Raw genomic sequence first — 143,335 nt, 5'->3', positions numbered from 1 at the left:
AAATAATTTTAAGATTTCTCTTTTTCATGTTAAGGTGAATAAAGGGGAGAAGCCATTCCATGGCTTTTTTTTTGTTAAGATTTCTCTTGTTAAAAATGAATTATAGCTCTGGCTGGTGTGGCTCTGTGGATTGAGTGCTGGCCCACGAACCCAAGAGTTGCCAGTTTGATTCCCGGTCAGGGCACAGGCCTGGGCTGTGGGCCAGGTCCCCAGCTGGGGGTGTGAGAGAGGCATCCACACATGATGTTTCTCTCCCTGTCTTTCTCTCCCCCTTCCCTTCTCTCTAAAAACAAATAAATAAAATATTTATTAAAGAAATGAATTATAACAGTTTTTCTTGTAGTAGACTTTGACCAACCATAATTCCAACGACAATGAGAGCAATAATAGCAATAAGAACAATAACCCCTGACATGTAATGAGGGTCTAGTACCTGTCTAACACTGTGCTAAGCATTTTTCACATACTATACATATGCTCCTCACATGGCTTTATGAAGTGGGTACTATTATTGGCTCCATTATACAGAGAGACAGAGGATTTAAAGCATTTGCTCAAAGTGATATGGTCCGTAAGGAACTCATAACCAGCCCGGGGGATACAAAGTCCAGTAAGGAGCTACCCCTGCCTTTGGCGCTCAGAGTGCAGTGTCTGCAGAGCGGAGAACATGCTTGGTGCCGAGTGATCCACTGGGTGGCACACAAAAGTATTAAAACCCCCATTTCTTTCTTTCTTTTTTTAAAGATTTTATTTATTTATATTTAGAGAGAGCGGAAGGGAAGGAGAAAGAGAGGGAGAGAAACATCAGTGTGTGGTTACTTCTCCCATGCCCCCAGCTGGGGACCTGGCCTGCAACCCAGGCATGTGACCTGACTAAGAATCGAACCAGCGGCCTTTCGGTTCTCAGGCTGGTGCTCCATCCACTGAGCCACAGCAGCCAGGGCAAAACCTCCATTTCTAACATGAAAATAATAAGAAAGACTTTAAGCTTTACTGTTATTTAATATACAGTTGACCCTGGCTGTCCCTCTCTGGCTGTCGGTCATTTGATCACTTGTCATGCAGAGAATTCTAAGTAGCCTGATGGAAAAGTGGGGACTTACAACATGGGGGTGACAGTAGGGTTGCCAGAAAAAAATACAGAATGCCCAATTAAACTTGACTTTCAGATAAGCAACGAAACATTTTTTAGCGTAAGTACAATCCAACTATTGCCCGCTAACATAGCGCCGATAGCCTTTCCCTCTTGTATTTGTTTAGTGGTTTGCGTCTGCCAGCTTGAGTTCATTTACTGATCCCATGACTTGGTTTTGCCTACCCCGGTTTTCCCCGATGGTAATACTTTCTTAGCATTATTTTCAAGCTCCATGGATAAGGCCCAGGGCCTGAGCCCAGATCTCAAAGCGCTTCGTGTGCTTCACGCTTACTGCTCTTTGGCACCTTGAGACCATCCAGTGAGGAAGGGTAGGCTGCCCTCCTGGGGGATACGTCACGACGTGGACACAGACAAGCCCGTCCTCGCCAAGGACACCCAGACTCTCCAGCCGGACAGGCAGCAGACACGGAAGGGAGGCCATCCTGGATCGCCCGGCAACGCCCGCTGAGCATAGGCGCACGAGAGGCCCCAGCAGTGACCAGCCTGCCTGGCCTCATCTAGAAGATGACGGAGAAAAAAATGGTTGGCGGGAGGCTGTGCATGTGTGCGGGCAGGGGGTACCTGGAAATTCTCCGTACCTTCCTCTCAATTTTGCTGTGACCCTAAAACTGCTCTATACCAAATAAAGCCTTAAAATAATTTTTAACAGTTTTTTGCCTCCAGCCACGACATGATGCGGTGGCTTGTGACACAGAAAAAGCTAACGGACACACTGAGTAAAGGCGTTTATCTGGCCAGATCTTGCGAGGGCCTTATTATTTTTCTTCTCGCCAGGGCCTAGATCTGCTTTCCGAGGCTTTGTGCTCTAAAGAAGCGGGGAGGGGGAAGGCTAAAAAAAAGGTGAAAAAAGAGAAAATGTTATCTAATTGCTTTCATTTTTTTCTGTTGTTTTTCACTCCCAGGATTCCATTGATGTTCACGTCCCTTCCACAGGTATCCGTCTATTTCCTCGTTGTTTCTTCTGTTACAAAATTCTACTGTATTTTACGCACGTGGTTAATTACAGGGGCTACATGCACACAAGCAAAACTGTGGTTGGAAACTTTTAATTGGGCATACGAGCGGCCACCTAAATGTTCACATTAAATGGTTAGCCACCCAACCACGACATTGTTCACGCAGGGGAAATGTCTCCCACAACTTCTCGTGGTCTCAAATGGCGCCTGAAGTTCAATCTAGACAACAGTAGCTAAGGCAGACAGTATTCATTCATTCATTTATTCATTGACCAGCACAGTTCTTGACTGCCTACTATGACCAGGCACTGTGCCAAGCAGCGTGCAATCCAGCGGAGAACATCGCCTAGCTGGTCCCTGGCGTTCGGAGCTTGGATTCCACACACCAAATGCTTTGACTTTTTCCATTTCCTTGGCCAGGGTCGAATCAAGAAAGTTGTCTGAAGCACCTACGCTTTGAAGAATGCTAGAGGAAATGAGAGGTAAAAGAAACATCTTAAAACTTGGTGTTGGCCCTTCTTCATGACACCAAATAGTACATTCTCCCTATTTATGCCCCCTAGGGGAATTGCCAGATGATTTGAAAGAATAAAGAATGTATTGTCTTGAGCATCAGAGAGGCGTCAACCACATGACACACTATTTGCATCTAAAGCGAAGCCTCACATTGAATGTGCAGCTGAAGAATTGTGGCCACCACCCACATAACGGGGTCTCTTCAATGCTGATAACTCAGAAGAAACTCATCCTGGGTTTGAATTATTTGGACTCTGTCACTGTCCCTCCATCATCATGACTGGATGGTGGGGGGCGGGGGGGGGGCATGGTGCAGAGATTGTTTGTTGGACCGATAATTTTTGAGTTTTGTCTCAGGTGTTGTTCTGAGCGCTGGGAATGGAGTAGTGAAGAAAACAAGGCGAAACTCCTGCCCCCGTGGAAAAGACATTTTAAGCTGAAGAGGCTGATTAATTGGCCCAGTGAATAAGAAGAATACATATTGCCTGAGATCATAAGAAGTGCTATATAGGAGCATCCATAAATTCCATCTATGATGTTTTATAGATGCCATTAACTGTGTACCTGCCAAACACTCCCAATAAAATCCTAATCATTTGTTTTTAATAATTGCAATTTAAAATTTTTTTAAAGTTTTGCCCTATGCAGTGTGGTTCAGTTGGTTGGGTGTTGTCCTGCAAAGAGAAAGGTCACTGGTTCAATCCCTAGTCCGGGTACACCCCTGGGTTGCAGTTCGGTCCCCGGCTGGGGCACGTGTAAGAAGCAACTGTTCCATGTTTCTCTCGCACACTAATGTTTCTCTTCCTTTCTTTCTCCCTCATTTCTCCTCCCTCTAAAAATAAATGAATAAAATCTTTAAAAAAGAAATAAAATTATTTTTCAATTACAGTTCACATTCAATATCACATTGGTTTCAGGTACACAGCACAGTAGTTAGACATTTATATAAATTACAAGGTGATTCACCCCCCCGACACACACACATACCAATCAAGTCCACTACCCACTTTGAATCATCTTTTTCATAGCAAAACAAATACTGAGCACATTTCTGTCTTTGTTCAGTTCAGACTGACAGACAGATGTTGAACTCCACCAAGCACGAGGAGGCCAAAGGTGAAGGATACATTTCCTGCCCCCAAGGATCTGTACAAGGGCCACCAAGTAAACACATAATTTTGATATCACGTGGCAGGCCCTTGATAGAGATAAGGACAGGTTGCTACAGGAACACAAATGCTTTCTGGAGACTCCTGAGTGTCCTCCTGAAGTAGAGGGAGGGGTTTGTCCTACAAGGAGGTGAGGGAGGGACCTTCCATGTGGCAAAATGGCAGGAAAGGCCAGGACCCCCATGTTGAAGACAGGTGTGGGGACAAAATGAAAAGAACTGATGACTCCTAGGTATTCCCAGATGTAAAATGGGAAGTGGGTGTTTTCCACAATGACACATCTGTCTAGCTAAGACCACAAAATCTGAAGTTTAGAGTGCCGAATTACAAACTTTCACCGAACTCTTTGGCAGATAAGCGCAATGCCAAAATAAAAACGTCTCTTCTTCACTCCCGTCGAAATCTGTTCCCTTTTCAAAAGCTTTTGAATAAAATGCCTCTTGACCGTGGGATCCGTTCCATTGATTTGTTTTTTTAAGAAAAGATCTCTCCTAAAGAAAGAAAAGCCATCTTTGATCTGACTTGACAAAAAGATCTAATCAAACAACAATATCTATGAGAAAAAAAAAAAAAAGAGAGAGAGAAGCCAGCTTCTTTGAGCCACATCAAATATAGGAGAGAGAAAATGCTTCATTTAAATACTGAAAACTAACACAAAACAGCTTGAAATGTAATAGCCTCTGCTGAATAAAGTGAAACCACATGTGGGTCTGACAGCAGTTTCTGGGACACAATTAAAGGTCACTTCGTGTACAAAGATCTCATTCCTCACCGGGAGGCTGGAATTGTTGTCAGCGTTACGGCCACTGTAGGGCAGGTGCCGCAAACTGTCAGGGCCCCCATAGGTGCTTGAAACTGGGATTAAGGTAACACTCCACAGACCAAGAGGCTTGAAATCTAACCACCCCAAGAGCTGGACAACCCTGGATTGCAGCTGTCCCTGCCTTGAAGCCCTCGAAGACAGAACTCAGTAAATTTAGAATCCTTACAAATCGAAAGCCAATCCCTCACACCACGGTGACATAACTCAAAAATACAGCTGCTTTTCTCTGCTGCCCACCTTCGCCTCCCAGGCCCCCAGAGTGGAAAGAGAAGGTTCGGGAGCATTTGAGATCTTGCTTCCCAGCATATGTCATGAGTTTGGCTCAAGTAAAATCTTATAAAAAAATTTTTTTAAGAGAGAGAGAGAGACGTTTGGGAGCTTCTTTGGGAAGCAAGAGCGATCCAGCCAAAGCTGCCTTTGGAAACGTCTTCCAGCAGCTGGGAGGTTTCAATTCAAGACTCTTCCTAGGAAGAGGCGGTATTTGGGAAACTGACATTTTAAACGACTCTCAGCCCCGGGGCCTGTCTCCTCTGACCATATTCCTTTAAGAAAGGATGTGCTGGAGAACAACTTCAAAGGCTTGCTTTCAAAAGGGAAATCACATCTAGAAAGCTTTTCTCAGAATGAGAAACAAATTATTTGATTTCAAAGGGAAGTCAATCTTGAGACCAAGGAGGGAGGATCAAGAGTCAGTTCGTGTGAACTGAAAGAGACCCTTTCCAGTGGAACAGGACTTTACTCTTTCCAATTCACTTGACACGTTCTGGAGATACTAAGGTCACTTGAGAAATCAAAATAAAGAAGCAGGCAGCGTTCCAGAAAATCACGTGATCGCCTCTCTCCCTCTCTCCCCCCTCCTCCTCTCTTCCCCCCTTTCTTTCTTTCTCCTTCCCCCCCCCTCTCTCTCTCATCTAGAACTCTCTCCTGTGCACACCAATTTCCACGCTGTCGTCGTGGGCCGGCCCTTGCACACTTAGGGGAAATCCGTGGGTGGGGGAGACAGAAAATGGCTGAGGACAAGGCGACCCAAGGAAACAGTCCAAGTCGCCTGCGTTCCTCCTGCCCCGCCCACCCCTTTGCACACTCCGCAACCCCCCCCCCAACCCCATCCCCACTTCCTGTTCTCCGGACCTGGCAGGTGAGCCCCGCGGACTGGGGACTGCCGAGAGTTACGAATTTGGGGCGTTTTCTTTGTACTTGTAATTATTCAGGTAGTACCTGAATCCATTCTTCTTGTAAAAAAAAAAAAAAAAAAAAAAAGTTCAATCTCAAAGCAAAACCAAACCACATGTCATGTCTGTTAGGGGTGAACTCATCTGTGAAGTGCGTTTTCCCCGCTCCAGCTGCCTGGGTTCCATTCCTCCAGCCCAGGTGCTCTTTAGAAATGAAAATAAAAGAAAGGGATTCAGGGATTCGTAAACTTAAAAGAAGAAGATTGTGACATAAATAGGATAACAACCAGTATCCATCGCAGGTTCTTTGTAAAGTCCAATAAAGTTAAGACAGGTTGTTGGCAGGGACAGGCAAGGACAAGAGGGCATGCACTTAAAAACAACATCAAGAATAAAAGCAAATATAATCACACCTAGAGAGCAGGCTTTTTAAATTGTTAGGCACTGTTATATCCCATTTGGCTTGAAAATCTACCTTTGTCTAGAAGGGGAAAAAATAAACTAAGCAGGTGTTCTATGTCTACCCGGAAGTATTACTTTTCCTTACCTGCTTGCTCCATAGACATTATAAATGCCTGCTGTAGAAAACTGGGGGGGAACTCAGATCCTTTGCTCATGGAATTACTGTATTCTTAGCAGACAAGATGGACCCATGTGCCTAGAATTTTATATCTAAAAATGGCCTTATCTAGGAATTAATTTACCTCAAAGAAGTGTCTGTAGTGGGTAAGTTGTATTGGTGAGATAAATTTTTTTCAAGAATCACTGATTTTTAATATTTTCTTTAGACACTAATTAGTTAATCCAATTCCATGGTGAAGACTTTTGCCAGTTTCTTAGCAGACAACAACCCCACCCACCCATGCCTTTATGTAGGGCTTACTTGGTGCCACACATGTGCATTAGCGTGTTTGGCCTTCGTAATGATGCTTAAGGCTTGATATCATTATTATACCCATTTTATAGATGGCAAAACTGAGGCATGGAGAGGCTGCTCAAAGTCACACAGCTCTGGGTGGAAGAAAGAGGATTCCAATGCAGAAAGACTATGACAGTGTAGGGTATCAAAGTCTGTATACCACACCATAGGAGAATTCTTCCCTTATCACATTTTTTTAACAAAAGAAAATTTTATTTATTTATTTATTTTTAGAGAGAGGGGCGGGGAAGGAGAAAGAGAGGAAGAGACACACTGATGGGTTGCCTCTTGCCCCAAACCCACAACCCAGGCACGTGCCCTGACTGGAAATCGAACCAGCAACATTTCAGTTTGCAGAGTGACACCCAACCCACTGAGCCACACCGGTCAGGGCCCCCTTATCACATTTTAACTGGGACCGTCATAATTCCCCCCTGGACGGTACACCTGTCTTGCATAGGTGGCCCTGAGCAGGAGTGGGAGTTTAAGGCAGGACAAACATCAGATGCCCTCAGGAAAGATGACGACAGGATTTTAGGAAACCCAGGGTGTGGCCATTAGGGTGAGGTTTTAACTACCTGGGGGATTAGGGAATATGAATAAAAAGCCCAGAGTCCAGACCTGGCACTTTTCTGAAATACCCATACCAGTGAGCTATGGTCATCATTACCACTATGGTTGCTATTACTCTACCTCTACATCTCCCTCCTTTTATGGTACCTAGTGGGCAACCAACGACATTAATTGAAAGAATACCTGAAAGGCCCCCAATGGGTGCCACTCAGTGCAGTAAGCATTTCCGTGAGACCTTTCTGGGTGCCCTCCTGTGGGCTATGTCTGGTCTAGGAACAGTTCCCAAGTGTTTATTGGATGCAATCACTATTTCTAATACAGGTGAAAAGATGTATTAAAAAAAAAAAACAAAAAAAAAAAACACTACTTGATTAAAACCGCAAATCTGTGGAAAATAATGTGAAGAAATATTGAGTACAAAAGGAATTGCGGCCTTCTGTTTCTTTATCATAAATAACATTTTGTGAGTGTTGACATGGAAAAATATTTTTCTTTTTCTTCTTTATTCTCGCCCCCTTTCTCTCCATCCCCCCTTTCCCTCCTTCCCCAATCAAATCAGCGGACCAGCCAAATGCTAATCCAATCAGTAGACCTGATTGTGAACACCGTATTTGCATTCCAAAGGAGGAAGCATCGGTGCACCAGCTATTAAGGCTGGGTGGGCAGATGTTCTTCTAAACTAATCTCCTCCCCAGCCCTCTTCAGCACCTCACCTGGCCTCTAGCACCTTCTCACCCTGGCTTCCCCCTCCTCACCCAGAGAAACCAGGCCTGGAAGAAGTGTGTGTGTGGGTCCTGGGCCCAGAGTCTCTGAGGTCCGCTTCAGAGAATATTCTAGAAGGGCAGGACTGTGCGATTCTCCAACCATTCTTTGTGGTTGTAAACCCCTCCAGGGCTGGGACCCAGGCTCTGCCTTCTTTTGTATAAAAGCATTCATTAAATCCGTGTTCCTTCATCGAGACCTTTTTAAAGTACATGTGTAATAGAAAATATCCTTTGAGAGAGTCATTTTAGGTTGAGCTGACACAGGAATTGAATGAGCTATACCTTTTTTTTGGTCCTGAACGCTTCCAGGGGAGTGTATAACCTGGCTCAGATCCCACCGCCATTAGCTGCAGGGAGATTCTTTGAATGGCCTCTTACAGCTTTGTCTTCAAGGGCGTGGAAGTCTCTTTCGATGTGATAAGAAAAACACAGACCGTGTTCCTTTCTTGAAAGCGTATCTCCAAGTGCCTTTTTAAATAACTAACCTTTTCTGTGGGCAAAAAAAAAAAACAAAAAAACAAGTTCACCTGCACGTATCTGCTAAGCTCTGTGGAGTTTTAGAGCCAGACGTATTATAACAACTCAGATAAGTTTGTCTCTTTATTCGGTTGCTTGACGTTAGTTTGGTGCTTTTCAGCAACCCTGCTATGGGCAGGGAGATGCGTCCAGCTGGCGTTTCCAAATCCTTCACAATAATGAGGCCTTTGTTGTCAATGTGAAATCAATCAAGAAGCGGGGACTACGTTCGTTCGTGTACTGCCTCTGTTTTATAGCTTCCCTTACTCAGGCTTGGCATTTGCAGAGGACCCACATTGAGCAACTTGTTTCTGAATTAAATCATTGCTCAATCTGCTTGCCTTCTTAAGAAGAATTACATTAAACTACGAAACTAGGTATGTGTGGGATCCTGGTTTTGAACAAGTCAGTAATGGACTTTGGAAGGTTAGTCGACCAACATGAGTCCATGTGATGGATTTATGAATCAGCCGAAGCCATCCTCTGAAATGACTGTGCATTAATCACAATTAGGCAAAATATACCCAATTAGTCTGAAGAGGTAAGTCTGACGCACTCTCCTTTCTTCGGGGGCCACAGTCAATTTTAATAACTTCGGCTGGATAAATCATTAATGTTCAGCCAGAGATGATGAGAGGTTGAGGAAACTCCCCAAAGGACAAGGGACCCATTCTGCAAAGCTGAAAACTATGCGAAATGGAGCCGAGGAGGCTAGGTGAAGCAGGAAACGAGATTCTGACAATTCTGGATATTCTAGTATCTGCTGCCACTTGCACTGAGGAGTCGACTCTAATTGGATTCTTCTGAGTCAAAGGCTGGTGAAAACGCACCAACCCAGATGCGCAGGAAGCCCCAGCTGCCAGAACCCGATTTTCTCTGCAGGGCGGCTAATGCCTGCCGGGAGCCAAAGTAAACTGATCCGTTGGTGGGAAGGTGAGGCTGACTAGCCCCGTGGAATCTTGGACGTCCTGCTTTACGAGACCCAAATCCTATGCTGCCAGAAGTCAGACACATTTAAGTAACTTAAAATCATGTCTCCCGATAGACCCCTTTTACAGAAAAGAAGCAGAAGCCCCTAGAGGTTCAGGGCAAAATTATATGGCAAATACAAGACTGAAATCCAAAAACCCTAAGGCGAGCTAAATAGCTCTTCTCAGCCTAAATTTCCTTTTATATCATCAAAGAGCTGGGATAAGCAAAATTGTACGATTTCCAATTCTCAAGTGCTGTGGTCTGGGGAGCTTGATTCCAGGTCTCCGTTCTCAAGAGCCTAAGTATTTAAGTATATACAAACAAATGTAAATATACATATCGATGTGAAAATGTGACGCTTTAATAAAAAGTTCTATAGGAACAAAGCTTTGAGGAGTGAAATTTAAATGATTTATAGGTGAAGTTTTAAAAATATATGTCTAATGTGTTCACTTCCTGTTACTACATGTGGTTTTTTGACCTACTGACTGTATAAGAAAAAAAAAAAAAGGGGAAGCCAGATATTTCTGGAGATTTTTAAATTCTTTATTTTTGAGATAAAATGAAAATGATTAGGGAGATATGGAAAATTAGTGGTTTTGTTTCTTTAAAAAGCTCACCTCATTCTTTATTGCAAAGATTGAACTACCTCTAGATTTTCTTAGAAAAGAAAATTTCTGCTTCATGGGCAAACTCGGGTAATAAAACACAGTTAATTTCAGTGAATTCATCTCCCGAAGCTAGTTCACTGCCAGTGGAGTGTGGTTCCTGAATAATCTTGTAAGTCAAGTGATTAATCAGAAATGAAGCCAGGGAGATTTTAAAAAGAGGCAGAGCCCTGGCCAGTAGCTCAGTCCTGATACACCAAGGTTGCAGGTTCGATCCCTGGTCAGAGCAAATACAAGACTCAACCAATGAATGCATAAGCGGATCAACAAATCAATGTTTCTCTCTTTTCCTCTCTCTCTCTCTCTCTCTCTCTCTCTCTCTCGCTCCCTAAAAATCAATAAATAAAAGTTTATACAATAAAAAATACTAAAAGAAGGCGGATAATGTTCATAGGTAATGTTGTTGGAGGAACTTTTCCTCCTTGGCATGCTCACCATTTTACAAAGCAAACTACAAAGCCCTCTTGAGTATTAATAAACTCTCAAGTACTTCGGATTATTAAGAGAGGAGAGAAGAGAGGGGGAGAGAGTTCTGTCTTAGGCTGGAAAAATGCTCTACACGCTTGCACTGAGGAACAAAGGAAGCTTCCATTTTTAGAAGTACGAGTAATTTGATAGACAGCTCTTGGAAATGAGTTTACTGCTTCCTTACACTTTGAAAGTCTTAAATCTTGATCACTCAGAGACATAGCAGGCTTCAGTTCTATAATGAACAAAATTAAACTCGGGACTGGGGCAACCCCCGAGTTGGGCTAGGTGTCTGCCTAAGTTTCCTTCCGCCAACGAGCTCCCCTCCCCCATCATCAAAAAGGGAAGCATGTTTTCCCAGCTAATTGTTTAAATCCTGCATGGTGAACAAAATACATAGCAGAGAACACCTTTCAGGATGAATTCGAAGAGAGATTGAACGTGGCTGAACTTGTTTCTTTTGTTTTGAAAGCCTCTGGGGAAGTTGATAAAGTTAGGATTTATTGTTTTGCAAAAGCAGTTTGTTTACATTTTAATTTTTTAAAAAACAAGAAATGGTCATGGAGACCAAACCAACTTTTAATTTAACTTTGTGAAGGTTGTTTTGAAAAGACATGTAGAGTCTTTTGATTGATCAAGAATAGTTTTAAAAAATAATTTTAACTATATAATAATAGCTAAATGCAGTCTGATTGTTTTTTAAAAATCACTATGCAGGAAAAGGTTTATGGAAAAAAATGGATTTCATAAGGAACATCTGAAACAAGTCAATGGGTAGTCATCATCAGATATGTTCAAAGACAGGTTAGGGACAGGGCGGTAAGTTTCCGGGCAGAGACACCAGAACCCTAAAACTGAATTATCAGTTCTGGTCCCCATCTTGTACAAGCCTGAGCTACATTTTTTTTTTTTTTAAGATTTTATTTAGTTATTTTTAGAGAGACGAAAGGTGGAGGAAGGGAGAAAGAGAGGGAGAGAAACATCTATGTGTGGTTGCCTCTTGCACACCCCAAATTGAGGACCTGGCCCGCAACCCAGGCATGTGCCCTGACTGGGAATCGAACCGGCAACCCTTTGGTTCACAGGACAGTGCTCAATCCACTGAGCCACACCAGCCAGGGCTACATTATTTTTTAATTGAATTTTTAGAAACCAGCTGAGGCCTCTACTTCCTTCAAGTGGGGGACAATCCTAGTTACTTCCTCCTACTCCTTCCCCCTGTGGGCCCAGAGGGCAAACGTGTACAAATTTCCCCTAGATAGCTGAGAAATGCTGATAGCAGTGTGAGAACCAACTCTTTGCTCCAAGCTTCGGAGGCCTTTTCTCCATGTTAACATGTATGGTTCCCGCTCTCACGCCTGCGAGAGCTTAGTTCCTATCCTGGCTTTGCAAACCCTTGGTTGCCTAGAAAGATCTACCTTCTGCAAAATAATAAAAATGGGCATTTTCAGATTTTAGTTGGCAGATACACACACCTAAATGCACTGATAGCTCTTGAACTTCTCATTCCCTTGGATTGAATATTCCAGAAATGCAGGAAATCTGAAATGCTCTTTAAAAGTCATTTTTAAAAATGTAAGCCCTTACTTCTTTAAGGATACATGTCCAAATCACCTTTGAAGAGTTCTTTAAAAATAAAACAAACAAAACACCACATTCAGGGATCTATTGCAGGGAGTCTAAATTCAGAGCTGCATGAAGTTGGCATGAATGGTCACGATAACGGATGAAACTGAATTAGCCCTAGTCTGAGGCCTCACAGTTAAAGAAGAAAATGGAAAAAAAAAAAAATCTCCTGTGTGAAAAGTGGTTGAACATCATCTGCTATAAAAGGAGTATAAAAATAAAAGCCAAGAGACAGAAAGAACTGTTTTCTGTGTGCAGCGGGAAATTTTGCCCAAATGACAAGCCGTCACGTGGGGACAGCCCAACAACATTCTAAAGACGATTTCCTTAGATCAAAAAGAACAGACAGAAGCCCAACATTTATATCTGTGCGGGTCGTCATGCCTGCTCTTCCCTAGAGTAATTATATGCTCCATCCATGGAGCAATGGTCTAATACTTTAATGCTCTGAGTCCAGAGGACCGGGGTCATATGACGTTGCTATATTTAGAAATGGACTCTGTTTTCTGTTTTGCTCAACCTTACAATTTTCTGCCCGAAGAAAGAGGAGTTTCAAATGTACATTGATCTCTCTCATATCGTGAATGAACTGAATTAGCACCTGTTTTCAACTGCCAAAATACATTAAAAAAAAAAAAAAATAGAGGAGGGGAAAGAGAAGTCTGTGTACTCCTAATTTAACATGGGAGGTATAGTTTTTTTCCCTGCTCTCTTCAAAAGAACATAACCAGAACTGTACAGAGCAATAATATTTACCAAATTTTATCAATGCTAAAGTACGTACTTAACTGAACAAAGCAACACTGTGAAATGGTGATATTATCCCAAGGCAATTTAGATGAAAGTCTTCCAAACAAAACAAAATAAAAACTCCTGTGAATTGTGGAAAAAACTAGCTCATATAACCATGCAAAGTGACTGTGAAAAAATTAACCCAAAGGAAGGAGGAAAATAATTTATGAGCTACAGGAATGTGTATTGACTGCCTTTCTTATAAAATGTCTGGAAATAATAATGGATTGAAAAATGGGCAATCTTTCTTTTAAGTTAAATGTCATAAAACTTCAATTGACTGCCACAAGCCCAGTCCCTTTGAAAGGGTGCCTGCTGTCTTTAAATGCCCTCTCTGTGGGGTAATCCAAGTATTTTCCTGAAGCTGAAAATTGGACTGATTAGTGATTACTGGACTATATTGTGTTCAGTCAGAGAATTATGTGCCGGGTTCCATATGTACAGAATTTATTCATTCATTTATTATTTATTAAGAATCGCCTTCTAAAAACGATGACTACCAATTTGCCTCCAGGATAGGGAGAGGAGACAGATACCGATACCGTGTCACTCCCGAGTCGGACTGCACAACCATTCTCGGCGGTGCAGATAGACTCTTAAGAAGCTACACCGTCGTCTCTCGAGACGGACGGCTGCCGACGATTGTGTCAAAATGATGTAGAGGTCTAAAAACTTCCCAGGGTAACCGTGGCAGTCTTACGTTTGCACTGTTATTTAAATTATAAAAAGACCTACCCAAGTCTCCCTTTTATTTTTGTGTCATTATAGTTTTCCACTCTTCTCCAGGGAATTTGTTGTTCTGCATAATTCCTATTGCTGTTGATGAGCAGAGACTTTTTCATTTACCTAATTCTTTCATTTCTCACTCATTCTCCCCCCCCCGCCCCCATTTAACAATCATTGTTATGCCAGACTGGTCTAGATGCTCAGGGGTCCTAGAATTTCAATTTTATCAACTACTCAAAATTTCTGAAAAAGGTTTGGAAATAGATCATTTTTATCGTATTTTTTCCATGACCATTTACCCCCCACCCCCGTACTCTCTTCCACCTCCACCTAACTCCCTCCCTCCTGGAAATAGATAATTTGTAATACACGCATTTATTCAGGCTTCGTTGCCATGGAATCAGGGAGACCTCGTGCTATAGTCATGAATTCCAAGGTGTGCTCTAGTCTCTGCATCTTAACATCACGAAATTAGTACGTGTGTTGTGATTGATGGCCTTTTGGCATCGTATTTGGAAGCATTTCTTTTCCTAGTTTAAATTTTTTTATTTTTCCATTAGCGTTGACATGCACTATTCTATCAGCTTCAGGTGGACCACAGAGTGGCTAGACGTGTGTACACCTTACAAAGCGATCACACTGCTAAGTCTAGGACCCCCCCCCAGCATCCCACAGACTCGTTACAATATTATTGGCTATATTCTCTCTGCTGTTCTTTACGTCCCCATGACTTTTCTGTAACTGCTGATTAGAACATCTTCGTCCCATTGCCCTGTCCGCCCAGCCCCCAGCCCCCCTCCCGTCTGACAGCCGGGCTTTCTTTCTTACTGGTCCATCCAGCAATGGAGCACCTCCCAAGGGATGATGCTTTAGTCTCAACAAAACACAGCAGCCGGCCCTTTTACTTTTCAGCCTTTTTTGGGCCTTATTGCTGACATATGCCTTCCATCATGGACTTCGACGGGATTAATAACATAGTTGGAAATAATAAAATAACGACAACTGCCATTTATTGGGCTCTTCCTGGCAGGAGCGATTTTGGGAATTTCCCCACATTTAATCCTCACAAAACCCTGAAAGGTCCACACTGGAGGAGGAACAAGAACAGAGAAGCTTTCAACGGCTGCCCTCGGTCACCTCCCTCTCCTCTCGGTCTTGCCTTTATTTTAAAAGTTTGATATCGTTTTCGTCACGGATTGCTTGGCATTGCTATCATGAAAAAATATATTGTATTAAAATGATATGTCGCTCAGTCACTGAGTATTTGGGCGCCGCTGAGATTTGGGGCCTGAAGCCAGCATCTCGCTTGCCCTCTGCCTCGTCACCAAAGTTCAGACCCAGAGAGTCTGATGACAGACCCTGTATTCCTAATGGCACCCCGTGTCCTTCGGAGCATTTGTCACCATGAGTAATAAATAATGAACTTGTTTGCCCTCTTGGCCATGGGCAGCCTCTCCCTAGTAAATGCTAAGCTCCAGGAGGGCAGGGAAAAAGTTCATCCCGCTCATCCCCGCACCCCCGCCGGGTAGAGCAGAACCAGTGTACCCTCTCTTCCAGTAAGTGCCCCGAGCACAGGCTACCTGTCCCGGGCTGTTTTGATGCTGCAAAGACAGCTGTGCGCTCGTTGCTGTGTTCATGGGTTACAACCTGCGCCCAAACAAGTAAAAACATTACATAAAGCGAGGCCATGTTGGCTGAATGAGCGGTAGTAACACTTCCCTGCACTAATTTAAGAAAAAGTGGCTAACACAAAACAAATGGCTGGTTCCCAAACTAGCTTACATTTGGCTTTTCAAGAGCTTTGTTTGGGCTGAGCCCTGGCTCTCTCTGTTTGTTTTTTTGGCTCGGCTTGTCATATCAAGAGGAAAAATGAGCGGATGGATCCAATACCTGGCGACAAGGCAGGGCAGCCCAGGATGGGTCTAGAGGGGAGGAGGGGGATCACCTGTCATGGCAGCTGTGCTGCGGAGAAGTCACGGGCTTTTCGTTCTCCTGGGAATCCTTGAGCAGCGATTGCCTCTGGTTAGGTTCTTCTTGGGAGCTGACATTCCTCCCTTAAAAACAGAACGCCTGCTGAGCGTCCCTAGGAGGGCCCTGTGCTCGCCCGTTGCTGGGTACAGGTGTGGGACAGGGTCCCACCTGCAACTCCGTACTGGGCTGATTTTCTGCTGGGGTGGCAGAGTTCCTGATTCTTCCTCCGATTCTTTCTCTGCCCTGTTTTCTAGTCTGCCTGCCTCTGTCACTACTGCACACACGTATCCAGTACTCCCTTCCCTTCTGGGTCTGCTCTACAAGCTAATTATACCTGGGGTCTCAGCCATGAAAAAGCACATTATTTGAAGTTTGCAGGATGTATTGACATTTCCTCTTATGATCATGAAAGCTTCGAAAATAATGAAAGATAACAAGTTTGGTCTCCTCCCACATCAACTAACCCCTCCCCTCATCCCCGTGTAAGGGAAGCCGGCTGGGTGGCATTCCAACACCCTGTGATTGCTGCATTCTAAGTGAAATTGCCAAATAGTAAAAAAGCAAATCGGGGTCATTCTATATTCAAAACGTGCCTGAAGTTTTAGTATAAACCGGTTTCCTCTGCATGGTATGTTGTAACTGTTATATTTTATTATCACTAATTATGTTACCTTGAATTTTTACAGAGCACCTGATATATGCAAGGCTTTTGCTGGACCCAGGGGGGAAAAATAAACAGAACCTGATGCCTGCTCTTGAGTTTATATAAAATATAAATATGAGGCATCTTCCAGGTATAAGGGACTCGACTGAATGCTTTGGATCGGAGGTCAGCAGACCTGTTTTGTAAAGAGGCAGAGAGTACGTGTTTTAGGCTTTGAGAGTCTGTAGGTTGTCTTCACTGCCAACAGTCGACAGAAAGCAGCCAGAGATGATCTGTAAATGATTGGGTAAGACTGTGTTCCAATAAAGCTTTATTTATAACAAAACAGGCAGCCGCCCAGATCTGCCCTGGGCGGTAGATTGCTGAGACTAGCTTTAAATACATTAAGTCTTTCCATTGTTGCAACCTACCCTTGAGGGCGGGACAATTCCTATCAGCATTATCCGATTTCAGAAGGGGGAAACTGAGGTTAAGCCGCTTAACCGCAGACACAGCCAGTGACTATCAAAACGAGGATCTGCATGTCCACTCTCCCTGCCATGGAAATGAGCGTGACTTGCTGCCTCTGGTATCAGCCGCGCAGACTCTAGCTAGAGCGACGGCTTCCAACCCCGGCTCCACGGGCAGGCGACATAGAGCCTCCCCACCTCACCCCTTCACCTGTAAGATGCGATCATAATAGCGTCTAGTGGTTGTGCAGTTTATTTTCAAGTTTTATTTTTCAGTTACAGTTGGCATCCGATATTATTTTGTATTCACCGTCGTAAGGTTTTAATGAGCTAAGACGCAGAAGAAAGAGTGCTTGGAAAAAAGCCTGTCACCAAGTCAGAGGACACATGACACCTGCTCTTATTACCAGGTGTATATGAGGGCGTTAGGGGCTGTGGTTGCCGTGGGCTCCTGCTCGGAGGTATGTGACAAGGGAAGTGAGAAATGACAGCGAGGACAGGCGCTATAAGGAGGGGGACACTCTTGCTTTTCCTTCCACGCAGGAGGGGCACCGCTAGCCTGACACCCTGGCCTCTCTCCACCCCAGGTTAGGGGGCGGTTTCATCGGATGGCTGAGCTCGGAAGGAATACCTGGTGGGGTTGGCTGTGCTCCTTTAGTCGTCAAGTCAGTATCCTGCCCTTGAGGTGAGGCCCCCGGCTGCCCTGGGCCGCCTGTCCCTAGGGGGTGAGCCTGGCTCTTCCTGGAGTTCAGCACCGAGAACCTCACCGTTTCGTTTCGTTAGTGCTGGCTTTCTTGGCCTCCTTTTTTTCCCTCCTTATTTGTCATTTGGGTCAAGACAGAGGCAGAGAGGACTGTTGAGTGTCTCCAGCCCCCAGCCCCCGGCAACCACCATTTTACTTTCTGTTTCTATAAATTCACTTCTTTTAAATAAAAAAGTCTGCATATAAGTGATGTATAGTATGTGTCTCTGTCTGGCTTATTTTACTTAGCATAATATCCTCCTGCTTCGTCAATCTTGTTGTATATGGCAGGATTTCCTTCTTTTATAAAAGGCTGAATAATATTTGTGTATATCATATACACACAATTTTCATTATATATAGACACATATGTATATATCTATATAGGTATATATAATACATCATGTCATATATTACATATTAAACTACACACACACACACAAATATATATATATAGAGAGAGAGAGAGAGATTCTTTATCCATTTATCCCTGAATAGACGCTTATGTTGTTCTCGAGTCTTGTCTATTGTGAATAATGCTGCAGTGAACACGGGGGTGCAGCTATCTCTCCGAGATAGTGATCTTATTTCCTTTGGGTGCTATTGTTATTCTGATAGATGAACAACTTGCCCAGTTTCTCAGGTCTAACAAACTGTGTTCTGGAAGCTGGGCTTTCTAACTTCCGTTTCAATCCTCTTTCCATTCAATACTATGTATGGAAAATAAGATTACTCAAAGCGAGAGAGACAGAGAGAGAGAGAGAGAACCTGAATATTTGTATATCAGCTCAACTCGGTTTCTGTTGTCATCTGGGAAATCAAACTTTTGTCAGCAAATGTCACATTTCTTTAGGTTTCACGGATACAACCACTCCAGTTTTTAAAATTTCATCAGTTGACTTTTGAAAACAGTAGCATAGCGGGGGGAAAAAAAAACTCAAGAACTACATTCTTGCCAGATTTAAACCTAAATTTCACTGAAATAGTCTCATAAGTTTATTTTTCTGATTATAAGACATGGTTGTTATAGAAAAAAATTTAAATATGAAGTAGTGCAAAAAAGAAAATAAAACTCACTTGCAGTTCTACTCCTCCCCAGCTAATGACCGGAAGAGCTTGGTCCATAGCCTTCGGAACTTTCCCGTACATGTGAAGATAGTTTTTGTTTTTATATTGTTGTCTCTCGACTTTCTATATTCGTGGGAGATACCCTTGGTGGCTTACACCACACGACAGCCGTTCAATTCTTCCTTGTCCTCAGGACCCTGACTCTCTTCAGCTACTGTTCTTCAGAGGGGAGGCTGGACCCCTCCCTTGTCCCAGAAGGTAAGACTCAATTGCCCCAAGATGAAAATCTGTGTTCTGTTCTCCTTGCTAGTGATCAGTCTAGGACAGAATGTTCAAACCTCAGAACTTTCTAATTTGGGCTGATTAATTCTTTGCGGTGGCGCTGTCCTGTGCGTGGTAGGTAGCTTCCCTGACACCTACCCACTAGAGGCCAGTAGCAACATCCCTCCTCCACCCAGCTATGACAACCAAAAATGTCCCCAGACATTGCCAAATGGGCCCTACAGAGCAAAAATGCTCCTGCTGGTGAAAACCTGGCTTAGGAAATGGCAGGCTTCATTGTGGTCATTAAGCCATGTCATTACATGGCAATGTTATTCTTCTTAACGGCTGTATACTATTCCACAGTGGAAATAGATGATCATTTATATAACCTGTCCACGCCCAATGGATATTAAATTCTTTTAAAATTTCCTGCTCTTACAATGTTACTATGAATATCTATGCTTCTATGTCGTTCACACTCATGAGACTGAATTTATAAGACGCATGCCTAGAAGTGGAATTTGTGAATTAAAGACTATACACAGTTTACATTTCAATAGCTATCACCCATATGCCTTCCAAAAATTTCCCAAAAGTCAATGGTGGTTTTTTTCACTAAGTAGAGGAGTATCCATTTGCACAGACCTTTACTCGCTTTAGGGAGAAACTGCATTTAAAAATCATTTTTGTACTACAAGCGCATTTAAAAAATGGTTATCTGTTTGTTGAGAACTTTGGTTTTATTTTTTTAGTGATACAAAAATGTTCCAATAAGTAGAGATACCTCCATTTATTGATTTGTGTGTTTTTAATTGTATTTTTTCCATTACCATTTATCTCTCCTATACCCTCTTCCACCTCCACCCACCGCCCCAATTTATTTATATTCCCCCCCCGATTTGAACACTCATTTGATTTTTATTTTGTACTGAAGTTTTTTAAATGAGTACAAATATTTTTCATTATGACAATTCACTGACATATTTAATGTGAAAGAGGTATCTGACTTCTGTCATTGAGTTTTATCATTATTTAATCTGTGTTTCTATGAAATGGTGTCTCCAAGGCAGACTTCCCCCTTAGAAACAGGGGGCCCATGAAAAAGTGTTAATGTCTTTTAAAATCAGAAGAAAAAAGTAACTTTTTAGGTTGAAGACAATGTTTTAATATTATGTATTAATATATTCATTTATATGCCAATGTACTTATAAAATATAATTTATTTTATTTTACTTTTTTCGGAAGGAGGGATCCATGCAAGTCATACTGTGGCCCTGCCTAGTTTTAGCATCTTTGTTCAAGACACATGGATCTGTGCAGAATAAATGGGAAAAAATTAGCAAGTTGAATGTCGATGTGTAAAGTATTCAGATAATTTTCCATCAGCAGTGCTCAATTGTCAATTTTGAAACGTAACTAACTAAAGGAAGATGACAATATTTCACATCACTTTCATGAAGAATGATGACCGCCTGGATAGGTCCGTGTTCTGCCTTCACCAAAACATTGAGAGGGAAATTAAAGTACACATTTTTCATTTCTTTTTTAGTGTCCCCATCATTTGACTGTTATTGTTTGAAATTTTGTTCTTAGCAAATGTGTGCTCACGGGCCATCTCTCCCATGCATTGCCTTAGTATATGTTTTTTTAAGTAACGTTTGATTTTTAAAGGATGTATTTTATTTCTATAGCTTCAGATTTATTGTGAACATTTTTTTTTTATTTTATTAATTCCTTCATCTGACAAATCAAGTGCAAAACATTTTAAGTGCAAAAAAAAAAAAAAACAATCTAAGTGCAAAAGTAGGAGGTGGTAGCCTGGGCAGGATCATTCTGCAACAGATGGACCCTGTGGATGATTCAGACTTCGTAGGTCTTCTTTTAAAAATTAGAACTGAAGGATGAGCTCCCAGCATCAATGATTTGTAGCTGGAGAGCGGAAACAGAAGACAACGAGAGCTGATGGGGACAGGCTACGCCGAGCATGGGGAATCTCTGAAGGCGAAAGCTAAGCCGAGAAGGCTCGGGGGCCTCCCCTGGCTGCCTGGGGCAGGTACAGAGCTTAATGACCTGCCGTCTTCCCTGGTGTTAGAACACTTTCAGTTACAGCCTTGTGGTGAATCATTTCCTTCCAAGGCTCTGTGTGATCTCTCACAGGGGAGCCTTGTCTAGATTTTAACAGTAAGAGCAGAAAAGTTTCCTCATTCCACAAATGCAATACAAATGACAAAATTACATAAGAAACGTGTTCTGTAAGAAAGAATCCACACGGCGGTGTAATGACAGGAAGGAAAACGTATACATGGGAAAACAGAGCTCCAGAAAAACCAACTTGTCAGGGAAAAGAGGAGGTTCCTCTTCCCGAGCCTAATTTATAACAGTGACATTCCTTTCTGAAGGCAGGAACTGGGCTGGGGGGCTGGGTGTATTTGTCTTTTTTCTTTTTTTTTTCCCCGGAGCCTTGCACGATTTCACTAGGGACAGAGTGAGTAAGGAATTGGGATGGTGTGGAAACCCTGGCCCTTGTAAATTATGGGTTGCACCGCGGGAGTGTCTGGTTGCCAAATCAATACCTTAGTTGTCCTTGAAAAACCCTGTAGGTCTGTTTTTAATAGCGTGCTCCACGGCTAAAATTACCCTGATTACTTCGCAAAGCCTCACCTTTGATCTACTGATCTAGTTAGGGACGTGTGACAGCGGGCCAGTGGCCTGAAAGATCATTAACAAATTAAAAGAAGAAGGAAGGGAAAACTGCAAGTTACAGAAACACAGGAAGTCTGAGGTTTGTCAGTTGTTGAGACATTTGATATTGTCTTTTAAGAGTGCCAGCTCTCCGACGGCTTTCTTTGGATGACAAAATGCTGACATTTAAATCAGCAGCAGCAACAAAAGCGGAGCCACACACGGTTCAAGCTGGAAAACCCTGCATTGATTGCAAATGAATGCCTGGTGGCTGGTCCTGGGTCCCTCCTCACTCTCTCTCGAGAGATAAAGACACTTAAAAAAAAAAAAAAAGCTTCTATTTCCCAATGTCTACAGGAGTGACACGAAGGGTTAGCTTCCCGAATTTGGCACATGTCAGGAAGTGGGCCTGTGAAGCTATTTTTTAATTGTATGGAAAAGTCAAACAGATGGCACAGAAAGTGGCCATGGGCCATGTCTCACCCCCATGCAATTTCCCTGTTATTAATCTCTTGCAGTATGTAGTATAGTCGATAGAACTGATGGACCAATATGGATACATGTTTATGAATTAAATTCCATAGTTTACATTCAAGTTCATTCTTTAGCGTGCACATCCTATGGGTTTTGAAACATGCACAGTGATATGTACCCACTGTTATTACAATATCACAACAAAAAGCTCTTGCCTGGCTCCAGCAAGCAATCATTCTACATTCTGTACTTTCAACATCACAACTATTTCCTCCTGTTGGGCCTCCTTCAAGGGGCTTTTATTTTAGCTATCCTTTCAGGGATCGTTATTACAGTTCGTTACTAGGGGCTCTTATTTTAGGAAAAGATGAGAGCTAAAGTCACTTTGCTTGGCTGCCACGTGCACATCCCTGGAAAATCTCCTCTCCTGGTGTTTGTATTCTTGCCCACGCGGGAAAATACCCAAACATGCTTTGCCAAACATCGAAGAGGAAGCCCCCGTCCCTGAAATGACAGAGCAACAAGGAACTAGAAGCAGTACGGCCGGCAATTGCCAGCCTTCCCTTCGACTCACCTTGTGTATGTAGTGGCTCATCCTGATTCTCTTATTAAGCCGCCCGAACACCAGTGTGTTTCCTGCTGTCCTCTTCAAGATGTCGCGTCTCGCTCACAAGTCCCTTTCTTCACCGCATGTGTGCCTAGTGTTGAGCTCTGAAGCCTACCGCTGGGACTGATGACTTCTACACCGAGGATGTGGTGGGAGATGGCCAGGCTTTTGAGTAGAGGAAGCAGAATAGAGAAAAGAAGAAAACTAGGGGGTGGGCTGGGTGGGAAAGAGAGATGGGGGAAAAATGGGACAACTGTTGAAAAACCAAAAATAAAAAAATTTAAAAAAGGAAGAAAATTATACCTGACCCATTCTTTCATTCCGTTGTTGAACAAATATTCAAGTCTCGTGGGAGAAGACCCACACTGAACCTAGACATTTTACAGACAGAAAGAAAATAAAACCAGGTCACGGGATTGAGGTGAGTAGGGGACAGTTTTAGCTGAGTCAGTGAAGGCTCCCGCAGAGCCGGTATTTGAACAGACGTGGCCGGCACGCCATTCGAAAGTCTATACATGGAGTGTTCCAGGCAGAGGCGGGGACGGGCCAAGGGCCGGGGACTCCCAACAGTCGGAGAAAAAACAAGAGCCGTGCAGTCAGGGCTGAAAGGACCAGGAGAAAGCTGGCAGGAGGAGAGGTCACAAAGGGGTGGCATGATAGCAACTCTGCGTTTTATTGTGACAAAGATAAGGACCTCTGGGACATCGTCTGTGGGACAGATAGATGAGCTGTATTCCATGGTCTCTGTCTTTACTGGTGCTTCCTCGAGCTCTCCCGGATCTCACGTGGCTATACCATGATGACACCCGACTATAGTTCTCAAACCAGAGCCTCCCCGCAGGCTTCTGCCTCCCACATCCAGCTACTCAGTCCATGTCTCCCCTTGGATTTCTAAAACCATCTCAGATTCAGCACGATCCCAGCTGAGCACCTCACCTTCCTGCACCTAACTTCCTCCTGCCACCGTCTTCCCCGGCTCCGCTCAAGAAAATCTCAGTCTTCCGTCAGGGTCAGGCCCCGGCTCTTGGAGTCACCCTCGACCGCTGCTTTCGCTCGGCTGTTTCTAATCTGGAGTAAGTCTTACCAACTCTACCTTCCCAATGTATTAGGGATCCCACTAGATACATTCCAGCGATTCTCTCACGTCCCTGGATCAACCCCTCGTCACCTCTTACTGAGATGATTAGAATGTCCTCGTAGCTGGTTTCACTGTTTCCGTTCTTGCCCCTCCCCTTCCAGTCTATTCTTAAAATAGGAAAATCTGTCCAAATAAGCAGACCCCATCACCCCTCCCCGCAAAACTACCGTCGCTCCCATCCTGCTCAGGCTAGGAGCCAAAGTCCTTACAATGGACTTAGCAAGAGCCCCCGTGCTTTCTGAACTCATCCACTCTGCTCCAATCACAGGGACATCCTCGTCTTGCCAAGAACATACCGGCCATGATCCAATGCATGATTTGCTCCCTCCCTCACCTCAGGTCTTTCTTCGAATGACACCTTAGGGCAGGTATTGCCAAACTTTTTTTCTTGAAAAAGCTGGAGAGTAATTATTTTAGGAACTGCGGGCCACCTGGTCTCTTTGACAATCATGCAACCCTGCCATTGTCATGCAGAGGTATCACAGGCAATAAACAGACCAGCAGCCCTGGCCAGGTAGCTTGGTTGGTTGGAGCGCCATCCCAATGCGCCAAGGTTGCAGGTTCGATCCCTGGAAGTGTGAATGGGTGTGATAGGAAAATTGGTGTTTCTTTCTCTCTCTTCCCCTGCCCCTCGCTTTTTTCTCTCTCTCAAAATCAATTTATAAGTTTTTAAATTAAAAAAAACAACAACAACAAGCAGAGCTGTGTCCCAGTAATACTTTATTTATGGACACAGAAATGCAATTTCCTATAACTTTTGTGTATTACAAAATATTCTTCTTTGGTTTTTATTGCAACAAGTCAAAAATGGGGAAACCATTCTTAGCTCACAGCTATACAGAAACAGGCAGTGGGCTGACTAGGCTCTCAGTGCCCAGTGCGTCCACCCCTGCCTTAGGGAGCACTTCCTTGTCCACCCTCTCAAAGATTATATGTCTGCACACGCAAACACATACACGCGCACACACACACACACACACTCCCTATTTTTCATATCTTTCTTTCTTCATAACTTATCAACATCTGGCTTTCTCTATAGTTAACTTACTCTCTTTCATTTATTTACTTTTCTCTCCTCCCAAATCTCCAACTCGGTGGTCCATGAGGGCAGGGATTTTTGTCTGGTTGGGTGTGCTAGTATGTCCAGGTGTCCCCGAGTTACCTGGCGTATCGTGGGAGCTTAACACAGCATGTTGAGTGAATGGCATTTTTGAGAAGAGATGGCAGGGGCCATCAGTTGGGGTGGAGGTGACCCTCCCACCTGTCTCCAAGGAGCAGGGGGAGACAGGAAGATACATTTGTTGAGCACGCACCCTGGGAGGCGTCAGGCTTTGGTCTTCATGCGTGCCAGCCTTAGCATCCTTTTCAGCAGAGAGGAGGGTTTGGCACGGAGTCATGAGACCTTTGCGGAGTGAGACGCAGGGTGGTGGATAGGGAAGGACAGCGGTCCCCAGACCTGGGTCTGCCTCAGATTAACCTGAAAGGGCTCCAGAAATTCGGTCTCTCAGGGCACACGCCACACTTACCCAAGTCAGAATCCCTCGAGAGTCAGGCAGTTGAGAGATCAAATCCAGGCTCCACCGAATACTGACCATATGACCCTGGACGAGTTACTTAATCTTCCTGACTGTTCATTGAAAAATGGAGATCATAGTGACCTCAAATAAGGCCACGAGGACCCAATGAGCTAACGTAAGTGGGTCTTGGCACAGTGCTTGGCACGTCGTTTGCAGTAAATTCCAGTTATTACTGGCTTTTCATTCCAAAGGCGTTCTCACTCTGGAATAAATAATCAGAGAGATAGGCCAAAATAAGGTTATCCTACTTCTCCGAAATAACTACGGATGATGTTCTGGGGTAGCTCCTCCTAGCTCTTCCTCTCTCTCAGTGCTTTTTAACATAATACAAGGAACTGGCTTGTCTGTCATCGTAAATGGCACCAGAGAACAGACCCTGAAACTAATCAAGGCTCTGAGTCTAACTCTTGCTTGGGTTGGTTGCTTTTTTTCAATTACACTTGGCTTTCAATATTATATTAGTTTCAGCTGTACAGCATAGGGGTTAGACATTTTATACAACTTACAAAAGGAATCCCCTAATGAGTCGAGCACCCACCTGGCACCGCACAGAGTTATGACAATATGATTGACTATTTTCCCTGGGCAGTGCTTTATAGCTCTGTGACTATTTTGTTCTAACCCCTGGCTGACAGGAGTACAGAGAAGAAACATGTTAAATGACATGAAGGACTGGAATCAGCAGAGGTTAAAACGTTGGACCTTGCCCTGACATGTGTAGCTCAGTTAGTTGGGCATCATCCCGCAAAGCGAAGGGCCGCTGGTTCGATTCCCAGTCAGGGCACGTGCCTGGGTCGTGGGTTCAGTCCCTGGTTGGGTCTCTTACGAGAGGCAACCGATTGATGTTTCTCTCCCTCTCTTTCTCCCTCCCTTCTTCTCTCTCTAAAAATAAATAAATAAAACCTTTTTTTTAACGTGGAGAACTCTACCAGACAAACACCTCAGTTTCTTCAAAACGTAAATTGCGAGGGACAGTCCACAGAGCAGGAGGGCTATCTACTAGAACTTTCTGCAATGACGGGACTGTTCTGCCTGTGCGTTAGTCGGCACTAGTCAAACGTGGCTGTTGAACCCTTGAAATGTGGCCGGCGGGCCTGAAGGACTGAATTGCTTATTTTATGAATATTAATTTATTTAAATAGCCACATGTGGCTCCTGTACTGAACTGTGTAGCCAGAGATTAAAGGAGACTTAGAGACATGTCAACCAGTTGCCCCGAAAAGACCTTGATGGGATTCTTAATCAAACAAACGAGTTTTTAAAAAAATACCTGTGAGACAGGGTAAATGCAAACACTGGCAAAAATCTTTGATGATGTTAAAGACTTATTGCTGATTTTGGAAGGTATGATCGTGATATGGGGGTTATGCTTTTTAAGGAAGTCCTTACCTTTTAGAGATACTAAAATATCAACACAGTCGTGCCCCCTTATCTGTGGCTTTCCTTTGCGTGGTTGCCGTCACCCGCGGTCAACGGCGGCCCGAAAATATTACATGGAACATTCCAGAAATAAACGAGGTGTAAGTTTTACATTGCGTGCCGCTGTGGGTAGTGGGACGAAATCTCGCCCTGTCACGCTTCGTCCTGCCCGGGCCACGAAACCTCCCTCTGTCCAGCGTCTCCACGCGGTGCCTGCTCTCTGCCCGTGGGTCACTCCGTAGCCCTCTCTGTTGTCGGACTGACTGTTGGGGAGTCGCGGTGTTTGTGCTCGGCGCCCCCTTATCATAGCCTAACACCCCGCCTCAATGCCTGTGCCACTCACCTCACGTCGCCTCTGCCCACAGACGTCGCGTCGTGCATCTCCCATCACCACAGGAGGAGGGGTGTGTCCAAGGCCGTGAAATATTCCGAGAGCCCACATGCACATAACTTTCATCACAGTGTATTGTCGTAATCGCTCTATTTTATTATTAGTTGCTGTTGTTAACCTCCTATTGTGCCTAATTTATAAATTCAACTTTCTCATAGATAGGTAGGCGTGGGAAACACCATACATATATAGGGTCTGGTGCTACCTGCGGTTTCAGGAATCTACCGGGGGTCTTGGGATGTATCCCCTGCAAGTAAGGAAGGGGGCTCCTGTAGCTAAAGTTGCATGACATCTAGCCGTGGCCAGGTGGCCTGGTTAGTTGGAGCATCGTCCCGCGCACCAAAAGTTTGCAGGTTCGATCCCAGACAGGGTACATACCCAGGTTGTGGGTTTGATCCCTGGTTGGGGCACATATGGGTGGCAACCAATTGATATCTCTCTCTCTCTCATGTCAATGTTTCTCTCTCTCTCTCTCTCTCTCTCTCTCTCTCAAATCAATGAATGTATCTTCAAGTAAAGATTTTTAAAAAATTATATGACATCTAGAATTTGCATCAAAATAACATAGAATTGGGGTGGGGAACACACAATACAATATACAGGTGATGTATTATAGAACTGTACACCTGAAACCTATACAAATTTATTAACCAGTGTTACCTCAATGAATTCAATTAAGAAATGACAGAGTGGAGGGTGTGGGGTGCAGAGGAAACATGAGTTCCATGAGCTGATAGTTGTGGAAGCTGTATAATGGGTAGATGGAGGTTCCCTGTACTCTTCTCCCTCCTCTGGCCTTTGTTTGAAGTGGGCCACAATAAGAAAACGTTTGTAAAATTTTCTTAATCAGCCAGGTTTATGTATATGCCTTTCTTCCTTAGAGAGTTCCATTAGAAGTGAACACTAACATTTGTAAATGAAAAGCCTTCAGTTGTTAAAGAATAATAGCATTAGAATTCTAAGCGGACGATAAAGCAGCGCTTTTACAAAACGCACGGCCAGGTCCCTGCTACCAGCTTCCTTTAAGAGAACTGGACTCAGTCCCTCTCTTTGTGGTATTCATAGGTCACACTCAGCTGCCAGGACAGAGTCCACTTGTTGCGTTGCTGCAGTATCTACCTCTCCTTCTCAGCCATAAACCTCCCAACTCTTAGTTGGCACGTGACCACCCAGATAATAGAGTGTTTTCCAGCCTCCTTTGCACCTGAGGGTAGCTCTGCGACTACATTCTGACCACTAGTTCATATGGGGAAGTGACATTTGTGACTTCCTAGAAGTGTCTTTGAAGAGGCATGTCTCCTTTCCTTACCGCCCCCGTTCTTCCTGCTTGCTGGAATGTGGTCTGATGGCTGGAGCTTCCGCAGCTCTTTTGGGTCATGTGGCAGGAGCCACATGAAAGGGGAGTGGAACAGTAAGACTGACAGAGCTCAGGTGCAGACATGATGGAGTGCCGCTAGGGGAGAGATAAACTCTCATCTTGTTTTCCTGTTATTCACAGCTGATTCTGATCCTAATTAATATAGTTGTTAAACTTTATTTTTATCTGTTCTCTAGTATTTATTGCGTATTACTCTGTATTATGCTAATTGCTGTCAGAGAAACCTGATAAGGCATAGAGTCAGACATAAAGATTTTTCAATTTAATTGAAAGAAACACAAACTATAAGATGATTTAGCTATGATTAAGTAATAACAGCCAGCATGTATTGAATGCTTATTAGGTGCCAGACATTGTTCTAAGCATTTTACACATATTAACTAATCAGTTTTCACAACAGGATTAAGTTACTCTCATTCCTCTTTACAGGTGAGAAAACAGAAGCACAGAGAGGGTGAGTAACTTGCCCCAGGTCAGACAGCTTATAGAATGTGGAGACAGAACAGGTCTATGGTACTGACTGGGAAGATTTCAGAAGGAAAGAAAGAGCTAAGGCTACCTGGCAAATCGTTGTAAAGAAAGCAGGATCTCGATTCATTCAACAGGTATTTAGTGAGTGTTTGCGGTGGGCGAGGCACCATGCGGACTGAGAATGAACACGCGTGGGCCTACAGCCTCGGGGGGATTAAGAAGGAGTAGGTCAGGGGATGGAGATCTTGCTTCCCAGCAATTGCCATCGACTTGGCTCAAATAAACTCATAACAACTCAAAAAAAAAAAAAAATCGAATGAGCAGGTCGTGATTCCGAGTCAAGGCGGCCATGTTGCATCTCTCCAAGGCACCGCTCTGTGAAGGGTGCCCCCCGGAGATGCGCAAAGCCACAGCGGCGACCCTGCGTTTGAGGCTCGCCAGCTGAATGTGGCCACCGAGGCATTTTGGTTGGTTGCTGGCATTTAGAAAATTGAGAGACTTCACCTAAAGACCCAGATTCCTGGTTTCTTTAAAAAAGTGGAAGAGTCATCCATAGCGGGCCAGCATGTGCCCATCTGGCTAACACGGAGTCCAGCTGCCCCTTCAGATGGCCTGTGTCCTCCGCTTGTCCCTACTCCTAGCCCTCCCGGAAGGCCCAAGGGGGGTGTGGTTACGGGAGACCCCCGTGGGACGTGAGGGAGCAGCCCCCTTCGTGTGCCTTGTGCTGCAGGTGCCGACTGTGATGATACCTGAGAATCACGGTGTGCACGGCTTCATTGCACCTCGTCTCCCGGAAGAGAGTAAGTATTGTGAAACCAAATTTATCACAGACATTCTTATGATGCGACATAAAGCTTCTAAGACCCTTCCAAACGGTAGGACTAGGGACAACTTGATTACCTTGCCTGGCTATCCAATCTCAGTATCAAAGAAACCAAGAACACTTCTGGAAGACAAAGAAGTTGATTCATTCTGTATGCAGAAATATGGAATTTTTTTTTCAGAAGTACCCCTCCCCCAATCCAGAAAAAGACAAAAATCTAGATCGTTATTAGCATCAAAAGATCACTAAAAGTAGATAGCCATGCATGCTTTGCAAATCAAGACCAAAATCAATCTATCTGAAAGGTTCCTCTCCTCTTGGAAGCAAAGTGGGATCTGGTAAAGGAGGGAATAAGAAAACAGATCCATACTCTCCTTTGTTGTCTGTAAGCCTAGCGTTAGTTCCTCACATTTTCATGCTCCTTCTTACCCCAGGGCCTTTGCATATGCTATTCCTTCTGCTTAGAAATCTCTTCCTTTTTCCACCTTCTCCCTGCTTACTCCTTCCAACCCAACCTATTATTATTATTATTATCCTCACCCAAGGACATGCTTATTGATTTTAGAGAGAGGAGAAAGGAGGGAGGAAGAAAGAGGGAGAGAAACATTGACATGAGAGAAAATCATCAGTCAGTTGCTTCTCATTCACCCCTGACCAGGGACTGAACGCACAACCTAGACATGTACCCTGACCGGGAATTAGACTGCGACCTTTCGGTTTACAGGACAGCGCTCCAGCCAACTGAGCCACACCGGCCAGGGCCAACCCTGCCTTTAGTACAGTTGATTTCTGTTCTCCTTGCAGGTCTCAGGTCAACTGCGCCTTCTACCTAGAAGTCTAATCCAGCTCTGTAGCACCTCCAGCGCCAGGTCCCTTGTGTGTGTGGTCACAGCACCACGGCCAATGTGGTCCAAACGTATTTTTGCCTCTGTGGGCCTCATCCTCTATAAAAAGATATTAAAAATTATATTTTGCAACTGCATTGGCATAAAAACAAGTATAACCCAGGCTGGATGTATTATTAGACATGCGTTATTGTTATATTTATTTTTTCTTCTGGCTTTAAAAGACATTAAAATGAAGACATTTTTCTAGGCCCCTAAAAGCATCACGGGCCCCCGGTGCTATACCTCATTCCTCCTGAAGTACCTAGTCCTCAAAGCACTAATTCTTCTCCCCAGCACTTGTTCCAATTGCAGTTAAATCCTTTCTGCAAGGTGGCCCCGGCAAAGAACACCTGCCATCTAAATGCCCAGGGTGACATTCAGAAGGGGGGAAGCAGGTAGGCTTCCAGGAAGGCCCACCTGTCTGCATATTTAATCGAGCCTTGTTAATTCTGCTGCTTACAAATGGTTGAGATCCACTCAATGAGCCATTTAATGTCGCTTACCTGGCTAAAACCTTGACCCCAGTTAGGACCGTGTTTCTTTGTACATTTCTGCATGCCTGCGCCAACACAGGCTCTGGCACCTACTAGGTGCTCAATAAACGTTCAGCGACTAAGCAAAAGAAAAGGAATGTGCCTGGCTGTGTTTGTAAGGTTCCCCTTTGGTCATGGTTGCAGGCAAGCAACTATATTTTCAAGGAGTGAGTACATTATCTATTATTATATTGACATTATATATCCTCAATATAGTATAGATATATTGATATTACATATCACTGTACCCTGTCTCCTAAAATATTGCCCAGTAGAGTAGGTCTGCCATCAACATATGTTGCTGAACGGTGGTGGTCCATGGGTGTAAGATTTTCATATGTTTCACTCTGTCACGACAGTATCAGATTACAGATCAGTCATTTTATAAATCTCTGCCTGTGTCTATTTGAAAATGAGATTTGTAATGCGAAGACATAAGAAATCCATGGATTTTGCGTAGGTGGTACATGCAGCTGCATTTCCTTATTGTAGCTGCCTTTAGTTAAGGTGGGGGTGACTGTTAGGGCCTTGTTCGTCGTGGTGACCTGTTGCCTTGCCACCTGGCTTTGGGGTAAGCAGAGTTCTCTCTGCAGGTTTTCTTACAAATGAAAACATCGCAGGAATACCAAGGGAAGCAAAGCCTGCATCAGTGATTTATAAATAGCAGCAGGGTATCAGCTTGGGTTTCTAGAAGTCAGCTAATGAGAACTGAAGACTTCTGAAGCATACCTAGTAACTTACGGGCCTCGCCTTGCAGTCATGGCGAAGATGGGGAAAGCATCGGGCGTTTGTTTTTGGTCGAGTTCCCATGTCTTCAGGCGGTGGGTCAGGCAGCGTTTGGACCGAGAAGGCAGCAAGCGTGGGCCGGAAGTCAAGTGGGGATTAAGGGGTAGGTTGGGGGGACTGACCTTTCCCACTCTAGCTTCTGTCACACCTAAGAGAAGACATTTATCCAAACTATTGAAATAGTTGCTGTTTCCTATACTGTATATGTGTAAATATTTATCTTGCTAAGCTCCTGGTGCATTGCTTAGGGTGGTATTGCATATTATGGAAATCCATTATTGCACTGAACACTTATTATGTATGTAATCCTATGATCGAATCTGTTAAAGGTGTACAAAGGCTAGATAATGGACTTACTGTAATTTATTAAATAGCTTTTCAATAAAAATATTACTTTTACTTAAAAAAGAGGGAAGGCTCAAGGTTGCGGATTTGATCCCTGGTCAGGGCACATACAAGAATCAAGCCATGAATGCCTAAATAAGTGGAACTACAAATCGATGTTTCTCTCTCTCCTTTCCTCTCTCTCTCAAATCAATGTAAAAAAATATATATTTTTTTAAGGTATGAGTGGATGGAAAGCATGATGATTGTGGCAGAGAGCAGGCTAGTTTTCCATGGAGAAGGTACTGGCCACAGATCTACTTCTGAAATTGACGGGTAGAATTTGTTTGTGCTTAGTGTCACCCAGGTTTGTTAATTCAGCCGGTATTCTGAATCCTTTGAACAAAGACATTTAAGAAAATCTGATTATCATATTTAGGAAAAGAGAGAAGGTACTGGCATATAGCCATTTGTGCTACTGTTTGGTTTTATCATTATAAATCTATTTTGCTCAATAGGAATTAAAAAGTTCACTGAACTTCCGTACAATGAAATCATTTCAACTTTCTCGTATGGGATTTACATGGAGTTTACTTTAAGATGGAGCCTGCCTACACAGAATGGAAAGCTTAATTAAATCATGCTTGTTATAGCATTTGTATGCGTTCCCCAGTGTCTGGCACAGGTTTTGATATTTATAAAGACACGTTTTAATGACCTGTCTACGTTCTGCGCACTTCATCAGTGTCCCAGAGATAGCTTTTCTTTCTCTTGTTAAATTTGCACGGCGACATCCATGCCAGCATGTGCTGCATTTAAAAATATGTGTGCTTGTAGAAAAACTGAGCCCTTTTATTTTTCACTTCCCCATTTGAAGGAGGAAGAGATGAATCATGAGAACAGAACCGATATTAGGAATTCGGTTCCGAAAAAAGAAGCTTCCAGGAAATTTGATGAAGCCCACGTAGGTAAAACTTAATTATGTTCTTTCTAGTTCATCACGATTGATTATTTGGTTCAGAATGAGGACACTGAACAACTGTGAATTAGCCAAGAAAAATGATATTTTCTTCTACTTGTGGTTTAGTTTATTGATACTAACCTTGTTAAATAAACAATGACATTCCTCACCTTGCACATGTTTCATGATTGAAAAAAAGTTTTGTATATTTAAAAATGTACGAGAAAGATTTATACAGGTGTATTTTAGAAGATGTATTTAAAATATATTAAAGGTGAGCCGTGGCTGGGTAGCTGAGTTGGTTAGAGCGTGATCTCAATAAGCCAAGGTTACAAGTTCGATCTCTGCTCAGGACACATACAAGCAACCAATGGCCCTGACTGGTGTGACTCAATTGGCTGGGCGTGGTCCCACAAAGCAAAAGGTCATCAGTTTGATTCCTGGTCAGGGCACATGCCTGGGTTGCGTACTAGAGGCAACTGATAGGTGTTTCTATCTCACATTGATGTCCCCTCCCTCTCGTTCTCCCTCCCTTCTCCTCTCTCTAAAAATAAATACATAAAATATTTTTAAAAAAGCAACCAAGGAATGTATAAACATTCTCCCTTCTTCTCGCTCTAAACTTAATAAATAAAAACTTAAACCATAAACTAAAATACATGAAAGATAAAACTAAACTTTTGTTTGTGGACATCTAAGTAGAAAGTGTAGTTAAGTCAAATATATGTTTTCTCAGGCATTGTGGCCCCATCTAATTTGTTGTTTGCTTGGTTGTGTTTTTTTCCTGTTGCTTGTTTCTAGTTTGCTTGTTTGTTTTGAAGATACTATGAGTCCTTCGCCTAATGAATAAAATCCTCCAAGTTTTAACCTTTTCTGATTTAAGCGTATAAGCATTTAAAATGAACCGAAATAAACCTGTCTGCTCTAAGCCAAAGCATGCAGCACTTACTCTTAAACATCCGTCATAGCTGACTGAGCCAGGGATCCCCAACCGACGTGTGTGTGTTGCAGCAACTGCGAACCGAGCTGGCTCAAAGGTTTAAAGGAAACATTAATGAGGAGACCCAGATCAATGTCACACACCTTTCTCAGTGGCTTCCTGTCAATCCAAGTCTCTGTTTCACCTCTACTCTGGGCGCATGTCAAAAAAATTCTGGCTCTGGGACAGAGGTCAGTGAGCTACCTCCATGGAAGGTTTGCAGGCTGCATTCATACTACCTGGAGGCAGCAAACTATGAGTCAGCGCGCGGCCGCTGAGCTGGGCGATCGCAGGGGGTTAGTTAGCATTTCTGTGCCTCAGTTTCCTCCGCGGTCCGAGGGGATCTGTCCCTTAGAGTGGTAGTAAGGATTCACGGAGCGCATGCATATAAAACCCTTAGAATGGCAAGATACAAAAATGTTTGGCATTATCCCGGTGTGAGCTGGGGACAAGTCCCCCTCCCCCAATAGCTACTGCTCCGAAATAAGAGTCCCTGCGCAGGGAGCGATCTGGAACCTTCGCGGGGGGAAGTCGTTTACTTAAAGGATCAACGTTTTCTTTTACAGATTCTGAAAATGGCATCGTTCGCAGAGGACGGCTCTTCTGCACAATAAAAGTGCCTGTAAGGGAGAGAAAATGCTGACTTTTCCCAGCCTGCAGCCCCGGGGAGGAGGGACTTTTAGTGCCTAAGGGACTTTTAGCTGAGTAATAAAGCAGTATCCCTCCCTCCCTCGGCCGTGATTGTAAACTCCGTCACAGAACGTTCAAGGTCTCCTAGGTATTTTACAAAAATCACTTGAGAAAGACTGCACCAGCATCATCAGTTTTTAACCAGTGCTTACCGGCCGTGTTCTAAGTGGGCCGTCCACAACTGCCTAATGGTTTGTCGGTGAAACGCTAAGATATTTTTTTCTATTGACGTTAGTGAGAGCCACCCATCGCGTGAAGTACACAAAAATAAGGCAGTTTAAAAAAATAATTTTTATCCTAAATGACAAAAAATAATAATTGTAAAAAATGTGAAAAATACACACACAGAGGAAATTTAAAAATCACTGGGAATTATTAGTTAACATCTCAGTGGATGAGAGTTTCTGAAAAAGTTCCTTATATGTGGTGCAGAAGATGGGATTTAAAAAAAAAATGCTGGGATACAATAATACCAAAACAAAGTCAAGGAGCAAAAGAGGAAGTCGTTCTACACAAATACTAGAATCTAGACCACTTCCTTCTCTGATAGGTGAAAAAGCACCAGGATCTTCAGGGTAGGAAGAAGAGACAAGACTTGAATGTTCTCGGGAATGCTAGGTGCTGAAAAGCCCTGCGCTGAGCAACAAACCCAGGAGCTCCCAGAGGCCGGATATACAGCCGGGAATATTCACACCCAGGTTATAAGGGACAGGGTAGATCTTTGCCAGGAGTCCTGGACTGAAGTTTGGGCTCTGCAATTGATTAACTTGGTGACCTTGGTAAGGTGACGGTCTCTCTGAGGTCTGCTCGCTACCTAGCAGAGTGCTATTAAGATATTGTTATCTGTAAAATCCTTTTAATAGAACAATACAAACAGAAGGCCTTCTGTGAAGGAGGCACAATTCCAAGCTTTTCGGGATTGTCTGGATCAAAACATTGTTTCCTTGTCTACATTATTTATCTACATGGATTTACAGTTGTTTGTAAAGGTGAAAGAAGCTGCTTCCACTGGGCTTATCCAGAAACTTTGATGGTTTAGCTTAGTGAATTTCTCCAAAGTTACATTTGAAAACTAGGTACCTGCGAATACTTATCCTCAGCAAGAGAGACAGGTGACGCTGTCCAGAAGGTTAAAGCCACCTCCCTGACTGTTTTTGTCTTTTGTTTTCCAATTACAGTTTACATTCAACATTCACCTCACTCACAGTTTATTCCTGCCACAAACATTTGTTGACTGTCTTTGGACGTGGATAAATGTGTCCTCTTGCTAAATACTGAAGTAGTCCTTGACAAATGGATCAAGAAGTCAGTCCTTCCTCGCCAAACATAGCCTCATCTGTAACCCATCTCTGGCCAAATTCTGTAGCGCTCTGGCCATAACTATGTAATGTCTCCAAAAAACACGGGCCTGCCTATCTGGGGGCCCACACCCATTTGCTGTCCTACATGAGACTTGGAGGCAGGCCAAGGGTATGGCCAAATAATGGCCGTGCCAGAGATAGTTAATCATAGTCCTCCTCACCCCCACCCAGGGGACACAGGCCCCTCCCCTCAGTACCCAGGCAGGTAGTGGAGACCCTTCTGAGCCTGTCATGCTGGTGGGAGTGTCACCCTTTAGGGGATCAGGAGTCTGTTAAATTACTCCAGCTGCTGGTTGTCTTTCTTTCTTTCTTTCTTTTTTTAATTTATTGATTTTTGAGAGAGAGGGAGGGAGGGAGGGAGAGAGAGCGGCATTGGTTTGTTATTCCACTTATTTATGCATTCATTGTTTGATTCTTGTATGTGCCCTGACCGGGGATCGAACTGCAACCTTGGCATATCTGGATGCCGCTCTAACCCACTGAGTACCCTGCCAGGGGTTGGTTGGCTTTTCTGAGCCTGCTTTTGGCATAGGTAGGAAAGGAGGAGGCAAAAAAAAAAAAAAAAAAAAAAAAAAATGCTGTGAGCAAGTTTCGAAATCTTAGACCATTTCATGAATGACTCAGTGTTTCCTTCTGGAAAAGTGCGATAATTGGCTTTCATTAATAACTTAGCTTTGGAAAAAGGTTCTAAATATGGCGGATTCTTTGTGCTATCTGAACCCAGCCGCCCTCCGATCTTCACTTTTATAGCTTCCCTAGGAGGAATTTCATTCACTTGATAATATGGGCTTGTTGAAAATAGCAAAATAACCTGTCACATACTTCCTCCTTCGGGCTTCCTGTTCTTTCTGAGAAGAGCATTGAGGTTGTCTTTCTCTCTGTCTTTCCCTTTTTTCTTTCTTCTATTTAAGAATATTCAAAATATAATGTATCAGATCTACACAACCTTAAACTTCACACAATGCTATGAGTCAATTATATCTCTATAAGGCTGGAAAAATATTCAAAATATGTATAAAGCTATTACTCTTCTTTTAAAAGACTAGAAGCGAATAACCTGTCATCTATCTCTTTATAGAATGAGAATGTCATATAGTGTATTCCTTTAGTGTGTCAAATACATAACTAAATAGGTTTCAGATATTATTTTTAATTCGGGTCCATTTCAATTTTAGAATTAAAAGAAGAAACAAACAAACAACAACAAAAAATAAAACTTCTGTCTCTTTCTGTCTCTCTCTGCACATAAACAGTCCCAAGTTTTGATACAGACAACATCCATCCTTCCGGCATTGCTGCTGCTGAATCCAGCTCAGAGCTGTCCACCCAGAAGATGTCTCAGATGACTCATTACTGGAATAAATGTTTCTAATGTTAAAGGTATGCAAATAGAGCTTAAACGGGTGAAGGACGAGTCTGCAATTCAATAAATAAAGTTGGAGAATGTTACTGTGGTTACCGTGGCTCTATTTGCATACAGGCTTATCTTGTTTTTAAAGCCAGGAGGCAGGGTGGGGTGGAGGGGGATAAAAAGAGGAGGAAGAGAAAAATCCCAACTTTCACCACGTGTTCTCAAAATACAGTCTTCTAAAGAAGGCCCAACAGTTCAAGCCATGTTAACCGTGTGTTTTGTGTGGAAGAATCCCAAACACGTTAATCACGTTGTCTAGTATGTAGGATGCAAACTCGGGACTAGCCTTAGGTGCTCTTACTGAGAAAATTGCACCATCAAACTTTTTGTCACTCAAGACCGGTGTGTTAGGTCAGGGCTGATTCTGTCACTACTCAGGTTTCAGGAGTGGCCCTGCCTGGGTTGTTGGGCTGATGACTAGTGGGGTCCCTGGCTCATTTCCCAAGTCAGACCCACAGTCAGACTGAAATAGAATGATATTGACCCACAGAGAGACAGAGAGACAGAGTCAGAGACAGACACCCCATGGCAGATCCTGACGCTATAGATCAAATTACAGATCTTACAGCGTTGAGTCCTGTGAATGAAAGCCAGGGGGATTTGTCACTTGGGAAGGAACGCTCACACTGTACATCTTCTTTATGTCCGTGGAAGCACGTATTTATCCATCTTCGGGAAAAAAACTGTGCTTCCCTGCGATTGCTCATCCATGTAAGGTGGAAGTCGTTCAAGGAAACAAGATGAGCAAAGTTCATACTGACTCAGGAAGAGAATGGATTTGAATAAATGCTTCAGAACATGTCTAAGTCAGTCACACCCGCGTAGGTAGCACGGAGGGAAAGCTCACGGGCGGCGGGACCCCGCACAGCTCTCGCTGCACAGCGTCCCACCCCCCACCCGCGTTCAGTATCTTGGGATCGAGGTGAGATGTATCCAGAGGGGGCGTGAAAAACACTTGGAATACGAATGCTGTCAAGATTCATTTCATAAATATCTTTAGGTGTTTTTTTCTTTTATATGAGTAGTTCAACTAGCTTTGGGGGGCCTAGTCAAGGCTTTTCGGACCATGTTCCTCGTGGACAAAATGGAGCTGGTTTTCCCTTTGGCGTTCCTGTGCACCGCCCCCCCCCCCGCCCCCCCAAGAAAGCTGGATTCTGAAACGGAAAGTGACACAAAGCAGGAGTGACAAGAACCTTGTGTACTGACAAAGGGAGGTGGCCTGACTCTTATTTACGGAGCTTGGTCCCTTAAGACGATAGTACAGACACATGCATTACTGTACTAAAAAGCAAACAAACAACCTACACATGTTTTTTTTTTTTTTTTTTAAAGAAATTAATACTTGCTTCTGATACTCAATTCCAAAGGTACAAAGGGGACACAGAAAAAGCCAGTCCCCTCCCACTGCGGTTCCCCGCCTCCCAGGTCTCCTCCCTAGAGGTCATCACTGTGACCAGAGTGAAGATTTTTTTAAAGGAGATAATCACCCTGTCAGTTTGGTTTTCCTTGACAATGTGAATACATTTTTTGTGGTCTTTATTTCTGTATAATTCCTTCTGAAATACCTTAAGATACAGAAGGATTAAAAAAAAAATTTTTTTTTTTTTTTGGTGGTATGACAACATTCTCTACCTGTTAGGGTTTTAATTCAACTTTCAATGAAAAGTTTTCTTCTTTTTTCCACCCCATCCTGCTTGAGCAAAGGGAGGTATGGGAGGGAGGTGAGGAGTGGTGGGAAGCCTGCACAGCATTTGTATTTTCTAAATGTTTACAAGAGAAAGAAAACAAGACAGGACTGAAGAAGCTAACATTTTTAACACAGGAGGAAAATCATCATTTTCCTCATTAAAAGATCAGGCGAAAAAGAGCAGGGTACTCCCAAGTACTAAGCCATCTTTCAAGAGCTTCAAGCAACCACCAGCGTGGCCGCTGTGCGCGTTTGAGGGTTATCCTAAAAATAAAAGTGTTTATGATTAGAGAGCCTTAATGTTTATCTTTATTATTTTAAGAAATCTTTATATTTCGTTCATTTTTTAAATTGTTGTACCGTTAAGTTGGTCCCACTTTTTTCCTCGTTGCGGCTTACTGTTTATTATACAAAGTTTGAAACCTGCAAAAATCACCCATAAACCCAACCTATAACATTGAGAAAACAACCACAAGAAGCTAGAAGAACGTTGTTATTAGACCTACATACCTACCATATTTTAAACACAAGAATGCTCAGAGTTTGCAGTATCCTTAGAAAAGGCCAGAGGTACCTAAGCCGAATAACAAGATTCTTCCAGCTTCCTGTGCAATTATCCCAAGTAATTTTGATTCATCTACTGTGGCCTCCACTGTATTCTATTTACATTTGTTCAACACACATTTAAACATAGTTTAACCAGTGATATCTATATAATTTCACGCCTATCTCCACAGTTTGGAAGATGGTTGTTTTTTTTTTTTTTTTTTTTTAAATATTATTAGGACATTCGGTATCAGTTCAATAAATATAAATTACATGTGACTATTGAGGATCTGATTGGCTTTTTTAAATGGGTGTGTTTTGACACCTACAAAAAGCCAGAGAATGGACCGCAAACACTCTATCAATATTCCTTAAATTCCCCTGGCAGTAGCTTTTTGGCTCCATCAGCTTAATGATTCATTTATGCTTGTAATGTTACTTTTCAGTTGTATGCCTGTGTGTGCTTAAAGTAAAAAGGACAAAAATAAGTTTGAGGAAAAAGAAACATTTTAATTAGTTTCAAATGTTCCAATAAAACTCAAACTCACACACTCTTGCTCAAGAATTTTCTTGCCAGATTATTACGTACTTGCTTGCCAAATCTCTCTAGCCTTCTCCTATTTTCTTATTCTCAGGAACTACAGACAATACTAAGGGTTGTTGCCTGGTCTGAATACGTGAATGTTTTCAAAAGGCTTTTAAACATTCAAATGTCATGGGAAAGAATTTTTAGAAAATCAGATCTCCACTCTTAAAAACAACGAAAAGTTGATGAGTCAGAAAATAGCAAAATAATCTTAAACTTTCAAGAAGAACTTTTTTTTTTTTTTTTTTGGCATTCTTGTGTAAATAACCATTTTGTTATCTTCAACTGTAGTTCCTACTGAGAACGTACTGAGAACATCCTAATAAACGGCCAGTCTCTGTGACTAAGGAAATACTCCAATTTATGATTCACTGATAGGAGAAGAGATATCAGCAAAGCCAGGAGGTCTCGTAGGTCACTATCTAACAGCCAGTGGCACCAGCGCAGGCCCAGCTAGATGATGAAGGTGCAGTGGCTGTGCCCAAACCATGACAAGTCTGCGAAGATTATTTCAGTCCATTGGCCACCACCAGGTGGGCACCATGTACACTGGATTCTATGTACACAGAATATAATAGAATATACTGTGGATAGGGGTGTCCTGTGTTCAAAATAGAAGCTTTGCAATTATTACAGGGTAAAGTGCCAGTGTTTCCTTGATGGATTTGAAATGTGTTGCCTCATACTTGAAAATTATGAAAGATATAATAACATCTTTAATAACCTGGAAAAGTAAAGAGAAGGGCAGAAATGTTGTTTTCTAATACATATACAGAAATAGAAGGAACAAAACTTCAGAGTGAATTCAAATACCATTTTTTTTGTCACAAGCAAAAGTCTCTTAGATATGAATACTGCCCCCCCAAATATTCATAAGAACAATTTTATTTCAATTTTGATTTCTTTGAAGGTGAGAGGAAACTCATGTTCTTGGGTTCAGGATCATATCTCACGGTGCCCTGTTTTTATAAAGATATTTTCAAGGAAAAAATCTATGATAAAAGGAGGGAATGGGGAAACCGAGTCAGGGGTAGACTCAAATTGTTGCTACTATATGACCCAAGAGCACACAAAGGCCAAGGTCTATTTAATTTCATTTTTTAAGCTGTGCCCTTGGCTCTGGACTCAATGTGACATAATTGTTATTTAAAGTAAATGAATTGTTCAGGGAAAGGAAATTACCATATGATTTCAGTCATATGTGGGATCTAATGAACAAACTGAACTAACAAGCAAAACAGACAGACGATAGAGAGAGAGCAGATGACAGTTCTAGGGGGTGTTGGGAGGGTGGAGTGATTGACTGAAAAAAACAAAAAAAAGAAAATTCAGTGCTGTGGTGGTTGCTGGGTCGCGCGCAGAAGAGGGGTTAAGGGGGACACATGGTGTATGTTCCTGGTAAAATAAATAAATAAAAGAAAGAAACCATGGTAAAAAAGGTAAATGAATTTTAAAATATATTTTTCATCATCATTGTCATTTGATGTTAGAAGTGCGCGGCCCTGGCTGGGTAGCCCAGTGGGTTAGAGCATCGTTCCGATCCACTGAGGTTGGGAGTTTAATCCCCGGTCAGGACATGTATGAGAACGCACCGATGAGTGCCTAAGTAAGTGGAACACCACATCAATGTTCTTTTTTCTCTCCTCTCCTTTCCTCTCTTTAAACTCAATAAATTTTTTAAAAATAGCTTTTTTTTGTTTTTGGTAAGGAAGTAATTCATTACTTTTAGGAGTCAGGAAGAGAGGCTTTCATTCTTAGGACATCCAGTCACGGGGTGGTCTACCCCACTGAACAGCTTCAGACGTTCTCAAATGCTGGGAGATGTCGGCCTAGGTAGACCTTTGCTCCTTCCGAGACACCCGAGAAGGCAGGTTTGCCACTAAGGCAAAAACACGGGCATCTGTTGGCGTTTAAGACTGTGAGCTTTTCTTATCTATCCTTTATGTACAGCTAAACTACTTAGTTAAAAACTGGATGTAAATCTACGTGGTGGTCACAGAGGCGCAGAATTCTTTGAAAAGACATAGTTTAAGGAAGAAGTAACTAGAAGGGAAAGTGGAATAATGCATGGTAGCACAAACTGAGGATCCCTCAAACTGCAAAAATAATGTTTTCCAAAGAGTTTTTAAGTGTCAGTCAAATCTGCCCATCATCTGCTTAGTGTTATTCACATTTCTTTTTTCCCCTTGTGTCCATGAGTTTTTTCTTCCTTGTTTTCTTTATTGCTCAATTCCTATTTCACATTTCTTTAAAACTTCCAAGTTCAAACTAAATAATTGCTAATCAGGGTTCAATCCAATATTTATCCTGAGAATGTTTCCTGAGAATTTGACATTTCAGTTAAGGTTGCCGTCTTGTCAGAGATGATCAAAGATATCACATTGGAAAATTGTAATCTTGTTTGGAAATCTTCCTCATGCTCCTGCATCCTGTATGAGTCCTGCCAGAGCACTCTAGTACAGATCAGGAACTGAATTTAAGTAGTTTGTACTAAAAAAGAAACTTCTGGCCCGGTACGTTACTTTGAGTCTTTTGACTATTAATAATGAAGAGAACTGTTATATTTTCAAGTTGGTGAAGCATGAATCTAATCTGCTCCCAACTGTGATCTCAATATACACAGGGTGTCCCTGAAGTCCAGAAACAAGGATATGCAGAAGGTCATCACGACATCTTCAATCTGCAAAAATGAAGGCTACAATGGAATAGAGTATAACAGAATGAAACAGGACAGAACAAAAACAAAGTAAACTAGTTTAATAAAATAAACACAATAACAGTATGCAGATTTCCAGACTTAATGGAAATCCTCTAGGTGAACTCCTGGGGTGTATTGGGGCAACGGAGTCGCTGGATGAAATGGGAAACTCCACGCAGGAAGTGCTGCTGCGGCTAATTAAGGAATGTGGAACCCTTCCTTCTGAGTCAGCTGGGCGGTATGTGGAACTCTGTGCTGCTTGCGTGATGATTGCATGAAACTTGACAAAAAAAACCAGAGTATCTTGCTACTTAACATTTAAGAGGCAAGACGTGGTGTGTGTGTGTTTAAATGGTTCCTAATCTTTAAAATGGCTCCTTGCAGCTGGCCTTTTTATCAGTTGATTATATTAACAGCATCATCTCCTGGCATGGCTTGGTGTAATCCCGTAGACAGGATATGGACTGTTTAGGAGGTGGCATTTTCAGGTACACAGCCTTATCATGGCATTCTGAGGCTTCACTGCTATTACACAGCAATAAAAACACCTCTGGGGGACTGTCAAGTCTTATTTTTAAGTCCCTTTTGGAAAAAAAAAATCAATGTTAATTTTTTAAAAATTTCAAATGTAATACAGGCATATTATAGAAAATAATTCAAGAAAAATAGGAGCTAGGAAAAGGTGTTGTAGACCTCATTATCAAAAAAACAACTACTTAAAACAATTTTATGTGTGGCCACTAGCCATATATGGCTATTTAAAAAAATATATAAAAATTTTGAAATGTACATAGAATAATAAAATGAACCATTCACCCCAACACCCAATTTTGCAGTTTCAAGATGTTAAGCACATTGGCTCCAGTTCTCCCTTTTTTAAGTTTGCTAAAGTATTACAAATTCCAACATATCATGTTGTTCTCCTCCTAAATGCTTCAGTATGTCTCTAATATTATTATGTACATTTTTTTCTAATAACTCATAACGCCATTATCACAGCTAATGAATTAATAAGCTCTCAGTATCACATAGGCACTGTCCATAATAAAATTTCCCTGATAAGAAAAGCAATTAAAAATTTTTAGGTTATACCTATAGCCTCCCTTTTTGCTTACTAATAAAAAAAAATTATAGTTTGTTAAAAAATATGATTTTGCATCTTGATTTTTTTTCTGTTTGCTATTATAACTATTTCCTCATGTCCTCTTTTTAAAAAACGGTCTAATGTGAAATGACTGTGTGTGGGGGCTAGCTTGGTTGATTAAGCATTCCTCTATTTGTCTGTTTCCACGTATATATGGAGAGTGTTCGTGTGTTTTTCTTCCTCTTATAGTAAACTTGTTGCCATGAATATCTTTGTTCCTAACACCTCCTAGATTAGGGCTATTTCCTTAGGATTCCTTCCAGGAGTTACTGCTGCATCCAAATGTATGAACATGGCAAGGCCCTTGACTTGCCTTCCTGAGTTGTTTACAAAAGGACTGTACCAATTTACACTTCCACTTACAAAGGATGAGAAAGCCTCTACTGAAGAGTTTAAAAGGCTGTGCTTTTCAGAGCTCTTATAAAATCATTGGCTAGGGCTGGCTTATGTTTGTCTTCTGGTCATAGCCATCTCAAAATAAATAAATACACATTTTCTATAGCCCTGAAAACACGGCATGCGCAGACTGCCAAACAACCACTAGCTAACTTTGATTAGAAGAGAAACCGGTCTATTTGAAAATGTGGTAATGAGATAGTTTCCACCCCCCGGGAAGCCCGGTCCTGGAGGGGGAGGGGAGCCTGTGTTTCTTCTAGCCTCTCTTCCCATCCTGAAGAAGGTAGAAATGAACAGGTCAGCGTTCTCTTCCTTTACTTTCCGATTTTTTTTTAAAACTGGGTATTTTATTTGTTTCCATGTGGCTGAGTTGAGGATGCAAATATACGGGCTGAAAACTAGCAGAAAACTTCTGGTGGCAGGCATTTCCTGTAAACGCAGCCCCATAGCACTGGGTAACAGAGGATTAAAGCAGAGAGCCATTTTAGCTTGAGTCCAAATTCTACTTTGTTTCCTTGGGGACACGTTGTTCTTATTTGTTGACTTCCAATAAAATCGCCTCAGAAACTCTTTATTTCTGTGCATAGCATTCTTATTTTCTGTAAAGAATATAGCCTATCAGTTACAAATCCTTGTAGAAAAATTCAGTTGTATTGGTTTGGAGAAATTTATGTGACAGATTTTTTTTTTTTTTTGGAGGCAGGGAGAAAGAAAAACTATCATTACTGTCGTTGTTTATGGGGAAGAAAAAAAAAGGAGGAACTTGATAAGAAACTTAAGCAACGTGGTCTTTAAAAGCTCAACATCTGAATCTTTATGAATCTTTTATTTTTTTCTCTCTTAAAAAAAAAAATGTTAAGATGGTCCTATTATCTCTCATTTGCTTTTCACTGTTTTCACCTCACTCAAGGACGCTGGAGTCGTTCCTCAAAGCCAGTGGGGACAAAACATAATCTCTTGAAATATTTTTAAGAGGACACGCAGGCTTGGTAGTTGTTAAAAAAAAAAAAAACAATGTTGTCTAAGAAGCCAGAGGGATTTAGTGAAGTTGAGGGCTGTTTTAGACTAAGGAGACATCCAGGAAGAGTAATAGCTAATGTCATTTTGGCTGACGTTTATGGAGTGATCACCACGCGCAAGGCAGTTTTGAGATTGTATTACAATTAGCTCATGTAATGCTCAAAAGTGACCCATGCGCTGGGCGCCAGTATTATTCCCATTTCACAGGTGAGGCCGCGAGGTTAGGTCGCGGGGCCAGGAGAGCAACGGGGTCAGCGTTTGGGTGCAGGCAGCCTCTGAAGGTTGTTTTATTCAGTTCTGCTTCCTGCGAAAACGTGCTGTGTCGTGTGCGGAGCTGCTGAGCAAAAGCGCATTGGCTGAGCGCGGCGTGGGGTGGTCGCGCGGCACTGGGTCAGCTATGGGAATTTAGGGCAGCTCTCTGAGCTTGGGTCCAGACCCATGATTTCTCGGTCCCTTTCCGTCTGTTCAGGGTGTGGCTCTGACTTTAATCTCTTTAGCCTTTTCCCCAAATCCCAGTGTCCTCTGGCAGGGCGTGGCTGGAGAGGAGGGCACACTGTCCTTATAGCGCGGAGACGCCGCTGAGTTAATCCATTCCACCTCCTTCCCAGGTCGCTCAGGTCTTCCTAGGAGAAGATGCCCAAGGGACACCGAAAGGCAGATCGTCTCCCAGCTTCCTGAGCATCAACCCGATCCAGGTATGTGTCAGGTTTCCTCTACCTTGGTTGGTCTAGCTCAGCGATTTTCAACCCGTGTGCCTTTGGTCTAGTGATGACGGAGTTAGGTTCTGGAGCAGGCAAATCCCGGTCCAAATCCGACTGTTCCCCTTGCCCGCTATAAACAAACTCGCTTCTCTTTCCCCAGCCCAGGAGTGAGTACCTTGGTTGGGCCCGGCAGTGGCTAAGAACAGACCTGACTGTTCCGGCCTGCGAGCTTCTGCGCCCCGGGGCAATGGGCTTTAGAAGAAGGGCGTGTCTTCATCCAGTGCTTGCTATGTGCCAAATTCTCCTCCAGCATTTTACAACTGAGGACTTATTTGTTCCATCCAAATACACTTGTCAGTGAATACTCTTACATCCGTCTGTAACATGGGGAAACAGTGAGGTGACGGAGCAAGACTGCTGGGAGCCCAGAGTCCTGCCTTGAACCCAGAATGCCGGATCCAAGACGTCATTAGTCCGATCACCGCTCAGGCATAGCTTTCTAATCTAGGTGATGGTAGGGACTCTGCCTGCATATAATGTGCTTGGCCTAGAAGAACTACTTAATTAATGATTGCTGCTATTCTTCTTTATTCTCCTACTGCCAAGGTCACCCACTTAGTCCGAACAAAATGGCATGAGTCAGCATGGGCTATTAGATGAGGCTAGACTTCCACTTTATTCTTGTTGTAGAACCTCAAGGAAGTTAGGAAAGTTAAGTCAGAAAACAAGTTAACCTCTGATGGCTACGGTTTCCTCATCTGCCCAGTGAATTAAATGTACTGGTTATTAGGATAACACTGTGATTGGATCAATTGCATGTGGAGTTAAGACTCTGGTTCACAGCAGGGGCTCAATGAATTGTATTGTTTTCCCCTTTTCTTATCCTTATCTCTTCTTACTATTAGCCTGGTTGTTGTAAAAGTAACATGAAAATGTGAACACACTTAAATATCTGAGTGATTTCAGCAAGGGAGGCTATCTGCATTACTCTTTTAGAAGTACAGCATTCCCTCACTTATCGCTGGTATTATGTTTTAGACCCTCCCCACGACAGGTGAAAATCTGCAAAGTAGGAACCTTACATTTATTTTAGTACTTATATATATACAAGGGTTTATAAACCCTTCCCACACACTTATAAACCGTTCCCAGTCCCTTATTAACCTTTCCCACTCCCTTATGAACCTTTTCCCCACTTTTATAAACACTATGTCCTTAAACATATTCTATACTCTTAAACCTACGTCACTTTAACATACATATACAATACCTCAAAATCCCGCGATAGAGCAAAAAATCCACGATAAATAGAATATTTTTAAAAACCCTGTGATATAGCAAGGCTGCTATAAGTGAACTGCAGTATAGAGGGACTACTGTACATAGTACTTGGTTTTATCAGTCTGTTTGATAAGCCTCTTAACATTCAAGCCAGGTCATTATTCCTCTGCTTATACCATTCAGCGAGTCAGGTTCATTCAGAGTAAAATCTGATTTTTGTTTGTCCTTTTATTTTTAGCATTTTCATTGAATTTATTGGGGTGACACTAGTTAATAAAACTATATAGGTTTCAGGTGTACAGTTCTATAATATGTCACTTATATATTGTGTGTTCACCACCCCAGGCCAAGTCTCCTTTATCACCATCCTATACTTTCTACCTTCCTCCTGCCTCCCCTTAAAGTTAAAATTTGGTCTTTATAGTGACCCAGCAATCCCATCTTAATATTTTTTAGTGAGGCGTTTTATTTTGATTGATTGATTTTAGAGAGAGGGAGGGAGACACACACACGCACACACACATTGATCTGCATTTCTCCGCATCCATGCGTTCAGTGGTTGGCTCTTGGAACCTGCGACCTTGGCTATGGGGACGATGCGCTAAGCAGCCGAGCTACGCGGCCAGGGCTTCCATCTTCACTCTCGCACCTGTCCCACACAAGCCCCAATGCCATGCTGTTCCATGGGCCACAGGGCACATTGCTTCACGGTCTTCGCATCCTTATCCCTTATCCCGGAATGCTCCCCCCACCACCCCCACCCCCACCCGGATCGGCTCCCACGGTTGCCCCCTTCCGTTTTCTACGCAAGATGCCTTCACTTATGACGTCTTCCTGGACTAGCCTATTAGACATCACCCCACCTACCCGCTCCGCTCCCCGGCTCCTCCCGCCGTTATTACTGTCCACAGTACTGATGTCGTACAGTAGTGTCTCATTTAAGACACGATGTTAACTCCGCAAGGATAGGCGTTTTGCGAGGGTCGCTGCCCTGCAGCAGCCCCCGCACCCACTACGGCGGTCGGTACACGGTAGGTGCTGAGTAAGTCCTCGCTGACCGAGCCGTAGGTGAACGCGTGGCGGCACGAGTCCACAGGGCCGCGTCTTTCATGGGGCGGAGCCGCGCAGCAGCGGCACTTCCGGTGGGCGGCCATCTTGCCCAACACAGAGGAAGCGGTTCCTGTCTTCGAGGGGCCTGTCGCCTCGGCGGCCGGCGCGACCACACGTCCCCGGCGAGGCACGGCCCAGCGAGGTCATAACAGGCACCGAACAAAGGGTGGCTAACAGGCAGACAGTGGTGGCCCTGGGAGTGGCCTTGGCGGACGGGGTGGCGGGGGGATGGATGCGGATGGATTTCGGCGGATGGATTTCGGCGGATGGTGGCGCGAGGCTTGAGGAGATTGGGCGCCGTGGGCAGCGCGGGCCCGGCAGCGGACGCGAGCGACGCCATTGGCTGGCGGAGAGTGGCGTCTCCGTTGTTTGTCCGCAGTTGGCAGTCCTGAGCATCTGAGGCACCATTTTTTATTCCCCAGGGCATAGAAGAGCGCGGGAGTCTATGTTAATGTTTATTTTGTTCCCTCAGCGGTGGCGCCGCCTAGGCCCGCCTCTCAGGGGGCTTCAGTGTCAATAGACAACTAAGTTTTGTTTTTGTTTTTTAGTATTTTATTTAGTTTTTAGAGAGGGGAAGGGAGGGAGAGAACTATTGGTCGGTTGCCGCTCATAGGCGCCGGGGCGGGGGACAGCACCTGCCACCCAGCCATGTGGCCCCGCGGGGAGTCGGACCTCGACTGATCGCTCTGCCGAGGAGGCTCCACCCGAGCCTCACTGTCGGGGCCGTAGGCGACTAAGTTTTCATTGCGCAGGTAAGCTAGGGGTGCGCCTTCCGTGCGGAACGGTCAGAGCGTTTAGCCGCCCCCAGAATTCCCACATTTGACAATTAACCACTTGGCGAGGGTCTTCCCAACGTCTGTGTACATTACTTATAGATTTCTTCTTTCTTTCTTATTTATATACTTACTCAGAATTGACATACAACATATTAATTTCGGGTGCACAACAACAATTTGATGTATATGTTATGAAATGATATGTACAAATGTATATGTTATGAAATATACAAATGTATATGTTATGAAATACATACAAATGTATATGTTATGAAATGATACAAATGTTCGTATTATGATTTGAGTACATAAACATAGTATATGTGTATATGCATACATACCTGTCTATTACACACACATACATATTTTCCTTCAGAAAATAACGTTGTAGTGTGTGTGTAAACAAAAGTGGGGTACCTTTATGCAGCTTGGTTCTTTTTACAATTTTTACGTGTTTTGCTCCATGATGTCCTGGGGATGTAGCCGCTCGAGCACGTGTGGCCCTGCTGGCCCTGCTTCAGTCCTCCCAACTGCTGTCTGGAATCTTAAACTTGCGTGTACCGTAGTCTGTGTGTCCGTTTTCCTTCTGGTGGACATGGTGGGGGGTTCCGAGTTTTCTCTGTCACAAACTGCTGCAGTGAACATCCTTGTGTACCCGAAGGATTGTTTATTCCTCTAGGGTAGGTATTATAATTATGTGCTTATCCACTTATCTATGCTTTGATTTGTTTAATGCCCATTTCTCCTATTAAAATATAAGCTCCACGAAGGCAAAAATCCAGCTCGTCGTGAACCTCGCTCTTTCATTCCCACCTTGGCCAAGGGCCTGAGACAAAGAAGGTAAACGCTTAAGGACCGAATAGGCGGAAAGGTTGGCTGGGGCCAGGGCTGGTTGTGCGCCCTGAGAGGGGACCCGATGGGTTATTTTGGGACGCTGTGAAATTTCCGCCCGCGGCAGGAGCAGGTGGCTGTCGGTGGGGCTTGGGAAAGATGTTCCGGGCTAGGAAGCATACAGGTTCAGGGGGCCCGGGCCCGAGGTCCGTGTGCAGGTCAGGAGGACACCACCCAGGGACAGAAGGGAGAGCGGCTGGGATAAGCTCTGCAAGGGGCGCTAATTGCTGAGCTCCAGGGGCCGGGGAAGGCAGGCATGGAGGGCTGGGACCTAGTCCCGGACGCTTCCATTTTGTGAACACGGATTGCCCCCCAGCTCTATGCAAAAGGCGCTCTGTCCCGCTTGGCCTTTCTCGCCCGCCTTCCAAGGAGAGTTGCCGTCTATTGGGGAAGATTGAGACAAGTGCTCAGGCACACCAAGAATGCAGGGGCGTGACTGAGGCCGCAGGGGACGGGCCCTGAGGCCACCGAGTGGCCTCCTGCTGCTCTGGGAATGGGGCAGGGCAGGGAGTTTGGAGAGAGGCTGCCTCGCTCCCGTTGCCCCAGTGCCACACAGCTGCCCGGGGAACACTCGGGCAGGCGGCCGTCCAGAAATGCGCATCGTGTCGACTTTTTGAAATTGGGGAAATTTAGGTTGGTGATAGAGCTGAGGTTTGACCTCAGGTTCACAGGGCCCATTGGCCTTGTGACCTTAGGCAAGTCACTCCATCCTGAGCCTCAGTTTCCTCTTTTCAAAGAAAAGGGCAAAGATTGATAAGACTGCCGCCAGGGGACAGGTGTTATCAGTGACAGGTCCGAGGCAGTGGTCCTGCCCAGAACGCGAGGACTGGAAGATCCCACTGAAGTAGAAGGACTGGTGTGCCCTCGTGGACCATGCCCTCGGCGCAGCCGGGGTGGGATCGTGGAGGAGATGATCTGTGGAAGAGATGCTTGGAGTTGAATCGATCTTTCAGTTTTATTTCCATGTCCTTCCAGTGGCTCCTGCTGTTCTTGGAGGGAGAACCCTAAGTGGCCGGCCAGGTCCTGCCAGCCACACTCAGAAATTGTCTTTATCCTGAGAGATGTTGGGAGTTTTAGGCCGGGCCCTGACGTCATCAGATTTGACTTTTGAAAAGATCAGTGTGACAGATCCGTGCTTTCTGCTGGAATGGTAGTCCTCCGAACGCAGAGTTCATGTTCCTTCTTGTCATATTCCTGGCCTGTGGGGAAAATGCCAGGCTCGTCCCAGGGTAGGTGTGCCTTCTGTTGGTTGAATGCACCTCTCTGCCTTCAAAGCAAGACCAAAAATAGCCATGGGGTTGTGCTAGAAGGAAGATGTAATGAGGTAATGGACAGGGTAACCATTTACTCGTATTTCATGCAACATTTCGTGAGCATCTGCTATGCACTAGGCATGGTTCAAGGTCCTGGGGATACAGGATGGGGTGCGGGGGTGGGGCTTCGCTAGTGTCTGCACAGGAAGGCAAGGCGAGGTGAAGGGTTGTGAGAGAGGGGGAGGGGCAGGTAGGAGCTGGGGCTGGAGACAGAGGCAGGGCAGGGGGCTAGGAGCGAGGCCCCATGTCTGTGGATGAGGGCAAGGCCCTAGAGGCAGGGCTGGATTTAGACCCCTAGCTCTGCTGCTTATGCCGGTGGGCTTTGGGGAACCACTTCATCCCTCAGTGCCCAGGTTCCTCTATAAAAATGGGAAGTCATGGGCTCCACCTCAGAGGGTCGCTAGGAGTGAGATTAAATGAGTTAACAGTAAAAAGCACACATTGCAGACATAATACATATTAGTGCTTCCCAGCTGGCCTTCTGGCACACTGGCCCTGCTTTTGGCGTATAATATTTTGGAAATATATCAGTCCTCCATCCCAGGGCAGAGAAATGGAGAAGGCACTCCTGGGTGTGGGTTTGGACAAGTCCCTGCTCTCGATGGAGCTAACTGTCCGATTCAGACCAAAAAATAAAAGTAAAATTCCTAACCCACCAACTACATAACGAACTTACTAGGCTGTTTACGTCATCTGAAAGGGGGGGCCAGAAGGGAAAGGAGACAGTGAAGTCAGAGACACAGTGTTCTTCCTAGCACACTGGGGGCCTCTCGGGCCCCAGGCCCGGTACACAGCGTGGCTTCCCTTCTGGTACCACGGGGCGACCCGCCCTCCCGTTATCATCTCTTATTTTACAGATGAGGAAACTGAGCTGAAGACCCAGCTTTCGATGCCCTTCCAACTGGTACTCACTCAGCCGAGTTCTATAAATTATTATGCAGTTCTGTATTCATTTGTTTGGAATACATTTGTTGATCTCTGCTACAGGCAGACATCATGGAGATACAGCAGAGAACAAGAAAGAGTGTCACCTATTTTTATGGAGTTCAGAGTCTAATAGGACAGGCAGGAACAAAGATTCACTATGGGATAATATGTAGGGAGTGTGAGTGCGTGGCTTTGAGCTCTGGGGGTGCCTGGCAGGGGTGCGTGGTCTGGTGGCAGTGGCTGACCCATCTCTACCCCCCCTTTCTTCCTCAGCATTCACGTCCGCAGAGCCCCAAGACGTTGCGTGTCCGTTAGTGGTGGCGGGTTGTGGGAGCAGGCTTGAGAGCGAAACCTAGAATTCCCTGCAGGACATCTGCGTAGGAATGGAGTTGGCAGTCGGAAATACGTTTTGGGAGTCGAGGGGAAAGGTCTGGGTGAGAAGTATGTCAATTTAGGAGCCTTTTAGGTCTTTCGAACCATTGCATTGGATGAGGTCACCTACGGAATAAATCAGAAACGGGGTCAGCGCTGGGCCCCGGGCCCTTCAGTCTGGAGGTCAGGGAGAGGAGAAAGAACGAACCAGCCAAGGGGGCTGAGGGGGGGAGCAGCCGGTGAGGGCTGGGGGAACCGGCAGATTTCCAAATCCAGGGAGGTGTTTCAAGGAGGAGGAAGAAATAGACGCTTATCACGTACTGCAGGTGTGGCAAAGAAAGTGCGGGTTTCGGACGCTTGCCCTGGCTGGGCCGTGCCGTTGGTCGCGGTGTCTTCCTCGCGGCAGCCCACGAACGAACAGCCGTCCTGTGGGAGTGAGTGAAATTATACCTGGCTTTGTTTTTTTGTGGTCAGATTAGCAATATAATTCTTTTCTGGTGTGCCACAGAGTGAGTTTGTGTGTCTGTTTTTGGCGCTGCAACCCTGGCACAGACATGGAGAATGTTAGTGATTACTTCGTGTGTGCCATGGGTTAAAAAGTTTGAAAACTGCTGCTCTAAAAGATATAATGAAGTCCAAAGGGGCAAGGACTTCAGTTGCTGGGCTAACTCTAAACTCTACCTCCTGTGCCTAGAATAGTGCCAGACGCCCCGAAACCGAGGGCTTACAACCTTGCACGGTGTATCTCATTTAATTCTCTAGTCTTATATAAAAATATTTGTTATTTATGCTGGTGATATATACATTTCTTTTTCAGTTTTATAGAGATACAATGGACAGGACACTGTGTAAGTTTAAGGTGTACACGAGTTAATGTATGTATGTGGTAAAATAGTCACATAGTATGTTTAGTTAACATCCCTCATCTCAGTTATAATTTTTCCCCTTGTGATGAGAACTTTTAAGTAGTTTTCTTTTTTTCCCTCTTCCTTTATCACCTCCTCTTCATCGTAATCCCATTTTATGGATGAGGAAACTGAAACCCAGAGCGGTTCAAGAATGTTCTAGAATTAATGCAGCTTTCAAGAGGTGGAGGCAGAGCATTGGAGCCCAGAGTGCCTGGAGAGAAGCTGCTCCCGGCCCTCGGCGGAGGCACTCTCGGAGGAACAGAGGCTGATCTGGAGGGGTGGCAAGGGGGCACCAGGCAGAGGGTGCTGCAGGTGCACGCTCTGGGCCGGGCCAGGCCTCAGGCTGGACAGGTGGTAGGCAGGGGCCACATCCACGGGGCTGGGGAGCCGAGCTCGGGGGCAGAGAGAGGCTGTTGGGCCGGGAGGTGACATCACCTGATTTCCACTGGAAGGGATCTCCTGGGCTGTGGGGTGGAGACTGGGGCAGGGCAAACCTAGAAAGCAAGCAGCTTTGGGGAAACCTCACCTTCACCTATGTGGGGGACAGAGTCAGGTTTTGCTGCTGTGGGGTAGGCTCGTGTTAGAGATGAGCTGGGCCAAGTTGAAGTGTATTTAGAAATTATAGGCTTTGCTGGTAAATTCAAGGTATGTGGGGAGGAGGTGAAATATAGTTTGGCTTCTAGGTTTTGACTCGATTTAGTGGGTGGATGGAAGAGGGTTCCATTTATTGAGATGAGGGTGAGAATCGGATTTCAAGAAATGTTACTTACCGTCCTCTTCCTGCCTTCCTCTTATCCCAAAGCTCCCCACTTGCAATATCAGATGAGTGGAAAAAGCTTTACAGACGTGCTTCCCAAAGTTACGTGATGTATGTAGTTTTTAAAGAATTAGTTACATGTCATGTGAAGTCGGCCTTCATCCAGAATAGAGGAAGACAAAAGTTGTGCTTGCAAAGGGAGGGGGCACTGATCCAATCTGCCAAAGGGACAAAACCAGTTAAAGTAAACAATGCCCCCTCCCCACGCCTTATCAAGTTAATCTATTCAAGGCATGATTGAATCTAGACTTTATTTAAATTGAGCCTTATTCTTGGCCCCTCCCTTTTTGGTTTGCTTATAAAATCCGCAATCACATCTCTTTCAGGATTGTTCCCAGCCAGGTGGACTGGCAAACCCAGAGAGGGAAGGACAGAGGCTCTCGGTTCCAGACACAGCCCCCACTTCCGAAAGGTAATTTCTGCTATTTATTTTTGTCGTCTGGTATTAGGATGTTTTATAGAGGGCTTAAAATTTTGAGATGACTTGAGCGAAATCAAGGAACTTAACAGAAAAGAGAGAAGTATGGTGTTTCCTGCAGTTGGTGATCCCTACTTAATTTAGTGCATTCAGTCGTGTTAAAAGGGCTGCCCCGGTTTTCTTCTCAAATGTCCTTTGTAGTTTGCAGAAGCTGGCAGGTTTGGCTAACTTTTTCATTCTCTTTTCCTGCTAACTACTCACTGCAGTTTTTCAGGTTTTCCTGCTCTGAACACTAAATTCTTTTTAAGTCAAGTATCTATGTTGGCTGCATTTCAGCTCCAGGGTTTTACACACAGTTTCCAAATTGTTTTTCTGTAATAGTTCCACAGTAAAATAAATACTTGCGAAATAAGAAGATCATAACTGCATTCTGTTCTTCTAATTAGGCTTAAGTCCTAAAAGATGATTCCAATAAATGTTAAATGTAGCAAATCAGAAGGGTTTTTTTTTTTTGTCTTGTTATTGGATCTGGAGAGAAAATTGTAGGTTAGCTAGAAGAAGAGGTCTCATATCACTAGGATTAAATCAGAGATAATGGGGCAGATTTTTAAAGCATACACTGGGAAACATCTTAAGGAGGTCTGGTCTGTTTAGGTAATTGTGAAAAATGAAGTGTAGCTGACGTTTGTTGCATTAAAAAGAGGTGAAGTGGGGCTTTTGCTGCCCCTTCCCCGAGGAATGTGTGCAGAGCATCGGCTCCCATGTGAGGGGACATTGCTGGTTCCATTCTTTGTGTTCCCTGCTCCTGTGCAGCACCTGACTCCTTAAGAATCAGCCTGGCTGGGGGTGAGGGCAAAACAGGATTACTCGGGGGTGGAGCTAAGTGTGTGTAGACCAACGTTCGATTTTCAGTTTTCTTTTCATACAATAATGTGAATTCTTAGCTTTTATTACAAAACCACATGTTCCTAGTGTTCTGTTACTTTTGGAATTTCCATTTTTAATTGTTTTAACTCTGTGTGCTTTCCAAATGCATCTGAAGTACAAGCCTCTCCTAAAGAGATATTGTGCCTCACAGAAGCCCTTACAGCGAATTCAGATCACTCCGTGTCCATTTAAAAACACAGTATGTGTTTGCAACCCGGCACTCAGTCACTGGCAGGGTTTTGCAACCATTTCCCAGTTTTTTGTTGGCATGCTTCCAGGAGTAGGGTTCTTTGTAATTCCTTGCTCAAACGTAAGGATCACATATAAAATTCTTAGCAGATAGATCAGTTCATACAATCATCTTTCAATTTTGAAAGCTATAACATAATAAGCGTTTTGGGGGGGAGGAGAGAGACAGTAGCTGACAAACTATGTGATTTTATGCTAACAAAGTGGTAGCTTTGTGAAGGCAGAGAAAAAAGCACAACTCTTTTTGCTCTGAAAATAATTCAGTAACAACAGGGTCTGCGAGCCAAGAGCCCTATTGTTCTTAGTGAAATGATTATTTGTCAAAACATTTGATTGTTTCCCTATGCCTACTGAAAAGTTTGGACTTTACTTTTTTGCTCACTTTTGATAGTAAGATTTTAAATGATCAGTGCTATTGTGTTTATAGCATTCAGGGTTTCAGAGTTCAAAGGTTACCCATTAACATGTAGCGTGAAGCTACACTTATGTTAAGACTCAACCTGGTTCCACGAGTTCATGTTTCTTTGTTTAGAAGCCGGGCTGGAAGTCATTTGTTTGATAAGTTCAGTGGAGCTTCTTGTTTATGAAGAGTATGTATCTGGACTGTGTTTTAAGATATGACTGTAAGGCTCTAAGCAGTATTTTAAGGAAAGGTATTCCTATTCCCTGAGAAAAGGAATTCCAGTAACAGAAGTAATCTTTATCAGTGGACTCGAGTGAAGGAAAAAAACCAAGTTCTGGCCTAAGAATCTGCTGGTGCTGATAATTAATTGTGAGTCAGTAATTGGTCCACTTCCTTTTAGGGAAAGACTAACCGGACCATACGTGGGGTTAGTCGTTATGTATAAGGTGACAGCAAAACATGCCACGGCAGAGTCTTCCCCTTTGCTAAGATGCTGCCTGTCCAAGTCCGTCTCTGTTTATCCTTGCTCATCAGCGAAGCTCTTCTGTGGTGCTGGTGGTGGTTTTTGTCCTGATTTATAAAATCTATACTTTAAGTGTCTTTCTTGTTATGTTTTAAGTGTTTCCAGTTTGGATACACCGAGGGCCGGGAAAAAAAAACAAACCCAAAAGCCCGGGCTATTTTGTTTGTGGTGACTCGCACAGCTCCGTTTACATTTGCATTTGTTTGCATCTTGGGGCAGAAAACTCGGTGGGTGTGATTGTGCTGCTGCGGTTCCTCTTGGGGCTTAAAATGGGGGAAATCAGTGTCCTCGGAATCGTAACTTCTCGTTTTTTAAAGCAAAGGTAGTAACAGGGAAATGCTTTAAGTGAGTTGGGCGCGGGGAGAAGGGGAAAAGCTGCTTTTGGGGGGTGCCCGCTGCAGTAAGCCCGGTGTCACCCACGTGGGTTCTGTCAGAGCCCCGCGGATGGCGGAGCGCAGGCCGAGCGTAGGAGCCTCAGGTTGTCCCAGCGCAGACCGGCCCTCCCGGCACAACAACAACAAAGGCCGGCTTTATGAAGGCGCTAATTAGAAACAGCTCCATCATCTTGTCTTATCGGCCGTACACTTAAGGAAAAGCTGAAAAAAAGGCTGTTTGCGCACAGCTGCCTTTTACACTCTCCAACTGGGTATAAAGGCTTTTTGTTCGTTCGCAATTCTGGGTGACCCAGGAGTTCGGGCAGCCCGCCCCTCCCCTCGCCGGGCACACCTTGCGGGGGGGGGGGCAGCAGCAAGGCGGAGGCCTGGCTGTGCGCCTGCGCGCGGCCCTCGCGGCCCCCTCCCCGAGTACCTGTCACTAGAGCCGCCTGGCGCTCGCCGGCCACGTTAGGCCCGATGGCGGGAGGCGGGGGATGTGGGAGCGGTGAATGGCGCGCGCGTGCGCGGGAATCTCCCGGGCGAGAACAGGGAGTGCGCGTGCTCGTCCGCTCCCCGGGGGCGGGGCCCGCGGCGGTGGGCGGGGGCAGGGGCGCGCCTTGCACGGTCACGTGGGCGCGGGGCGGGGTCTCGGGCGCACGCACGGCCGGTGGAGGCAGGAGGTGGGGCGTATTCGAACCGCGGGGCTGAGGGCGGGCGCAACAGCTGCTCCCTGATCACTTTCTGACCCAACAGTCCCGGTGCGCCGGACGCGCCGCGCCCCGGCGGCTCTAGGGACCCCCCCCCCGCGCCTGCACTGTTCCCTCGCGGACGAGTAGGGGGCGCCCGAGCCTTTGCCCCCCGTGCGCACCCCCACCCCGCTCACCTTAGCCCCGCGCCCGAGGTGAGCCCGGCCCCCAAATCCTCCGGGCGAGGGTGGGGTGGGGGGCAGGGGGCGCTCCGTTTGGGGGGGTCTTCGAGGCGCGGGCCCTGAGGCGCCGTGGCGGCCGGCTTGGCCCCTCGGCCCCCGTCTGTTTCGGGGCGCCGGTGCCGGCGCGGAGCCGGGAGGGGTCCGCACAAAAGGCCGAGAGAAACTCCCAGCCGCCTCCCCTCCCTGCTGCCTTCCCCGCCCCCTCCCCCGCTCGCCTGCGCCCTCCTCATTCAAACCTCGGCTCGCTCGTGTGGTGTCAGTTCAGTCCCGGCCGCCGCCGAGCGAGGAAATGGCCGAGGAGCCGGAGCCGCAGGTAAAGGGGGCGCGCCCCCGCCCGCACCGGGCCCCAGGGGGCGCCCCGCTTCGCCCCTCCGGCGTCCCCCGAGCCCGCCCTCGAGTCCCCGGTGCTCGTTATCTCGCCCCCTCCTCGGATGGCCGCCCCGCCCGCCCCCACCCCCGTCTCCACTCGATCCCGCTCCTCTCGGGCGCCCCCTCCCCACCCGGCGAGAAGGTGCCGGGCGAGCCCCCGGCGCGCACAGACAGTGTTCTACCATCACACTCACCCCCGGGAGTAGCCGGGGTGGCTGCGGGGCGCAGGCGCTCCCTCCCTCCGTGTCGGGGGCCGGGGGCTGCGCGGGCGGGGTCGCGGGGGCTTTCCTGAAAAGTTGGGCGCCTCTGCCGGGCGGCTTTCGCGGCTTGCGACCCGGCCTTGGGGGGCGGTGGCTGGCGCGGGGTCCCCCGCGATGGCCCGGGAGGGGCCGGAGCAAGTTGGAAAGAGCCAAAACAATGCGTCCAAACAGGCGTCCCCCGCAAACAATGGCCGGGACCGTCCACACGGGCCGGGAGGAGGGCGCGTCTACAGGGTCCGGAGGAGGGGCCTGGCCTGGCCGCGGACCCCGGCGCGCACCCCAGTGAGCCCCCCGGGAGCCCCAAAAATCCTGCCCGGGAGTCCCGGTCTTCTGCCTATCTGAGCAGGCGGTGCACACTGGGCAGCGTTTCCTGGATGTACGATTAGGATTTTTATTTCCCCCCTTGAGTTTTAAAGATTAAAAAAAAACTTTAAAAAGAACTCTCAAACGCTTAAAGATAGCTTTATAACTCACTTCTAGTGGGAGACCCAAAGCCAGTTGGAAGCAGACCTAGGAACTCCAAAGGGCAGGAGGGATTGAAATGTTAGCCAAAAAGTGCCTTTTTTTTTAAAGGAAGTTTCTGCCAGCAGGCGCTCAGTGGCGAAACCGCGCAGTTTCAGATGTAAAGCCCTCTTCCCTCTTGATTTGGCCCCAAAATGAGAGCTGCACGGGATGGGAGGGGGTGGGGTGGGCCCCGCCGGGGGCCCGGGAGGCTGGATTTGGGGCGGCCTGGGCGCTCGTGCCCAGGCGGGCGAGGGGGGGGCCTGCCGGGTGTTCTGGTCGGTACCTGCGCGCCGGGGATCACAGCCATTCAGGTCCCGGAGTGAGCCCCACGTTTTACCATTCGGGGTAGGGCCCCCGAGGACGGGAAGCCGCATTTTTAGGGCGGATGGGGAGGGCTGGCAGCGGGGTTTCCCGCAGGTTTAGCTCCAGGAGCAGGGAACCCCACCAGCGGCCGCCTCTGCGACCCCAGTAGCCTGTTCACACTTGGAGAAGCATAAACTTTTTTTTTCTCTCCGCCCCTTACCCCCCAAGAAAAGGATGTTTCAGACTTTAAGGCTTTGGTGTATTGTTCCCCTTTGAAATCCCTCGAGCCTCAGTTTATCTCCTAATCAGCCTACAGGGCTTGGGCGGTGAACATTCCTAAACGTGTATTAAGTAAATGGCGGTCGTAGTGGTCCTGTGGCCAGTTTGGGGCCCTGTTACTGACCAGCGTGCACACACAGCCTGGCTGGTTTCCTGGTTTTCTAGATCGTTTGCAACCATTAAGCTGTATGTTTTAAAAAGCATAGGTCTGATTTAGTTCAGGTTGGTTCAATTATGTCTTCATCGCTGTTGAGCTGGTTGAATGAGCCGACGTGAGATTAAGCCCACAAAAGAAAGGCAGGGCGCAAAGCTGCCGGTCAGGCCTGGCCGCTGGGTAAGGGGTCGCAGGCCCTTTACCTTCTCTTCTGTTTGTCAAGAAGTTCCTTTCAATTGTTCTGTTACTGTACTTCCCCCTGGAATGCATGGACTGCCTTGATATCGAATGAGACTTAAAATACTAAAGTTTATCATGTTTTGAGAATGAGTAATAGATCTACAGTTTCTAAAAAGCCTTCAGTGTCTGTAGTGACAAGTGCAGAGCCATAACCTAATTGCTTTTTGTCTGAAAAATATCACAGGCAGACCACTAGTTTGTGCTTGCTTAGCTAATGTGTGCTGAGAACTTTTTAAGGTGTGTCCTTAATGGTAGATGACTTTTTCTGAGAAGTTATGTTTATTTTAGATACTGTTTTTTTTTTTTTTTTTTTTCAGTATTACCAAGACTCCAGTAGTGTGTGTGTGTGTGTGTTTAATCCTGGTATTTTAGTTGAAGTTACCCCCCCACCCCCAATTGCTGCCTTTTTTAATGTTACATAAGTATTCAATTCTAGAGGCAGTGCCTTATTTAAAAAACTCCGAAGTCAATAGCTCCAAGACAAACTTATAATTTATTTGGCTTGTTTGTTAGAATAGGGTTAATCTGATTGCTTGGAATTTTAATTATTTGGTCTGAGGAAGAAGGCTGCTCCTTCAGCCCCGCTCACTGATTTGCATGCTAGAGGAGGAAGTAGGGGGAGAACATGACTTGGAGGGGAAGACGCATTTCTTTAGCGTTCAATTTCTTCCAATCCCTTTATCTTCTCAACACCTAACACTGTGCAGTTTGACCTTTGTCATTTAAAAAAAAATACCTTGTGAGTTTGAAGTTTAGCAGTTGTCTTGAGTTCATATTATTCCCTTTCACTTCTTAATCAAAAAAAAAGAATATGCCACTGAAATAAAACATGCAGAAAACGTTTTCTCCCTTCAGCCTGAAGAAATCTATTTAGATAACAGCTTGACACTCCCCCCACCCCCACCCCCGCCCCGGGTAATAGGGGAGGAAGAGGGAGGAGTGAAGGTTTTTGGCTTTGCCTTTACTTTTAAAGTTAAGGTGGAGGTAGATTTGCATTCCTTTTTGTAAGCCACCATTTTTGGCAGTGGAACGTCTGGGAGAAATAACGGCCCAGTGGCCCTTTTAAAGAGGAAATCTGAAAATAAGTCTTAAGCAAGTCACTCACAAACTGATGAAATAATTAAGGAATAGAATGGCCTGGCAAGGACAGGCCCTCTGTCTCAATTCAGATAAATGCTAATCACTTTGCTTTCTTAACAGTGGGATGAAATGGCATGTTTTGCCACAGCAGGGCTCCCTTTCCCCAACTCTTGACTCCTGAGCACTCTCAATTCTGAGGTGCTTGATGAGAGCCTCAGGGGTCCCCAAAGATGTGTTCTTCCACTTTCTCTCTCAGTGGTCACAAACATGGTATTGGCTGATGAGACCTTGGAGTACTTTTAATTAGTCTTGACTGCTTACAACCTACTACTTATAAAAAAGATATGCTTTTATTTGACTCTTAGGACTGTGATTGGCCCTCTCATGTTTTATATGAAGTTTTGTTTCCATTTGCTCAAAGAAAAATTCAGTTCACATTGTTACAACTCACAGATGCCAGTATGGCCTATAAGTTAGTTTTTGAAGTTGCTGGGCATGACCTGTTTTAAATAGCTTAGTCCTAATTTCCTATTTCAGTTTAATCCCTGTAGCAGTATGGTTACTAGGTCAAATGGAAAAGCTGAAGTCCAAATAGTGAATAGTGACCAGGTATTTTCAAGCCTTAGAATTGCGTATGCAGTCGAAATAAAAACTTGAGACAGTTTTATATACCGATGAGTATGCCAATATAATAAAACAAATTAATGAAATTTTAAATTAAACGACTATGACTGGAATAGGTAGAATAGTTTTCAAATTACTGGGGTGTTTTGTTACAGAATAAAAATTAGGAAGATATTTACAGACCACACATTAAAGGAATCCCAGTCATATCAAATATTCTGAGTAGTAAAGGGTCTGGTTCCAGTGTGTAAATCCAACCCAGGACAGTGGGAGGTGTGGTGTGGACTTGTCCACCTCATATGGGGGGGGGGGGGCGTTGACTAGTTCAAATGCATGTGGAAGAAAGTGAGTTCCACCAAGACCAGGAAATTTCTTAAATTTGGGTGAGGGGAGCTTGATCATTATAACTTAATGACCTCATTTTGAGTGCAGCATAACTTTGCTGACAAAATGGCTTTTACTTTTAAGAGTAAGGGGATTGGCTTGTTTTTCTGCCAACAGTATAATACAGTTAAGGCAAAGTTGCAGTGGTATGTGGGGCAGAGGATTTTGAAGAGAGACCTTGAGGGCAGATAGGAATCTGACTTTGAGGAAGTGGGAGGACAGGGACCATCCTTTCTTACAGTCTGCAGCTCTGGTGAGCAAGCTCGGTTCTTGTATAAATCCATCTTCAGATAAATGGAGGGGCCAGCGCCTGCCAGCCAGCTGCCTCCCGCAGTTGCCCCTTTCTGCCTTGCGTCGGAATGCTCGTGAAAACCCTTTGCAACTGAACACTTGCTGGCTGCCTGCTCTTCACATCCTCATTACTTCCTGCGCCGGGTAACAGCATAGCTGATTACTGGAAATTTGGGGCCAGTTTGGTAATTTTATGATAAAGTTGAGAAATAAAATTACTAAACCTGAAAAGACAGCTGAGTGAGTTGTATGAGGGAATTAGTTTAATTCCTCAGCCTTTCTTTGTTCTTAAGCTTTCCCAGAGTTGTTTCTGACCCACACATTCCTGCACTTCCCGGAGAAGGGCTGCCCGGAGTCAGATGCGCCGTTTTCTAGTGGGTCTTCATAGCGTTCTGTGTACTGGTGTTCATTACTTTCTAGTGTCAGAAAACTTTTGAATTTAAAACCGTTCAAAATATATAGTTATATGGACTGGAGAATATGCAGTCGCAGGTATGTTTTGTTCCTGAGTCAGCATTAGGAAAAATTCTTGTCTTTTCCCTACCAGACATGCTTTTGTTCTTAATTGGTGGGTACGTTATTTTGTTGTTATTCAGTGCATAAATCCAGCGAGCGCTAACTGCAGGTATGAATTGAAAGGAGACTTTTATTTTGAAAGCAAACAGGTGATTTGAAAGGGCTGGACACACAACTTCAGTACGTGTTCTCTACAGAGACAGGGAGGGGGTATATGTAAATGTCTCTAAAGAAAACTCTCCTGCTGTCAAAGGTGTTGCCTTGTTTATGTTTAATCTGAAGTTAGTGAAATTGGGTACAATTAAGGACGCTCACCATTGGGCCTTGTGGGAAGAGTTGTAGGGGTGTAGGGTGATGGTAAGGTGTGCTGCTTAGGGTTATTTGTGTGTCTGTGTATTTATATAGACAGACAAATATATATATATTCGTGTGTGTACATGTACGCATTCAGTGTTCTTTGTAGAGTTAATACAGGTAAGGCTACAGTAGTTTACTTTTTTAGTTCTCTGAACTCGCTCCCTCTCTTGGTTGTAGTTATGCTAACATCTTTTCAAACTGTTAAGTTAGTACTGGTTAAGTTGTAATAATAGGAACTCACTGACAGCAGTGCTCAATCTTGTTTAATTAAAATTCTCTTTTTTATCCATTTCCTTTATAGTTTTCTTTCAGGACACAGTGAAAAAAAATATTTTAAAGATTTTATTTATTTATTTTTAGAGAGAAGGGAAGGGAGGGAGAAAGAGAGGGAGAGAAACATCAATGTGTGATTTCCTCTCCCATACCCCCAACTTGGGACCAGGCCCCCAACCCAGGCATGTGCCCTGACTGGGAATCGAACCGGCAGCCCTTTAGTTTGCAGGCAAAATGAAATTTTTAAAAGCCAGTTTATAGACCACCATATCTGTTAATAGTGATTATACTGAAACTAAAACTAATATATGGTGCTTTAATTTCATGTTAAGATCCTTTAACTGACCTTAATTTGGAATGAACCAGGCAGAGTTTTTAATCATGACATTCAAATATGCTAATGTAGATTATTAACATCTTTAAAAACACTACTTTGGTCTCTAATCCTATTTAGAACTGGGCACTATATACAATTTCAAGAAAACGAGGCTGCTCCTGAACAGTCACTTGCTTTATGAATAGTTTAGGTTGGAATGCTGAGTATCAACTTTGAGTATTTTAATCTTTTTCTTTCACTTAAATTCTAAACATCTTTCCACAGCTATATTAGGAAAGTTGGGTTGACCATCTAGCTTTGGGTGTGACCTTGGTGATTTCCTTGAAATAGTGTTGAAGGATTTCAAGTTACTGGTTTTGATTGCTGCTGTAGATCACTATGTAGAGTTCTCTTCTTGTCAGATTAAGGAAAAAAGAGGGTGTAAAATATGAATGGGAAACTTCTATAAAAATGTAAGTTTCCTAACCAGATCTTGGAGATAATTTTGCAGTTTAAAGGTACAAATGAATTGGTCAGCGACTATCAGTTTGTTTAGGTTGAATGTTTTAATGATCATTTAATTGGGCACTTAGGTAACTAGGGAGGGGGAGCCTAGTAGATTTGCTGGATACTCAGATTACTTGGCTCTTAAGTAAAATTTTTATGTGTTACGGACAGTTTTTGAGAACCATGAATGCCTTCGTGCTTCGTGCTGTGGTAATGAATATTCCAAATCAAGGGACGTAAGATAACCTGAGCAGCTGCGGTGCAACTGTGCTGTCTCTGAAGGTTAACAGTTTGAGTCCCTGTGCACACAAAGAACAGTACGTACTGAGAAGTTACAGCAGTTGTCAGCCTGGTGGCACTTACCTCCAGGTGGTTGTGCTTCAGCACAGATTACTGCGTTTTTTCAGGAAGCATTGTATAATGTGTAATATCTGTTAGTTTCAGGATCTGCAGGGAGTGGCAGGACTCAAAGAGGCTTTATTCAAAAGTGAATATCTTAAAAAACAAATAAGATAGGACCTAAAGAACATCAGACTGCTGTTCCAGGCAGTTATAGCAATAGGGTTCCTGCCTTTTTTTCTTTTAAAAGATTATATTGTAAATTAGAAAAAATATCTATTGAAGTAATCACAATATAAATTAAACCCTATTCTCAGAACGTGAGGTTATGACGAAGAGTCTCTTGCTTAGTTGCCGTGGAGTATAGGCTGACATTAAGTGCTGTTATTTACCTGGGTTAAGTAAAGGCTTAGAAAAACATTTTTTAAACATTGAGAAGCCTTTTTGCACAGCGCCTCTCAGTGAGCCCAGTGTGTTCGGAATGGTCACTTTTCTGCATGCTGAAAGTGCTTAGACTGGAGGTGTTGGGTTAGAACATCCCCCTCCCCCTCCAGGTCTTTGTCAAGAGGGACAGCCGACTTGATCTGCAGTCACTGTTCTGCTGGCGTCTGCGCAGCACGTGCGCGACCCCGAGGGTCTGGCGCGCACACCTCAGTCAGCTGGCAATGCTGGCTTGCTATTAACAGTAATTAGGTTCGAGTGTCTGTTTTCCCTAAGTTCTGTTTTACTCTAAAGATTTTTGTTTAGCAGATTGGTTTTACGTGATACTGATTTATAATTTAAGGCAGTGTTTTTTCTACGCATAGTTTCTCAGGCAAGAGGCCGGGGGCTGTTGCTATCAGAGGTTCCCTAGCATGGCCCACGTTTTTGGTTCAGTGGGTCCGTGAGGAGAGCAGTTATAAGCCCAAGCGATTGCTTGTGCTGGTCAATTTTGTGGTATGGTCAAACTTTTTTTTCCCTTACACTTGAAAGTGCAGAGAATGGTAATTAGACGGCAGCCATCGATAGCCACGGGGAAGTTTTTTTTATTAAGTTCTCAGCCATGTGGGTTTTGATGAACATTCAAGTAAAATTCACATCAGTTCTGGTTGGTGACCGGCCAGAGGCACGCATGGCGTCTGCACCTGTACTGGTGACGTAGCGTGTGTTCATTTACCTGCCAGGTGGTGTGTGTTGAGGGCCTAACCCTGTGCTTGGGACCCCTTTTAGACACTGGGGACCTGTGAGGGGGCCAGGCCGGCAGGGTCTCTGCTTGGAGGGTCTTTGAAGGGATGACCCAGGGTTTTCATATCTTACGGGGGAGTAGTAAGGATTACGATGACCCAAGGTCCCCCGAGTGCTTGACAGCTGGGCAGACTTAGTGACTGTCAGAAACCTCCTCAGAAGCTTCCCCAGAGGAAGAAGAGCTTCCGTTTTCCCTGGATAGGTGGTCTTCCCCCACTGCTGCGCCAGAGGACTCTGGCCTGGGCCCCCTTGCCCTCATCTTCAGGTGTCTGCTTGGCTCACTCCCACCCCCGCCTCCCCAGGCAGAAGCGAAGCGCTCCCTCCTAGGGTTTTCACACTGCCTCCTTTACCAGTCCTCTCGGGTTTCTGTTAGAAGCTGAGGATAACTTGCTTAACCCAGATACTTAACATTTCAGAGATAAAAATGGCAACTAAAGCGTCCTTCCAGGCTGTGTCTCCAGCCTTTGCCATTGCCTGGGTGGGAAATACCAGTGATGGGCCCACATTATGTTCACATCCAGATACTGAGTTTAGGGTTATGTCTTTTGGGGAAAGATGATTTACAGAATAGTGGAATTCCCCAAAACTTAAAAATGTCACAGACTAGTAAACTTTCTTTAAAAAAGAAAAGATAATATTGAGGCTTTGACATGAAAGACTAACTGATTTTTGCCAAAGAGGGAAGGACATTTAAAAAGAAAACAAACCTCTATTATTTGCCATTGCCATCCTTCCATTTTTTAAAAAGGGTATTTTGGCACCAAAAAGTAGAAAAGACCTCAAAGAAAGGACAGTCTTTATTCAAATTGAAATTAATATGAAGTCATTGAGTTGTTTCTCTATTTCTCCTTCAGCTGTTGGCCAGTGGAAAACAGTGTCAGCCTTTGGTAACTACTTTTCTCAAATATGTGCTGTTAATTTCTTCAGTTAAAATATTACCCGGGATACTGGCATTCAGTAAATATTTGTTGAGTGAGTAAATGATCACCCACGTATCTAAATATCAGTGAATGTCTTGATTAGTATGGTCTTTAATCGTTTTTTTTTGAGTATATCCATAAATAGAGATCTGCCCCCAGAACCGTAGACTTCTGGAACTCCGAGGTGATCCTGTAATTTGTCCGTCTGCCTTAAGTTGAGATTATGTGGTGGTGACCACTTTAAGATTGTGACTCAGGCAGGACTAGAACTCAGGTTTCCGGAGTGTTCTACCCTCTCTCTCCTGAGCTGGTAGTGAGCCCATGGGGTTTATCCTCCATTGCGATCCCAACCAAAGACTAAGAAATTAACAGGAAGTACTACAGCGCACTTTCTTTACACTGATCTTTGATCTGCAGTCTTATTTAGAAAAGTTTAACGTCTTTTTTTCAAGACGAAAGGTAACAAGGACTGTGAGAATTTTCTCTTTTAAGCGTCTGAAGAGGTTTCCTGGTCTTCTCTGAGCTTGCTCTGCGAGGAAGTGGAGAGAAGGAAAGTCGCTTTTCCTTCTTCAGGGTTGCCTGTGGTGGGAGCAGTCTGCGTGCCTTTTTGCTTTCTTGGTGCCGTTACCTGACTTCAGATAAGTAGGTGGGGTTTCTTCAAAACGGTTCCTATGGTTGCCATAAAGGTGGAGGGTTCGACTCTAGAGGTTGCTTCTTCTCCGAGAGTGAACATGAGCCTCTAGATCAGAGCCTGCAGAGCCGAAGGAGGCCACCCACGCTTCACCCCCCAGTGCAGAGTGGGGAAGGGGGAGACAGAATGAGAGTCCATTTTCCGGCTTCAGGACTTGAAGGCATGTTGAGCCAGCTACGTTGAGGATTTTAAACATGTCCATTCACAAAGGAGTGTTATGTATGTGTTTCCTTACCTGTTGTTTGGACGGGAGAGCCTGAGCCTGATGCTTGTTGAAGGCAGAGAGTTGGCAAAAAAGCAAACTGGGATTTGGGCCGTGGATTGAGGTTTGCTATCCAGTAAGCCACAGTGATCCAGGGTCCCCTTGGCCAAGATGAGCAGCCGTTCTGAGACATTCTGTGTTTCTAGAAGAGGGATTTTAGGAAAGATTCCCGTTTTCTGTGGAGGTGTCCTCTCTGCGTGTGCATTTGGGCATGTGTGTTTCTTGTATGTTTGTATATAAGGCAGTTTGAAGCTCTGGCTTTAAAATTTTTACCTAAGGGGCTCTCTTTGTCATCTTATTTTTTATAATTCTTACAGTCTCTAGATTTGTACAGGCTATTTGTAAAGATACAGATGTGCATTTCAGTGACATTTTAAACATATTTATCCGAATTTAACAGTTTCTGTCCTGAAACTTGACATTCATTAAAGCACCATGTTTTAAGTTTCTTAACCAGATGAAATTCTAGTGATGTAACGAGTGTACTGGTTGGACAAAGGTAAATGGTTAGTTTAGATTTAATTACAAGCATGTTTAACAGGCTGGCATTGTATTAAGATAAAAGTGAATTAGGGGCCTTCTCTGCCCCATGGAGAAGCTCCCCGTGGACCAGGCCCCAGCCTTCTCTTGTCGCTGACGGTTGCCAACCTTTGTGTCTCCCCCTAGGTTCTGGAACTCTCCGTGTCTCCAGGTTGCTGGAATTGACTTCTTGCTCAACCAAATCACTCCCTCAATGGAGACAAAGGGAACTAATGCCTTGTGCTGACTCATATGTGAATCAAAGCATCAGGGAGTCTGTCTGCCTTGTTTGTGGGAAGAACCAGTGATACTCTATCGCTGAGCTTCCTAAGGCTGCTGAAGATAAGAAGTTAGAGGAATATACACTTTCTTTTGAACTTTTATAACAAATATTTGCTCTGGTTTGAAGCCCAGGGCTTCTGGGGGTGTGAGTGACAAGTTTTACAAGTGGCCTTATTCCATCTCCAGAAACTTTGCAACTGCATTCTTACTTTATACACGGTCCTAAAGTGGCAGGAGCCATGCCGACTCAGTCCCTGTTGGTGTATATGGACGGACCCGAGGTCATTGGCAATTCTCTCGGCACCCAGGCAGAGCTAGACGATGCGGTGGCGATAAAAGGGACCACTGCTGTTCCTTTCAGAGCCACGCAGGAGAAAAATATCCAAATTGAAGGCTATACGCCCTTGGACTGCATGTTTTGCAATCAGACCTTCACACACTCTGAAGACCTTAATAAACATGTCTTGATGCAACACCGGCCCATCCTCTGTGAGCCCGCAGTTCTGCGTGTGGAAGCAGAGTACCTTAGTCCGCTTGATAAAGGCCAGGTGCGAGCAGAGCCCCCCAAGGACAAGAGCGGCAAGGACAGCGAAGACTTGAGCTGTGAAGTGTGTGGGCAGACCTTCAGAGTTGCTTTCGATGTTGAGATCCACATGAAGCAGCACAAGGACTCCTTCACCTACGGGTGCCACGTGTGTGGCCGGAGGTTCAAGGAGCCCTGGTTTCTGAAGAACCACATGCGGACACACAACGGCAAGTCGGGGGCCAAGGGCAAGCTGCAGCCCGGCTCCGAGAGCCCCGTCACCATCAACGAGGTCGTCCAGGAGCAGGCTGCCGAGAGCCTCCCCTCTCCTTACAAAATCTGCATGGTTTGTGGCTTCCTCTTTCCAAATAAAGAAAGTCTCATTGATCACAGGAAGATGCACACCAAAGACACGGCTTCCGGGGGCAGCGGGGCTCAGGCAGACTCGCAGCTGGCGGGGATGCTAGCCCCCAGGGATGAGTTCCTGCAGTTCCTGAACTTAAGACCCACAGCTCTCCCTGAAACCAGAAAGCAGCCCACCAGACAGATACCTCAGCTCGACCCGTTCACCACCTACCAGGCCTGGCAGCTGGCCACCAAGGGCAAGGTCGCCGTCTGCCGGGAGGTGAAGGAGCAGCCCGGGCAGGAAGGGAGCACTGACAATGACGACTCGGACAAAGAAGAGCTTGGAGAGATCTGGAGCGCGAGTAAAAGCCACCCCGAAGGCTCCGGGAAGCCCAGAGCAAGTAAGAGCGGCTGCGCGGGCCTCGCACACGACAAGGAGAAACCTAGACATGCCAACGGTGAAGTGCCTTCCGGGGACACGTACCCCAAGTTGTCCAGCAACAAAGAGAAGCCCACGCATTGCTCCGAGTGCGGCAAGGCTTTCAGAACCTACCACCAGCTGGTGCTGCACTCGAGGGTCCACAAGAAGGACCGGAGGATGGACGCTGAGTCGCCAACCATGTCTGTGGACGGAAGGCAGCCGAGGACGTGTTCTCCAGACCTAGCCGGCACCCTGGACGAGAACGGCGCCGTCGATCGCGAAGGTGGCTCCGAAGATGGGTCCGAGGACGGGCTTCCTGAAGGGCTGCATCTGGGTAAGTGCTGTGCTGACTGCTGGCCTCTTGCAGGACACGGGTGGCCGGGGGCTTCGGGGGCTTGGAATCTGGGCTGGTGGGGCACCTCCCTGTCGTAAGTCACTTACCTGCTCTGGGCTGAGTTAGAAGGCCTGTCTGTTATTGGGGTGTCTTCCTGTTCTGAAAATTGTGATTTTTGTGTTTTGTTAACAGAGGACACACATTAGTTTAACTTGTGCATCAGCCTAAAGCAGTGTCTTATCTTAATTGGGGTGGTTTTGCTCCCTGAGAACATCTGGCAGTGTTCGGAGACATTTTTGGTGGTCACAGTGTGTGGGAGTGTGTGCTGCTGGCCCAGGGGGTGGAGGCCAGGGATGTGTCTCAACATCCCACAATGCTCAGGGCAGCCCCGCAACAGAAAGATCCAGCCCCAAATGTCAGTAGCACCAGGGTTGAGACACTGGCCCTTAGGTTTTTTCTGCATTCTTGATCTTACCTCTGAAAATAAGCTATTCTTACATGCAGCAACCTTCTCTGTTGATTTATCAAGACCCAGATCTCGTGTTTAAGCACGTGGGTTTCCAGCTGTGACGTGATGGTTAATTAGCTGGACGAGAGTACTACTGTTAGAGACACCATTTGGTTCTGCCTGGGACCCTGCCTGCCCTTTATGTCTGGGGCTAGTACTTATGAACAGTTAGCTCAGAAGCTAAATTTGTTTCTAAAATACAGGGAATGTGAATACACCCAAGACGATTTTAAGAAACCTCATTTGCTCGGTAATGACATTGATGGGGAATGGAAGCCGCCATTGAGGGCTGGGTGAAGTTCTGGCGTCCCAGTGGGCAGTGCCCAGGGTGGGGGGCCCTGCCTGTGAGGGTCACCCGCCCTGCCTTCACCCAGAGCTGCTCACCCAGTCGGCCACATTGGTTCGGGGTAAAGGGCTTTGTTGCGTGCAGAGTTAAAAATCCCCACGAGTGGACAGTGAGGACCTGAGTTAGTTTTTGAGAAACACGATCACTTAGAAAAGTGTTTTTTGGTTAAAACCAGTGCTGCCTTTTGTTGTAACTTGGCTGTGTGGCTCTGAGCGCTCTGGGCATGAGACCCAAGCTGAGTGTGACCAGGTATGTTGTTACTACACTGGGCTCCCCACCCTCTCGTAAGCCCAGCCCCGGGCTCTTTCTGACCATGTGGGTGTGAGAGCTGTGGCTTTTCTATCGAATAGTCCGAGTATTTTGAGTTCCCTGGGACACAGAAAACCTGGCACTTAGAGAACTACCATCTTCAGTTTTCAAAAGTACAGAAAACATGATGGTGTCTTAGTGACATCGTAAAAAGCTTTAAACCCAGACTTCAAGTCTTAGTGGTTTCTTTCAGGCCTGTGCTCTTCAGGGCCATGCGGTCGTGGGGAAATCATCAGGCCCCGGAGATGCCCCGTGCCCTGAAAGAACTGAAATGGCCGGTTGTGTCCTGCCAGCAGGTGGTGTGGGCAGAAGAATCTGGTGGAAGACGTGGGCTTGGTCCTCAGGCAGCTAGAATACCCAGAAGAGCTGGGAGCGCCAAGACTTGGGTTTAGTCTGGTTCTACCACTGCATTGTTTTGTGACCGATTACGTGTGTTGCTTAACTTTTCTTTGCCCTGGTTTCCCTGTTTGTGAAATTGGTTCATCAAAATTATCCTTGTCTTCTGCCTCCCAAGAATAAGTTTAACAGCCTTTTTATAAAAAGTTCAGCCCCTTTAAGGGGACAGCACTGTAAAATCAGAGGTGATGCTGAAAAGAGCAGGAACCAGGTTAGATGTGGACATTTCATGTCCTTTCTGTTAAAACAAAGGCATTGCCTAACATTTTGGATATGATGCAACATACCATAAACCCTGACACATGGCTGGAAGTAGGAAATCGCAATAAGGTACAAGCCCAGCTACAAATTCGGCCGGTGGGTGTGATTGTAAGGAGAGCATTCTGTATGTAGGGACGTACTTTTCCTGGACTTACGCAGGCCGGGGCAAAAGTAGGGTTACAGTGGTGTGTGAAAAACAGAGCTTAGTCTTGTGTTACTGTTTGTTACGTGTTTGGCTATAATCCGTATGAACAACTGTAAACCTACTTTTGCCCACCTTGTATTCCGATGTCTTCTGGTGTAGATTTACATATTATAATTTACTATCAACCTGACTTTCTTTAGATTTAATTTTTAAGAAGATCAAAAAGCCAAGTAAATTATTTAAAAACATTTTCAGCTTTTATATATGGGAGTAATAATAGTTGTTAGTGTGATCATCTATTTTTCAAAGTCCTCATGGCACCTTTTCAGATCAAGGGTCGTCTCTGCCGTTTCAGAATGTTTAGAGGGGACAGAGATTGTGCATGCCTGTCTTCATTGTCCATGGAGGCCGACCAAGGGATTGCTTGTAAGCTGCTTTTAAAAAATTAGTAAGCTATCAATAATCTAGAATGTGAAATTTGAAAGGAAATAAGGTTTTCAAGGCAGAGCGACCAGTTTAGTTATGCTAAGTTTTAAGGGCTGTCCCAGGCCGTCATATGGTCATATCCATAAAATGAACTAGAGTAAGAGGAAGTTTATCTAAAACTTAGAACTGCTCATTTTTGGGGGAGCAGGTATTCTAACTGTAGCTTATCTCTCTGTCTTCTGTGATGTATGACCACCCTTAAATTAGCGTCCCCAGTGGACCCTCACTCGGTTGCACAGGCGCGATCATCCGGTCAAGATGGAAGTTTATAAAGTTCAGTGCATTGTAATAAGGACAGATTTTCAGGCGTCAGGTGTAGTGTGGCCGTGGGCATGCTGTAGACCATACAGACTGCTTTCCCAGATGGCTCCGTTTTGACAAACCTCCCAGGTGCTTGCCCACGCCCACCGTGTATCTCCTGGGAAGATTAGGCCGTGCCCGCTGCCCTCTAGTGGTAGCTCGACCACTTCCTTCCCCTGGTAGTTGGGAACATCGGCCATTTATATTGGCTCAGTTTCCTAAATGGCTTACTCTGGAGAGGCTGGTTATTCCTGCCCGTTGTGTGGGTCCGGCTCCAGCCGGCCAGATCCTGCTCGGGTTGGCCAGGTAGAGAGAAAGCTAGTTGCCCCTGCGTCTCTCCGTCCGTGGTCTTTCCCGGGACGGTCACATGGAGGACTCGGTCCTTAACAGCGAACTCTGCTGGAATGCCCCCCCTGCCCCCACAAAACACCAGAAGCACACGTGTTAGAGAACCTCAGACAACCTCAGAACCACCTCTGGGTTTTAGCCGTTTTGGTTTATCCAGCACTAATGTAAAAGTTATTCTGTGCTTTTTATCAAGAACATTTAAGTCAACTCTGCTTATTCATGTGCTTGAGCTGTCTTCTTACATATTTTTGTTTTTGCTTTAAGATAAAAATGATGATGGAGCCAAAATAAAGCATCTTACATCCTCAAGAGAATGTAGTTATTGTGGAAAGTTTTTTCGTTCGAATTATTACCTCAATATTCATCTCAGAACTCATACAGGTAAGGGAGAGTTTTTCAGTGGAAAGAAGTATGACGCAGTGTTCTCGCTCTGATTTTTTTGTGGGTCCGCGCATCTGGTGGGCCCCGGAATAGAGCAGGAATAAATGTGTCGTGTGCACAGGGCCGCTGCCATGGCAGATTTTTAGTAGCATGGGAACTTCAGCTCCTGTTCCTGCTTTGAAGTTAGTTTCCTGTTCAGTGGCTGACTGCAGAGTCTGCTCGCTGTCAGACCTCTTTACTGTCTCCCGGTGCCACGGCCTCTGTATTTCTGAGGCCGGTGGTGAGGCGGAGATGCATTTCGTAGCCTGCAGGTTGCAGAGCCGCTGTGACGGGGGTTAGGACGCTACGCACCGGAGGGGCGTAGGGGCGTCTCTTCTCTCGCTGGCGGTGTGGCCTTGAGCAGGTTCCTTATCCTTGAGCTTTAAAGGTGGGACACTGCTGCTTAGGAAGATTAAAGCAGTTGGAAGTGCTGCTGTTTTATTTATTTTTTTAACTTAAAGACATGCATCCACATGTTCACATATTCACCATAGAGAGCGAGGTAGAGCAGACACCTGGTGGGGACTCCCGCATGTGGAGACGGAGGCCGGGAGGGACGAGGAGAGGACCCTGTGTTCTGGGTTAGTGTCTTCTGGTGTCCGGAGGTGTCTTTGGATACTTTTACAAACTTGTGTAATACGGCGACATTTCTTGTTTTAGGTGAAAAACCATACAAATGTGAATTCTGTGACTACGCTGCGGCCCAGAAGACCTCGCTGCGGTATCACTTGGAGAGACATCACAAAGACAAGCAGGTGGACGCGGCTGCAGAGGTCAAGAGCGATGGGAAAAACCAGGAGACCGAGGATGTACTCCTCGTTGCTGACAGCGTGCAAACCAAAAATTTCAAAAGATTTTTCGATGGTGCCAAAGATGTTAAAGGCAGCCCACCTGCCAAGCAACCTAAGGGGATGGCGCCTGCCTTTCAGAGTGTTCTGGGCAGCGCTGTCCTCTCGCCAGTACACAAAGATACTCAGGATTTCAATACAAATGCAACCGAAGACAGTGCTGATAAAGTGAGCAAAAGCCCTGCCCCTGCCTATTTGGACATGTTAAAGAAGAGACCAGCTGTGGAACCTCAGGCTAGTCACCTCATCTGCAGAACAGAGGTGGATGCCCATCCTCCTCCTCCTCACCCAGACGTCACTGCCACCCGGAGTGCTGAAGTCGTGAAGGCAGAGGTGGCTGCGGACGGCAGAGTCAAGCCATGCATGGACTGTCAAGAAAAACCTTTAAATTTATCCCTCGGGGCGCTTCACAGCTGCCCGGCAATTTCTCTGAGCAAGAGTTTAATTCCTAGTATTACCTGCCCGTTTTGTACCTTCAAGACCTTTTATCCAGAAGTTTTAATGATGCACCAGAGACTGGAGCATAAATACAATCCCGACATTCACAAAAACTGTAGAAACAAGTCTTGGCTTAAAAGCAGACGCACTGGCTGCCCGCCTGCTTTACTGGGAAAAGACGTGCCTCCCTTGCCCAGTTTCCCCAAGCCCAAGCCCAGGCCGGCTTTCCCGGCCCAGTCTAAGGCCCTGCCGTCGGAGAAGGGGAAGCCGGGCCCCGCAGGGCCAGGCAAAGCCCCTCTGACCTCAGGGACCGACCCCAGCACTTTAGCCCCCAGTAACCTGAAGTCGCACCGGCCAGCGGCCAGCGTTGCTGCGCAGGGGGCTCCGGCTGGCAGGCAGCAGCCGTTGGAGGTGTTTTCTAAAAGTGGAGTTTCTCCTGCGCTGGAGAAAACGAAGAGGCTGGAGACAAAGTTCAAAGCCCCGGGAGTCTCGGCCTCCCAGCCGGTGCTGGCCAGCAGCACGGCCAACGGCTCAGACTTCCCTGCCAAGCACGATGGCCCGTGGGCGCCCCCAGGAAGAGACTACTTCTGTGGCCGGAGTGCGGGGGCTGCCGGCCCGGAGCTCGGGGAGCCGCTTCCCAAACGGCCCAAAGCCGGGCCGGCGGCCCTGGACGCGGAGCAGCCCGGGCCCCACTACAGAAGGGGTCTCGACCTCCCCAAGTACCAGGTGGTCCGCGGAATCACGTCGCTGCTGCCGCAGGAGTACGCGTGCCCGCCGCCCGCGGTGCTGCCGCCGAAGCCGCGCTTCCTGGCCTCGGGGGAGACGGACTCTGCCGGCGTGCTGACGGTGCACAAGCCCTACGGCGGCCCCGGGCCGCTCTACGCGTGCGCCCCCGCGGGGCCGGCGGCCGCCGCGCTGGAAGGTACTGCCCCGCCCCGGCCGCGCCTGGCCTTCCCGTGGGGGGCCCTGGGGGGTGGCACGGAAGGGGGGCGTGGACACCGAGACGTTCCGCCATTGGGCCGTGGTTCTTGGCCCCAAAGCCCAGCCCTCCGGGGGCAGCCTGTCTCTGAGCGTTGGGTCGCCCCTTGCTGCAGGTGGCATTTGGGCCTCTCCTCTCCCTCCGCCACGGTGCCCAGCACTCCCTCCCAGCCTGTCCTGGGGGTTGAGATTTGGGGAACTTGGCCCACGTCCTGCCACTCCTCCGAGGCTCTCAACTCCTCTAGAGCCAAAAACACAGGGAACCTTGAATTGTCTGCGGTCCTTCCGGTGCCCTCTACACGGGGGCCCCGGGGGAAGGCAGCAGATCCCACATGAACGCCCTTGATCTGCTGGGGGCAGACCAGGCATCACTTCCCCACGCGTGTCATTCGTTAGCTTGGAGACCACTCGGAGCTCTCCCCGTGCACGTGTTTTTAAAGCCCCCGCTCCCAGTGGCCCATTTGGTAGAGGTGTCTGGCACAGGGCCGTGCCTGCGGAAGGGTAGCCGAGCGTGGCCTGGGGACCGGTCCCCCCGGCCGGCCGCCCCGGGCCGCCCCACCGCCCTTTGATAAAGCTTTGTCGGTCTGAGTGCCTCAGAGGGACAGACCCGTGTTAAACCCCTTGTTTATGTTAATTTCCAATTGCGATTCTGGGTGGTGACAATGCTCCATCAAGGAAAGCTCGATGCCTTTTGATCTGGCACAGATAGTGAATTAAGAAGCAATTGCTTTCAACACTGTAGTGACTTAAAAAATTGCAATGAAATACTGATTTTTGTTGCCTTTTGATTAAAAGTGTCCACTTCCCGCCTCAGCACTTAAAATGCACACGAGTCAGAACTTTGTCTTTACGTGATGGGAAAAGACTGTGCTGCAAGGGAAGTCCTTTTTAAAGGCAGTGCTTTACTCTCCTCTTCCACGGCGGCTACAGGTCTAAAGTGTGTTACGCCGCCTGTTTCGTTTGGTTTTTACCTCTTCTGTGACCACCCAGTACTGACATAATTTTAGCTTTGGTGACTTAAAATTCTGTGGTAACAGACGTCTTCATGGCACTTAAAGACCCTGCAGCTAATAACGTGATAATGCGCATGGGACTGGGGGGCTCTGGGCTACCCCCCACAGCGCCCCCGAGTGCTTGGGCCGAGTTCTGAATGCCCTTTTCCACTTGTTTCTTTCAATCAGGAAAAAGGCCCGTGTCGTACCAACACTTATCTAGCAGCATGCTACAGAAGAGAAACTATGAGAGTTTTATTGGGAATGCACATTACCGACCAAATGACAAAAAAAATTGATTTCCTATTTTGAGGAAGAAAGGTGAGCATACATACAGTGTATTGATTTTATTTAACTGAAAACAAGCCATCTACTTAATATAATATGAAGTAAAATTGCTTTTAATTTTAATTTTGATTTTTTTAGGTGTTTTTAAAACTTAAAATGCTCAGCACAGAAACAGTAAGGTAGCAACTGAAAGTTAGTAAGACTTTATTTTGTGCTGCATTGAATGTTTTACAAACATGGCTTCTTCCATCCTTCTTCCAGCAGGGGCGGTAAGTCAGGCGCCGGCAAACTCTGTTCCCCGCTTGTCTGTGTCAGTAAGATTTTACTGGCGCCTGGCCGCGACCTGTTGTCTGTGGCTGCAGAGCTGGGTCGTTGTGACAGGGACCGCATGGCCTGAGCAGCTGAAAATGTGTACTGTCTGGCCCTTTAGAGAAAAAGTTTTCTGACCCCCGGGTTAGGGTGTCCCGAGCACACGTCACAGATGCAGAGGCCAAGACTTGCGTTGTGTGACCTGCCTGGTTTCTGTCCTGGGTCCTGAGCCTGGGCCGCAGCCCTTTGTTCAGAGCTCGTTCGGAGCCCGTGGAAACCCTTACCTGCTGGGAGGGGACTGGAAGGAGCAAGTGGAAGGGTTACTTTATTTTGACTCTTAGTTTCACATGGCCCCTGTCGTAACTGGAGAGAAACCCCAAATGCTGAGGCAGCGTTCTCAGAGGTGCACGCGCGATAGCGTAGTCCCCGTGTGGGCAGAGGGTGAGGTGTGCCCTGACTTACACCAGACCCCTTCCCCAGGGCGCTGAGGGGAAGGACGGGGCGCGGGACAGGTGAGTTCTCGCTCCGATGAAGCGCCGCGTGCTTATTCCCGACTGAGTGTCTGCCAGGTCCGCAGGGAGAGAGGGAAGGACGCAGCCAGGGCGGCCCTCCTCCTCCTGGCTTCCCGGGCGCACGGGGGGGCCCTGGGCCGCATGCAGGTCTGCGCGCTTCTCCCAGGCCGGGGCGGGGGGTGGCGTCCTCGCAGGGCCGGGATAAACCCTCTGCACTGAAACCCAAACCAGTCACGGACGCGAGGGGGCAGACGCTCGCACTGTGCCTGACAGCCCGTCGGTGTCGGCACTGGCCTGCCGCGTCCTCTGGGCCTCCGCGCGCACCTGCCGCCCCCCGGGAACCCCCCGCCCGCCCGCCCCTCCCCCCCCCTCGCGCCCGCCCGCTCCAGCGCCGGGACTGCCGCTTCCCCGTCGGCGCGGCCTGTGCCCATGGCACGGGCCTCCCTTCTGCTGCCGCGGGGCACAGCTCGGTGGCTGTCGGCCGAGCAGACGCCGTTACAAGTATGTCGGGCACCTTTCGTCTCACGGACGGAGGTTACTCGGGGTCGTTAGTTAAGGACTCCCGGTCGGTGCCATCCGCTTTCCTTGTATAAGGCGGGAGCCTGCAGAGCTTCTTGCAGGTGGCAGTTGGCTTTGCAGACTTAGTGTGACTGGTAGGAGCCCGGGCTCCTGGCTAAGTCACAGTTGCAGATCTGTCACCATCTCAGTGGCGCCGCGGCCTCCGTCTAGCTCGTCTCCTGGCACCTGACTGCGGAGCTCAGGCTTCACGGGGACCCGGCGCGGGGCTAGAGCTCTGTAGTTCTGTTTATTTAGCACACTGAAATTAAGAAAAATGATTGATTGATTTTTAGAGAGGTGAAGGGAGGGGTGGTGAGGGAGGGGGCGGGAGAGAGCGCGTGCGCACAGAGCGTCCATCTGTGGCCCCACCGAGTGACGCGCTCTTCGGGCGGTTCTTGCGTGTGTCCTGCTGCGGGTCTGACCTGCGACCTTGCGGTATCGGGACGACGCTCTAACCAGTGAGTCAGCTGGTCAGGGCTTAAAATTAAAAAAAAAGCCTTCAGTTTCACCTTAATCACTTCTTAAACCTTTGTTTCTCTCAGGCCTCGATGGATGTGTCTGCTGTGCGTGAAACCCATCCATCCTTCGAGGAGGCAGGTGGTGAGAGCTACTGAGACAAGCTGTGACCGCGCTGTACATAGACCGCAGGAACACTACAGGCGCGGGCGTCCTGGCCGCGCCCGCGCCGAATAGCAATAAACCCGGGCCCGGGCGGGCACCTTCTCCCCGGACGGGCACCGGAGAGCTCTATTTTGTCCCCGAATAATATTTTTTTTGGAATTGACCAAATAAGTGGAGTTTTTGCATACTTGAGCGCTGCTGAAAGAACCATTTGGGACGGGGGTTGGGGCGGGGGAAAGTATATAATGCTTGCACCTCAGGTAAAACGTGTAAATATGGATAAGTTGTGCCTGCTTGTTGAAATGCCCTGTGTATTCGTTTTCTCACGTAGCTCGCCACTTCGGGCCGTTTCTGCTATTTGTGCTCTTTCATTTAAAATGTATGTTTTTAAAAGATTTCTTGATGATTTGTATTATGTTAAGTCGTCTACAGTTTGTTGTCCGAAATTGTTAATGGAAGTACTGACCCTCTGTGAATATGTGCTGCATACGTGGAGGCCGGCCACTCTGAGTTTGGTACCCTTTTATTGCAGATGTCACTGTCAGCTGAGGCTGAGCTGAGCTCCCGGGGCCTTTCCGAGGGAGCCGGAGGCTTGTGGGATTTTTAGTGCATGTGTCTACAGAGAATCATTTCCTCTGTAGAGCTGCCAGCTGTCCAGTAAACGTACCGAATTGTATGTGGAGCTACTGAATTTAGTTTCCTATCAGATTAATCATTTTTGTTAGAAGATTCAGTTTTTTGGGCACTCGCCTGAATTAATAAATAAAATAATATAAACGTTAAATTATACATGTGATATACAGATACTGGAAGCAATTTTCATGGAAATGGAAGTTTTGGGGTAAATTTTAGGTTTGTTTTTGGAGGTCTTGGTGTGTCTGCATTGGGGTCAGCAGTGGGCATGTTCAGACACATGGGTTCTGAATGAGAACTACTGGCTGAGCCCCCCGGTAACTGGGAAGGGGGGCCCATTTCTAGACCCCGGTGGTCTTCCCATTTTTGGTTTTAAAGCAGCAGCATTTTCTCAGTACCACATGCAGTTTGGGTTTTAAAGAGAGTGTCGATAGCTGCCAGTTGGTTTCTTAGATGTTTTAAAATTTTGTTCCCTTAATTTGCAGTCCCTGGCTGAGTTTCTTCAGCAGTACCTGGGTTTAGCAACCACAAATGTTTTATTAAGAAACTGTTTCAAAAATAAATTTGCACTGTTAATGTTTCATGTCCTAAGGGTAAATAAAGCCCTCAAAGAACCCTGATTTTTCTTCCATTATGCAACATGAAGCGTAGTTGATCGCGAAGTCTTAACTCCCGTGCGACCGGGAGGCCTAATTTGAGATCAGTCTGCTAGCCTTGGAATGAAGTGCTTTGTATCAGGAAAGTGTACACTATTACCCTTCTTCCTGTTCACAAGCTGAGCCATATGTACATAATCTAGATTTTCGTTTTCATAGTTTTGCACTTTTATAGCCTATTTTTGAAGATTAACACATTTGCAAAGATGATTGACTTGATCGTTGCCTAAATCCAATGAGTGTTCCGGAAAGCTTGCTCTGGCTGTAAATGTACATCTTAAAAGGGGATGCGTCATAACGAGGGCTGAAATTTAAACCTGCATTTAAAAAAAAAAATCACCAAATCTATTTGAAAACAAGTCAGTTCGTGTTATGCTGAAATTACTGGGGTTTCCCTGTTTCTCCCTTGTAACCACATTTCTGAAAGCATAAAAATACCAGTTTTTTTCTTCTTCACAGCCCTTGTATTCCAGTTTCTTGCTTTGCCCATCAGTATTAACTATTGGGGTACTACTGGTTTTGTATTTTTTTTTCTCTCTGAGACAACAGTACATATAATAGAGGTACAATCTGTTGGATTTTTGTTTATGTATTTATTTCATTCCAGTTTGATTTATATTAATTGTTGATACCTAAGTTGTCAAACAGTAGACATTACTTGTTTTATTTATGATATATTTCAGCTTAAAGTTATGTTATTGTATGTGGATGTAAATATAGATTTGGTGTTTTGCAGTCTTGGGTTTTGGTCTTTCTTTATTGTGTTCCTGGTTTCTGATTTTTACTTTTTATAAATACAGTTGTAGACACACATGAGAGTAAGGAGGTCAGGATAAGGACCACTCTTGTGCTCGGCAGCAACATTTTGTGTCTCTGCGATTCCTCCCTCATGTCCCCAAGTATTTTAAAGCAAATTTCAGACGTGATTTAATTTCATCCCTAAAACACTTGCGTGTCTATCTCTGACAGACAGGGCTTTTCAGGATCGCAGCTGGCGGAACGGACAGTTTCTCATAATGCGCTGCCCGGCCTGCATTTCCCATTGTCTCAAAAACGACTTCCCACGTCAGTAAGTCGTAGTCAGGATCCAGACAAGATACACTCCTCGGTTCCGTTGATAGGTTTTACTCTAACCCTGCCCTGCCTCTACGACATTTTATTTATGGAAGAAACTGGGTTACGTGGCCTGTGGAAGTTGGCACGTTCTCATCCGGGTTCCTGCACGCTGTGGTTTCCTCTAACCTGTTTCTCTGGCCCCTGTCCATCCTAGAGACTAGTCACTGTATCTAGGGGTTTCAGGTTTGACCTGGGGGTTCAGCTGGCACCCTAAACAGCAGGCCCACTCGGGGAACTCGGCGCGTGCTGGAGGGTCTGCAGCCCCTGGGTGGCTTGCGCTTCGTGGCAGACGCAGCTCTGTGCACCGTGTTACGTAAAACATGCTTCATAGTTGCAATAAAAAAAATCAGGTACATTCAGGACGTCTAGCTCTCCGTCCCTCCGCCCTGTTCTCTCCCTTTCACAAAGGAACCAGTTTTAAAAATGACGTTTTGCGTCATCCTTCCGTGGGGCCCCTCGCGGTCCCGCCTGTAAAAGGAGCCTGCGCCCTGAGCCAAGCGTCGGTGCAGCCTGGCGTTAGGGCCGCTTCGTTTTTTCTTCAACGGAAGAGCACCCTTTCCTCCTGAAAATCAAGCGACTTAGGGAAAAACCTCATGTGGAAGTGACGGTCTGGCCTCTCTGGCTGATGTGATTTATTCAGCACATAGTCGTCGACTACTCGAGGGCCAAGCACAGGCCAGGTGTTGGGGGTCTGCCCCCCCCCCCCCCCCCCCCCCGTGAACCCAAGGTCTGCTGGATGCTGGAGATGGACTGAAGACCGGGCTCAGAACTGGGATGACACGCTGAGGATCGCATGGGCTGGGGGGGTCAGGCCGGAGAGCCGAGCGCTTCCCTACCTTCTCGTTCCTTACGGCAGCCTCAGGGGACCTGGGGTGCCCCCCCCGCCCCCCCCGCAGTGGTGGCCTTGCTGTTCTGTGTCTGGTGACACTTCTATTCCGGAGAACCCACACGGAGCGCTCACAGTGTCCCCTGCCTCCCGAGCCTTTGCAGCTCCCTCTGTATTTGGCATTAATGGCGTCCCAGCGCCCACCACGGCCTGCCATGGGTCAAGGTGAGCTCCCTGTGGGCAGAGATTGACCTGTGTATCTCCTGGGCTTAGGGCAGGGCTTGGCGCTCCTAATTAGTATCTATTGCTGGGGTGGATGGACAGGTGGGTGGATACACGTGGTTCATTCTAGTTCAGTAATTCATGAATGACACAGGAAGTCTAGAATTGTCTCCGAAGAACCACCTACCTTTGAGATTATTTACTAAATTACTCCATGTAAGCATATTCATTTATTCATGACAGTAAGTGGAGTGCACTCTCAGCACGTGTTACGTTATGATTCCTTACACACAAAGCGAGTGAAAGGAGTGACGGGATGGTGTGTGTGGGGTGGGGAAGGTGTGTTAGAAGACTCGGAGGTGTGTAGGACCTGGAGTTCTAGTCTGGGTTTTTTCCTGGGTGTGTGTGGGCGGGGGAGGTGGCTGGAGGCCAGTCTGATCGTCAGGTTATAGGAGAGAAGAGATACCGGTATACTTGGTTTTATTCTGCTTCATCCATGCTGGGTGTTTTTATTTTTAAATTTTTAAATTTAACAGATTGAAGGTTTGTGTCAACCCTGCGTTGAGTAAGTCTATCAGCCCTATTTTTCAACAGTCTTAGAATACGTTAGCGTTTTTTAGCAATAAAGTATTTTTTTAATTAAGGTCTGTACTAAGTGCCAGAGGCAGTACAAGGGACTGACGCTATCTTAAGGTGGCTGATGTATTCTCACCATTTTACAGATGAGAAAACTGGGGCCCACAGAGGTGAAGTAACTTGCCCCAGGCTGTTAAAGGTCTGCTTCTTACCTGGAGGTGGACATTTTGGTGAATTTAGCTGGAGCAGTAAAGCTGAGTTGATTGCATTTGGAACCCACCCCCGTCTCTGGCTATGAGGAGAGTGACAGGCACAATATGCTTCTGCCAACTTGTATGCGAGAAGGGCGTTCTCGAAGCCAGTCAATAAATGAACACTGAGTAATTCAAAACTCGGCCCCATAGAACGAACGAACCAGCCTCCGCAGACATTTTAACGCTGGGACGTGTTGAACTTCACCACAAGGCGGCGGCATTTACTGGTCCTACCAGCTATTTGGGACAAATTTCAGACAGAACATTTGTGTTATTTCTAACGCTGCAGGCAATATGAGGCTCTTATTAATACGATTTTATTGAAATAGTTAAAGTTTTTATAGTTCAACTTTCCAGGAGCTAGCCTTTACGTTCATGACCTAGGTTAGTCCTTCGTGACAGAAACATTGAAGCAAAATGACACCGCTTTCATTTTATTTATTTCTGGGAATGCCCCAGACCCTGTTTGATTGACTGATTGATTGATTGATGGCTCTCTCAGGGGTGGGACGCAGATGCCTGTGCCTTCTGGAGCGAGGCTGTGGGGCGAGCAGGGCCAGGCTCAACGCCATTGTCCTAGCAAGGAGGGGTCAAGTCCTAATGGAAAGGGACATTCGGCCTGGGGGGCGGGGTCTCAGGCTCCACGTGGGGCCGGCTGAGCCTGCCATCTCCTCTCCTCTTCCTCTCTCGACCACACCCTCCCTCTTTCCTGTCTCTCCATTCTCTTTCCTTCACCCCCCAGTCCTAGGTGACTCCATCAGGGGATCCCGCTTCGTGGGGCTCCTGGGACTTAAAGAAAACAAACGCAGGTGAACGCGCAGACTCACCGGATCATCCCCAAATGGGAATGAAAAACAACCGTATGGCAGTGACCCCCAAGACTTACTGGACTTCTGTTCAGACACAAGTTGAACGCAACCAATAGCCCCTTGGGTGTGTGCTCCATGATAGAAGTGATTCTGATTTCAGATTTTTAAAAATGGTATAGAGGCCCAAGAATGCTGGTATTTCAGGACTTTAAAATGGCGTAGGCGTAGGGGGATAAGTAGGGGAAGGGTCTAGTCAAGGGACGTGTATAAATGACTCATGGACATGGACAACGGGGAGGGATATCATTGTGGGAGAAGAAATGGGATGGGAGGGGTGAGCAATGGGGGAAAAATGGGACAACTAATTGAAAAACCAAAAAGTAAAAGAAAAAAGCAATGGCGTAGGCGCAAATGCCTCCCAACAATAAGATAAGTACAGGTAAGTACACTGCAGGATATGTTCTTGCAGTAGAATACAGCGGAACAAACGAATGGCCCACTATTACGCGGGGTAACGTGGGTACACCTCAAAGTTTGAACGAAAGAGGCCAGGCACGAAGAGAACACCCTATGTTTGTCAAGGACAAAAATGGGCAAAAGTACCCTCTGGTGTTAGAGGTCAGGATGGTGGGCGGGGTGGGTGGGGTGGCTGGAGAGGGACAGGGGCCTTCTGAGCTGTTGGAAATGCTTCATTTCTTCATCTGGGTGCTGGTGTATTTTGTAAAAATTCACCCGAGGTCTATATGGATGATTTGGGCATCTTTATGTACGTGTATATTATACATCAAATAAAAATAGCACAGTTTGCCATTTGGGAATGCTGGAATATAAAAACCAGGGCAATGCTGAGGTTTCAGCTCACAACGTGCCTTTCTGATTGGCACAACTTAATGTCCTCCTCTAAACAAATGGACTGGGGTTCAGACAGTTGAGCCCGGGAAGCCTGGGCCCAGGTCTGGGCAGGGTGGGGGTCCGGTCCAGGTGTGGGTGCTGGCAGAGCCTGGGTGCCTCTCCTGGGTGTGACTTAGACACCATCACGAGACGAGACTGAGCTCCACGAGGGCAGGGGAGGCGCATCCACTCATTCATTCGTTCATTCATTCACTGTTTACATTCGTGTGTATTGAGGGCCTATTGTGAAAGCCCACGTTTTTTGGCTCTCAGTATGCCACATGTTGGAACTCATAAGAACTATGTAGAAAATAAACTGGACAGGACAATCAGGAGTTCGGGCTTGGGGTGGGGATGCAATTTCAAAGACGATGGTTGGAAAAATCCTCCCCAGAAAGATGCCACTTGATTTTATTTTTTAAATCCTCCCCTGAGCCACACCAGCCAGGGCAAAAAGATGTCATTTGGACAAAGACTTGAGGGAGTGAGAGAGGGAGCCATGTGGTTATTTGGACAGAAACATTTCAGGCAAAGGAAACAGCAGGTGCAAAGGCCCTGGGTTCCTCAATAGTGAGAAGACACAGGGGGAGGGTGGGCCAGATGACTGTGGAGAGGCGAGGAGATGGGGTTTTGCTGGGATGTTGGGAGGATCTCAGCTTTGCTCTGAGTGTGATGGGAGCCACTGTGGCGGGAGGGGTCTGAGCAGAGGATTAACATGATTGGACTTAGTCACAACTGTCCCCAGCTCCTGGCATGGTTGGACAAATTGGTCATTGAATCATCAATGTTACCTTCAAATGTGGCTGAACATTCTTGCAGCAGAGGCACTGACAGGGCTGCTCATCCCACCATGTTGAACTTGATTTTAATTTCTGGAAGATGCCACCTGTCTGTGCATTGGACCCTCAGGAGGAGAGCCAGGAGGGCTTCCTGGAAGATGTGCTATCTAATCTGAGACACGCACAAGGAGCCAGGAGGGCCTGCACCTGCTATTCCCTCTGCACTCCCCCCCCCCCCCCCCCGGGAGGTTGAAGGCAGCAAAGCTCACTTTAGGGATCATCAGTAGATGGGGAACATCTGAGTGGAGTTTTCTGCTGGGGACGGAGGTGCAGAGGCTGAATGGGGGCTGGTGGCTGGTGAGGGAGTCCCCATCCCCTTGACCATTAGAAACACTGTATGGTGCAGTTTCAGAATGACAAGCTCCGTGGTTTCATCGACCAGAAGCAGAATGAGCAATGTCAGATAACTTCTGCTTGAACTTGTATTAAAGTCTCCCTCATTATTACTGGTTAGAGTTTGAAGGTGAGCAGGTGAGTGTAGCAAATTGGAATCCTCTGAGGACTCTTTTTATGGCTTCTTGCTGATCCTTAATACAAAAACAATCATAAATCACAGCCAGCTCGATGGCCTCCTTTCATCTACCACAGGGAGGACACCTGAAGTTGAGGAGCTTAAAGATTTTCAGATGTAGCCTCAGCCTGACCCAGACCCCGGCTGCCAAGGTTGCCCAAGTGAGAGGTCTTCTTGTGTGCAAATCTGAAATATGCAAATCTAAAATTGTAATTGGTGTCGTGTTAAATAGAGTTCCACTGTATGTATCAAACTTGCAAGAGTTGGATTTCCACAACATTAGAATTTCTCAGCCCTGACTGGTGTGGCTCAGTTGTTTGGGCATCTTCCCGCAATTCCAAAGGTCGGCAGTTCGATTCCTGGTCAGGGCACGTGCCTGGCTTGTGGGTTCGGTCCCCAGTTGGGGTGCGTGTGGGAAGCAGCTGATCATTTTTTTTTCGATATTTCTCTCCCTCTTTTTATCCCTCCCTTTCCCTCTCTCTAAAAGTAAATAAAATCTTTAAAAAACTTGTTAGAGAAGCTTATTTTGGGCCGGGAGAACTGAAGACCGCGCAAACATCACCGCCACACGGGGGCGCCCGTCATCAGGTAAAAGGACCTCCGGGCGAGCCTTTGTTGAGATGGATGAGGCTTGAATTCTGCGGCTTCAAATGATGTGCGGCCTTTGGGTTTCCTTCCCTTGAAAAACACGCAGCTGCTTGTAATTCTAAGCTGGATAAGCCTCTGAAACCAGAGTACGTTTGGCCAAAGGAAACATTTAAGAATTCAACTGAAAGATCGTAGCTGCTGCCTTCCCTGAACAACGGTCGCATTCCATTACGCCACAGCTCCCCCCAAACCCCCTTTTTATACGAGTTGATTTGAGCCACACTGACGACACAGGCCTGGGACCGAGATCGCAAATGCTCCGTGTCGGAGTCCTTTCTCTTCGGGGCCATTGCCATGGAAATACAAGTGAACAAAATTGTATTTGCAGCTGGTTCAAACCATCAGATAGTATTTATAGTGAAAAACAAGGGTCTTGCTGTGGCGGCCCCTCACCCCAGTCCTGCTCTTCGGGGGACGCAGTCACAGGGCCCCAGCGGCCGCCTCTCCCCGCCTCTCCGTCCTGTTGGCCAGGGTCTGCAGTGGGCAGTGTTTTCTAAAGGAGGCACAGCTGGCGTTAGGGGCGGGGCAGCTTCTTGCGCAGGACCGCCCACCCATTGCCACGCGCCCTGTGGGCATTTCTGCCCCTCACCCCACCCAAAAGGGAGAATCTACTCGTTAAGTGAGGGAAGTGTTTCCAAACGTCCTTTGGGTGGGTGGGTGGGTGGGTGGGGGGGTGCCCTCGCTCAGGGGGGAACGTCCGCTCCTCTGCTTACATTGGTAATTCTAGTAGTGGGGTCTCGTTTGCATTTCCCCCATGCTGTGTCCTGCCCCCCACTTGTGAACGGTGCTATAACCCACGCGCACAAGGTATGCTTTGAGTCCTTGCTGTCAGTTCTTTCGCGTGTATACCCAGGAGTGCACGTTTGTGGTCATGAGTCACCATATCACACACCTTTTTCCTTTTATTTTAAAATATGAAAACCCATGTTTTTACTTCATTTTAATTTTATTAAAAAATTTAAAAAATTTAAATGACATGGAAATCCATTTTTGGTGTGATACTTTGCCCCAGACCTTTTACTCTAAACGTTAATAATTGCCTTTTTTTTTTTTCATACTGAATCTCTACTAGGAGTGACTGATCAACAGGAGATGCTAAATAAATAAACTTTGGCAAACAAATGAATAATATTCATCTACGCAACCCTTAACGACAAAAACCACCCTTTTTTTTGTAATCAATGAATTTGCTCCTTATTCATTACAACATGTGAAAAATTGTTATATATGCCACATATTCTGGGCATCCGACTCTCCACTACAAGAGCTGAATTACAATGAGTGGTTATGGAACCTTTTTTCATGCCAAGGGGCATAGGCTGTATTTTGTTTTTGATTTTCTGTCTCAATCTCACAACTAGTGTGCGTTTCATTTTATTGGTCAGGGCCCTGAGGATGGAACTGAGGCCGCACCGTGGCCTCCTGGCCATCGAAGCCCCACCTCCTAGAGCAGTCTCTGCCTAGTGGGTTACTTCCTCTATCCAGAGACTTCTGGAACACTCACCAAGATGCAAGTAGAGACCAGGATTTTTAAAAATTTTTTTAAAGAAAGCCAGGGGAGAGACTTCCTTAAACAGCGAACGGGAAGCCTTTTGCTCCCCGGCAGCGGTAATACAGCCTTCGGCCACACGGGGGCAGTCTTAACCAAGGATAACAACTGTTGGAACAAAGAGAAGCTGGCTGCTGGATTTCTAGGGCAACTTAAGGAAATTAATCAGCAACTGTAGAACTCTGGGTAAACAAATATAAAGCAGACCAGGCGTCAGCTCGGAAAATCGCAGCGAGGGCTCTCACTTAGGCAGCGGGAGGGAAAGGGCTCCACACCACACTCCTGGCGACCCGCCGATTATGTACATCCAGGGCTGCCGGGATGTGTCCCGGGTTTACTCCCCGAGGGCTTGTGTTGTCACGGGTGACGATGCAAAGTCAGGGCGCCGCTCAGCCACGGAAGAACGGGTTCACTCTTCTTTTTCTGAGAGGACAGGTGATTGCGTGACATGCCCGTTTCAAGAACAGATAAAATACTCAAATGACCTTTCATTTTGGCGGGGTTGGGGGCAGATTTTTGGAATTCATGAACCATCACCTTAAAAACCAGTGTCACCCTGAGGATGGACGCCGAGTTTTGATCTTGCCAGTGCAGGGTATTAAAAAAAAACAAAACACAAAAAACAATTGGCAGTTACGGTCACCACTACTTCAGAAAAGAGAGGGCAGAACAGATGGGAAAATTGAAGACTGGAGGGCAGTCGTTTAAACTGACCAAAGAACAAAACAAAACAAACAAACAAAACCCCCAACCCCCCAAAAAACAACAAAACAAAAACAAAACCCAACACCCCCCCCCCAAAAAAAACCCCAAATCAAGAAAACCCACACGAAAAACCGATCAGTGAAAACTTTATTCACACTTGCACGAAGATCCCCATCGGGAGGCATTATTCTAACGATGTTGCGAATTCTTTGGGGTGATGGAAACTTCTTAGGAAAATGCAGATACGGAAGGACAAAGGACACAGGACAAGTAGCTGCCCCGACCTCCCCGACGCAGGGCCCTCTCCACCAGGCCAGAGGAGGGCTCCCCTTGACTGAGCACGTGCCGTGGACCCCACAGGTTCCAGACCTCCTCTCACTCCGTCCTCACAGCCCGCCTTGGAGAGAGGAGCACTCATCACCCGCGTTCACAGGGAAGGAAACCAGACCATGAAGAGGCCATGGGAACCGGCCCACGGCTCATGAGCGAGCGCAGATTTGAACCCAGACGCCTGGCCACAAGAAGCCCCGTACCGAGCCCCGCGGTTAGCCGGCCTTCCTGACCTCCGGTTGTTCTGGAAGGAACAGCGGGGGGTTTCCTGAGACGTGAAGAAACCAGCACCACCCTGGTCGACCATCAGAAAAGACACTCACTCATCACCTCCCAGTTTCGAGGAGGCTCACGGGTGAGCGTGGCTTTCCACCATGAAAGAAAAGGTTGTGCTTTGGTTTTTGGAGGCTGAACTTCACAAACAAACTGACATCGTCCTCGGCTCCCTGGACGGTGTAAAGTAAGGCCTTTCCTCCCGTTATTGCCGTTCTTGGCAGCATCATGTCTGCAGGTTGCCGACCCCCCCCCCCCCCCGTGAAGGAACCGTGTTTGTGGACACCCCTAAGCGTGTGCCCAGAGTCTCAGTCGGCTTGGGCTGCTGTATGAGCCTGGGCAGCTCCTAAACGACATCCATGTATTTCTCGGAGCGCGGGAGGCGGGATGTGGGGGTCAGTGTACCCCCGCGGGAAGGTAAGGGCCCTCCCTGGGCTGCAGACATTTTGGGGGGCCCCTCATGACCTAATTGCCCCCCCAAAGGCCCCACCTCCTGATATCACCTCTCTGAGGGTTAGGGTTCAGCATCCGACTTCTCAGGGGACACATCCTTGTTTATAGAAAATACTGTGTTGGACATCTTTGTGCTTTTAGTCTGTTCACATTTCAGGTTTTCTCACAGATACGTTTTCCAGAGTGGAGTGACTGGGTCAAAGGCTAGACTATTGAAAATTCTCTCAGAGAGTGTACGCAGTGCACACACGGGGATTTATCAGAGGCCAAGTAGGAATAGCAATACTCGATTTGTTAATGACGCCCCAGGCAGTTGGTACCAATTGTTTCTAGATGGTGCGCTGGGACCCTGTTCAAATCCAGTTAAAGGACGGCTCTTTCACAGTTTCCACTAAAACACACACACACATGCGCGCGTGTGTGCGTGCTGCATACATTCGACTAGAATCTAGAGCAGTGGTTCTCAAATGGGGGCGATTTTACCCCCTGAGAGACATCTGGTAATGTCTGCAGACCTTGGGTTGTCATGTTGAGGGGGGAGGGGCTGCAGATGCTGCTAAGCCCCTGCAATGCCCGGCGGTCCTGCCACAAAGAGTGACCTGCCCTGAAGTATCAGTAACGCCGAGGCTGACAAACCCTGTGCTAGAATCTAGGCTTGTAATTCCAAAACAGTGTTCCTGGGCACATTAATATTCCACAATAAGTTATTAACAATGATTCATACCTCAACCCCCTGGCTGGTTTGGCTCAGTGGATTGAGCGTCGGCCTGCGAGCTAAGTGTCGCTGGTTCGATCCCCAGTCAGGGCACATCAGAGAAGGAAAACTCTGACTCCAAAAAACCTCCGCTGCCTTGCGGCATACCTCTTCAGGGGAAAGGCTAAGGGAGTAAACCCCGACAGAAAATCCGGAGCCGGAGTCCCTAAGGCGGTTTGACGTTGCAGTCAACACCGGCAACTCCTGCGGCGCACCTGAAGCCAAGCTGTATTGACTCCGTCTTTCCCTTGGACCCTTCAGCTGCGAAGAGAGGGGGGGTCTGCTGCATGGGCAACAGCAGACCCTCCATATCACCCTGCCCAGGCTCTGTAGCTTCAGCTTCACTGGAGAGGACACTCCAGCGTCATCGCAAGATGTCGATTCAACACGGGAGGAGACAGATACCGTGTCACTCCCGAGTCGGACTGCACAGCCATTCTCGGCGGTGCAGATAGACTCTTAAGAAGCTACACCATCGTCTCTCGAGACAGACGGCTGCCGACGACATACCTCAAGAATTCTTTTAAAAAAATTATTTATTTTTAGAGAGGGGGGAAAGGAGGGAGAAAAAGAGATGCTTGGGAACATGGGATGATAGGTGCAGGTCTTGCGGATTCACTGAGGACATTAGCACAGCAAAGACTCAGCAGGGGGCTGGCCAGGTAGCTCGGTTGGTTAGAGCTCCATCCCGATACACCAAGGTTGCTGGTTCGATCCCCGCTCAGGGCACATACAAGAAGCAACCAATGAATGTGTCAATAGGTGGAGCAACGAATTGATGTTTCTCTCTCTCTCCCTTCCTCTCTCTCTAAAATCAATAAAGTAAAAAAAGCAAAACAAGAATTCAGCAGTGTTCTCTAGCAGGCACACTTATTAAGCCTGCAGCTGATTCAAACCCATTTGATTGTGGAGTCTCCCCTTTTATCCGTATTTTTGAGAGGCATCTCTTTCTGTCCGGAGGAAGGAGTCTCAGGGAACACTGTTTAGAAAACGTCGGTCCAGGACAGAGGGTTTGGCCAGTTCTGGCCCGAGAACCAAGCCCTGGCTGCTGCCGATGTTAGAAAAGGTCCAAAGAAGAACAACAGTTCATGACACATGAAGATGAGATAAATTCAAATTTCAGTGTGGAAATAAAATTTCGTGCAAACACAGAGCGTTCATCCGTTCACGTGTTGTCTGCGGCTGCTTTTGCATGACAATGGCCGAGTTCAGTGGGGGTGACATGGACCTACAGCCCACAAACCTAATATCTTTACTATGTGGCCCCGATATAGCGATTCGGTATTTCTTCTTTAGAGTGCCTGTGTGTTCCCCTGAAAACATAATTCTCCAAGAAACTTTTTCACTATTACAGTAACTAAGCATAGTTTCAGTTAGTTATTTCCACAAAATATGTCCAAATTTCTGTTTTAAGTTCTTTGTGAAATGGGGCAGAACATAAAATTTAAAATATCATAATAAAAGACCGTGTGACTTAATCTAATATACATAGAAAAATCATCTATGAATATTCTTATGAGAGAAGAGAAAGTATCTCTTTTTATTGGGTCATTTCTGGAGCCTAAGTCTAATCAGAAACATCTTTTAAAAATTATATCTATATATTTTTGGAAAAAAAATCTGAATGTAGAAAGAAGGGGGTTATTTCTAAGGTCCCAGCATTTCAAGAGAGGCTGGTGTTAGTCTGTTCAGGTTGCTGTAACAAATATACCATGGCGGGGGCGGGGGCTTGAACACATGATGTCTCGCAGGTCTGGGGCTGGAAGTCCAAGATCAAGGTGCCAGCAGATGTGGTGTCCGGTGGGGGCCCGCTTCCTGGTTTCCAGACGGCTGTCTTCGTGCTGTGTCTCCCCACGGCGAGAGCAGAGAGGGGCAGGAAGACCTCACGTCTCTTCTGATAAGTCACATCATGAGGGTTCTCCTCCCATGACCTCGTTACCTCCCTCGCTCTAAAAATCCTATTGACATCAGGGTTCCCACGTATGAATTTTGTGGGGAACACAAACCCACAGTCCGTAACAGAGATCAATGTCATTGTCTTGTAGTTTTTTTCTTTTCTTTTTCTTCTTTTTACAATTTTAGTTTTAAATTATATTTTAGTTTACAGTCAATATTATTTTGTACTTGTGTCAGGCGTCCAGCGTACTGATTAGACAATCATATACGTGAGCGACAAAGTGTCCCCCTCGCCATTTCTAGTCCCACTTGGCACTATACAGAGTTCTGCGGATATTATCGACCGTATTCCTATACGGTATGTTACATCCTTGTGACTACGTTGTAACTTCCAGTCCGTACGTGTCCATCTCTTCACATCTTGTGCCCAGTCCCCCTCCAACCCCCCTGCCCTCTGGAGACCACCAATCCACTCTTCGCGTCTATGAGTCTGTTTTGATTTTGATCGTTCATTTATGTTGCTCTTTAGGTTCCACATATTAAGTGAAATCATATGGCATTTGTCTTTCTCTGACATTTCAATGAGCATAATACTCTCATGCTGTTCACAATGGTAACGGTTTATTCTTTTTCATGGCCGAGTAGTCGTTGTCGTCGTCGGCGGCGGCGGCGGCAGCCGTCTGTCTCGAGAGACGATGGTGTAGCTTCTTAAGAGTCTATCTGCACCGCCGAGAATGGCTGTGCAGTCCGACTCGGGAGTGACATGGTATCTGTCTCCTCCCGTGTTGAATCGACATCTTGCGATGACGCTGGAGTGTCCTCTCCAGTGAAGCTGAAGCTACAGAGCCTGGGCAGGGTAATATGGAGGGTCTGCTGTTGCCCATGCAGCAGACCCCCCCTCTCTTCGCAGCTGAAGGATCCAAGGGAAAGGCGGAGTCAATACAGCTTGGCTTCAGGTGCGCTGCAGGAGTTGCCGGTGTTGACTACAACGTCAAACCGCCTTAGGGACTCCGGCTCCGGATTTTCTGTCGGGGTTTACTCCCTTAGCCTTTCCCCTGAAGAGGTATGCCGCAAGGCAGCGGAGGTTTTTTGGAGTCAGAGTTTTCCTTCTCTGATGTGCCCTGACTGGAAGATCGAACCAGCGACACTTAGCTCGCAGGCCGACGCTCAATCCACTGAGCCAAACCAGCCAGGGTCTGTCGTAAAATATAGATCACATAAAATTGCCCATTTGGCATATTTTTTTAAAGTATATTTTTTTATGTTGTTACAGAAGTCCCAATTTTTTTCCCCTTTGCTCCCCTCTGCCCAGTACCCCTCTTCCCTGAGCAATCCCACCCCCCTTAGTTCGGGTCCATGTGTCGTGCATATAAGTTCTTTGGCTTCACCCTTTCCTGTATTATTCTTAACTTCCCCCTGTCTATTTTGTACCAACCAGTTATGCTTCTTAGTCCCTGCACCGTTTCCCCATTTCTCCCCTTCCTCCTCCCAGCTGATAACCCTCCAAATGACCCCCATACCTGATTCTGTTCCTGTTCTGGTTTGCTTAGTTGGGTTTTGTTTTTATTTTTTAGATTCAGTTGTTGATAGTTGTGAGTTTGTTGTCATTTTAGTGTTCATAGTTCTGATCTTCTTTTTCTTAAATAAGTCCCTTTAACATTTCATAGAATAATGGCTTGGTGATGATGGACTCCTTTATCTTTACCTTGTCTGGGAAGCACTTTATCTGCCCTTCCATTCTAAATGCTAGCTTTGCTGGATAGAGTAATCTTGGTTGTAGGTCCTTGCTTTTCATCACATTGAATACTTCTTGCCAGTCCCCTCTTGCCTCCAAGTGTCTTTTGAGAAATCAGCTGATAGTCTTATAGGCACCCTTTTGTAGGTAACTCTCTGCTTTTCTCTTGCTGCTTTCAATATTCTCTCTTTATCTTGAACCTTTGGCCTTTTCACTATGATGTGTCTTGGTGTGGTCCTTTTCGGATCTAGCTTGTTTGGGACTCTCTGTGCTTCCTGAATTTGTATGTCTGTTTCCTTCGCCAAATTTGGGAAGTTTTCCTTTATTATTTTTTCACATAAGCTTTCAATTTTTTGCTCTTCCTCTTCTCCTTCTGACACCCCTATGATTCGGATGTTGGCGCATTTAAAGTTGTCTCAGAGATTCCTAAGTCTCTCCTCATTTTTTTCAATTCTTGCTTCCTCATTCTGCACTGGTTCACTGTTTTTTTCTTCCTTATGTTCCGAATCATTGATTTGAACCCCAGTTTCCTTCCTTTCACTATCGGCTTTGTTTGGATTTTCCTTCGTTTCACTTAGCATAGCCTTCACTTCTTCCCTTCTGCGTTTGCCTTACTTAAGCATATCGGTCAAGCCTGTGAGCATCTTTATCACGAGTGTTCGGAATTCTGCATCTGTTAGGTTGGCTATCTCCTCATCTGTGAGGTTGGCTATCTCCTGGTCACTTAGTTTCCCACTGGAACCTTGATCCGTTCCCCCTTTTGGGGCACACTTCTCTGTCTCCTCATTCTGACAGGCTCCTGTGTTTGTTTGCCTCCATGTCCCAGGTAGAGCTGTCGCTCCTGTTATGTTGTAAGGGTTGAAGCCTTAGGGATACGTCAGTACAGGGCAACCTGTTTCACCACGTTGTGGCGCTGTATGTGGGGGAGGGGTCGGAGAGGGAACAATGCCGCCTGCTCAGCACTCGCCCCTTTTCCAGGCACTTCTCCCATTTCCATATGGGACTGGCGCCCCTCTAGCTGTTGCCCTGGCCGTCGTTCCCAGAGTGGGTGGGTCTGTGACGTTCTAGGACCCTGGGGGCCCTTTAAACAAGCGGACTCTGCTGAGACCGGCAGTTTCTGCCTCCACCCCAACCCCCACTGGTCTGCACTGTCAGAAGCAATGAGGCTTGATTCTCCCCTGTATTGGGACCATGAGCTGCGAGGTCTGGTGAGGAGGTGGGAATGCTCCCCAGGTGTCCCTCCACACTTTTTAAAACTGGCCTATTTTTAAGTGCATGATTCTGTGACCTTAAAAGTCCATTCAGTGTTCTGCAACCACCCCCAGCCTCTATCTCCAGAACTTTCCATCTTCTCAAACACTGACTCCCCATCCCCCAGCTCCTGGCAACCACCTTCCTGCTTTCTGACCCCAGGAACTTAAGCAGGTTCTGGTTTTTAGGGTGAAATGCCCTCCTTCAAAATGTGGGCTCAGTTGCCACAGGCCACGAGAATTCATCTGTGGATTTCCAAGGTTAGTTGCAAAGGAACACACCCCAGACTTCACTGTGTATTTCCCCACCGAATCTGGCTTCATGTGTGACGTCTGTCCTCTCTTACCTGAAATGCGGCAGCCGGTCAATGCTGTCCCTTGACCTTCCACCTACATCTCCGGCCTGATCGCTGTTACCACCTCCACCTTTCAGTCCTCCTTAGAGCAAAACCCCTTCACCTGGGCCATCACTGCTCCAGGGCCTCCCGGGTCGCCTCCGCCCCCCCTCCCCACCCCATTTACTCTTTCCCCAAACACTTCCAGCAGCCTGGGAACCAGTCAGCTTGGGTCCAAATTCTGAATCTGTGATTTTTGGACGCATCTCTTAACATCTTAGTGACTCAGTTTCCTCATCTGATGAAAGGGACCCACCTCGGGATTGTCGTGAGGATGAAATGAGTTCATCCGTGTAAAGCCAATTAATGCAAAGGATTTTTATTATTATCATTATAAAACAATTATGGTTACTATATAGGATTTCAGGACATATGGTAATGACTTATTAGCACGTCTATGTCTCTGAGACTGTGAAACTCTGGAGAAGAGGGACCATATCTGATGGATCTGTGTTTCTCCGGAGTCTGGCTCATGCTTTGTCCTTGCCTAGCAGGTGCTCAATTAATTTTTGGGAAGGAGGGAAGGAAGGAGGGAAGGAAGGAAGGGAGGAAGAGAGGAAGAGAGGAAGAGGGGAGGGAAGAGAAAAGGGAAGGAGGAAAGGAGGAAGGGCGGAGGGGAAGGAAGTTTTCCCAGTGGAAGGTTAAGATACCCCTAAGATATGAAGTCTGAAGCAAAGACCCCTTCCAGCATCTCGGGATGGGTGGGGTCCCCACCCTCACCCCAAATCGCAGGAGAGCATTCCTTTTGTGTTCAATTATTGCCAAGCAATAACCTACTCCAAAACTTAGTGGCTTAAGTGTGTCATGTATCTCGATTCCGTGGGTCAGGACTGAGGGCATTGGTTCTTCCGGGCAGCTGTTCTGCCCTTCAGGGCATCCTGATCACTTGAAGGCTGGCAGCCGGGCCGGTCGGGAAGGTAAAAGGCGGCCCCACTCAGGGTCTGGCACTGTCTCCTGCCCAGCTCCCCTGCAACGAGGGGGTGTCAGGGAGCCGGCGGTGTCCTCTCACGGGGCTGGGTCCCCCCCAGAACCAGTGTCCCAGGCACGGCTTCTTACGACCAGTCTTGCAGGTCCCAGGACACCACGCTGCTGTATTCGGTTGGCCAAGCAGCTTCCTGAGGTTGCTGGGATTTGGGGGGAGCAGAGTTGGACCCCATCCCTCCTTGGGAGGAGCAGCAGAGACCCCGCAGACCTATTCCCCCATCACGCTCCCTCTCGCCCCTGCAGGGGTTTTCAACCAGGGTCACCCGCTCTCATGGACAGTTTTCAGGGAATCTGTGAGTCCCCGGAATAAGTTTTGTCCAGATGTGCAAAATAGGCAATGTTTTCCCAGTGAGATGAGCTGTCGGGAAGATTATGAATCACTGCATGGTGTTCGTTCCTTTCTCTGGGCCTTAGCGCGTCCCACGCTTCTGCAACATTTTCCCAGGAAAACAGGAACGGAGACTTGTAAGCTATTCCAACAATGCAGAGAAATCGGCCACCCCCTAATCCCCTGCCCTCCCCTCTTCAGAGATAACCTCGCTATCACTTCGATGGATATTTTTTGCGAGGCTTTCCCACGCACCGCGCGGTTGGGTACAGTTTAAAAAAATGCAGATGGCCTCATTCTCTTCATAGGTTTTTCCCGAAAGTTGCTTCTTTTTCACTTTTTAGCATTAAGGGCAGGAGATCGGTTCACATCAGTACGTCTAGACTTAGCCCGTGTTTAAGAACGGCCTTGCTGGACGGGGTCAGCGGGCGGAGGTCGTCCCCTGGGCGGTCCTCTGGGGACCCACCTGGAGGTCGTTTCCAGCTCTCCCGCCCACGCGCACACGGCCGCGGGGCAGAGACTGGTTTTTCCGCCTTGTGCTCCCCGGAGATCGCTTCTCTTGGGTCAGAACAGAGAGGCACACTTGCCGGGTGAGTGGGTCCATGCGTTTCTCCAACTTGAGTTTTTCCTGCTAAATTCACTTCCAACGGAGACGTGCGCGTGTGCATGCCCGGCCTTGGAGAAGGGCGCGCGCGCGATCCCGCTGGCGGGAAGTTTCCCCAGCACGCAAGACACTACCAGGTATCACGTAACATAAAAATATTACAAAAGAAAGCCATGCACGGGAAGGAAAAAACATCCAAATCAGGCTAGTTGTTATCATAGGGGAGGAGGAGGAAAAGATGACCAGGGAGGGGAAAGGTTCATGGAGCTTTATTGTAAAAAAAAAAAAAAAAAAAAATTGGGGTGTAATTATTCACTAAAGCGAAACAGCTGCCTTAAACACATGGTCCGTTAGCAGCATGTGAGGCCCTGCTGCTGTGATGTTACTGTTAAAATTTCTTCTATTGCTCTGTCTCCTGTTAATTTTATTTAGAATAACTTGTTTTTATTTTTTATGTTGATCACAGTCACGTGTGCCCATGGATGAAAGACTCAAATCATTCTGCACAGGTTTGCTAACTAAATAAAGCTTTCTCTCTCTCTGTCTCCTTTTAAAAAATGGGGTGGTAGAAATAAATAGAGGTGTTTGTTTTATTATTCTCGAATGCCCTTTTGTATGATAAACCTGAAACATTTTATTAAAAATACTCCTTCATAAAATCATTATAAAAAAATGAATAAACCTCCTTCAGATTAGCTGTATCTCCAAATTTAATGACCTTAAACTTATCTAAAACTGGAATTCATTGGTTCGCATCCCACTAGTGCCCCTGTGCTTGTGGCAGCCTGATATTCCCCTCTTTTCTTTTTGCCATTTCTCACCCATTGGATCTAAATACTGTGGTTTGGAAGTCTTGGGGCGGTGGTCTTAAATCTGGTGAATTTTCCTAATCTTTGCTAGATGTGGTGCTGGCGAGAGTTTGCCAAGTATGATCAATATTGTAATTACAGTTTGGGTGACAGCTAGAAACTCCATGCCCCTTGATATTTAGGAAAAAAAAAAAAAAAAAAAAAGGCCCTGACGTCTGTATTCCCCAAGCCTGTGTGACCCCAGAGCTGCCCCAGAGATTTCTGCTGATTCCTGGGCAGAGGGAGGGTTTGATGTCATGCCCTCGTGTAGGCTCTGGCTTCTGAGCGTGTTTCTTTTTTTTTTTTTTTTTTAATACTTTTATTTCAATTTATTTTTTTAATGTCTTTATTTATTTTATTTATCTGATTTTAGAGAGAGGGGACAGGAAAAAGAGAGGGAGAGAAACATCAATGTGGGAACCTGGCGTGCAACCTAGTCATGTGCCCTGACTGGGAATTGAACCAGCAACACTTGGCTCGCAGGCCGACGTTCAATCCACTGAGCCACAGCACTGCGTGTGTTTCTTTCTCCTCCCAGACACTCCGCTTTTCCTTTTCTTTAAACTGCAAAAATGTACTTGGGTCAATTGTTTAACAGGCACCGAAGATGTTGCTGACCATGTCTGAGGACAGACAGAGAAGGGATTCACAAACCTTCATGCATGCATATTGCGTGAGGATTGGTTGTCGCTGTACCCAGAGTGTCTGTCGGGGCCTCTGTTAGCGTTGCTAGTTTCCTTTCCTGGTCACTTGATGCCACCCTTTGTATTCTTGAGGAACCAGCCCGCCTCACTTTCAGGTTTTCGGGCGGACCAAACCTCCATGGGGGTAAGACTGGGTAGGCATTATTATCTCCAGTTGATACAGAAGCCTGAGACTGCAGGAGGTGTGCATATCTTGATCAAGGTCAAACAGCGAGGGAGGGCATAATCTGGAATCTGAATTCAGCTCTGAGACCAGGACTTGCTCTCACAACTACAACGGCATAGGAATATATAAGTAATGATAATAACCCTGTACAATCAACCGCCGGGCTACATCTTCATTCCAGACCTGTTCCCTGAGCTCCAGATTTATATAAGCAATGCATAGGTAATATCTCCACTTGTACATCTAATTGGTATCTCTGGTGGTTTAAAAAAATGTTGACACATCCCTGGCTGGTGTGGCTCAGTGGGTTGGGCCTCATCCTGCAAACGTCAAGGTTGCGGTTTCGATTCCTGGGATTGGTCCCTGGTTGGGGCACGTGTGAGAGGCAACTGATCGATATTCCTCTCTCACATCAATGTCTCTCTCCCTTTCTTTCTCCCTCCCGTCCCCTCTCTCTGGAATCAATAAAAGAAAAAAATATTTAAAAAAATGTTGACACACTATCTTTCAAAGAGTGGAGGTTAATTTCCCTCTCCTTGAGTGTGTGTTGAATTAACAACTTTCTTCTAGCAGAATATTATGGAAATAACAGTGTATGATTTCCAGGTCTGGGTCTTAAAGGGCATTGTGACTTCTGCCTTACCCTCTTGAATCACTCACTCTGGGGGAAGCCAGCTGCTGATGGGAGGACAGTCACGTCCGATGGAGAGACCCATGTGACGAGGACCTGAGGCCTCCTGTCAACAGTCACCTCGCGCCACCTCAGAGGCGGATCCTCCAGCCCCGGTCAAGCCTTCAGATGACACAGCCCCAAGTGACAGCTTGGTGACCCACTCCTGAGAGACCCTGAGCCAGGACCCTCCAGATAAGCTGCTCCTGAGTTCCTGACTCACAGAAATGGGGAGGTAATAAATATTTGTTATTTGAAGATGCTAAGTTTGGGGGACACATTATGCGGCAACAGATAATTAAGACAGCATCCCAAACATGACGTGTCGAAGCGGAACTCCTAATCTTCAGTCTGCCACCACAATTTTTCCTCTATCTTCTCTTTTCAGAAAAGAGCAAGGTCATGATTCTTGTTCTTCAGGTTGAAACCTCGAAGATACCCTTAAAGCTTGTCTTAAGCTCACAGTGCAGATCAGATGTGAGAGCAATTCCCAGTGTCCTAATCTTACAATGTATCCAAAATCCACCCATGTCTCCTGGTGTCATCGGTGATCACCTTGGTCCATCCGCGTCCCCTCTCACTTGGTTGGGTCCAGTTGCCATCTGCCGAATCCCCCTCTGTCCCCGGTCCTGCTAGCGTCCGTTCTAAAGGCAGCAGCCAGAGGGTCCTTTAAAAATACAAGCCAGGTCGTCAATTCTTCTTCTCCAACCAGTTACTCTCCCTCCAGATCTATGAATGGCTCCCTCCCTTTACTTCCTCCAGATCTTTGCTCAAATATCATCTTCTTTGTGAGGACTTTGCTGACTCCTGAAGATTCTCCACAGTGTATATGAGGTCTGTCTGGAAAAAGTCCAGCCATGGTTAATATAATGAGAACGGTTTGCATGACATCGATGTAACCTGGCAGCCACGGAGGGTGGACTGGAATGTGCGTATGTGAACAATGACGACTTCACTGTACTAGTCAGTGGGGGCAGGAGATGCTGCTGAGTGAACATGTGTGCTGTGTGGCCGCCGCATTCAAAATGCCCGAGTGAGTAGAGCAATGAATCTGCATCAGATTTTGCGTTAAGCTTGAACATTCCTCCGTGGAAACTATTGGGATGACTCAGAGGCCGCAGCTGTGGGCAGCTGGTGATTGGCAGCTTCATCACGACAATGCACCCGCTCATGCATCACATCTCATCTCGTGCAGAGTATTTTGGTGAAACACCAAACCACCCAGGTTACTCGGCCCACCTATAGCCCAAATTTGGTGCCCTGTGACTTCTGGCTTTTCCCAAAACTAAAATCACCTTTGACAGGGAAGAGATTTCAGACCACCAATGAGATTCAGGAAAATACGACGGGACAGCTGATGGCGACTGGGAGAACTGTGTGAGGTCCCAAGGTGCCTGCTTTGAAGGGGACTGAGGCGTCACTGTCCTGTATACAATGTTTCCTGCGTCTTGTATCTTCTTAATAAATGTCTCTATTTTTCATAGTACCTGGCTGGATACCTTTTGACCTGACCTGCTATTTTACGTATTTTCTCTCTCCCTTCTGGAACGAGAGCTCCTCAAAGAGGGGACTTTGTTGTCCAGCTTGCTTACTGCTGTAAGTGATTCTTGCACATAGTAGGTGCCCTGTACATATTTACTGAATAAATGCATTGCTGTGTTCCTAAGAGCTATTGTCCTCGGCATGTACCAGAACCACCTGGGAAGCCAGTTAAAAATGAGAATGTCCATTTGGGGGTCCAGGGTACTCAACAAAATCATAGGCGCTCAGAGACCGACAAAAAGCTAGGTAGATTGGACGATGCAGCCCTGGGAATCTCTGTCACATTTGTCTCCTAGTCTTTGGCAAAATTTGTTATTTCTGCTTTAACAGAGGCAAGGAAAATAGTAAAATATATTGAAATTGGTTTGTATTAAAAAACTCCTTTGTAGTTAGGGCAGTAAATTATAGACATAGGATTCAATATAGGCCATAAATTGAATATTTTAGTGTGAGTCGAGTTGTAGCGAGTGTTCCTTTGGGGATTAGAGTTTATTTCCTAAGCTTTTGTTCACTACATCATGAGTCTTTTCAATAAAACGATCTCATTGCTTGACAGCCAGACAAGCCTTTCAATGATGCAGGAGGATTTTATCGGGTGTGGTTAACTCAGAAAATGGGTCTCTGAAGATACTTTATGACCAAATATTTACCAATGTCCCTTAGCAGGCCTGGTTCATTTCAGAATACCTAAGGAAGTCAATAAATGTGAACAAATTAGAACACACACACACACACACACACACACTCACATATACACATCCACTGTTTCTTCTCCGCATTAAGTAGATAAACAACAAGAAATGTAACTGAAATAGGAAACTTGATGTTATCTAGACCTTGATATTAAAAGTTCTTGGGTAGATGAAATTAGGGCTGGTGTGCTTGTCATATAGAGATTTAAATCCACCCATCCATCCATCATCCATCCATCCATCCATCCATCATCCATCCATCATCCATCCATCCATCTATCCACCTACCTACTCATCCATCCACCCATTTGAACAGGTGGGCATTTGCTGTACAATACTTGGATTCCAGGTTTATAACTCATTCTTTTTCTAAGTGAGGCAAATGTGTCCTGCCCTTTACCGGTCAGAGTTTGATGCATGTAGGAAACACAGTGGACTCTTCAGTTTTGAAACGGTAAAGGAGAGCTGACAAACTACCAGCTGAAGGCCTGGGCTTGGGGAGGGAAGGAAATAGGACCACTCCAGGCTTCCAGGGAGTAAATCAAACCTTTCCTGGGTGAGAAGGAGCGTGATCAGCCTGCACACCTGCCCACCCCTTTGCACAGTCTGGGAGAGGGTGACAGGCAGCCTCTGACGTGGCCCCAGTGACCACCATGTCCTGGTGTTCTTGCCTGCTGTGATCCCCTCCTCTTGAGTGTGGCTGGACCGAACGGCTTGCTTCTAACAGAGAGAATGGGGTGAAAGGGAGGGAGTGTATCAGACTTCTAGGACGGGGTCATAAAAGATGCTGGCTCCTGTGTTATTGCACTTGCTTGTTTGCTGTGACGAAGCAGCTGTCATGTGTGAGCCAGTCTAAGGAGACTCCCGCATGGCAGTGAACTGACTGAGGCCTCCCGCCAATAGCCAGCGAGACTTGGAGGCCCTCATTGCAACAGCCCATGTGGATCTCGTCCTGCCCACAGCCACCGATGGCCCTCAGAAGCAGACCCTGCCCCAGCCGACCCTTGAGATGAGACCGCAGCCCCACGTGACACCCTGCCGGAGGCCCTATGCCAGAGGCCCGGGGCTCCCCGTGCCTGGATTCTTGGCCCACAGAAGCTGTGAGATCATACATGCTGGTTATTTTAAGTGGTGAATTCTTGGGACAGTTTGTTATGTGGTGTATGAATTCGTGAGGGCTGCCTTAACGAAGTATCACAAGCTGGGTGGTTCAGAAACACAGAAATGTACTTCCTCGTGGTGTGGGGGGCCAGAAGTCCACAATCCGCATGTCAGCAGGCCTCTGCTTCCTCTGAAGACGCCAGGGAAGGGTTTGTTGCTGACCTCTCTCCTAGCTTCTGGTAGCCTCGGGCATTGTTGGCTTAGAGATGGCCGTGGGCTGTGTTCACATTTCTTTTTCTTAATAAGGGTACCAGTCAGATTGGATTTCGGACCCACCATAATGACCTCATCGTACGTTGATTCCACCTGCAAAGACCTTATTTCGAAATAAGATCACATTCACAAGTACTGAGTGTTTGGACTTCAACAGATCCCCCGCCCCTTTTTTTAGGGATATAACTCAACCCATAACAACCAGCAAAGATAACTAATATAGAGGTAACTCCCCAAAAGAAATGTGGGCACGATTATTAGAAGAGAGAGGGAATGGGATGCTACACCATCCAAAAAGAAAAAAGGAGACCCACCTGTATCTTACAAGTTCCCAGCCAGCCGGCCACCTGGCACCCAGCCGCCCGTCCAACAAATACTTTCTGAGCATCTGCGGTAACGGCCGGCACTGTTCCCACCTGCGAGGAGACCATCAAGAGGCAACTGTGGTTCCAAACGGCAGCACTGCTGACGTTGAAGGCTGGATTGCTTTCTGTCTCGGGCACTGTCTTGCGCCCTGGAGGGTATTTGGCAGCATCTTTGGCCTCTACCCAGGAGGAACACTCCCCAGTCCTACCATCAAAAATGTCTCTGGACATTTTCCAGTGTCCTCTAGAGGGTGCAGGGCAGAATCACCCAATTGTGAGCTGCTGATGTAAACAAAGAACTATATCGTATCATATCCGGTGTTGATGTGTCCCATGGGGGCAGGTGTCACCTACAAGGTGACGGTTAAGTAGAGATGCAAGTGAAGCATGGGAACAAGCCACATGTGGCCGAGGGGACAGTCTGTGCAAAGGCCCTGTGGTGGATGACTTTGGGGGGAAGGGCAGGGAGCACTGAGTGGTCAGGAAGGTCAGCGGGTGTGGTGGGAGGCAGGGCAGCATCTGAGGGCCTGCTCAAGTGGCCCATGGTGACGTCTTGGGATTTTACAGTGAGCGGCGTGGGGACCACTGGGAGGTAGAGAGCAGGGGTTGACGTGATCGCTGGCGAGAGGAGAAGGGAAGCGTCCAGCTGGGACCTGAGTCTCAGCGTCGTGTCTTCGGAACAGGGCCTGCGAGCGGAGCAGACGCGCCAAGTCTCAGGCCGGTCCCTGAACCACTGAGCCCTGGGCAGGGCCAGCCACCTGAGCTCGGCGCCTCTGAGCGGGCAGGCCCCTGTGCACCCAGGCCTCTCCAGCACCTGCCGTGGGTGCCCTGCAGCACCCGGCCCCCAGACGGCTCTGCCCACGAAGGTGGGCCTCCGGCTGCCCGGGAACCCCACCCCACCCCCACCTCAGCGCGCCTGCCTCCTCTCTCCCGCCTTCCCCGCCTGGCAGGCGCCAGCCTCCAGGGAGATGACAGGTGGCTTCTGTTGAGAGGGGCTGACAGGCCTCTCATCGGGGCGTGATTGACAGCGCCTTCATCAGCCGGAAGAGAGCGGCGCCTCTACAATGATGTTTGCTCCGTAAATATTTGACATGATCTCCCCTGAAAGCCTGAAAGAGAATTTCATTTTTCTTTCTTTTTCTGGGAATACAGCGAGTCACAGAACACCCTTACGTATAATTAGCCTGACAGGGCGTTTCCGATTGGGGCTGGGAACCTAACAGGTGGGAACAAGTGTACGTGTGTCGTTGTGTCTTTTCTGTTCAAGGGGGCTCATCTGTGCCCATGCGGATCCTGCGCCCCCCGCACAAGGTTGTGCGGCCCGTCCTCCGGGGCCGGGCCTGGGACCCTGCGTTTCCAGCTCCTGGTCTGAGGACCACACCAAACGGCCAGTTCTGTAGGACGTGCCCACCGCTAACCAACCTCGTGCCCGGAGACAGCTTTCCGGACCCACGGAAGGCGCCGCTCCTTACGCGTTACTCGCTGTGTGACTCTGGGCAGGTGAACTCACCTCTCTGAGGCCGCACCTGGGGTTCATGACAGCAGCTACGTTTCAGGGCGGTGCCATCAACCTTCTGAAAAAAATTGCCCCTTGAGGAACTTCTTAGGATTCCCCCCCCACCAATTGTCTCCCCCGTCAGTGACATGTTAATGCCACAGATATGTCGTCTACTGTTCATGTACCACGACTCCTTGGAGGACCACAAAGCATTGTCATCGCTAAGATTTTTCTCCTCCCAAGAACTAATTTTTGCCCTCTTGGGAGTGATACCACGTTCTTGAGAATGAGCATTTCAAGGCAACTGTAAAGATGAAGGGAGAGGTCGCTGTTGTGAAGAACCGGGTACAGAGCACTTAATGTGTATTATATGAACGATGTTAGGTAATATAGTATTATTAACACACTATATCATCATGGTACATGTTATTGTACCATATCATGTCATGCTTTGGTACAGTGATCGCCAGGCTTTCCCGTCTCGTGGCACACGTAAGCTCATTACTACAGTTCTGTGGCATGCCAGAAAATATATTTTTTGCCAATCTGACAGAAAAATAGATATCATTTTGATTTATTTGCACCGGATGGCTATGTTGTGTTGGCTGCTATGACTTGACTTTTTTGGACAATCTAAGGGAAAAGAGGTCAGCACCCCTGACTAAATAGTAAAGTAGTGCACGTTTTAAAAATTCTTGCGGCAGACCCGCTGACAATCGGTACTGCGCTGAACCGCACCGTACCATGCCATCCCGTCCTGTCCCGTCCCACCCTCTCCTCTCCTCTCTCGGGCCGATACCTGCGTACCAGCTCGGAACAGGAGAGCAAAGACGTACACGACGGCCCAGAAACACGATTCAGCCGCGGTGAAGTCAGACTTGGGTCTCAGGTTCACTTCACAGTGCCGCGTGACCTCAGGGATGTTGTTAAACCCTCTGGGTCCCATTGTCATCATTTCTGTCCTGGGCACGACACCCTTGTCCTCTCTATAACGCAGCGAGGCTCACATCTGAGAGCACATGGAGGGAGACCAAGACAGGGCCTTTGCTATTTGTGACAAACACATCTTCACCGAGTGCCCACTGTGCGTGCCCAGGGGACACGGTGCTGGGGATGCCGTGGCGGTGGGGGTGGGGTGGCTGCCTGTTGGGCTCTGCCCTCTGGTGTGTGCAGTGGGCAAGAGATGGCACAAGTCTCTGTAAGTGCAATGGCTTCGCAAAAGGACAGTCCAGCTGTCACCGGAGGGCAGGGGACTTCTCCTAGGCTCAAGTTAGAGAAGAAGGCGGGGTCACAGCCCTTGCAAAGGCGAGTGCTGGAATTGAGACTCCAGTTGGCTGGAGTGTAGAATGTGCTAGAAGGCAGGAGCCAGACCAGGCAGGGGGTTTCAGGCTGGCTGAGGGCTTTGGACAGATTCCTGGGACCACAGAGAGCCATTAAAAGTCATCAATCAAGGGGTGAGGGCGAGCAGGAGAGGCTGGGGGGCAGGAAACATGTTGTTACGTGGGAGAACATCATGTTTCTCCAAGGTCTTTCCATTTCCCCGGGGACAGGAGGAGCTTAGTCCTGGGGACTGGGAAGGAGGCCAAGAGGGGACTGATAACCTTGGGGGACTAGGAGACACCAATTCACATGTCAGAGAGCCTCGCCTGTCACATTCCCTGGGCTGCAATGTTTCTCTCCTGTTACTCATTTTGCAGTCAGCTCTCCAGGCCACACTGCTGGCCCTTGGAGTCCTGGACAATCTCTGCTCACCCCGCAGCGCCCCGGCCCAGTGACCAAGCCAGCATCTGGAAAGGGCTCGCCATTTGCCAAGCGCCATGCTAGGGGCTTATGAGAATGTGGCTTTCCTATGTCACAGATTTAAGTCTGAATTCCATGTGCACCATGTGGAGGGGGATGGGGGAAGGGGCCACTCGGTCTTCTCATCTGTAAAATGGGGTCATGGTGAGGCCTGGGACAGTCCTTAGCATCTTGAGGCGTGAGCTAGGACTCCTTCACACATTCACATATTGTCTTGAGCATCTGGGATCTGAGACATGATAGGCTGTCCTAGAGGGTGAGGACACAATGGTGAACCAAGCAGGATTTGTTTTCAGTCCTCACAGCGTCTACAATCTAGTGACAACGTAACAGGTGAGCAAATGCTTTGGGGAAAAGGCCAGATAGTCAGTATTCTGGGTTTCTAGGGGCCGAGAGAAAAAAATCTAGTTACAGCCAGGTCCCTAGGACTTGAAGGGTATGTGTGGATGTGGGGAACACGTGGGTGCCACTCGAGGTCTCTGTTGTAATCACTTAACTTGGCTGCCAAAGACGGTAAGTAAACAGATGGGTATGGCTATGTTACAATAAAACTTTATTTAAAAATGAGCAGGTGGGCCCTGGCTGCTGTGGCTCAGTGGATTGAGCGTCGGCCTGCGAGCCAAGGGTCGCTGGTTCGATTCCCAGTCAGGGCACATGACTAGGTTGCACGTCAGGTCCCCAGTTGGGGGCACGAGTGAGAGGCAACCACACAGTGACGTTTCTCTCCCTCTCTTTCTCCTTTCCCCTCTCTCTGAAAATAAAATAAACAAACAAATAAATAAATAAATTATTTAAAAAAAAAAAAGAACAGGCGGAGGGTTAGACTTGGCCCCTGGGCTGCATGCAGTCTGTGGCCTTGGGGTCTTCTCTGTCCGCTGAAGCCTACCTCTCACAGCCTTTGCAGGGCCTGGAAGTCACCTCAAAGCTCTCACCACGCCCTGCAGCAGCCCGCCACCAACAACCGAGCAGACGTGGGGTAAATACACCCCAGCTCTCGCCCGGCTCAGGCGCAATGACCCAGGTATGCTCGGCCCTGTCTCTGAGTTCCTAGTAGGATCAGGTCCCATTGCCCGCGGTGGTCACTGTTCTTAAGGCTCATTTATCAGCCTCCTTCCCCTCCCCGTGCCCCTATTTGTATTTCTTGGCCTCGCCTCCCACATAAGCTACTTTTCCTCACCTGCTTGCCTCCAGGTCTGCAGCTGCAGGGAATCCATCCAAGACAAACAGAGACCTGGGTATTGGAACACCTTGAGCACGGGTCAGCAAAGTAGGGCCCATGAGCCAAATCCAGCCTGTTGCTTGTTTCTGTGAATAAAGTTTTATTGGAACACGGCCCCACATTTGCTTACTATTGTCAATGGCTGCTTTTCACTGCAAGGGCAGAATCGAGTGGGGGGGTCAGTGTCCAAGGGTCTGTAAAGCTGAACGTTATTTATTGTCTGACCCTTCAGAGAAAATGTGTGCTTACCTTTGGTCCTGAGGAGCGCAGTGGTGTGACCTGAGTTCCTGTGGTGACAGATCCCTCCAGCTGCTGTACGGGGAGTGGATTGGGGCCGGAGGGCTGACGGGCCAGCGAGGAGGCCATCGCAGAAGTCCGGGAAAGGTACACAGCGAACCAATGGGAGTCGTATTTTGAAGCAGAAACAACAGGACTTGTTGCTGGATTGAAGTGGTTAAGGGGTGTGTCTTTGTATACTTTTGGTTCTTTTAAGGGTCCCGTGAGAAGTGAACTTTATCTTCAACATCACTTCCTTCAGGAATCCTTTGTGGCTTCTCAGGTTGGCTGGGGCCACCTCTGTGCCCCTCTAGTCCCCAGAGTCAATCACTCTCTCCTAGTGTTCTGTTCTTCCTTTAATCTTGCCTTAGATCACAGAGATAGCACGTGACAGAGCCCGGATTTTGACCCCGGACCCTGTTCTCAAAGCCATCCACACCCTGCTTTATCAGTGTGAGTAAACCTCAGAACTAGCACATAGTAGGTGCTCATTAGTCACTGAGTGAGTGAAGACCAAGGACTCTTCGGTTTGGTCCACACGGCTGATCCCGACACTCTGCCTTCGCTGCCCGCCCCTGCCTTTCCTTACCTGTGCTGCCATTTCTTCTGGCCGCTCATATTTATGGCCTGGACATGGGGCCCTGGCGGTAAAGTGGAGCTCACAGGTGATGCCACGGCCACCATGATGTAACGAGTGCGGGTCTCACGCAGCCCGGCGACATGGAGGCCGCCAGCTGGCTGTGCGCAGATGGCAAGTCATTTCTTGGACGGGGTGGGGGACACCCCCGTCCGCTTGGGCAGCTCGTGTGTGAAACAGGGTCCTGGCACATTCGAGGGAACGGAGGGGCGTACACAGGGACACTGAGCACTAAGCAGGGCCCTTGCTCCCAGGGGGGGACCACTCCGCCTCAGTCCTGTCTGCCCTCCGCCTCACATCCCTGGATTTGTGAGACGGCCGCCCGGGCCTCTGCTCAGATTGTACCATAAATTACTCAGGCACAAGCTGACCAGCTTTGAGAGCGCGCAGAGGCAGCCCAGAACCCAGCGAAGGGGGCTGGCCTTTGTTCAAAGAAACCCACCTGAGATCAGGGTGGAAGCTGGGCATGGTCAGTAGGCCCGAGCGACAGAGGGGCCCACCAAGAACACCCTGCTTCCTGTCCCCTGGGGGCTAACGCTGGCCCTTCCCCTCACCCCCTGTCCCATTCCTCTCTCTCCTCTCTTGCCATCTTTAAAAAACACACATAGGCAGAAATCAATCCATCAAATGTCATTACAGATTTATTAAGCCTGATGTAGAAAGACATTTAACAGTAACATCTTCAGAAAGAATAAAAAGAGCACTTCTATTCAGTCTTGTGCTTTGAAAATCTAAATATATTTTTATCATATAAATAATTCTTTTCATGTTTTAAGTGCATCTGTGTTTTTTCTCCTCCTCCTTTCCTTTAATTTTCATTTTCTCAATTGGCCAAAGTGGAAGTCGGCGCGGACCGAAGTGAAGCCATTTGCGGAGCTAACGGGGCGGGGGGCCGGTCCGCGCGCTAGGGGTTCCAATAACTGCGCGCGACAATGCGGGACGGCCTCCAGCGAGTCATATTTGAACACACCCAGGTCCCTAATGCTGGCTGTTGGCTTTCCTGATGCAAATTATGATAAGGTTTCAGATGGGAACAGTCTATTTCCAATAACTGCTGAGTGGGAAGAAAAAAAAAAAAGACTTTCTTTTTTGTCACAAAGGAAAGAGTTACCATGTTTGAAGATGTAAATAATACACTTATAGAAAGCTTTCTGATGGAAATGAGGGGCTCCACATAACCTCGGTGAGTGTGGTGTTCTTATTTTTTCACAATAGTTAAAAGAAATACTATTATTGAGGGTTTTAATTACAATTCTCAAAGCAGAGTGATTTTCTTTAAAAAGAAAAACCAAAAACCTCTTTAGATGTAAAAAATAATGGCTTCAGTGATATAATTTAAGGGTTTTCTTCATCTCCACCATCGGAATTTATTTCCACTGGTAAAATTATATTAAAAAAAACCCTCTCCTTCTAGAGATAATTTCCTCGCTGCGGGATGATATACAGGCATACATCTTGAATGTACCCCAAGTCATTTTTATCCAACAAGGGGCTCATCCAAATGTTTCTTTTAGTGTGATTTAAGTGACACGGGAGAGCAAGACCAGATTGTTTCTAATTAGGAGAAATGACAGGATGGTGGCACCAAAGGACAAAAAGCAGGAGCACCTTTGCTGACAATCCCCGTGGTCCTTCCCAGCTGCAGAGCTGTCGCTTCCAGCTGGGCTGTTTGTCTTTGGGCCGTGACAAGGTGGCCAGGCCTTTGGAAATTTGCAAATGGCCATGGCGTTGAGCACTTACGTGCAGGGTGACGGGGAGTAAGAGGTAAGTGTGGCCAGCCAAGGGGAGAATTTCCCAGATCCCGGAAAAGTGGGCATGGATGCCCACCTGTGATGAATCTGTTTGGCCACAGGGTGGTATAATTTTCCTGGCAGAAAACTTTTCTTTTCTTTCTTTTTTTTTCATTGCAAGGACAATTTATAATCATCAAAAACAAGTGAAACATGGTTTTGATTAAAACAGCCTGTTGGCTCAATAATCTCTGTGATTTTAAAAACATCCTTAATGCAGAAGAAGAACATGCCGATGTCAGGAATGGCCTGGGGCCCCATTACAACAGCAGCCGAATAAATAAAGAGAAGAATTGCGAGGTCATAAAAACAAAATTAAGCTAATGTTTCAAATTTTGACAATTATGAATTCTTCCTCTAAGAAGACATGAAAAAGAATTTCAGGCACCATTAGATAAAATATAAAGAGGGTAATTCTACATGGATGAGTTTGAGGTTTTCCCCAGGGGTAGAGCATACCTTTAAAGAAAAACTCTGAATTAGGTCATCGATTCCTCCCTAGATCTGGCAACTGGACTCATGCAGACGAACTTGGGTCTTAGAATTTCTTTGTAAACTCAGCTCTAATTCTTTCATAAGCTATTGAACGAGAATGATCAGGAAAAAGTTACAAGCATATATATATATTTTTTCTATACAAAAGAATCCCCATTGTGGGCCAGTTTGGTAGGAAACAGAAACAAGCAAATATAACAAAATCTGTGTTCATACATGGCAATATAGTTAGTATATACAAATATGTACAGTATAAAAATGCACGCGAGGCTCACGTTCCCAGCCATCCAAGCTGCATCGTACACAAGGAAAACAGCCTGGCTTCTCCTCCGAGTATACAGGCAAATGTATTATTATATTACAGCATGCAGGCGATAGAAAATTAGTGCGCTTGCACAGACACATTCGACAAGGTATGGTTGCTGTGATTTTTCTTGGAAAATGACTCGTCTGCTTTCCTAATATAAAAATGTGTTTGCCTTTCTTCGCTGGCAAATAAACACTTTCCTTCAAAGCGAGGATGAATGTAATTCTCCCGACTCACTCCACCCTACCTCCCCCACTGCCTTTTCAAAAAGAAAAAAAAAAAAAGTACAATTAATGTAAAGAGGCAATTGTGGAACGTAAACACGGCTGATGTCAAATTTTCTAAAAAGCTACAAGCATTCTGCAGAGTAAGAATGTGTTGACCATTACAGAGACGGTACACGATCAACTACCTTGTTGATTTTAAAGGGATGTGGAAGTCGATGATTTCACGCTGACAGGGCCTGGCTGTTAAGAATCAAAATCAGAGAAGATCAGAAAGATACCAGTAGAGCAGAGACGAGGAAGTATATTGTATCCCAAGATATTATAACATTTAAGAATCCTGAGCCATGCTAGCATCTGATGTGTTATAACCCAAAATATTGTATCGTAAAACTGAAATGTTTCGGGAGTAATTTATCTCAATGCAGAGCAGAAAGAGTTTATACTTTTTCTCCACAGACCAGTTTAATTTTGTGTATTTAAAAAAAAATACATACACATTTATAATTCCTGGATGTTATGTGGGTTATTTAGAAAGTGAAAATATTACCGAACAAAGTCTTCACGTTTGAGATACAATCACATGATTGTTCAAGTCCTGTAAAAACAAGCCTTTGCCCAGGGACTGATACCCAAATGTAGGTTTCAGGTTCAAGATAATTCGATGAACACGTTGGAATTTATTTTCTGGAGGAGTTGGAGGGAGTGGTAGGCTTTCATTTTTTTTAAGTAATGCATTTGTTCAAATTTTTCAACTTCTCTTGGGAGTTCTCACAAAAGAGTTATTATTTGTACTTCCAAAAGCAGTTTTAAGCAAATAAACATCGTACAAAGGGCTGTGAGTATTTAAGCTGCTTTTCTCAGACAGATGGTTCTTTTAAAAGGCCTTAATGATAATCACATGGCTACTGGTAAGATCATTTGCGTGCTAAAAGGTGTCAGGTCAGGTGCTGTTACTTGGAAGAGCCATTTTGCTTGCAATATACTTTTCCAAAGGAAATGGACAGGATCCTGTTGCAGAAATAGCGTTCCACCTGGTACCAGCATTTTAAAACAGTCCTATTCTAATCCATAAAACATTTCTAGTTTTCCCTGAAGCTTTGGGCTGCCTTGTGCATGAATAATTTTTGGAGAAACACCCACGCCCGTTAGCCCATTGTTCGTTACTACTGGAAGATTAACTCTAGCCTGGAAATTGCACATCTTTGTGGCCTCTGAATCCGTCACAGGAAACCAAAGGAGAGAAGTGGCTTTTACTTTGGATGAACAGGTAAAATTCTCCTGTAGAAATTTTAAAGATGATTCGCAAGTTTCAGATGTTTAATGCTTGCCTACAATGAAAACATGTCTCTGTCTGAGGGGGATGAAAATTTGTATCTCTTTCTCCTGCTCGATCTTTGCCTAAAAGTATTTCAGGGATATTTTGAGAAAGTATAGGAAAAGAGAAAGTGAAATTAGGATTTTGATGTCTCACAAAGGGAAAAAAAAAACCCAAAAGTTCAGTTGTGATTTTTTTTTTTTTTTGGCCTAATGCACGTTCAAAATAGATACATTTGTATTGATTTTTAGAACTACAGATGTATATGTGTGTGTTTAAAGCCTCCCATTTATTTTCTTATTATTAGCATTTCAGCATTCAACACACTTCTATTCTTGTTGCAGAGAATAGAAGATAATGTGAAAATGACATTTTAATGGGTTTTTAAAAAGCAAAAACATTTAATAAGCTTGAGAAACGAAACCCGATGAAAAAGGTTTGGATGCAAATAACCTGGGGAATGACAGACGGAGAAGTCACAGAAGGCACGCACCTCTGAAGGCCTTGGAGTCTTTGAACTTACTGTAAAGACTTTCAGAAAGTCAGAGACTCTTCCTGTGGCCCTGTCCATAATAGACCCTGGAAAATAACAGTGAAATTCACACACACACACACACACACACACACACGCACCTACACACCACCTCACCGCTTAACCAGAGTTACATAATGTCATTTCACTTGTTTTCTGCATCTCAACTAAATTCAGTGGCTTGTGCCTGTGACACTAATTATGCAAGACTCCAACAACCAAGCAGGCACATTTTGGGGGTGAGTTTAAAGAAATTCTGTGGGGACTGTCTGGGTGATCCAATGTATTCTCTGATTATTTTCTGCTTTTAGGCCTTGACCTACTTTTAAGCTATTTCCTCCTTGTATGCTTTTCGGAAGGAAAATTCCCTATTCTGAAATATCATTTTGAAAACCTGAAATCGAAGGCAAGTAACACGAGGGCAGCTGGACCCCACGTGTGCTCCTCCCCCAGGTGGCTGGCGTCGGCGTCTGCAGGAGCTGTGGTAGACCCCCCCGAGACCCGGGGCCTTGTGTGAGTTCCTCCCCGCCGGTACACACAGTTGTTGCTCGCTAATGTCTGTTGGGTGACCTTGCTGAATCAATTGTGTTTCCTGTTCTGCCTGGTGACCCTGGTGTTTTGTAACACGCTGTATATTGGGTGGATTTGCTGAACTGCAAAATGGGGCCAAGTACATAAAACTAAAATATTTATACAGTTTTTTTTTCTATGGACATTTCCATTTGCAGCTGGTGTGTGGCCTTAGCGAGGAGGAGGGGTGGGAAAGGAAAGGCAGTCTTTCCCCCTCACTGATACCAGAGGGCGGTGGCCCAGTGGAGATGCTCCAATGTAATTTGCATGTCACCTTGCTCTCCCTTTCTAAAGTTCCAATTGATCAGAACTACATTTGTTCACAGAGAGGAAAAGAATGATATGAAAGCAGATAAAAGCATTCTCCTGAGTTTATATGATTTAGTTTTTTTCCTCCAAAAAGAAGTTTCTAGAAGCCTTCTCACAGGGCTTGCCAAATGAAGACAGGCTTGGTCTCTAGGAATATACTAAAAATTGTGTGTATTTCACGGCACGAGTCCAGATCTTGTTTCCTAAGAAGAGTAGCAGCTGTCCCTCAGCGGTGACATTTATGGTTACCAACTGACGATTCATGTGTCTTACCAAATTTATCAATATTTTTGTCTCTCGCCTCCCACCCCACCCCTCCACAGAAATTGCACTAACAAAACCATATAGATTATATGTTGAAGCAGATGATTTATTTATTTTTCTTTCTTAGAAGGGTAACTATTTCCACGGAGTTGAGAACTATAGTGTTTCCTCCCCGGGTTGCAAAAAGAGCTCAAAAATCTGCTTTTGGACTTTGCGGCAGAATCTGAATTATGAAACTTGACCAAATACCCCTGGGTGGGAGCAGGCAGATTTTTTTTAACAGCTTCAAGAACCCCCAATGCTAATGCATCGATTTCCCGTTCATAGAACTTCGTTGTTGAAGGACAGGGCTCAGTCGCGTCCACCCTTCCATCTTAACCCATCCAAAGACTGTTCCTTTCCAGTTGAGCTCCATTCATTTCTGGTTGAATAGGTTAAGCAAAGACAGACCCCGCTGTTCTCAATTCACTTTATGATCCTCCCATCATAAAAAATAATATCAGCACCTTGCTTTTCATGTCAGAACTACATTTGAGCCGCGATTGCCTATGCCCATGAGTAAATCCCATAAAAGCCACCCCGTTGTACTGCGGCGGTTTTTCCTTGTGGGTGATTGATTGATGGATGAGGACTGACACTTCGATGAAGCTATTTCGACTGCCATCTCAATCCGATGATGTGAGGGGTGTATTTTCTGTCCATGCCTCATTACTTCAGAATGACATTCCTGGAACTTCATTTACTTTTTCCCTCCTTCCCCGAAGCGCCATATTTTTTCCCATCTAGGTTATGCACGCCATAAAAAAAGCAATTTGCTATTATATGTGGCATAAGGGCAACACTTTCCCTAGGAGGTAAATAAGAAGTTTTTTTTTAATCCCAATGTTGAACTTAGGGATCATGTCAAAATTTCTACAACAATTCCAACAGGCAACCTCTGTGAGAAATGGCGAAGAGGATAGATTTGGCTTCATTTTCTTGGTACTGAGATTTTTTTTGGTGTGTGATAACCTTGGTCATTAAAGCAACAACTAAAATATTTCTTTTGCTTCAAAATCATCTAGTTCTTAGTGTTGTGCCTAGAACAGTTTAAACATGTCACCCGTCACTGAGTAGCAGGTTCCAACACAATCCAGACTTACTTGTCCCTTGAGAATAAGGAAATCCATTGTTTAAATGCAGTGATGGATTTATCTATTAGAGGTTGCTTTCAGTCATATAAAAAAATGCTCAACTAGAGTAAACAGACGTACCCCTGCATTTCCAGAGTGCGCACTAGGAATGCAAGACTTTTAATATTAAAACATGCTCTTAGCTTTTCCAAGTTGACTTAGGACCTGATTTTAATCTGTGTAATACAGTATTCCTGTTAATAATAACGTATAATTAAGACATCCGTTAAAAATCCATAACGTTAATTTAATGGAGAAAATCTAATACAGTTCTATTGGAATTTTTACGTTAAATTAACTTTAACGGGCTTTTAATGGATGTCTTAATTAGATCTCATTATTAACGGGAATATTCCACAAATTAAAATTGGGCCCTCAAAGTTTTAATGAAAAAAGTTGCAGGAACACATTTAAAACGGACACCCCGTCTCATGCTTTCCGTGGCTTCTCCAGCCGAGCCCACAAACAGCGGGTCCCGCGGGAAGAAGTGACCAGAAGAGGCTGCGCTGACCTTCCCTCCCTGCGCTGATCTCACCTTCTCGCTTCCTCTCGGACTCGGCGTCTCCCCAAGGCGCCCCCCCCCCCCCCACCTGCAGGCCTCCCGGGACAGTGTGCAGGCTGGCAACTGTTATTCAAACAAACAAACAGACAAACAGACAGAAACCCACGAGAAGACCGTGCTGACATGCCAGGTGCGCACCACTGCGCGCGGGGGGAAAAGTCTCCGGCCGTGAGACGGTTAAGCCCGACCATCGGAACGACGCTCACAGAAGATGAACATCGTTTGGAGGTTTTCTTGGCTCCACGTCTGGTTTAACTTAATAATTCTCCCACTTTGCAGTGATGAACGGCTCCCCCGTGCAGGGGCAGGTCTGGGCAAGCCAGGTGCACCCGTAATTGGGGCTTCGAACAGAAACATTTCCTTTAGACAAACGTTCCCAGAGGGGCTATAAATAGGAATCGGACATGACCATGAAAAGTCAGCTTCCAAGCGCCTGCGTCTAGTGCCGCCTACTTGGACATGAGACCGCGGAGACCGACCCTATCGGCCACCCCCCCCCCCCCCCCGGCCCCTTCCTGTCGAGCGTTACAAACTGACAAAATAAGGACATCAATGTTCTCAGGCATTATTTGTCTTCAGTGGCACTTTGTTTTCCCGTGACAGTGGAAAGAGGACTGTGGAGACGAGACAGCCCCAATGCAGTTTATCAATGAAAATCTAATATCGTCCATAAGCAGAGAAGTGGAAATCAATACTTCATTACCAAATTGTTAGTGAGGATGAAGAGAAATGGCTGAGGTGGTTTTTTTTTTTTTTTTTTTTTTTTTGGCAGTCTTCTCAGAGCCGGGTGTCAGGAGTTCAATGTCAGAAGCAGGCGATGCAACGAGGACTCGGTGTGAGGAGATCCAGGCTGGAAAGTTGAAACTAAGGCATTTGTCCTGTAATGGGAATCAGAACAAGAACAACAAGAAAAGATGCATTATTTTCTGAGGAATAGCTCAGGGGGTTATGTCTCCCCTTCTCTGCCCCCCCGCCGGGTAGTCAGATTGCCCACCTAGACTATTTCATGGGTATTCATGTTCTGCAGAATGACAGTTAAGTCTAGTGTGTGATAGAACCCGTTAATGGGATACAGAAAGGAAGAGCCAGTTTAGGGGAAAAACGACCTCTAAAATATAACGTCGGGAAGAGATATTTGTGCACCACGTTCATAGCAGCCAACGGGTGGATGTGATCCAAATGTTCTTCAATGATGACTAGATAAAGTGTGGTATATTCATGCAATGGAATATTGTTCAGCCTCAAAAAGGAAGGAAATTCTGACACTTTCTACCGCATGGATGAACCTTGAGGATATTACGCTGAGTGAAAACAAAGCAGTCCTAAAGTGACAAGCACAGTATCCTTTTAATGCGACGAGGGACCTTGCGTGATCGAGCTCACAGGAACACGAAGCAGAATGGTGGCTTCCAGGCGCTGCGGGGAAAGGAAGGACAGAGAATCGCTGTTTGGTGGGTAGAGAGTTTTAGTTTTCCAAGATGCACAAGTTCTGAGCACGGATGGATATGTTGTGTGTGCAACAATATACACTTAAAAATGCTGACGATACAGCTCATGTTATGTGCCTTTAGCCATCATTTAAAATAAAGATATAATGTACGATCTTTAAAAATTTATAAAGCATTTTGAAACACAAAAAATTTCATCGATGATCCCATCACCCAGAGAGAACTCCTATTCACAGTCTGCTGAATTTTCTTCTAGTGTTTTCTTTGTGCGTTTTCGTTAGGCTTACGTAGGTAACTGCCCGCTGTGTAATACTTCTCTCCATAGTTTCCCACTTTCAAGCATCATTGTAAACAGCTACTTGAGTTCCATCACCTGCACTGTCAGAGTTTACTAAGCCATTCTCTGATGGTGGACGTTCCAGTTGCTTCCACTTTTATTCAGTGATCCATAACGCTGTGATGGACATCTTTGGTTTAAAGCCTTTCAGTATGTTGTATCTCCGTAAGCTTAAATTCCCAAGGATGGAAGTCCCAAGTCAAAAAGTAGGACCATTTTCCATATGGGTACTAGAACAGCGGTTTTCAACCTGTGGGTCGTGACCCCTTTGGGGGTCGAACGACCCTTTCACAGGGGTCGCCTAAGACCATCGGAAAACACATATATAATTACATATTGTTTTTGTGATTAATCACTATGCTTTAGTTATGGTTGGGGGCCCCCACAACATGAGGAACTGTATTAAAGGGTCGTGGCATTAGGAAGGTTGAGGACCACTGTACTAGACTTATTGCGGTGACCACTTCATAAGTTATGTAAACTCTAATCACTATGTTATGCATATGAAACTAATATAATACATATTGTACATCAACAGTAATTGAAAAAAATATTTTAAAAAATAGGGCCATTTTTGTGGTGGGGCAGTACTACTTAAAGCATGTTTTGCTATGGGAGGTTAGTAAGGTGAATTTTTTTTTTTCAAATTGTGTGCTATTTGGGTTACAGTAAAAATGCATATAATTTCCATTAGCCCAACCAATCTGGGTGGTTTTCCTTGATTATATCTTATTATTTAGTGCAGCGATTTTTAACTGGTGTGCCACAAGAATTTTTAAAACATGCAATACCTGACTATTTAGTTGGGGGAACTGATCTCTTTTCCCTTAGAGTGTCCAAAAAAAAAAAGGATGATAAATGCCTGTCTTCTGTAAAGAGTGGAAGTATCTTCCATTGTAAAACAGGATGAAGTCTTGGGTGAAGGGTTTAGTTTTGTGTGAGGTCTGTCAGAAGCCCCCATGTTCTCCTCCCCGACCATGACATGATATTAACGTGGTGCCGGTTTTACAGAACCTTGCTTCACTGATCCCTTCCTTGAACTCATAACAGATTTGATCAACACCCAAACTTCTCTGTCTGGGTTTCTCTTAGGACCAGGTTTGGTCTGGGAAAGGGAGCAAGGAGAAAGAAAAGAATTTTATTATATTATAGTCCCCTTCTTGGAAATTCACAGTACACCAAAGCATATCAAAGACTCCGAGAAATCCTGCAATCAAAACCCAACCCAACCCAACGCAGCATATCTTTATGTAACTCACGGCTCTCCAGATATGTCTGATAACCCCTTCTTCCCTACAAAACCCACGCAGATAAATGTGAGTGTCATTTTCTGGCAAACACCTGCATGACAGACTCTGGCGTAAAACCAAGGAAGTCAATCAGTTCCTAAGATCTCAGGTCGCAATTCTGGACTCCTGTTACTGGGCTTTTTTGAGCCTCAGTAGGACAGGGTCCTGTTGTAGTGACAACTCGACATGTTCCAAGTTTATCCTACGCTACTCGTGCTAAGCCCGTGCCTGACCTGCTGCCGTGCAGGAGGTTGAGAGTGGAGTCACCTGGCTGGTCAAGTGGGGGAAGGGTATTCAGATTCAGGTTTTCTTTCTTTCTTTCTTTCTTTCTTTTCTTTTCTTTTCTTTTCTTTTCTTTTCTTTCTTTCTTTCTTTCTTTCTTTCTTTCTTTCTTTCTTTCTTCTTTCTTTCTTTCTTTTTCTTGGTTTCTTTTTTATTGCCTGGAGTGATTTGGTGTACCAAAGTGTTAAACACTAGCATTATTAATAATTTAAAGTCATTCCCCCAAGAATATCTGCACAGTTACTCAGTTAAACTCCAGATCCAAGCGTCTTCTGTGAAAACCTGGCTATGATGTTATTTCCATCTCAGAGACCTCCTCATATCCCACCACGATTGGTGAACGTGGTAGATTTTTCTAGAAGGTCAGTGTTCCTGCACTAGAAGAGAATAGTAAACAGGAGACCGGACTGTGGGACAATATACAATATACCCTTTCTTATTATTCCTTATTTTAAAAGAGGAAAGACCTTATTTTTCTTTAGGTCCAAAGATGAAACCCTGGCAGCAAATTAAAACTAGAAAACGCAGGGGAGGGGAATGAGAACTGGCGCTTTTATTTCTAATTTTTCAGAATGACTCGTGTAGAATGAATTTAGAAAAAAGAAAAGAGAGCAAAGACTCTTGGTTGCCCCTCAAATGGTAGTTGAGGTCAAGCTTGGCGGCCGCATAGGTTTTTTCCTCTTTTTTTCTAATATGTTGAGCTACTCCTATAAAAATAAAACAAGTAAATAAAAATTTTAATTACATATCTACAAAGTCATTGGCAGTGTTCATTAAGTAGAGTTTTCGAGGGAGAGCCAGGCGAGAAGATGTAATTATTTTGTATTAATTACAGAACCACCAACAGATGCGCAGAATTATATATACTTTAATTTGGCCCTGCTAGAATTTTTAATCCTTGTGGCAAATCATTTCGGTTGGCTCTTCCATTTCCCTTGGCCTTCCTCAGTGCCACCTGCCCTCTTCTTTCTCCACTCTGCCCTGCTCAGAGCGGCACATTGTCCCCAGGGGGTGTTTTGTGACTGCGACCATTGTGGGCACACCACTAGCATTTCATGTTCAGGGGCTGGGGGTATGAGCACTTTGCAAGGTGTGGGCGTTTCTTACAGGGTGGTATTGTCCCTCATTAAAAGAAAAAGATTTTATTTATTTTTTCAGAGGGAGGGGAAGGGAGGGAGAGAGACAGAGATACATTGATGTGTGAGAGATACATCATCAGTTGCCTCTTGCACGTCCCCAAATGGGGACCTGGCCCACAACCCAGGCATGTGTCCTGATGGGGAATGAAACCAGCAGCCTTTGGGCTTGCAAGCTGGCACTCAATCCACTGAGCCACACGAGTGAGGGCATTAGAAAATCTCTCTGTAGGTTGGGGTGGTTTTTCAGCTTTGGCATTATTGACATTTGGGGCCATAAGATTCCTTGTTGTGGGAGACTGTCCTGTGCCTTGCAGGATTTTTAGCAGCATCCCTGGCCTCTACCTACCAGATTCCAGTACCATCCCCGCACCCCAGAGTGTGAGAACCTAAAATATCTCTGGGTGTTGTCAGGTGTCCCTGGGGGGAGGCAACAGAGTTATTCCTTGTTCAGAACCACTGACTGAGGTGGGAAACATTTTTGTAATTAATTTAAGCCTAGAATCCAACTCCATTTTCCACATAAATACCAAGTCTTTTATGCGCAATTTCATACGCACTGCATTGTCCTGAAATAAAGCTACCTTGCAAACCAAGAGAAACTATGTGTAACTTGGAATTTTAGTGGGAGTTATTTGCCCTTTCAGGAAATCAAGTCGCCTGCGGCGTGGCTGCGGATGGTATTTGAGAGGTCCATTCACCAGCTCCCACGCGATCTCCCGCGTCTCTGATGCCTTCCGGGGGAATCCCACCCAGGATCCTGCCCGCCTCGGACCCCCTCGTTATTCCTCTGAAGACCTCGCTCTCCTGAGTGTGGTCTACTGGCGTCGCCTGTCCCCTGTTAGAAAAGCAGAGAATATGCGGTACGCCCAGCCGGGCCGACTCAGCGTCTGTATCGGCGGAAAATGCCCAGGGGACGCGGCGCACAGTCGCGTTAGAGAAGTCGTGTTCTAGCGAACGGTCTTGTTGCACAGTCACCGCTTCAGATGGGTTCTTTCTGAAATTATGTGCATAGGCTGCTCGTTCGACCTATTTTTTCAATTTCAGGATAGTAGGGGAGAAACGATAGGATGCTCGTTTAGGAAGGCCACGCTGGGTCCGCAGAGGGCCGGGCCGCGCGCGGCACAAGCCCTTTCCACGCGGTAGCAGCCCCTTGGGTAACACGACGTGTCGTCTGTGCGCTGATGCCGGTCATGCCAGACCTCTCCACGTGAACGTCTCGCGAAGACCTCCACGGTCACTCTTTCCAAAGCAGGGCGTTTGAATTCCTTCGCCCCAGCCTGTCCACCTTCCAGTGTTTTTCTTCGCAGGAGATGAAACCTTAAACTGCTCAGGTTGCTCCAGCCAGAGAGCTGGGTCGCCTTAACACCTAGTCTTCCAATTCCGCTGCAGACACGATGTCCGCTCCGCCCCCAGCGCCCCGGCGGGGCCTGGCCGTACCCTCCCACTGGGCCTCTCCCTCCAGTCTGCGTCCAGGCCATCTCTTTCCATGTGGCGAATGAAGTGAGCTTAGAAAAACTGGGATCAGAGCGAAATGGTCACTCCCCATTTCCCCCAGCGTATCCTTCAGTGACCTCTTCTGTGCTTAGAAAGAAGCCCCTTGTTTTTCCAGAACTTTCCGCTGGCTCTGGCCTTGCCACTTCTCTGACCTTGCTGGAACATCCCCTCTGACAGCTCCTGAAACATGCCTCGGAGTCGTCGCAGGTGCTGTTCCCTCCACCCAGAATTCGATCCCTCCCGTTCTTTGTCCCGCGTGCAACTTCTCATCCTTAAGGCCTCAGCTGAAGCGTCACTGCCTCAGAGAAGTCTGCTCTTACCCGCTGGACTTGACTAAGTTCTTTTTAAAAAAATAATTGCACATCTATGTTGTCCTGATGAGACTTTTTGCAGCTCATAGACAAAATCATACACATGTTTGTGGGTTTAGTGTCTGCCTCCTGCATGGGCCTGCAAACCCCCGGGAGACGGGGACAGTGAGCCTGCCCATCACAGCGGCATTCCAACCATGGTAGCCAATGTCATGCACACAGTAGGTACTTGACAGACATCTGTTGAGTGAATGAAGCTCTAAAGACAATAGCTTGAAGTCTATTCCAACAAGGGGAAACACTTTTAAAAAGTATTTATTACCAAAACAATACAAAATAATAATAATAAAAAAAGATTTACCAGGAATCCTTATTTCTTTAGTTCTATCAGAGACAACTTAGAACATGTAAAGGAAGAAAAGAAGAGACTAGAAAAATTAGTCCAAGGAAACAAAAATGGACGCCAAGAAGCTTTATCGTCTGTTTGGTACTTTCAACTTCAAAGAATAATTTATTCTGCCCTTTTGAAGCCATTTACATTTTTTTCAAAGCATATTCATATAATTGTCTTCCGAGATATATTGGATAAATATTAGTGGCCTGACGATAAAGAGGTTGAGGCTAAGGGAGTTTAAAAAATTGGCTCCCTTGATGATTAAGTGATAGGTCAGGATACCTGACTTCTAATTCAGACTTCTTAAAACGCAAAAAAATAAGAGCGTGAAATATAAATGCGGAACACATATAAAATGTGTCTTTAAGAAAGACCGTGACAAGGAAGCAGAGTGGAATTGGGGACGAGTGATTTTTAACCATGTAATCCTGGGAGAACCCTACACGTAATATTTTTCCAAATTGATTTTACAATTTGAAAATCCAAATGGACTTACCTGCATCACTGAATTTCATCATTAGCGCTTCTCCTAATTTTTCCTAAGAGAAATCTCTGTGTGCAGAAACCCTTCAACTTAGGTGGACCGATTCCAGTCCTTAGAATAAATAAAATCACTGCTTAAATGTATCAAATGCTTTTTATCCACTAGATGCAGCTTCGTGGGAGTAGGTGGATAATATTTTTAAATGTTATCTGGTATTTCTGCCTTTTCTTAATTTCTTTCTTCCTTGTAGTTTTCCTGTCACTGGAAATAGACTAAATTACTCTTGGAGAGGGAGGTCACAAACTAAACCAGATGGAACGAAGGGGCTGAGTTTCTGAATGATGAGAGTCTTTTTCTTTCACATATCGAATCTCAAAGAGGTTGAATCAGTGACAAGTCGTATATCAGTAACATCCACAAATATTAATTGTGGACCCACCACTTATGCATTATTTCCATTAATCATCTCACCCGTCCAAAGGGGTGTCCAATATCACAGAGGACAAAACTGAAGGTTAGATAATTGAAGTGACTTCTCCCAGGTGCCAGGTACATATGTGGCAGTGAATATTCCAACAATCAACTGGAATATATATTTTCTAGACTTCAGAGCCTTTACTCTTAAACTGTTCCTGATGCCAGGTCTGTACTGATGAGGTCACAGATTCCCTGTCAACGATGGTGCCTGATTAGACCCTGGAAGGCTCGGAGGCAAGACTACGACATTATTGACCTTGATAGTCTTCTCCTTGGAACATTTACCTGTGGAGAGCATGCAGGTCATCGCTGACACACTGGAAAATCTCAACTTCTGAACTTCCTCTTTTAAAGCGCACCCTCTGATAGGTCAAATGTGCCTCAAACGCATGATCCAGACAGCTGCCTACGTCTCAAACGCCGGTGAAGAGTTTGCTGTGGGTTCCTCTTATCTGTGCAGAGCAAACGTCTCCTAAGCTGGCCCCCAGCCTGCACCACCCGAGTGGGCGAATTGAAAATAACGAAGCAAATCCGTTCCCTTGTTGCCTATTTAACGGGCAACCCTCGAAATGGCTTGAAATCTTGTCATCGCCACGTGCCGAATGGCTGTTGAACGAAACGGGCAGAAGTGAGGGGACATCTTGGAGGACAACAACAACAAAAATATCAGGAAGACAGGGGGTCTCCTGAGAGTGGGGCACACGCTGTCACTGGGTGTCATTCGTGTCCTTGTGTGTCAGCTTGGAAGATCTCCATGGCAGCAGGAAATCTTTTCCTTAAAGCACACGCCTCCACTTCAGGCTTCCCAAGTAGTCAAGAAGCAGCAATGAAAGAAGCGGTGCGAAGGTCTGCCCTGTGAACGTCTCCTGCCAACTAGTGATGGGATTATGAAGCCTGAACTGCTGGCCGGTTATCCCTAATTATAACCAGAGGTGCGTCAATCTAAATAAAAGTGATAAGGCTGAGGGAGTTATTTTCCTCTCCCTCCCCCGACCAGCTTTTAACTTGAATCCCTTCTCAGTGAGTAATTATTAAAAAGGAATGGAGCCCAGCGTTAAGGAAAACACACACACACACACACACACACACCAAGAAATGGTTTTACCGTGGGAACCTATTTTTTTTCCTGCACCCTCCAATATCACAAATGTTTTGCAAGACGTTTCTGCCAGACATTAAGTATCAGGAAAGCTTCGTGGATCCTGAAATCCTGCTCGACATTTTCCTTATGGAAGCACTCCCTCTTGGGATGGATCACGTGTTCATTTTTGCTTTCACGACTAGGAAGCTCAGAGGCAAATGATGGCCCAACTTGAGCAGCTGTGCATCCTCTTAAGGCTCCAGTCTATACCCACTGCCTTCTCTTCACATTCTGTTTCCTCTCACAAACTTGTTAAGGGTTTGTCTCTGCCGCTTACTAGCTGTGTGACGTTGGGAGAAATGACTTACCCCTTTGGAACCTAGGTTTCCACATCTTCAGATTCTCAGAATAATAATAGTCCCTTCCATAAATGGTGCCTGACACACAATAAATACTCGATAAACCGTAGATTTAAAAAGTGATTTTCCTTTCTTTCATGATTTTATTGTATTGCATATAATATAGCCCCTTAAAAGTGCTGTGGAGTAAGATGTGGAATAAATACAAAAATACATACATGAAATTCTGCTTATGTGTGAGAACTAAGTAATCACCAGGTCTTGGGAAATGGATTATTTTTTCTTTCTGGAAATTTAAGAAAATATACAGAAGAGAGGCTCTTTAGTTCATACATTAACTAAGGTTGAAAAGAAATCAGCTGTCAATTCAGATGGGAGGCTAAGGAAAGTTTTCCCTTTATATGTGTAAAAGAAGGATAAAATAGCATTTCAAAACATTTGATGTGCAGATTAAGAAGGAAGTAGAAAGCCATCATTGTACCTACCATTTTATTAAGTGCTCATTACACACTCTGCAGTTTATAATGACGCCTGACTGACGGATCTCATTGTCCCTATTTATTGATGAGAAAACAGGCTGGAATTGGTTAAGAAATGTAATTGAGGTCAGAGAGTTAGCAAATAGCGGAGCCAGCATTTCAACTTAGGTTTGCCTGCCTTCAAAACCTCTTCTCTAGCCAGTCTGCATTGCTGTCAGTGGAACTCACTAGAATCTTCTAAAGGCACATTGCTTGGGAAAGCTATAGAACGAAGAATGATAAGGACTGAAAACCGGTCCAGCTGTTTTTGTTCTTTCAAGAGAGAAATTAAAATGGGGATAAAAAGCAGAACAACATCCTGACGATGTGAAAGGAAGACGCACACGGTGGAGTCATTGAGTCATTGTCATGTCGTATCGGGCGATCAGGGACTTACCATGTGACAGTTCTCCTCTCTGGTTACGTTGGGCTGTAGGAGAGGGGAAAGAAGCACTTTCCCGTACCTGCGTTTACTGAGTCACATTCACAGACGCCGAAAGGGCACTTACGTGGTGTGAAGGCGGTCGGATACTGGCGAACACCCCCATAAACAACCCGGACAGCTTCCAGCCCACACCGCCAGCGACATGATTCACAACCAAACTGGTCTCCTCGAAGCGGAGCGCCCAGCCAGGTGTTACTTATTACAACCAGCTTCCAGCCCGACGAGAGTCGCTGTGTGGGTACAGGCGGGCACCGTCACTGCTGCCTGACTGGGAGCGGGTAGCATCTAGTAAGAACCGCATGCCTTCCGAGTATGGAAAGTAAACGGGTCGAGGTGCTTTATTTATTTGTTTTTTAAATTTCTTACCACTGTGATTCTCTGTCTCGGACTCACGGGCAGCCGTGTTTGTGGTGCATCTACGCTGGAAAAGGGGGTTCGTGGGTGGATACATGTTTAGGTAATTCAGACCAACCCTCCTGCTTTTCAAGAAGAGTCTCCCTTCATTTCTTTTATTTTTATTTATATATATTTAACGTACTTAACTTATTTTTAGAGAAGGAAAGGGAGGGAGAGGGAGAGGGAGAGAAACATCGATCAGTTGCCTCTTGTATCCACCCGGACTGGAAACCAGACCTGCAACCGAGGCATGTACCCTGACCAGGCATCGAACTGATGACCTTTTGTTTTATGGGGATGGTGTCCAGCCCACTGAGCCACACTGCTCAGGGTTCCCTTCATTTCAATGATAGATTTCATTCACTGGGTGCCTACCTACTCTTTGCGTGAAGCTTGACTGTTCTTTTAATTCTTATGTGTATACTAATGCCCAAAGGTAACTCCTAGGAATCCCTTTTTTAGAGGTCAGGAAAATGACAGAGCTCTAAGTAACGGGACCAAGATCACAGGCCTGGGAAGTGGGAGGCTGGAATTTGAACATGCATTTCTCTGTCACCAAACACCATATTGCTTCACAATAATAACTATTACCCTTCGCCAGTTTGATTGCTGGTAATAATTACCCATCTTCACAATAGATTGGGAGAACATGACCGAGTGCTTCCTCTTTGCAAATGAAGACCCGGAGGCCCAGGAGGTGAAATTGTCCCCACCGCCCACACAGCTATTTCCTAGAGAAGCTGGAATGAAGCCAAGATTCCTCTGCTTCTGGAACCTAATGTCCTCTGACTCTATCTATCTAGTGGTCCCCAAAGTCTTCTTGAAAGTCCAAGTCCCTTGAGATGCTCTAAGAAAAAAGGATGCTCTTTTATTCATTTGTTTATGTTTCAAACAAAAGCTCCTCAAAAATGTCAAGCTCCATCCCCCACCCCCACAGCCTTTGATCTGCTGTGCGCCTTGCAGGGGCGCCCTTCCCATGACTCTGCCTGGATAATTCCTGCCCCACGTCATCCTCTGGCTGAAATGTCACATGCTCAGAAAGACCTTTCCTTGTCCCAGAATCTAGACTAGGCCCCCGGATTGCCTCTCTCTTTCTCTCCACTGGTCATGAGTAACGTTTTGGTTTGTGTGAATACTGGTTTAAAGCTTGTCTCTCCCACTGGCCTTCGGGAGGGGAGGGGTAGTGACTGCCGTCTTCAGTGAAATGCCAGCCTAGTGCCTGGCCCACAGGTGTCACTCCGTGAAGACACTTGAGCTGTTTGTCATCCCTTGCCCTTTGTCCACTTTGGTAGAATCATAGACATGAAAATGAGCGGCCTCAGGTATCCTACCCACCCCTGTCATTTTGCCAATGGTGACATGAAGGCCTGGACTTTACTGATGAGGACACTTGTTATTGTCTTAGTCCCAGAGCCCAGTGTTTGACCACTTATATCTGACTTCATCCTCCAGACAGATGAGGAAACCAAGGGTCAGAGCCACTCAGCAGCTTGCCCAGGTTCACAGCCATGAGTGGCACTGAGTTATCCAATCGTGCCTCCTGCCTCTGAGGGGTTTCCCCACGCTGGCCCCAGTCCACACTGGGCTGCCCCCGGAGATTCTGCCTTATTGGTCTGGGGCAGGCCTGGGCATTGGGGTTTTAAGTTTCCCAGGGGATTCTAATGTATTGCCAAGATTGAGAATTATTGCCCTATTGCACAACTGATTGATTGATTGATTACTACCATTTAACCAATTAACCCTTCTTGCAGAGACAGCAGAATACATGATTCATTCAATTCTACGACAGTGGTCCTAGCTTTTTACTCTGTCTCTGTCTCTCCCCTCTCCCCACTCACAAATCTGCATTTCTATGCAGATTAAATTCCTTCACAACACACAGTTAAATATAAAAACAAACCCACAATGCACTACTATTTTACAAGGCCCAGACACAACAGTCTAGTTACATCTCAGAGAAGAGACTGAGCCACCACATTTCCACTCAAACGAAGAATCTGAGACCTTCAGGCCCTGGGGATCATTGACTGGTCTGCACGTCAGTCATGACCACAGTTGCTACTATTGGATAAAGAGGATTCACCTTGTACCAGGGGCTATGGGAGGCTGGGTGGGGTGGGACAGAGAGGCCCCTACAACAAAACTAAGGTGGGCATTTCCAGCAGGACCTTTTTACAAAGGGTCAACCGGCCCATGGGAAGTGCAGGGGTGGTCACTATGGCTGGTAAGAGGTGCAGCCTGGATTTGAACCTTCCTCTGTTTACCCCTCCCCCAACTTCACTAGACTCTTCCCACTAGAAAACATTGCCTCCTAGAAGCCTCTCCAGACTCTACCTGCGATCCTGTTTATGCACAGAAAAAAAACCAGGCTAAATCAGGCTCATTTTCTGGAAGGAATTCAAGGCTTCCCTCCACCCCCAAATCAGCTGCTGAGAAGCAACGATATGCATTTTAAGTGCCTCACTTAAAAAATTTACTATAAAATATTCAGTCCTTCCAAGCAGAGCTAAAATGGAGCAGGGGGTGGACCTCCTGTCTTCTGTGGGAAGGAAGGTAAGGAAAGTGAGCGCAGAAGGCCCCTGTAGCCGCGGGCTGCACCCCCCAAGGCCAAGTTCCCCGGGGCAGCGCTGTGGCCGTGAGAAGCAACCACTGATGTTGGAGTAACGATGCCAGAAGCTTGACTGACAACATGGGAGCCAGTGGGAGGGACTGAACGGTGTCCCCCTAAATTCATATGCTGATGTCCTTGCCCACCTACCTCAGGATATGACTGGATCTGGGGACAGAGCTTTTAAAGACGTGATGGAGTCGAGGCCATGAGGGTGGGTCCTAACCCAATCTGATGGGTGTCCCTGTAAGAAGAGGACATTAAGACACCCAGATAGAGGCCCCAGGGTGATGGGAAAGTGAGGGGCTGTCCATGTGACGATCAGTGTGGCCGCTTCGAGAAGGGCCCAGGGAAGGCCTCACTAGGAGGTGACATTTGTGCATAGAATTCAGGGGATCTGTGATCTTGGGTGGAAAAAAAAATTACACCTTTTATTTCACTGACCTCTAAATGCCCGCATTTCCTTCACTTACGAATGTAGACACCAAATCGTAATAGTAGTAGAAGCCTTGTGATTTGTATCGCCAGTATTTTCACCAACATGCCACTGAGTTTAGGTCACATTACAGTTGCAAATATCTCGCGATGTTAGGGTCACTCATTACTTTGAAATCATTGTGGTTATTAGCCTTAGTGTTGGGTCTGCTACTTAATGCACAGCGTGGCGCAGAAGCAGGCTTAGGTTGTGACTAGGGACCACACCAAGTTTATTCTTGTGTTATTAGTTATTAATTATTGTATTATTTCCCATATGAACCACTGTAAACCTACTTTTGCCCCGCCCTGCATATAAATAAATTCATGTATTACTATCCCAAGTCGCTGCCTTTAATATTTGGTAACTGGATTTCCATGATTTTTTTTAAAGCTACGTATTTTATTTTGTGCCTTTAAAAGCATTACGTTTGCGGAGGCTTCCATGGGCCGCACCAGGTGGCCGAAGTCTACAGCCGGAAGCAATCAGAACTTTGGTGGGCTAAGGAAACCAAGGCCCTCCTCCGTCAAACAATTCTTAACCGTGGGCGAGCGTTATAGGGAAGTTGGTGAAGCCTGGGGTTTCAAGAAACAATTGCTACTCAAGTTGTTCAAGTTTATGGCCAGGACAAGAGATGGATGGCATGATAAACCAAATTTTGTGCCTATTTGTTTATTTGTAGTCTCTGGAGAGAGGATCCGTAGCTCTCACCAGAGTCTCAAAAAAGTTCTTGACCTGTATATGGGTTTGGAACCATTGTTTTAGAAGGAAGGGGTCTCAGGATGGGCCCCCCCTTTCCGAATCAGGCTGTGATTCAGGAGAAGTCCTGAAGGTCCCATGTCGCTGCTATCTGGGGACACCCATTTCTCCTTGCACCCCATCCCCACCCTGTTCTATTTCACTCGATCCAAAGCCTCAAGTCTGCCCCAGACCAAGACAATTTCATCCGGGCGGGTAAATGAGCAGCTGGGAAAGCGTGTGTATGAAGGATTCCATCTACCTGCTTGCATGTGAGGAGGGGTGCCAGAGGCCCCTAAGTTAATCTTCATTATCACATCAGCGGCTCTTCCTCTCCTGGTTTTAAATTAAGATGCCCTGGCCAGTGTCCCATCTTCCCTCTACTCCACACACACAATCAGCCAGTCAAGGCATTTTAATTAGACCTCCTCTATTATTAGAACACAGGAAGAAAAATTCATGGCTGGTCTGAAGGACCCCAAGCTAGGAGAGAGAAAGGTAATCATTTAATTTGCTGTTGTTTCCATAAATCAGGCCCCGTCATCAATTTCACCACATATTTGAGAGCACATGTTATTGACAATGTGTTCGTGGAGAAAAATGGAGTTTGCTGGCAAAGTTGTTCCATTTTCTAAAGATTAAATTGTTCATTGTACAGGCTGCCATCTGCCCGCCCTAGAAGAGATTTAGTTGTTGGCAGAGACATTCAAAATCTAGAAGATAAAAGTTAAATTTCTTTTTTTTAGTGCTATGCACAGCCAAAGGTGAACGAATGAATGAATGAATGAGTGAGAGAGTGAATTAATCCGTCCACCCCTCCATCTCTCCAATATCTATCAAGTGCTCTTTTGTGAGACCAGGTAGCTTCCAACGAAGGGTTCCTGTGGAAGGAACATACGTAGCTGGTTGGTAACCCCGTGGTCCTCATGCATGCGTAGGGCCTCTGAATGGCTGGCTCTCCTGTCCCCCGACCCAACCTGTGCGTTACCAGGGGTCCGGCAGAATTATGATGGGAAAGACAAGTTTCTACACGCACAGACCCTTCTAGTGTGGGGAGGATAGCTAAGGCAGACACGTCTGAGGGCAATCGAACACAGCACATGCGTGGAGAAAACCCCAAAGGGGAGGCTGGGCTCCTTTCTGAGCAGAGGCTGCTTGGAAGAACTGAGGAGAAGAATTTGGAGGAACCATGACGCGGGCCTATGATTCCAGACTGTTCTTTTACGCATACACTGTCTTCTTGTGGGTGAGGTCACTGAGGCTCGGAGAGATGGAGTAATCAGCTCCTTACGTGCTAGGTCCTATGCGGAGAGTTTTTCTCTCCTTCCGTATTTAATCCTCACGACAACCCGATGAGTTAGGTCGGTTGGAAAGGGAGATGTGGAGGCAAAGAGAATTCCAGCGACTTGCCCGAAGGATCCCAGCTAGGGTTTGAATCAAGAGCTCCCTGACTTTGGGACCCACGTGTTTAACTGCCGTGCGGTCCTGCTTTTCAGTATTGCCCAGCGGGGAGGAATGGTTACTCATATCAAAAAGTCAGTCTGTGTGGAGAAAGACAAACACCCTTCCATGCAGAATCTAGAGAGCAAAATAAACAGACAGACAAAAGAGAAACAGATCGACGGCTGTCAGAGGGGAGGGGCTGGGGGGCTGGGGGAAAAAACGGGAAGGGATGATGAAGTACAGATTGGCAGTTACAGGCTGGTCACAGAGATGTAGCGCACCGCCCAGGAAATACAACCAACGATGTCATAACGACTATGGATGGGGCCAGGCGTGGGCTTGAAACATTGCGGGGACCCCTCTGTGAAGTGCATGGTTTTTTGGCCTGTATGCTGTACATCTGAAACTAACCCAGAATAGTACTACATGTAAACTGCAATTGAAAAATGTGATATGTATTAAAAAATAAAATAAAATAAAATAAAAGGCAGTCTGGGGTAATCTGGGAGGACCAATGCAAACTTCACATTTTAAAGGATGCTGCCAGAGACCATCTGAACCAAGTGGTCAAAGTTAACATCACCAGCAACGACACACCAACAGCATGAATTCCCCGATATAACGCATCAGGATGGCACTTCATGTCTATGGTATTCTCACCAGAAATGCATGACCTTGATCAATCATGAGAAGCCATCAACAAACCCAACCTGGGGAGCATTCTATGGGTTAGCTGAGTGGTACTTGTCAAAAGTGTCCAAGGTATAAAAGACAAGGAAGGGTCGAGGGATTTTCACGGATGGAAGGAGAAGGAAACACAACCACCAAATCCAACATGAGATCCTAAGTTAGATCCTGGGGCAGCAAGAAGAGATTCGGGTCATATTCGAGCAAGGTGCGTAGTTTAACAAATAGCATTGGTTAGGTAAGGTGTTAACATTACAGGAAGCGGGGTGACCCGTCTCTCTACTATCTTTGCAACTTTGAATCTAAAATTATTTCAAAATAAAGAGTAAAAAAGAGGGGGGCTGCTAGATACATTCCCACGTGATTTAGTAAGTGGCAGGACAGGCCACCAATCCCTGTTTTTCTTGCCTGCCACCAAACCTATCCAGGAAAGTGCTAGAGGAAGTCATTGAACAACTGTTGAGGGGCTGCAGAAGCCAGCTGAGCGGCCCCTTGAGAGACACCTGAAGGGCCTGGCTTCCAGCGAGGAGCGGGGGATGGGTGTTGAGTTTCCTATGGGCAAAGCTTGGGCAGCAAACTCTCCACTCTCTACTGTCACGTCTGAGAAGGAGCAAGATATTAGATTAAGATGGTAGAGCTCCAGCGAGCCAAGGAGCTCCCTTCCACGCTCACTGTTTTGGCAAGAAAAAAAAAAAAAAGATGTGTAAGTTCTTGGTAGTTCATGAGCTGTCTTGCTGCTAACTGGTACCCAGCCCTAGAGGGAAGAGGATGACGTGTGAACCCTGAGTGGGCAGAGGTTTTGTGAGTTAGAAGTCATCCCGAATGGGGTACATCTCCCACGGTAGGACCTGAGACTCCCACAGACCCACTCCTGCCCCCACTAGAGGGCCAGTCCCTGGATGCTCCGCCCCCCACAAGGGGCACTGACTGACGAGAGAGGACTTCAACAGCACTTCATTGCTATAATACCAATCCTCCTTCTCAAACCCAATACATCAAGATAAAAGGAGCCTAGATCAAGGGCCAGGAATGGAGATGGTGAAAGAGCTGAGCTGCTCCCTTCTGCCCCAAGGCTGGGAACAACCACAGTGACTCAGCTCTTTTTCCTCCTGCAGGAGGCCAGTGTGGGCAGGTTCTGCTAGGACTGGCATAGGAGTGACAGTCAGCAGGTCCAATCGTGCAAGCTCTTTTTAAGCCACAGCTGGCGTCATATCTGATAGGCCAAAGCATAGCTGAGCCAGAATCAGAATTAGAGGACATTACATTGCCCTGGCCTGGTAGCTCAGTTGATTAGAGCATCATTTCAATACATGAAGGTTGTGGGTTCGATCCCTGGTCAGGGCGCATGCAAGAATCAACCAATGAATGCATCAATAAGTGAAACCACAAATTGATGTCTTTCTCTCTAAAATCAATACATACAAATTAAAAAAAAAAAAAAGAATTACAAATTGACGTGGTGAACGGTATGGGTACAGGGGAGGAGAAAGAACTGTGGTCATTTGTGAAATCTGCTACACCGGTCACAGAGTAGACGGAATCGCTGGGGCTGAACCGAGGTTCAGTCTGGCTCTAAAGCCCACGCTTTCTCTGGGTCCAGCTGGCCCGCATGGGCCGGTGGGTAAGTCTTACATGATCAAGGCGTGAGTTCCAAGTAGGATGGCATGACATATGGACGACACACGGTCCAAAGTCATCGAAGTTGCTCTTTGGGTTGCGTCTCCCTTGGCCGGTGTCATTTCCTGAGTGGATTAGCATATTTGCTGCTTAGGCAGAGAGTTGAGACAAGTCTTGGGATCATACCTCGGGAAGCCGGCCAGTGTGCACCGTCCGAGCATGGCTGGCCAGTCCTGGCACCAGCCGGGCCAGGGCCTCAGGCACCAGACTTCCCTGGACATGCTCCCCTTGGCCGATTTCCATTGCCAATGAGTAGAGTCCTCAAAAAAAGTCAGTTCAATTAGGCTTGGGAAGGGGATACTGCATCTTTGAGTGATGAGGTTGGGGAACAGGGAAAACATTTTCCACTAGCTCATGTCTCACTGTATGGCATTCCGGTTTCATGACACTTCACAATAAATCACTGCTTATCACTCACAGGGGAGCGGAACATGGCTCCAGTTAAGATTCGTTAGTGATTGTTAAGAAGAAACATGAATCGCTGTATATCAGGGCAGCTTGATCATCTTCCTGTCCACGGGAGGCACTTTTTTTTATTGTTATATTTACTGTAACCATTGTTTAAAACATAAATAAGTGGAAGGAAAAAGCACCAAATATGAATAATGAAAATGAGTTTATTTTATCGATGCGTTTATGCGAGCATCGACAATTATTCTGCACAGCGTCGGTAGCGCTACCGTCGGAGAAGTTCCTTTATACTTCAAGTTTCCCCCTTCCTTCCCTTCCCCCTTGTTTTTACCACGGAAAATGCCAGCACGTTCACAGGCAAGGACGGAGACGCTGGCACGTGTGTTACTCCAGTGTGAGGCTTCAGCTTTCTGAACTGTGGCCGCCTCTGTTCTCGTGACATTCGTCACAGCTATTCGTTCAGACCCAAGGGAGCAGGGGAGAGCGATTTAAAAAAGAAGAGGAGCTGAGGCTTGGGCCGGGGCGGCGGGGGCGGGGGGAGCAACTTGCAAACTAAAAGCTTTAAAGTTGTTCCAGCTGGTGTGTCATCCCAGATGAATAAAGGCTTTCGTGAGAAAGTCCTGGCCGTGGACCCAGACCACCCTGGGAGGCCTGTGATAAAAGCGCCAAAGGTCACGGGGCTCAGGGACCCTTGGACAGAGCCGGGATGCTTCCCGGGGTAGGAGGGCCATGGGGGAGAGGCTCGGTGGGATTGGACGGTTGAGGGGGCTCCCACTGTTCTTTTGGGGATGACAGGAAGCCACCGGTTCATCCTTGAAAGGCTGAGGGGCTCCCTGGTTAACGCCTGCTCAGCAGGCTTCCCCAGCCCCTGCCCTCTCCCTTCACACACCTCTCTGCGCCAAACACAGCCAGAGTTGGTAAAGGGGGGTGCCGTCAGTAGCTATCACTGGTACCCATAGAACTTTCTGGAGTAGTTGAGGTGAAGCTCTCTGTGGCTGGAGAGCATTGCCTAGCAGTCTGTTCTGTTTCTTGAGAGTATCTGGAATATTCCAGACTGTTCTACAGAGAAACACAATGAACCCGCAGCATTAGAAATGGAAGAGAAGGCTTTTGAGAACCAGGGGCTTTGAATCGGGATGACCTACTCAGCCCAGTGGGCCTGGGCGGGGCTGGTGTGGGTGTCCCATCCTGGGAAACATGTCAGTCCCCAGCCAGCTGGAAAGGTTGAGCCCCCCCCCCCCCGGATCCAGTCCTTCTCTTGGTCCTTACACTGCGGGCATCGCTGCTTTTATGCGATCCCCACAGCTGTGGAAGCCGATGTGAAGGTCAAGCTTGGAGACGGCGGAGGCATGCAGAACAGCGGTAGCCATCTCTTAAATGCTGGCGGGGCCTGACGGGTGCTCCGTTCACTCCGTGGCTGTTGACTGTGGGCCCCGGAAGCCAGGCCTAGCCCTCCACGGGCCTCCACGGGCGTGAGCTACCTCTGGTGGAGGAACTGTGGGGTCTCAGGCTCATCCTGGGTGCTTTCAACTCATTACTCACCGTCCCTGCCTCCCTCCCCTGCAGAGTTTGTATCCTTGGGCCCATTTCACAGATGTGAAAACTGGGGCCCGGAAGGGGTTCAGTGGCTTCTCCACGTTGCCCCAGCCAGTAAGTGGCACAGCTACTTGGGTCTGACTGCAAAGCCCTTTCGGAACAATGTACCTTCACCTCTACTAGCTTGTTTGAAGCCCTCCATCTGCAGTTGAGCGCCGGTGAGACAGAAGGGGACCCTGAAGCTCTGAGAGGCCAGGAAATTCAATCAAGGCCACACAGAGCTTTCTGAGTGGGAGACTCGAAGGGGAAGATTTCTAAATCCATGTTACCCTTCGTCCTAAGTATCTCTCTTTCTCCGGGGGCAGGAAATGGGGAGACCAGAGCCTCTTAAATTTCTCTCCTCTTTAGAATTGATAAAGACGCTGTGCTATTCCATACTTGAATATTTTACCTATTTATTTATTTGTTTATTATCCTCACCCAAGGAAATTTTTTCATTGCTTTTTAGAGAGAGAGAAAGGGAGAGAGAGAAACGATGTGAGAGAGACGCATCGATCGGTTGGCTCCCATACGCACCCGGACCAGGGATCAGTGCCCAGATCAGGGATTGTACACATTCGGACAGGGGGTTGCACACGCCCACACCAGACCAACCTGCAACCTAGGTATGCGCCCTGACTGGGAATTGAACCTGCAGCCTTCTGGTTACTGGAAGATGCTCCAACCACCTGAGCCATGTCAGCCAGGGTCATACTTGAATACTTTTAAAGTGTGTTGATTATATATTAAAATGGTACTTCCCATATTTTCTAAATATTTAAAAGATTGCTTTTTAAACATTAAGACCTAAACATTAGGCTCATTTAAGCAGACGCATGAGAGCTTTAAAAAAATTTCATAGCATTTCAGACCCTCTCCCAGTTTGGTTGGGGGAGACCGAGCGTGACCACTTGCAGGCGGGAAGAAAACATTGGCAAGAAAATGTGGCCAAAGCTTCCAGCAAAGGTACCCGTTTGGAATTAAATGGGGAGGGATGTTCAGAAACTGGACTCCACGCAACGCCGTAACTTCTGCAAACGGTTGTGTCTCGGGATGGCGCTCACACACTCAGCCTGCTCTTCAGAAGCGAGGGCGTGCTATTAAAAGAGCATATCCCTTTCCTACACGCAGACTAAAGTTTTGTCTTAGGCGGGGTTAGAAATGGCCGTAAGTTGGTTTTTGCTTCCCAAACGGTTCAATACCGATCACGCACAGAGCTCCGGTCTGCACAACGCGTAGCTTAATTTCATCACTATCCTCTCTGTGCCTTCCAAACAGATACTGGAACGGTGGAATACATATTGGACAACGCTGTTCAGGCAACTTTGCTAACGATTTTTGAACAACCTCCAACTGAGGCCTAAATGCTGACAACATCCATAAACAACTCTATACTGCCCAATTAGGGAGACAGGGACCCAGCGTCCTGTCGGGGACATTTGCATGGCTGAGAGGCTGAGATCAGAGCGTGATGAGGGATGGCTCTGAGTGACGGGCGGTGCGCAGACGGATGACTATCATTACAATATTACGGGGACTCACACCCCCCCAATTACTGGCAGGCGCCATTAATTACCGCCACCTCTCCCTAATAGAATCCTTGCTCCGGCTTATCAGCGCCTTCCCTCTGTCTACCTAAACCCCCACTCAGCAGGTGATCGCCTGTGAAAAATTAGACAGTGTGGCTTCGAGTGGCCTATTTAAAGGAAAAAGAAAAATGAACCTGGAAGAGGAAGGGGTGAGTGCAGGCACGGAGAAGTCTGAAGCAACAGACACAGCATTCTGTCCACGGGGGCTTTGTTTTTCCTTCCTAGAAGTTCCATGGGAGATGGGGGAGAGGTGTCAGAAGGACATTCTGTGACGGCTTTGAGAACATGAGTGTCTCCTTTACACACACACACACACACACACTCACTCCTTGATTAAAATCTTCCACTGACTTTCATCAAATATGAAATAAAATCTACGTTCCCACGCCCGTCTCTCGCCTCCCTGTCTCTTCCTCCTCATCTGCTAAGCCCCGCTGACTCAGGCTTTCTTTTTGCTTCTCTGACACATTAAACTCGCAACTGCCTCAGGGCCTTTACACTGGCCGGTCTGGTTTTTTTTTTTTTTCTAGAACATGGTTCAAAAAGGCCACACTTGGCTGGCACCTTGTTTTTGTAGAGTACTTGAGCTAAGAAGGCATTTACATTTTTAAAGGGTTTAAAATGCAAATAAGTAAGTGATGAACAGAAGAAAAAGGAGGAGGAGAAGAGGAAGAAGAGGGAGAAGAAGAAAGAGGAGAAGGGAAAGGAGAAGGGGAAGGAGAGGAAGGAGAAGAAGAAAAAGTTCGCTGACGCCTGTGTTACAGCAACATCGTCCCAGATCTCCTCAGGGTGGGCCCCTGTTCGCACTCAGGTCCCCCCCATTGTCACCACCCAGAGATGTTGTACCTGGGCACTCACTCTAGAGCAGCCCCCCAGCTTCATTTTCATCACAGCACTTGTCACCAATGAATGCTAATTTATTAGTTGTCTATATTAGTTGACCACTGTGGGCCTCAACTCTGGTAGCACCTAGAAGCACCTGGAGAACTGTTAAAAATACTGTAAAAATACTCCAGAGAATTTGGTTTGATGACTTGGGATGGGGACCCAGACCTTGATATACATACATTTTTAAAGCCTCCACTGTGAGTGTATTAACAGCTAAGCTTGTGGACCCTTGGTTATCATCTGTCTCTTCCTACCGGAATGTTGGCTCCCTGAGCTCAAGAATGTGGTCCGTCTTGCCCACCGCTCTGACCCTCCAACCGGGATGAGTTCATGAGACAGAGGAATTAAAGTATCTTTATCATAGACGGTACAAAGAATTGAGGACGACAGCTACGTGACAATGACGGAGCGTCTCCCAAGCTGAAATGATGCATCAAAAATGGGTGACAATCCCAGGAACGCCGTGCAGCTGCAGGAGACTCAGCTCCCACGCAGGATAACGGGACATAGTCTCCTGGTCTGTCGTCTCGTACTATCAACAGCGCGCTCCGTTATCAATGGCTCTTGCAATTACGTGTGATAGCCCTCCCTGCGCAGAGATTCAGCCACCACCAAACTTGCTTCCTCTCTCAAATTAACTGTACTGAAAAGAGCAGAGATTTCAATCCTTCATCTGTTCACAGATGATAAAACATTTCCAAATCGTCAGCGATCGCATTATTTTTTTTTTTTTAATTCTAAGAACGGCCAACTGTTCCCAGTGATTTCGATTACATTTCCTACCTATTATTTCATGTAATGGCATCCCTTAAATTTTAAATTAGCTTTGAAGAATAAAAATAATTGAATTCCTGCTGTTTTGTGTACATAGAGGGTGACAGGAGCTAATGTGATAATTTAAACTGTAAATGAGTCTTCACTTTGTGTTCATTAATTACAGCTAATTACTGAATTACAAACCTTCTTGGTTAGGCACTGTTATGTATTCATGTAGCATGTTGAATCTCCAGCTGGTATAAAACTGTTTTATAGACTTACAAGCTGACACACCAAGCTAGCACTGAAACAATTCAGTTTGAAAACAAGGCGGGCGGGGAGGGCGGGCGCGCTACTGCAAATGCTTCTTGAAATTAAAAGAACAGGCACAGTACTTCCAACTCATCTTTGGGGACGGAGGCTCTTGCACGTATAATTAGAACAATTTATGCCACAGGAAAGAAAAAGAGCGCAAGGCTGTTCTCCACTCTGGGTGAAAATCTATACGATAGCATGTAATTTGTGAGACTCAAGTGTTTCTGCCCTTATCTCCTTGTTCCCTAGAAACTGAGCATCATAATTATTTATTAACTGATCCTGCTTTTAATAACAAAGGAAGCGCCAAAGATGCCAGAAATCCTGCCCGTTCTTTACAGCCAGAAATGGCCAGAAAGACAGACAGGTCAAGGACGGGGTCACGGTGCCTTCTCCCTTATTAAGTTAAATACCAACAGTTTTTCCTAGTGAGCTAGGCATGTTAGATTATTAAACATTAGTATCTTCTGCATCATTTGGACACCCCATGAAAGGCTTTGTGGTGTCTGGTTTACTGTGATTTTCTCTAAAAGAGTTAGTTGGAGGGATACTCACACGGGTGTGTGATCTGCGCTTGGCCAGGTTATCTTTAAGTGTTGGAAGAGGAAATATGGAGAGTCAACAGATAAGTTCTCAAGTTTCATCACTTTCCTCATTTTTCCATTCATTACATAATTTTGAGTATTTGCTTTATGAGGAACAAAATGTCAGGTGCTATGAAGTGTTAAAATATAATCAGCAGGGACTTCATACCTGTCATAGGTGACTCCCTGGGGAATCACATTTCTCTCATTCTCAGGCCCTGGCCTTGGCCTTGGGTGGGGCTCACCCCACAGCCCAGCTCCATCTGGCCAATCAGTGTGTTCCATTCTCCCGCCACAGTGATTGGTCCAGGGATGGACACGTG

General features: G+C 46.3%; 2 protein-coding genes and 2 long non-coding RNA genes across 9 annotated transcripts in view; 1 reads left to right on the top strand and 3 right to left on the bottom strand.

Moving 5' to 3' along the window:
• Positions 1 to 22,325: 22,325 nt before the first annotated feature.
• On the bottom strand, positions 22,326 to 25,648 carry LOC150003724 (uncharacterized). The gene is made up of 3 exons (XR_016512680.1): positions 25,402 to 25,648; positions 23,041 to 23,108; positions 22,326 to 22,902 (listed from the first exon to the last, which is right to left on the bottom strand). It is a non-coding gene; the product is annotated as an uncharacterized LOC150003724 (long non-coding RNA).
• Positions 25,649 to 45,178: 19,530 nt separating this feature from the next.
• Positions 45,179 to 82,252, top strand: ZNF217 (zinc finger protein 217). 5 transcript variants are annotated; one of them, XM_090286583.1, is made up of 8 exons: positions 45,179 to 45,220; positions 46,552 to 46,638; positions 55,366 to 55,451; positions 69,421 to 71,178; positions 74,542 to 74,658; positions 75,358 to 76,905; positions 78,143 to 78,274; positions 80,163 to 82,252. In XM_090286583.1, exons 4-7 carry the CDS (start codon positions 69,795 to 69,797, stop codon positions 78,250 to 78,252), a joined length of 3,159 nt encoding a protein of 1,052 aa, XP_090142709.1. In that variant the 5' UTR covers positions 45,179 to 45,220; positions 46,552 to 46,638; positions 55,366 to 55,451; positions 69,421 to 69,794; the 3' UTR covers positions 78,253 to 78,274; positions 80,163 to 82,252. The 5 variants fall into 5 exon arrangements, with proteins under 5 accessions (XP_090142709.1, XP_090142713.1, XP_090142712.1 ...); XM_090286587.1 differs by lacking the exon at positions 74,542 to 74,658; XM_090286586.1 differs by lacking the exon at positions 78,143 to 78,274.
• Positions 52,968 to 53,698, bottom strand: LOC150003723 (uncharacterized). Its single transcript, XR_016512797.1, has 2 exons — positions 53,636 to 53,698; positions 52,968 to 53,440 (listed from the first exon to the last, which is right to left on the bottom strand). It is a non-coding gene; the product is annotated as an uncharacterized LOC150003723 (long non-coding RNA).
• Positions 82,253 to 119,546: 37,294 nt separating the features above from the next.
• Positions 119,547 to 143,335, bottom strand: part of TSHZ2 (teashirt zinc finger homeobox 2) — a 407,854-nt gene continuing 384,065 nt past the window's right edge. For both annotated transcript variants that reach the window (XM_090286581.1, XM_090286582.1), the window contains exon 3: positions 119,547 to 119,690. Coding sequence is in view for 1 of the 2 variants with exons in the window: in XM_090286582.1 (XP_090142708.1) it covers positions 119,689 to 119,690 (2 nt within the window). In the remaining variant the exon portion in view is untranslated. The remainder of the gene's footprint in view (positions 119,691 to 143,335) is intronic.

The sequence above is a fragment of the Furipterus horrens genome, unplaced genomic scaffold (genome assembly GCF_987537825.1).
Source record: "Furipterus horrens unplaced genomic scaffold, mFurHor1.1.pri manual_scaffold_8, whole genome shotgun sequence".
Classification (NCBI taxonomy): Eukaryota; Metazoa; Chordata; class Mammalia; order Chiroptera; family Furipteridae; genus Furipterus; species Furipterus horrens.
The sequence above is the reverse complement of the archived record's forward strand: the minus strand, read 5'-3'. Positions and strand labels throughout refer to the sequence as shown.

Bases quoted from the DNA above. Each gene is read 5' to 3' on its own strand.
- ZNF217 (XM_090286583.1), top strand. From the start codon at position 69,795: ATGCCGACTCAGTCCCTGTTGGTGTATATGGACGGACCCGAGGTCATT. The intron at 74,659-75,357 runs GTAAGGGAGAGT...TTCTTGTTTTAG, and splicing joins TCATCTCAGAACTCATACAG to GTGAAAAACCATACAAATGT. The intron at 76,906-78,142 runs GTACTGCCCCGC...TCTTTCAATCAG, and splicing joins GGCGGCCGCCGCGCTGGAAG to GAAAAAGGCCCGTGTCGTAC.